Here is a 144,179-nt window from a genome sequence, read left to right on the forward strand (position 1 = left end):
AATAGGAACATTTATAAATATTTGATGACATACAAACCACATGAATATTCAGCCGTTAAAGTCTGTGCTTGGAATATTGCTCAGTGAGGACCTTGTGCTGCCCACCTGGGGGAGAGCTGATGGGGGCAGGGGTCATGGCAGCTGTGTCTGGAAGGTCTGCCACGTGTGGCAGCAGGGGCAGCTCTGTCGTGTTCCTTCAACTTCCTCCGCCCTATCAACCCCCAGAGAAATGCAACTCCCATAATTTTCCAGACAGGGGATGCCAATTTGGCTTCGTGCTAGAGGGGTAAAGAAATCCTCACCAAGCCACCTTGAGGTCCTGTGGGGTAACGGTAAGGCAATGATGCTCTGGGTCAGGGTCCACCTTGCTGACCTCCTTGCGAGGGGCTGCCCGCTTTGCATCTTGGGGCTGCTGGTGCCAGTGTCGAGGGAAGGCAGGCTAAGTTCTGGGATCCTGGACTGTGTCTGGGCCCACTTCTGCTGTAGGAGCCCCGTGCCCACAAGATCATGATGCTCTGGGCACTCTGTCTCTCCGCCCCTCCCTCCCCCAAGGATGAAGCTGGTGCGGGCCAGGCAGCTGGGGTGAGGGCAAGGCTGTCCAGCAGACGCATGCAACAAGGCCAGGAAACTCTGGGGATAGCAGCCCTCGTGTCCCAGGCCACGTGCCCAGCCATCGAGTGCTATGTGGGTCACGGTGCTCAGGGCCTGAGGCTGTACGCTGCTGCCTCTCTGAGGCCACCGAGGAAGGGGAGCCGGGTGGCCGAGGCTGGGGTGCTAGGAGTGGGCGTCCCCTTCCTGGGGATCTGCTTGCTCTAGGGCTGCTGGAAGAGTCTGGTCTCATTCATCTGCAAAGAGTCTGAGAGTAAAGGCGAGGTGGCTGTGTGAGCTGTGCACTGTGTGCGTGTGGCCCGTGGGACCAGGAGGGAGCGTGACGGACAGAAAACATTTGTCCTGAGTAGCTCCGGGTGTAGCGTCCACTTGTGGTTTGGGCTGCCGAGTCCCCAGAACCTCCTGGGGCAGTTTAGCACAGACCATGGGGACAGCCACAGCTATTCCGGATGGAACTGTGGCCTTGGAAGCTTGTCCCATGACCAGTCTTCTTGACACAAGTCATGCCCAGACTTCTCTCCTGCCCTGGGCAAGGCTGGGACAGAACCCACCCCTCACTCAGTTCATGATCTGGAGTGCGTGCAAGTGTCACCAGTTTCTCATTTCTTTGTTGCTAAAGCCACCCCTGACCCTCTTGAGGACACTGGCATCTCTTGGCCTGGTCAGCCCTGCTTCTCCCAGAGCCTGAGGGCTGACAACTTTCTTCTGGGCTACACTCATCAGGAGACACTCTAGGGCTGTGCCTGGGAAGAGAAGCGAAAAGCAAGTACAAACTGATCCCAGTTAAAGGCACTGGGCTGCCCAGGCAGCCAAGTCTAAGGTCTCGGCCAGGAGCACCAAGAATGCCTCGGAGCAGGGGCTGGGCCCGGAACTGGCTAAGAGAACACACTCACCACGCTTTGACTTCAGTCGTATCCAAACTCACGATGGGACTTGCCAGCACGTGAGCACTGGTTCTGGGCTTTTAGCCCCTGTGCCCTCAACTTTCCCCATTCTGAGATGGGGCAGCCTTGGAGTTACTCCTGTGGGGATCCTTGGAAAACCACAGAACTGGGCAGCTGGCCCCTCTGACCCTCTGGCAACCTGGCTTGGGGGCTGAGCCGGGGGTTAAGCTGGTGATTGAGGCAGAGCCTTGTCTGAAATCCAGAGGGTGGTGAAGCCTGGGATTCAAACAGTAACCCCAACTGAATGCATCCCGCCTAGTCAGCTTTTATAGTGCCTCTCCTGAAGGTTCTACAAAGCCATTGATCATCACCTCCTCCGGGAGCTACGTAGGAAAGGCACTGTCTCCACCTCTCTCCTTTTCTTCTGATGGAGAAACAAAGGCCAGAGAGCTTCAGCGACTTGTCCACGGTAGAAAGCGGCCTCAGCTGCGTGTCTCGGGAGTGCACTACTCTAGGGCCTGCCTGACCGCCTCTCCTTTCCATGTAAAGGGAAAAGACAGAGCAGGACCAAATCCTTCTGTTAGAAGCACCAGATCTGGCTATGGAGACTACTGACGCTGCAGAGTCAGCCCGTGAGCTGCCCCCGAGCTGTCCCCAAGGTTGGAATGCTACCAGCTGAGTAGCTGGAAGGAGCCTGCCTGCCCGAATGCCCCACCCCGCCACCCCACGGTCTAGAGGTAGTTCTTGACCCCGAGCCTGGGCCACTCTGCATGCCAGCAAAGAAGTGCCTCTTGCTGCCTTGTGATCTCTCATCACTCTCTTTGACAAGTGTGGCGTGGCCGCGTACATATGTGGTCCTTCCTGTAGTGTCGGGCAGGAGGGGGTATGGTGGTCCCATGGCCTCCCGAGACAAGGAGGCGACAGAGTCCCTGCCAACATCCCAGAACACCAGCCACTTCCACCTCTACCCATCCAAAGTCAAAGAGGGTACCAAGAATGACCCTAACCTTTGCTTCCATCTCTGTGGGGCAGCCCAAGAGAACAGGTTCTCCGAAATGCTCTGCACGTGCTGACACAATGGGAGATGTACCTGAACGTACCAAGGAGGCTGGGGGGTGGGGGTGGCTTCAGCAGCAGATTTTTATTTCTCGCAGTCCTAGAGGCTGTCAAGGTGACCAAGATCAAGGTGACAGCAAGGTAGGTTTTATTCTGAGACCTCTTCTATTGGCTTGTAGGTAGCCACCATCTTGCTGTGAGCTGATGTGACTGCCTTTTTGTGCATACAAGGTGAGAGGGGGAGCAAGCTCTCTGTGTCTCTTCTTCTAAGAGCACTAATTCCACTATAAGGGCACCACCCCCACGACCTCATCTAAAGCTAATCACCTCCCAAAGGCCCCACCTCCAAATACCATCCTATTGGCGGTAGAGCTTTAACATATGAATTGAGGGGGACCCATTCAGTCCATAGCACCCTGGTAGAGATCAGGCTACCTGGGGAGTGTCAAGCTTCTCCTGTGGGTATGTGGCCTCACAGTCCCCTTTATTGTAACTTGCCACTGGGGACTGGGGCTTCCTTTGCCTTCTTCCTGCAATGGTTCATTACTTTAAGACTGACATTCAAGGCACATGATGACTTCAGGCTAGGTTATCCAAGCCCCCCCACCCCCCACCCCTGCTTCCCCGCCTCTGTGCAGACAGCTGGGAAGATGCTCTCCTTGGTGCTTAACGGAGAGCAAATCACTCTTCCTCCAGGAAGTACTCCTGCCAGAAAGAAGAGAAGGAACCTGCACACAAAGCAGATGGGCACTGTGCCCTTGAGCAACCAGGCTCACCTCTCACGAGCTGTACTAGGCATTGGCACAGTCAACACAGAGTGGGTAGCCCCAGGCCAACTGTGTTGGGCCTCAGCTACGCAGAAGACTTGGGCACAAAGCCACTCAGGAAGGCAGGTACCATTTCTAGGTTCCAAAAGTCAGTTATAAGTTCACAGAGAGTTGTAGTAAAACACAATTTTTATTAAGCAGCAAAGCCGTGATTACTTTAGCATAAAACTTTGGACCTGGTTTCAGCTTCTTCCACAGTTGGATTGCTGTTCTCCATGCATTTCCCCAGCTTGACTGTGGAGGAAGTGCCGGCCTTGATTGTCAAGGCCAAGGCCTCGGAATTTTCACAGCCTGATATGGAACAGCTCCAACTAGATTGCAAACCATGCTGGAAAATACTTCTTGTCATAAAAAGGCTCTTCTACCCTGAGCAGACTCCGCAGCCTGTGTGCCCATGGTAGAATCGGTGTCTGCAAGGCTGGCCAGCACACGCTAGGGATCACAGGCTGCCTCTGCAGCATGACTTCAAAGAACAGGTTGTGCTCAAGTAACAATTACAAAAAGAACTTGTCAGAAAAGAAAATAAAGGATCCACCCCACCCCCTACCCCTTACTCCAGGGGACTCTGTGCGCCTTGGAGGTCCCCTTGTCATGCAGGCCTCAGCAGCTTGTCTCCCCCTCTTCCCTCGAGGCTAGAGAGGAAAGTACAGGTGGCGCTGCTACTCGTACAAGTTGGACGGCGCTGCAGACATGAAGTAGCAGATTTGGCCTGGCCCGTGTTCCGGGTCGCCTTGGAAAATCTGTAGACCTGAAGAGCCCTGGACTTCTGTCTCAGGGGTTGGTACCTGCCGGGAAAAAGGGGAACAAAGTGGAGTCCTTTGCTAGAGTGCCTGGGCCCATTTTGCAGCGGTGGGAGAATCCCTTTAGTCCGAGTCAGCAAGCCAGTGAGAAGCAGGTCTTTGGAACACAAGCCTGCAAGGTGCCGGTAGAAGTTGGAGCTGAGGAAATGGGATCACCCCTGTTTCTCTCTCCCATTGGCATCTTGCCTTAAAGACCAGCAGAAGCAGTCCTGGGCTCTCCCAAACTTGTCTCAATGCCTAAGGCTACTGGACCCCATGTCTGGCCCTCCCGGTCCAGTTCCCTACCAGCCATGGCCAGCCGAGGCCTTAGAAGGTCTCTCCCTGCCCCTACCTTTGGCCCTCACCATTCTGCTCAGGCTAGGTGACTTCCACACTGAGCCTGACTGGCAGCTACCAGGCTCACTTGAGCAATGAGACAGGGAGAGGTAACAACCCACTCTGGGCTGTGGACAGGGCAGGCGGGACAGACACACAGACGGTGTTCCGAGGAGTGGGCTGTGCGAATCTTTTCTGCTGGAGAAAGAGGGACCCCTTGGGCTGGGTTTTGAAGGTGATATAAGATTTCAACAAGTGGAATTCAAGAGGGTGGAGGGGAAGGTAGAGGAGACAGAAGGAGCAGGGCTGCGCTAGAGGCAGAAAGCCAAAGGTGTCTGGGGACCCGGGGAGAGGGAGGGTCCAGAGCTTGGAGAAGACGAACCCGAGCAGGGTGTGGGGAGCCCCTGAAGTCTCGTGGACAGGGGGCCTCCAACACAGTCCTACCTTCGGCTGGTCCACTGCATTCTCCCATCTGTGCAACCTTGCGGGGTCCTCCCTTCCCCACTTCCCTGGGACATCTGCTCAGCTTGCTCTGCCTCTCAGGGCCCGTCCAGAGGGTAAGTGCCTTGAGAGCAGGCATGAGGAAGGCTCTCACCAGAGCCTGGCTTGGTAACTGAACCACAGGATCCACTGACCATCTGATGTCTTCATGTGGGCAGTCCCTCTAATGGGCCAACTTTCTGGAGGGCTGGTGGCCCAGCTGGTCAAGGGGTCTATGTGAAGTTAATCATAGCCATTTATAATATCCAATCCCCTTCATTCTGCCTTAGTTTACTGTGTTTTTTCCTTGTTGTTAGTTTTTTTTGAGAGGTTAAGTTCTATTAAGATCTCTAAAGCCAGAATCCTGACAAACACCCTTTGTAAATGCTGTTAGTCAGATGGAGAGTTTGTGGTCCCCAAGGGGCCTGCTGGGAGTGTCCCCGGGAAGTAAAACCTGCTATGTGACTGCCATCTGGACCAGCTTCCGCCACTGCCCTAGCAACACAGCCAAGACAGATGGTCCCCAAGGTGGGGTCTGCCCTGCCAAATACAGGGCACCCCATGGATGGATACCTTGCACATTCATTCAGTGGAAGGACTCCTGGTTTATTATCAGTACCAGGGAACATGCCACACCAGGCCTTGGATTTTGTAGCACAACTAAAGATCCAGAAGTTCAGAAAGGGGTCTGGGCTGGGGCATTGAGCTCAGCATATGGCAGGACTCATTTTGCCCAGGAAACATATTTGTGAGAGGTTTCCAAATCAGATTGCCTTTAATATCGCCGAGGACAGCTCTCTTTTTCATGGAAGGCTAGAGGATCTTTTTGCTCAGCCGTGACTGCTACCCCATGTGGGTACCCACCCTCAGATTTCTTTGAGCTTTGAAGTGTGGATTTCACACACGGAACATATGGGGAAGGGTCCAGCCTCGGTGCAGAACTTCCTGACCTGGGCCGGGGGGCAGAGGAGAAGGGGGTGTATACCTGAACCCAAGTAACTTGGTCCTGCAGGGAGGCCTGCTCACTGGAAGGCCAAGTTTCAACTTGGAGGTAAAGGTGATGCTGTGGGTCTTCTGGCTGTTGACAAAGTTGGTTGGAATCCTCTGGGATCTGCAGCATGACTAAGTTTGAGTCAGAACTTATCTGACACTGAGGGATGATGGTAGAAGAAATCATCTCAGAGCTTGGGTTATGTGCCAGGAGCAATGGACTCAGGCAGGGCCCCTGCTGGGCCTCAAGAAGAAAACTGTAAGAGAAGAAACATGTTACAGCGACACGGGTCTAGAAACGATGGCCCAGGAGACACTGTCTTGCTCATCACTAGGTGCTCAAGGAACATTTGCTTCGAGTGGCTAAATCAGGATTCATTTGCTTTGGCCCGAATAAGTCTCAATTTGCCAAAGTAAAGCAAATGTAAATATTAAGAAAAATCAGTCATTTATATCAAGTGGTTTTATTTCTATTACTTGGACAGTCCTGGTTCTTCCACGATGGTAACTTCTGTGGCCTTGTGTCGCTTCACCTACCCCGAATTCAGGAACTTGCCCTTCGTCACTGAAGGAGCTCATGGCCGAGAGGAGCTTGCAAGGTCTGTTTTCCTTCTCTAAGTCTGGGGCTCCCTCTATCACCCTAAACCTGGAGGTCGTGTGATAAACAGAGATTTTTGAGCATCATCCCAAACTCTGAATCTGTACTGTTAACAACCTCTTCAGGTTGATTCGGATGATCAGGCCAGTGGGAAACATGGCACTAACCCACCCCACATGTCAGGGACACTGATCCTAAAGGAACGCAGAAGAAAATCCAGAGGGCTCTGGGAGACCTGCTCAGAGAACTGGCATTCATTCAAAAATAGTTATTGGGTGCCAAGAATGTGCTATACAACCCTTCATTGTTGAGCAGAACCTTCTTTCTCTGGCATTTGGAGCCAAAAATTTTATCCCTGAGCAGAAAATGTGCTCGTGTGCTCAGACTGCCTCCCAGGACTTGGTCCTTCTGTGTTCTTGGCTCTTTAGGCATCCAATGGCAATCTAGCAACTCTTTCACACTTGCTTCCCCCATAGAGATCGTCAGTGCCCTGGAGACCCCTTCACCTGGTGTACTGTGACCACCGGATCCCAGGGAAGTGGAAGAAGGAAGCTAGGAGCCAGGAGTCATTCACCTGGGGACACTCAAGACTTTACTATAGACACCCTGTGCTGTGAGACTGGGCTTGGGTGCGTGAAGTCAAGTGATTTCAAGAGTGGCATGCTCATTCCCTAGCTTGGAGACGTCCTGATCTAGTCCTTTTATTTTCATGGAGATGCCTCTGTTCCATCAAGGCGTGCTCGGCTATGCACCATGCCTGTGGAGGCGGGGTTCAGTGGCCGCAGAGCAGGATGAGGGGGAGCACACTGCTTGGGATGAGGGGACTTTGGGTGCCCGTGGGCAAGTCGCCCACGGTTTCAGGTATGGTGTCCAGCCACGAGGGGAAAGCAGTGACCTCAGCCCTTATTACCATTCCATGCACTTCTTACCTATGACTCCTGCCTTCCTGGCCCCCAGGGTTTTCACCATGATAGTTGCTGGAGAGCTGTTGCTCAGCTTCTAATTGGACAGGAACTGTGATGTGCTGCGTCGACGTAAACATGTGGGTGTTATCGAGGGGCAAGGAGACGCCAGGTTGGCTTGGCATGAGTATTTGCAGCACATGGTTTTCCACAGTAACATTATGCTGCTGTGACTGCTCCTGCAGCCCCTCCTCCTGCTGTGGGAGGTACTGCACCAGCTCCTGACCGGGCTGCTGTGTCAAAAGAAAAGAGATAACAGAGCCTCTCAGAAATGGAACACAAACACTCCATTCTCCCAAGGTGGAAGACAACAGCAATGCCGCCTCTCGGGTGACTGTCTGCTTGTTTGGGCACGAGCTGCAGTCGTGCTCCCGGCTGTGAGAATCTGCGGTGCAGCACATATGTACACGCACATGTGCGTGTGTGTCCAGGTCTGGCTGGCCAGGATATATTTTTATCTCAGGCAAACGAACTGCAGCCAACTGGGTAGCCACTGGCCCCTCAAGGAGAAACAGCTGAGCCCACATTTTCATGAAAATGAAATCCCCTTTCGGCTACACAGATGAAACAGGCTTTCCATACCTGGGAAGAGGCGTCACAGGGCTGCTCAAGCTCCTCAGGGAATTGGAAGGAGTAGGATGAACATGAACCACAGAACTGCTTGGCCTCCTTGCAGTCTGGGAGGGACCTATTCATCGGCTCGATGCATTGTTTCTTGGGCACTGGCTCCAAAGGCTGGGGCTCAGGACTGTGAATGTGGCGTGAGGTAGACGGCTGAATCTGTAAGGACACAGTACCACAAAGGTCTTATTCAGGGGCCACAGCTTTCCTTAGGGCACAAGACATGCTGGTCATGGAGCAAGACTGCCTACAGGCCAGCCCACAGGAAGCCTTGGCTGTACATGAGCCACATCTGCCACTGCCAGGGCCTGGCTGGGCCCATCCCAGCTCTTGCAGCCAAGAGAAAAGGAGCAAAGCCGTAAGTCCCTGCTGAAGATCATTCCAGATGTCCCATGCTGCCCTGGAGGCAGCAGCTGTTACTATTAGCAGGCCCTATTGACCAACTCGTTGAAGACCGTCAAGGTCCCTTTCTCCTCTCCCTTCCGTCACTTACATAGAACTGGCCTCTGACCTGCAACTTGGAATCCTGCATTGACTGGAGCTGCTCCTTCAACATTTCCAGCGCGTGGTTCTGGTTCCAGATCTCACCCCGCAGCATCTGCGTCCTCTCCTCCAGCTGCTCCCGGAACTTCTTCATCAGCTCCTCCTCCCGTCTGTTGACGTACCATATGACGGACGGCGGTGGGTGTAGTGACTGTGTGAAGGAATCACTTATGGTTCATACACAGGGCCATTGGGTTCTCCAAATTCTACCATATTGTTTTATTTCCAAGTTTTCAAAGACTGAGAATGAGAAAAGTGACACTCCAACCCTGATTTCATTCACTACTAGAAAGTTTAAAGAAATGGTTAGGGAATCCAGAAATTCTATATCAGAAGTGGATTATGGGGATCATTTAGTCTAATTTTCCCCCTAAACATAAAGCTGTGGAATTGGCCCAGAGACATGAAGTAACCTTCCCAAAGTCCTTCGTGAAGGAGTCAGAGTGAAGCAGGTCAGATCACAAATGAGACATGGGGAAACACTTATCGATGCCTCTGCTAGCAATGCAGGAAGAAGAAGGATGTTCAGCTGGCACTTCCTTTATTCCAGGCACTCGCCTAAGCACTGTACAGAATTCACAGATCCAATTTTCACAGTCCCCTATCAAGTAGGTACTGTCCATACACAACCATAGTACTTGGTGGAATACTTTCTGCTTGGCCCTAGAAATATAATTTTAACTTGAGTACCAGCCTCAGATCTGGAAATAAACAAATGTAAAGCTTGATAAAATTAGAGAATGTGTTGGGGGACAAACTAATGCTTCGGATTGGCTGGAAAGGAGGGATGAGGCAAATCACACGTGGAAGGGAAGCCAGGAAAAGAGCATTGTGCAAACCATACACATTTAGGTGGCCGGGGAACTTGAATTTTATTCATCAGCCACCTTGCACTGCTGCCAGGAGGAGTGTTCTAAAACACAAATCTGATTGGGGAAGTAACATGCTCACATCAATGTTGTACAACATGCCTTCTGGCAGCTGTGTGGAAGATGAACTGACAGGAGGAAGTAAGTTTAGAGTCAGAGAGAAGCTAGTTAGGAGGCTGTAGAGGTAATTCAAGGTAGAGATAACAGGGGCCTAAAACAGATCAGAGACAGGAAACAGAAAGGAAGGGTCAGGGGAGTGTCCAAGATGGCAGAGTAGGAAGACACTGAGCTCAACTGTTGATCAGAAGACTTGAAGACCAGCAGAAAAGATCTTCCACAGGTACATATATAAAGAAGTAACCATAAAGAGATGGGTGGCAGGGATGGAGTCACAGGATAGTCAAGACCCATACCCCAAGGGTGGGTGACCCACAGACAGGAGGATAATTACAATTGCAGAGGTTCTCCCCAAGGAGTGAGAGGTCTGAGCCCCACATCAGACTCCCCAGGCTGGGGGTCCTTCCCTGGGAAGATGAGCTCCCAGAAGATCTGGCTTTGAAGGCCAGTGGGGCTTACTTTCAGGAGAACCAGGGGGCATAGGAAATAGGGATTCCACTCTTAAAGGATGCACACAAACTCTCACACACTCTGATACCCAGGGCAGAAGCAGTAATTGGATAGGAGCCTGGGTCAGACCCACCTGCTGATCTTGGAGAATCTCCCAGAGAGGCAGCAGGCAAATGTAGGTCACTCTTGGGACACAGAAACTGGTGGCAGCCATGGGGTTCTGGCACAAGGACACTGGTGCTGGCAAGAGCCATTTTGGAGGCCTCCCTCTAGCTTATTAGCCCCAGGACCCAGCCTAGCCCTGGCCCAACAGTCTATAGGTGCCACTTCTGGGACGCCTCAGGCCAAACCAATAGCCGGATAGGGACTCAGACCCCAACCACCAGCAGGCTGGCTGCCTTGGGACCACCTGAGCTCCCAGCTACCCCAAGACCTGACCCCATCCACCAGAGGGCTCAGAACATGGACCTGCCCACCAGGAGCTGGCACTGGCCTCAAGACCCCCTGGGCCCCAGCCCTGCCCACTGGCAGGCAGACACCAGCTCCAGGACCACCGTAGCCCCATAGATTTCCCTGTCAGGACCTAGTCTAAAGACATCACCAAAAAACTACCAGAACTTATAAATGAATTTGGTAAAGTTGAGGGTACAAAATTAATATACAGAAATCTGTTGCATTTGTATACATTAACAACAAACTATCAGAAAGAGAAATTAATGAAATAATCCCATTTACAACTGCATCAAAAAGAATAAAATACCTAGGAATAAACCTAAGGAGGTTAAAGACCTATATGCTGAAAACTATAGGATACTGGTGAAAAAAACTGAAGATGCCATGAACAGATGGAAAGCTATACTGTACTCATGGATAGGAAGAATTAATGTTGTTAAAATGACCATATCACCCAAGGCAATGTACAGATTCAATGTAATCTCTATCAAAATACCAATGGCATTTTCACAGAGCTAGAATAATTCTAAAATTTGTATGAAAACACAAAAGATGCTGAAGAGCCAAGATAATCTTGAGAAATAAGAACAAAGCTGGAGGTATCATGCTCCCTGACTTCAGACTACACTACAAAGCTACTGTAATCAAAACAGAATAGTACTGGCACAAAAACAGACATATAGATCAATGGAACAGAATACAGAGCTCTGAAATGGACCCACACTCATATGGGCAATTAATCTACAACAAAGTTGGCAAGAATATAAAACAGAGAGAAAACATTCTCTTCAATAAATGGTGTTGGGAAAACTGTACAGCAACATGCCAAAGAATTTCACAACTTGCATAAAAATAAATTCAAAATGGATTAAAGAGTTAAATGTAAGTCCTGAAACCATAAAACTTCTAGAAGAAAACATAGGCAGTATGCTCTTTGACATCAGCCTTTAGTAATATTTTTTTTGGATATGTCTCCCCAGGCAAGGGAAACAAAACGAAAAGTAAACCAATGGAACTACATCCAACTAAAAAGTCTTTGCAATGCAAAGGAAACTATCAACAAAATGAAAAGGCCACCAACCAAACGGGAGAAAAATATTTGCAAAAGATATATCTGGTAAGGGGTTAATATCCAAAATATACAAAGAACTGATACTATTCAACATCAAAAAATCTACAAACAATAAATGCTGGAGAAGGTGTGGAGAAAAGGGAACCCTCCTGCACTGTTGGTGGGAATGTAAATCGATACAGTCCCTATGGAAGTTCCTTAAAAAACTGAAAATAGAACTACCATACGACCCAGCAATCCCACTACTGGGCATAATCCCTGAGAAAGCCATAATTCAAAAAGAGTCATGTACCACAATGTTCACTGCAGCTCTATTTACAGTAGCCAGGACACGGAAGCAACCTAAGTGTCCATCGACAGATGAATGGATAAAGAAGATGTGGCACACATACACAATGGAATATTACTCAGCCATAAAGAGAAACGAAATTGAGTTATTTGTAGTGAGGTGGATGGACCTAGAGTCTGTCATACAGAGTGAAGTAAGTCAGAAAGAGAAAGACAAATACCGTATGCTAACACATATATATGGAATCTTAAAAAAAAAATGGTTCTGAAGAACCTAGGGGCAGGACAGGAATAAAGACGCAGATGTAGAGAATGGACGTGAGGACACGGTGAGGGGGAAGGGTCAGCTGGGACGAAGTGAGAGACTGGCATGGATATATATACCCTACCAGATGTAAAACAGATAGCTAGTGGGAAGCAGCCACATAGCACAGGGAGATCGGCTCGGTGCTTTGTGACCACCTAGAGGGGTGCGATAGGGATGGTGGGAGGGAGACATAAGAGGGAGGAGATATGGGGATATATGTATATGTATAGCTGATTCACTTTGTTATACAGCAGAAACTGACACACCATTATACAGCAATTATACTCCAATAAAGATGTTAAAAAAAAAAAACAGCAAACAAACAACCCCCAAATGGGCAGAGGATATGAATAGATATTTTTCCAAAGAAAAAATACAGATCGCCAACAGGCACATGAAAATATGCTCAGCATCACTAATTTTCAGGGAAATGCAAATCAAAACTACAATGAGATACCACCTCACACCTGTGAGAATGGCTATCATCAAAAAGACAACAAATAGTCAAAGTGCTGGTGAGGGTGTGGAGAAAAGGGAACCCTCCTGCACTTTTTTGTGGGAATGTATATTGGTGCAGCCACTATGGAAAACAGTATGGAGATTCCTCAAAAAATTAAAAATGAAACTACCATAAGATCCAGAAATTCCATTCCTGGGTACTTATCCGAAAGAAAGAAACACAGTAATTAGAAAAGATATAGGTACCTCTATGTTCATTGCAGCATTATTTCCAATAGCCAAGATATGGAAGCAACCTAAGTGCCCATTGATAGATAAATGAATAAAGATGCAGCATATATACAACTGGAATATTACTCAGCCTTAAAAAAGAATGAAATTTTGCCATTTGCAGCAACATGGATGGGCCTACAGTGTATAAAGCTAAGTTAAATAAGTCAGGACAGAGAGACACAAATACATTGATTTCACTAAATGTGGAATCTAAAAAACGAAACAAATGAACAAATAAAGACAAAACTGAAACAGAGTCATAGATACAGAGAACAAACAGTTGGTTGCCAGAGGGGAGGGCAGTGGGGGATTAGAGGAGAAGGTGAGGAGACTAAGAAGTACAAACTTCCACCTGCAAAATAAATGAGTCACGGGTATGAAAAGTACAGTGTGGGGAACACAGTCAATAATTATATATTTCTATGGTGACAGATGGTAACTAGACTTATCATGGTGATCATTTTGAGATGTATAGAAATATCAAATCACTGTGTTGTGTACCAGGAACTAACATAGTGTTGTAGGTCTATTACACTTCAAAAACAAACAAAGAAACAAACTCGTAGAAAAAGAAAACAGATTTGTGGTTATCACAGGTGGGTAAGGGGGTGGGTGGGGAAACTGGATGAAGGCAGTCAAAAGATACAAACTCCAAGTCAAAGATAAATAAGTTCTAAGATGGAATGTACAGCATGATGAATTATAATGAACACTGCTGTCTGTTATATATGAAAACTGTTAGGAGAGTAAATCCTAAGGCCTCTTATTACAAGGAAAAAGTTTTTTTCTATTTCCTTAATTGTGTATCTATGTGAGATGATGGATGTTCACTACATTTATTGTGGTAATTATTTCATGATGTATGTAAGTCAACTCATGCTGCACACAAACTTTTACAGTGCTGAATGCCAACTGCATCTCAATAAAACTGGAAGTAAAAAAAAAAAAGAAAATTTAAAAGTCCAAATGCAGGGACACATTTTAGAGAAATTAAGGAAGCGGATAGGACTTCTCAACTGACTGGCTGAGGGAGACAGCAAAGAGGTGAGATTCTTGGAAAAGAGCTGTCAGAGCTCTAAGTAGGACCTAGAAACAACTGTTGCTTGCCTTGATCTAGACACTTGCTTGCTAGACACTGTGTGTATAACAAGACGAGAGAGTCACAGTGCCAATCCACAATCCCCATATTAATGATGAGAAAAAGGTACACACACATGGCAATCACTAAAGACAAAAAGAAGATATACTGTGGTCCTTCAACCTATTTATGGTTAGTGGAAACATATAGCTGAGTTATTAAAGAGAGAGAGAAAAAAAAACATTCAAGTTGTTTTTTTCTCATTTGGAGTAAAAAATTATATGTTATTTTTAATCCATTGAAAATTGCCCAATTGTCCTTCTTTCACAATATAGTGTATATCTTCCTCTAAGAAAGCAGGCATTCATTAGGCAAAAGAAAATCTCTTAACTCAGGACTGGAAGAGACAAACGTTACAGGTCATCACATCTACCCTCACTTCTCCAGGTAGGAATCTTTTGTCTGCTGTCCCTGGCAGACGAGCTACCGAGCCTTGGCACAAACCTTTCCATTGAAGGGGAGGGGGTTCACCACCTGGGGAGGGAACCTAACCCATCTAGAAGGACTTCCTTGAAGGGAGCAAGAAAGTTGCCCACCCTGAGCTGCTCGCTCTTTGCCATAGTTTGATCCACTGGAGACATATCTTCCACTTAAGGAGCAGGACGGCCCTGCAGCTATTTGGATGAAGCTGTCCTGTCCGTCCCAGTCTCCCTTCTCCAGTGCTTTCCACTAAAGACAATGTGACATTTTCCAGCCCCTCTCCACCCTGCTCTCAATCTTCTGGGTACACTCCAGTCTGTCAATCCATGGCACCCAGAAACAAGCCTATTACACTATCACGTGCAGAGCCAGGCTACACACACGCATTGCTGGTTATTTTGACTATTTTAAAGTAAAGTTATATTTAAAGTTTAAATATAAATTAATTCGAAGAAGAGAAACCTATCAACAGTGAAAGGGGAACCACAACTTTTTAGCATGATAGAGACATAAAGACAAATGTATTTCTACAGAAATTTTCTTTTAAATAGTTCAAAGAAGTTTCATAGCAGTCTAAAAATCCCTTCAAGGCAAGCAGACCATTTCAAGTTGGAGAAACTGAGGCTCAGGGATGTGCCAAGGTCACAGTACTGGGGCCAAACTCAAACAACTATTTTCCAGCCCTCATTTCTTCTCATTAGAAAAGGATGCCTTTGGCATTAGGAATGAAGAGCCTCGTCTAAGGCTTGGTAATTAATGCATACAATTCCACATAACAGACCATAAACTCATTATCTTGGCTGCCAATCCTGATTATAATAATCTTGTCTAATATAAAAGATGATCACCCAAATTTGTGATTATGTACACAAATTTGGGGGTAGAAGAGCAACAGAATAGTTAATCCAACTGTTTTGATTTGGCCTTGAACCATACATTGGTGCTGACAGTTGGAGGTTGGATATATCTAACATTCTGAAAGGGATGCTTCTAACCTAATAACAATTCCATTGCGGAAACCTAGCCCGTGGTGGGGCAGTGTTGGTATGGGTAGGCAGTGTTGGTATGGGTAGGCAGTGTTGGTATGGGTAGGCAGTGTTGGTATGGGTAGGCAGTGTTGGTATGGGTAGGCGGTGTTGGTATGGGTAGGCGGTGTTGGTATGGGTAGGCGGTGTTGGTATGGGTAGGCAGTGTTGGTATGGGTAGGCAGTGTTGGTATGGGTAGGCAGTGTTGGTATGGGTAGGCGGGAAAGGCATCCTCCCGTGGGATAGTCAGCATCCCCTCGCAGGTGATGAGCACAGCTCTTAAAAATACTGCCCTTTCTTAGTATTTAAGCTTCCTATTTGGCTCGAACTTTCTCTCAAGCACAAAGTGTCTTTGCATATTTCACATTAAGAGGAGAACAGGACTTGGTCTTAGAGAACCTCCAATCTCCCTGTTGGCTACAGCCCATTGGATTCTCAGCTGCATCAGAAAATCCAGTACAACAGAAACGGTGATACAGTTTAAAAAAACAAAGAGCATGCTTTTTGCAAAGTGAAATTGAGCACAAGAGTGGAAATTCGGGGCTTTGCAGGTTAGTGGTACGGACGAATACGTGGAGCAAGGCTCCCAGAGATACCTGATTTCCGATGTCAGCAGTGACACTGGGGAACGAGAGGGTCTCCTGGTCCTCCTGGTGTACCTGGTCCACCTTGTGCACCTCTTTCTCCTCATCCACCTGCTCCATCTCACCCACCTGGTCCATCTGCTCCACATGTTCCACCTCAGGTTTGACTTCAAAGCTCGGCAAAGATAATGGTGCTGAGGAAGAAGAGACAGTGGAATTCATGATGAGAAAAGCAAAAGTACTAACACTATCAAACAGATTACACAAATTTCTCTGTTTATTTCCTGTTATAAATTATAAAAACAGGAAAGTCCAGTTTTATTCCATATTAATGATTAGGTGTGCCAGGTACCAGGAGTAATACAGAACACTACTTAAAAATCTGTTCATATTTGAGGGACTTTTCTGGTGGCGCAGTGGTTAAGAATCCGCCTGCCAATGCAGGCGACATGGGTTCGAGCCCTGGTCCGGGAAGATCCCACATGCCACGGAGCAACTAAGCCCGTGCGCCACAACTACTGAGCCAGCGCTCTAGAGCCCGCGAGCCACAACTACTGGGCCTGTGTGCCACAACTAATGAGCCCACGTGCTGCAGCTACTGAAGCCTGTGCACGTAGAGCCTGTGCTCCATCCACACAAGAGAAGCCACTGCAACGAGAAGCCCGTGCACAACAAAGAGCAGCCCCTGCTCGCCACAACTAGAGAAAGCCCACGTGCAGCAACGAAGACCCAGCACAGCCAAAATTAAATAAATAAATAAGTAAATAAATTTTTAAAAAATTGTTTAAAAAAATCTGTTCGTATTTGAAAATTAAGTAAAAGAAGGGAATGTCTCACTTTACCTCCATCCATCCAAGCATAAGCAGGCACCCAACCCATTCGCGTTAAGTGTCTTTTCTTTATAAAAGTTCTTTTGGCTCTGCCTCTGGAATTTGGTACCTTCCAACTGATAAAACCAAATCAAACCTAGTCATAAATCACTTCTGTAAAACTAGGTTCCCCAGAATGTGGGATCTTGGGAGTGCCTGAAGCGCTCTTGGAGGTGTTGTGACATGACTTTCCTTCGGCAGGCACAAAAAGCAAAGTGGAGAACATTATTTGAATAATGCAAAATTATAGAGTCATTTCAGAAAAGAGTTTGGCAGTTCTCTTCACACACGCTTCCCATATGACCCAGTAGTCCCACTCCCAGGAATTTACAGTAGCTTTATTTATAATCACCAAAAACTTGGAAACAACCCAGATGTCCTTCTTCAGATGAATGAGTTAAAAAAAAAAACCACACACACAGAAAACACTGTAGCGCATTCATAAGGTTAAGTACTACTCAGCAAGAAAAAAGGAATGAACCATTGACTCACACATGTATGAATCTGAAATTTATTTTTTTAACAAAGCCAGACCAAAAAAGGCTAGACATTGTATGATTCCATTTACATGACATTCTGATAAAAGGAAAGCAGAGATAGAATGCAGATCAATAGTAGCCAGAGGATGGGGGACAGAGTTTGAGTTCAAAGAGGCAGCACAAAGGAATTTGGGGGGTGACATAACTGTTCTGTTTGGTACTGTGGTGATGGATGTATGACTCTTTGCCTTTGTCAAGAACTGCACACCCCAAAGAGTGGATTTTACTGTGCATAAAGTAAATTGCTCTTATACATTTTTGAAATCACAATAATGGGTTCATGGACTTTGTCCCCGTTTTGTTTTGAAAGGATTTTTTAAACAAAGCTTTGAGGTTGACAGCAATAATGGAAGAACTGTTAACTAGAATATTTCAAAAATAGAAGCATTACTTCTATATGTGGACATTCCACAATACAAGTATGATAAGGTCAGCTAATTGGAGGACATGATTTGCATTATGTATCCACCACTGCTTTAAGTTTCGTATTTTTTATACAATTATATTTATGAAATGTCTTTAATATTGAAACTCCTGTAGTAAGTATCATTGTTTTTGAGAGACTATCACTTCGCCCTTTACTAAGAATTCTTTTTATCGTACAGTTTTTAAAAAACAAGAGGTTTCTTTGGACTGCAACTACTATACCATAGCAGAAGAGGCTGCACAAGTATGGGAAGATAAGATGCTACTCCTCCTAGGACTGAGATCTAGCACCAATCTATAGACTAAAATTAAATGGGAGATTTACAATGTTTTGTTAGTTTCAGGTGTAAAGCAAGTGATTCAGTTATTTTTATATATATGTATATAATTTATATGTATATAACATATATATACATATGTATATGTATATATACAGATTCTTTTCCATTATAGGTTATTGCAAGATACTGAGTATAGTTCTCTATGCTATACAGTAGGTCCTTGTTTATCTATTTTATATATAGTGGTGTCTTATCAGTTAATCCCATACTCCTAATTTCTCTCTCCCCCCAGTCCCCTTTGGTAATCATAAGTTTGTTTTCTATGTCTGTGAGTCTATTTCTGTTTTGTAAATAAGTTAATTTGTATCATTTTTTTAGATTCCACATATTATATTTCAATAAAAACTTTAAAAAATTAAGTGGGAGAGAATAATACCATTCCGAAGCACTTGAACCATTGATAAGATATTCATTTTCACTGCTCTCAAATCATCATCTCAAAAAATTTACAGAAGATGAAGAAAGTTAGAAATCACTCTTGCAATTTCACACCATTATAAATAGAACATTATCTTCATTTGAAAAACTGTAACTACTCTGTAGGCCACTATTTTTCTTCTGAGAGTCCCCATCCAAATGTCCAAATGTACCCACCTGGTGGTTCAGGTATGGTTTCCAAGGTGGATGTGCTGGAGTCATAATATGTAAAAGACTTTCTTTTAATGACACGAGCAGATTCTTGTGATCCATACTGGTCAACCATTACAACATCAACTTGACCCTAGGAATTTCCAAAAGGGACGGAGAAGATGACATCTCAATTTGGTGACAAAGATATATAAAACAACAAGAAACTGGCAGAACACAAACTTTGATGCGTTTCACTTCATTTCTAAGATTGTTTCAATAAATTGAATACCTAACACAAAACCATCATGAAACACGTACTTGAAAAAGATTGCTGGAAGATAACAACAAAAAAAGATTATGGGTGCCACATGCTATCCAACGTCAAAACTCAAGAGAAATACAGTACAGATGTGCTAAAAGCACAAGCATAAGGAAAATGTGTGCCAACCAAAGGCCGTGGCTATATATATATATATATATATATATATATATATATATATATATGCACTGCAGAGGTGTTGGTAGCATGCCGGTTCAGAGAAGTGGGAAGGCTGTAGGAGAACTACCCCCACTGATGGGGCCATTTTTCTAGAGGTCCTGCATGTACAGGCTAGGCTTAGAGAAAGGAGAGGATGATTGGGGGGCTGTTTAACCACTTCATGTTTTTTACACAAATTAAAGTTGAAAGTATTAGCAGCAGAGAGATGGAAGTGGCCCTGGGGAGCTTCTAGTGCAACTTCCCCATTTGATAGTGTCAAAGAGGAGAAGGTCATACAGCAAGTTAGGAGCAGAGTGAGTGATATAATCCAGTGGCTTCAAATTCAGCACCACTTTCCCTAACCCTAGTACCTCACTTTAAGCCATTTTTTGCTTTAAACCATATACATTATATTCCCATTTAGTGATGCACTTCCATTTCCGTAACAACTGGATCCTTTCTGAATAGGCTGGGGCTCACTGCTCATATGAAATTTAAGTACCTGGTTTATCAGTGAAATCTTGTACATCTCTGCCAAAAAATTGTTTGTTTGTGCGTTTGTTTGTTTGGGACTGGATTAAGACATAGACTCATGCTCATTTTTCCTTAAGGAAGCTGTTTGTTGGAGCACTTTCTTCCAGATCAAATCCCAGCATTTGAACTTCAGGAAATTGTGCAACTTCACTGTTCCAAGTACATTGTGTTTTGTACTCTTCAAAATAAGCAATATGTTTCTGGGGATGTGGCAATCTTTTCATTATTTAGAAAGATATTCTGCTGGGGTGGTATTCATTGAGATAGGATATGACCTCTCTTTCTGTGTCTTCTTGCTTCTGCTCTTTATCATAGCCATATGTCAATTTAATCACTAGCTCCTTGCTTCCTGGATGATTTTCAATAGAAATGTATATACTTGGGTGTTAAGATGTCCATTTTTGTGCATTCATAATTTTTAGCCCATCAGTATAAATGCAGTGAGCTTAAATGATCTCAACTGATGGAATCATGTGCAGTAATAGAAAATGGCTTGGGAAAAAACAACGCAAAGAAACTATTTTGAAAGCTAAAAGATTCCAGTTTAAAATACAATTTAGGACGAAGGCCTGAAGATAGTCTTTCAAGAGAGGCAGCTAGAAGCTAAAAAGAAAGATGAAATGAACATGCATACATGGGGGCAGGAAGGCAATCGATAAGCTTTTACAAGTTCAAGAGGAGTTTTGGATTCACTTTTACTCCATAACAGTTTCCATGAACAATACACTAAAGGATTTTAAAGAGAAGCATGGCCTTTGAGGCTAGACACAGAGCAGGCTTCCAATGCAGCCTCCAATACCTGATGCTCTTGTGACCTAGAAGGGAGTGTACGTTGTGGGGGTGGCACTCCAGAAGTATGTCCCCCAATTTTCACATTTCCCCCTTGATTAGCTTAATGTCAAAAGTGTTCTGCCTAATTTTTAAGAGATGCTTGCATTTTACTTTTTGGAAAAAAAAAAGTGCCATAGGGCTTCCAGTCAAGATGACAGATTGAATAGCCATGGGGAAAACCCTAGGTAAAACAGAACAGAATTTTACAAATGCACTCCTTTAAAAAAAAAAGGACAGAAATAAATTAAAAGTCATAGGAATGATCAAAAGCACGATGAATAAGCTCTAGAGAGTAGAGGTCTACTGGACAACATTGTACCTATAGTCAACAATAATGTATACTTAAAATTTGTTAAGAGGGTATATCTCATGTTATGACCCTTATGGCAATAAAATACATTTTCTTTAAAAATAGGGCAAAAAAATTTCTGTCTGGAGAATTCCCTGGTGGTCCAGTGGTTAGGACCCGATGCTTTCACTGCCAAGGGCCTGGGATCAATTCCTGGTCGGGGAGCTAGGATCCCACAGGCCACACAGTGTGGCAAAATAAATAAATAAATAAAATAAAACTAAGCCAAAGCAAGATAAAAATAAATTTTAAAAATTCTCTCTGGATCCCACCACTTCTCCACCTACTGCTCTGTTTATGTGATTCCCTTGAGAGCAAAACTTCTCAAAGGGAAGTCCTCAACATCTCCAATTCCACTATCTTCTCTTAAACCTACTCAATCAGATGCTATCTCCCTGCCCCCATCTATACTCCACCAAAAACTTTTCTCCAAGTCAGCAACGGCTTCCAGGTCCTAAATCTAATGGTCACTTCTGAGTCATCAACCTACCTAACCTATCAGCAGTGTTTGGCACTGTCATCATTCCCTCCCCCTGGAAATACTTTCTTCACTTGGCTTACCTCTTACCTCACTGGTCTCTCCCTCTCAAGTCTCATGGCTGAGTCCTTCTCTTCTCTCTGATCTCTTAACGCTGGGGGTGCTCCAAGCTTAGTCCTTCGTCCTTATCTATATCTTTACTTCCTCCCTTGGTCACTTCATCCAAGTTTTTAGCTTTAAGACCATCCATGTTGATGATTCCCATATCCTTATCTCCAGGCCAGCTCTGCATTTCCAATTAACTATGTAGTAGGCTTCTCAAACATTTTCAAAACTGAGACCCTGTATTACACCTCCCAACAAACACTCCTAAGCCTGCAAATTCTTCCCACTGTTTTCAAAGTTAATGCAATACCATCCTTCCAGTTGCTCAGGTCAAGCACCTTAAAGTCATCCCTAACTTCTCTCTCTCTCTCACACATTTCATCCGATGTCAGCAAATCCAAGGGCTCTATCTTCAAAATATATCTACAAAGAGACCACTTCTCACAATTTCCACTGTTACTACCCTGGTGCAAGCCATCGTCATCATCTCTCACTTGGATTGCTGAGATAACCTCCTAACTAGGCTCCCAGTTTCCACTCTTGCCTCTGCTCCCCACAGCCTATTCTCAACATAGTGACTCTTTTTAATAAACCAAACATATCACATCATTCTGCTCATAACTCTCCAATGGCTCCCGATCTCATTTAGAGTAAAATCCAAAATCCATACAATGGCTTCCAAGGCCCTACTTGACCCAACTGCCATGACATCTCTGACTTCATCCGTACCTACTCTCACTTTTGCTCACTCTGCTCCAGCTATTCCTCTAAATACCAGGCACGCTTCCACCTCAAGGCCTTGCACTGGTTTTCCCTCTTCTTGAATTTTCCCCCAGATATCTTCATGGCTAGCTTTCTCACCTCCTTCAATCTTTGCTCATACTTAACACTGCACTCCCCCATCTGTTGCATTTCCGATCCTTTGCTTCCTACTCTACTTTCTTCAATAGCTCTTCTCACCTTCTAATATAGGATTTGTTTATTTACTATACTTATCTTGTTTATCTAAGTCTATCTCCTCCTGTTGGAATGTAAGCTCCTCTAGAACAGGAATTTTTCAGTTTTGTTAACTGATGTATCTACTCCCCTCACCTAAAACAGTGTATGTTACAAAGTAGGCGTTGAATAAATATTTGGTCAATGAATTAATAAATGAATCTAAAATGGCCTTTAAAACTAGGCATGTTTAAAATGTTCAAAAATATAAAGAAAAGGAAGTCATGAAACAAAGAATAGGACAATATGAGAAAACAAAGAGCTTTGATTTGAAGGCAGATGCTTCACTGTGTAGGAAGAGCATAGATATTGGGACCAGACAGGCCTTGGTTTTAATCTGGGCTCTGCCACTTATTATGTAACTCTGGGCAAGTTTTTCAATAGCAAGAATCCAAGATTCACCATCTGTAAAACTGGAATGATAACGCCTTGTAGAGTTATTGCGGGGGTCAAGCACCTAGTCCAATGCTTGACACGTAAGTCCTCAATAAAACTTAATCCTAAGTACCATGTCACGCCCCCCACTCCCGACACCCCTAGATTGAGTTAGGGCCGACCTTCTTAGACCACTTTCTGGATACAATAAGTACCTGTTGAACGAACACATGATTAAGTGCTTAGCACACAGTAGGTGTAAAATCAATGGCAGATGCTTTCATGATTGCTCCCTAACTCAGGTTTGTCCTGTCCTCCTCATTAACACATAATCAGCTTGGGCAGAGTGCTTCTGAGTCTGATATATACTATGGCTCTCCTGCCCCACCCAGCCCCTGGTACATGCTCAAAGCCAGCTCCTTCTAAAGAACAGTCTGCCAGCTCCAGGCACAATGGATCTGAGTGAAAAAGCAACCTGATAATGTGCGAGCTCCAATTTTGCCACAATGCCTGCGTAGTGCAACACAGTCCAGGAACAACAGGTCTCTAGGGATGGACGACAGAATGTCAGAAGCTGGCAACACGAGTCACCTAAACTCATTTAAAATAAAGTATTTGGGACAGCGTCAATTAGGAAGAATTTGCTTTGGATTGGCATTGATGCTACTACTTAAAGCCACTGTTGTTCAAATGGTGAGGTGGTGGTTTTGTGGAAAGAACTTTGTTCTCAATACATTGCCTTGCTCTCAACTCCTTGCCAGTTAACAGCTGTTCTCAACAGAACATGCCTTTTTTGAATACAGCATTGTCCATAGCAACAGCTGACAGATCAAAATATGACGATCCCCGGCAGGGGCCAGTGTATGCTTTGTGTGGTCTTTCTCATGTTTCTTTTGCTTAGGTTTAGTTGAGATCCTTGAATCTCTGGATTTATAGCTTTTATCAAACATGGACAATTCTCTGACCAATATTATTTCAAATATTTCTGTACTTCCCTCTACACTTCGGAGACTCCATTTTCACATATATTTGGCCACTTGAAGAGTTTCTAACAGCTAATTGATGCTCTTTTCTTTTTTCTTGTTCTTTTAAAACTTTTTTCTCTTTGTGTTTAATTTTGGAGAATTTCTATTGCTTTGTCTTTAAATCCTCCAATCTACTAAATCTGCAATGTTTAATCTGCCATCAGTCCCATCTGGTGTTGTTTTCATTGCTCAAATTTCAACTTGAGATTTTTCCCCATCTTCCACGTCTCTACTTAAAATTCTGAACATACGTAACACGTATGTTAATATTCCTGTCCACTAATTCTAAAACCTGTGTTCGATCTGCGTGAGCTCCTATTGATTGGGCTTTCTCTTCAATAAGAGTTACATATTACTATTGCTTTTTTTGAATGCCTGGTAATCTTTGACTGAATGCCAAATATTGTTAATTCTACCTTCTGGGGGTATTGGATAATTTTGCATCCTATAAACATTCTTCATCTTTGTTCTGGAATGTAGTTAAATTACTTGATTTGATCCCTTTGGTCTTGCCTTAATGATGTGATAGTCAGAACCAGAGCAATAGTTAGCCTAGGGCTAATTTTTCCCTATAACTAAGGCAAGACCTTTCGTTTCCCATCTCTTAAGAGTCCCTGTCCTTTATTGCCTGATGTCCATTATCTTGAAAACTGTTATTTCATATATTTTTGTCTTTTATTTTTGGCTGTTTTGGGCAGGAAAGTCAATCTAGTCCCTGTCACTCCATCTTGATTGGAAACAGAAGTCCCTCAATTCCACAGTATATTGTACAGTTACTGAAATGATTAAATTTGGGGCTGTACATAGGTAGAATTTAGTGATAAGTGAAAGCCAAAGGGAATGGAGTATTAGGCAAGCTACCATTATAACTAAGTAAAAAACAGATGTGATGGTAGACCGATGCTGAATGGAACTTAGCAAAATTAAATAGCAACTGTGCCATTGTGATAAGATTATGATTTTTTTTAAAAAACTTACCTTTCAATGTTAAAATTACTTAGGTTTTATAAATTTTATAAAGTGAGAATTTTTTTAATCCAACTTTCCTCAGAACATTAAGTTGAAGGAATGGATTCTTCACACATAGCACACTACAGATCCTGGGTAAATATTTGTTGACTGACTGATGAAGTCCGGCTGTCCGCTGTGTAGATGTCAGATTGATGGCCAGAGCTATACGAATGCCTTGGCCTTTTTTCCTAGCATAGCTGAAAATTAGTTTGTGTGTAAACAGAGCACTGCTTTGTTTAAATTAACCTTCTTCTACCTAATTTCCTCACTGTTTCCTACTGTCTTGAACAGAATGCTAGGTTAAGCAGAGGTACGTCTTCAGAAGGGAGAAAGTTTTATCTACACAGAAGTAGCTTGTTGAATGAGCAAGAGTTGGAAAATACAATAGAAAAATCAGCACTTCATATTGAAAATATGTGTTCACAGCATCTCCATGTTACAGAAGAACTTAAGTACCTGCACAGTCCACGGAACACGAAAATCCTTTCAAGCGAAATCACACGGAAGCCTGGAAACCAAAGTGAGGGTCTACACATCCAACCTGTTGATACTGCTCTTGAAATCCCTTTACCAGACATTTAAAGAGTGCTATAAAAATAATAGAGTGCTTTAACATACAGTATTCATTTGTGCATCTAATATTTATTATGAGCACCCACTTTGTGTGGCCAGCCCTGTTCAAGGTATTTGGTGATATGCTGATGAACAAGAGTACCCTTGCTCTCACAGAAGTTTCATTCTATTGCGTGAATACAGACAATATATTAACAAATGAGGTTCCTTTGAGCATTATCATATATCTTTATGAGGTAGCCTGGCAGAGATTATTACCACTCCCATTTTACAGATAATGAAACTGAGGCTCTCCATGGTAAAATAACATTCCCCCAGTCACATAATTGGTAAATGGCTGAATCAGGAATTGAACCCTTATCTTCTGATGTCTAGGTCGTCTTTTCTCTCTGTAGTACTGTCACCACCGCAGCGAACCAGCCTAGCAGATATGTTACATGCACCCATGGAGTGACAGGTAAGGTGAAAGACTATCCACTGGGAAGGTTTCCTAGGATGCTTTTTCTGTTCTTCTATATCTGTTTTTCTTGCAGTTTGATCTTATCTCCCAGACTAGAATTTAGATCATTGAGGGCAGAACCAGGTGTCATATTTCTATTAATGTGTATCCCTACAGGATTCTCTAGATGAACGTCTGGTGAATGGATAATTGGATGATACATTTAATGGCTTAAGAAAAAGATGGAGGCAGGACTTCCCTGGTGGTGCAGTGGTTAAGAATACGCCTGCCAATGCAGGGGACACGGGTTTGAGCCCTGGTCCAGGAAGATCCCACATGCCGCGGAGCAACTAGGCCCATGCGCCACAATTACTGAGCCTGCGCTCTAGAGCCCGCGAGCCACAACTACTGAGCCCACGTGCCACAACTACTGAAGCTCGCGTGCCTAGAGCCCATGCTCCACAACAGGAGAAGCCACCGCAATGAGAAGCCCGAGCACAACCACGAAGAGTAGCCTTGGCTCGCCACAACTAGAGAAAGCCCGTGCACAGCAACGAAGACCCAACACAGCCAAAATAAATAAATAAATGAGTTTATAAAAAAGAAAAGGAAAGGATGGAGGACAATCCAGATTAATTAGGAATTGGGTTCTGCCCATAATGGGCAGATGACTCTGCCATCTCATGATTCTACTCACATAGCCTACAGTAGCAGGCAGGTCACTAACCTCTCATTTCGAAATGCACTCACAAGTCAAAAAGACCTTGAACAATGTCTGACGTAGAGCACAGCTTAATTCTTTTTAAAGCTACTACAGGGATCATTCTAAGCCTGGCCATTACTGGCTCCCAATAAGAAATGGCTACAAAAAGGCAACTGTGTAACACCGCTCAAGTGCTATGCCCATATGGGATATTTCTTGAAATTAAAACCTATGTAGGACAAGGGAAGCTGAATTTGCCACCCCAAATTATGCCTCCTTGGCATAAGGATTATTTTAAGCTGGTTATGTTTAAGAAACAGCAGACAGGAGAAGCTCTGCAAACCAACAGAAGTTACTCTACTGCAAGAGATACTTCCATTTGTAAGTGTGTCTTCCTCTTTGCACCGGGAAGAAAAGGATGAGTTGAAATTTCTAGGAGCTCTTATCAATGCAGAAAGCCAGGACTCAAATCTGCATAACAAGCTTCCCCACAACTGACTCCCCGCCCCCAACATCTTCTTTTATCTTTAGCTGAAAATGGCCTTTAAGCTGGTAGCTTGAGCCATTTTGGAGAATTATGCAGTATTCCGGGGTCTCTCCCACGTATACAAGGAGATGTACATGTTATTAAACATCTGTTTGTTTTTCTCCTGTTAATTCTGTCTTTTTTATTACAGGGGCATCTCAGCCAACAACCTAGAAGTGTAGAGGGAAATCTGTTTTCTTCCCCCACCTTGGCAACACACATTAACTAAAGAATCAACATTATGGGAATAAGGGTCCAAGCTTTTACTCTATGTACTCAGTGCACGTACTTCTGAGGCAGGAGCATCAGGTTCAGCATGCAGAAGTTCCATTCCAGAGCTGCTTCTTTGGCCTTGAACACTTCTATAAATAAGTGAAAAGACAGATGGTAAACACGTCTCACTTGCCATTTAAATCTAAATTCTCTATAATACAATAAAAATGAGGTTCTGTTAAAGAGAAAAACCATAGGCCCCAAATGGCATCGCTTGTGCTGAAGTCCATGATACCAAACCCAGATTTAATACCTACCTAACTTTAGTTTCAACCTTTACCACAAATGTAATCTTAATTACAGTCTGGAATTTCCTGGTCAGCACCAATTAAGTAATCTGTCACATGGGTCCTCTCTATCCCCCAAAGGAAGAAGAGGCAACCTGCAGGATTAAGCCCTTGACATTACTCTTCTCCCCCAAAAGATGTCCTGGCCTAAAAATAATCCTTTCTTTTCTTTTGCTAATAACTCCCTGGCCCCACCCCTCTTCCTATAAAAACCTTCCATCCTGTACAACCCCTTGGAGCACTCTTCCCGTTGCTAGATGGGACGCTGCCCAATTCATGAATTGCCTAATAAAGCCAATTCGATTTTCAAATTTACTCAGTTAAATTTTGGTTTTTAACAGTTCAAATAAGAAAAAAAAATCTGTTTTATTTTTCTTAATACATAACATCATCAATCTTTGACGTGTCACTTTTCCTACAGAGAAAATTGTTCTGTACCATATCTATAATAAAGCAAATCATCTGGACCCTCATTAGAATGAAGTGTTTTTTTTTGAAGTTTTGAACTTTATTTCTTTAGTTTTTATACAGCAGGTTCTTATTAGTTATCTATTTTATACATATTAGTGTATATATGTCAAGCCCAATCCCCCAATTCATCCCACCACCAACCCCCCAGCCACCTTCCCCCCTTGATGTCCATACGTTTGTTCTCTACATCTGTGTCTCTATTTCTGCCTTGCAAACCAGTTCATCTGTACCGTTTTTCTACATTCCACATATATGTGTTAATATACAATATTTATTTTCCTCTTTCTGACTTACTTCACTCTGTATGACAGACTCTAGCTCCATCCACCTCACTGCAAATAACTCAATTTCGTTCCTTTTCATGGCTGAGTAATATTCCATTGTATACATGTGCCACATCTTCTTTATCCATTCATCCTATGATGGACACTTAGGTTGCTTCCATGTCCTGGCTATTGTAAATAGAGCTGCAATGAACATTGTGGTACATGACTCCTCTTGAATTATGGTTTTGTCAGGGTATATGCCCAGTAGTGGGATTGCTGGGTCGTATGGTAGTTCTCTTTGACTTTTCCCTCTTTCTCAACTCTCTTCTGATTTGTATGAAAGTTTATTACTTTCTGTCTGCCTTTTCTACCTGGTGTATTTCTCGAAGGCGGTGTGCTTCCTTTGAACCTCTTGTATCCCCAGCACCTACCACAGTGAAGAGCACTTACTAGGTGTTTTCATGAATATCTGCTGAGTGCATAAAGGAATAAACAAACTGACCAGTTAGTTCATTAAAATATTTGCACATTCCTCATCCCAGGCCTGCGCAGCTTGACACAATTATTTTCAAGGACCAGCTGAGGCTTCCATCTGTTCCTTAAGAGCAATTAAATGACTCCATATTGACTTGTAAATACTAAATATCTTTATGCCTGAGATAAATAGCATGTGAATGAATGTCTAATATGGTACCCACTAACTACATGTGGCTAAATTCAAATCAAAATTAAATAAAATTTAAAATTTAGTTTTTCAGTCACAGCAGACATATTTTAAGTGCTCCATAGCTACATGTGGCCAGTGGCTACTGTATTAAACGGAACAGATTAAAGAGCATTTCTGTCATCAAAAAATGTTCTATTGAACAGTGTTATATCGAAGGATGCAGTGGGTGTTACTGGACAAGACGCTAACTTTGACAAGAAAACATTATGAAGCAATTGGGTTTTGCTTTAAATCCACTGGCTTGAATACTGAAAATATAAAGAAAAGCAAAGTTTTCCAAATTCTTCCATGGATTTACATTTCATACTCCTCTATATGTCAATATAGACGGCAAATGTTTGACTTAAAATCAGAATGTACAAATAACCAATAAACACATACATTGTTAATGAAAAGTATTGAGGAGTCTTTCATACCTAACCAGTCTATGCATGTATAAAATAGAGGGTTTGCAGTCACATCCATTGCTGGTCTTTGGTTAGGAATGGATACAAACAGAACTTTCCTTTTACAAATTGCATCAGTTAATTTTCAAAAAGAAAGAAAACGATCAAAGAACACTTTCCTAGCTATATTTACATGAAAAGAACAGTTTCTAATTTTACGAAGAAAAGTACCTCTGTCTCATTATGTAAAATCTCAAAATGTTACTCTTAAATTGGGCCCTTAACGTTTTTTACTCGTTTTGAATCTCTCCCCAAGGTTTGATATTCATTGGTTAAGTAGTCAACGCTGCTGAATTACTTTAATGGAAGGTTGTTCTTGGCTCCGAAAAGCATCTACTTCTACTTGCTATATAAATGAAACTGTAAATATGAAAAAGACGCCCCAATGAATACTGTCCTTTCATACGTCAATGAGGCACAAACTAAGGTGTGTTTTGAACAGTTGTGGCACAGAGTCAGGAAACCGATGACAGTAAAAATATAATCCTAAATGTCTCTGCTTGTTTAATTTACAGCCGAGATGATCTAATCTGAAGCGATGGAAGAAAGGAAAACCAGATTTCCATTTCTTGGTTACAGGCTGTGACCAAAGTTTAAGGAGCTAATTTTTAAGATAATTCTAACCAAAGCTACTCCATAGGCTCACAGAGGAAACCCACTACCACCCCATGTCTGAAATGTGAAATCTTGAGTCATGTTGTAGGTATCCTTTTTTCCTTCAGGCCCAACTGCATCTCAGCCATCTCTGGCAACTGCATTAGTACTAGCATCTCCGGAGCCTACCTGTCCCCAAGAGTCACTATGCACTTAAGTGGTTCCTTAGGGATCATGCCTGAAATGGCCTCCTGTTTTCCCCAGCCCCCACCATTGTGCCTAGTATGTCAGAGTTGCCATGGAAGATGGAGAGAATTTGGGGGTCACACACACTTGGGCTCAAACTTCAGCTCTGACACTTCCTAGCTGTGAGACCTAGAGCAAGCCTCAACTTCCCTGAGCCCCAGTTTCCCAGTGCTTAAAGTGAGACTCATAATACACACCTTGTAGGTGCCTTGTAAAGATAAAATAGTGTTTGGAAAAAAGTGCTTGGTAATCTGTACCGTCCAACATGAGCCTCTCCAACGCCCTCATTAGCCATTCTCCCTTTGATCGCTCCATTCCTCTAAGTTTCTCCTCCACTTAAATATATGATTTAAGACGTATAAGACTGTAATTTGCTTCAAAATGTTTCTTTTACGATTTTAATTCTCTTCTCGAGAAAATGTGTTCCTCAGAGATGAATTCTGCATGTGCTATCATTTATTCCCTTCAGAGCCAAGAAGCAGACTCTCCAGTGCTCATGTAAGCAGACTGGGATCAAGAGTTGATATTGCTATCCACCACCTAGACCAGTACTCTCCTTTGGGCAGGGATGGAGGGATGAAGAGGGGTGTTTTATGGCTACAGGGCTCTGCATACAATTCATTCTTGTCAATAACCCCTGAATGAATGTACAAACTGATCCCCCCTATTGAAAAATAACTACTCTGCTTTTTAAATATTTCTTCTCTTTCAATATAGCTTCTTTCAGTAAAGAAATCATTGGAAAATGTCACCTTAATAGACTTAGATGATCTGAAGACTGAACTAGTTTATTTCAGGAAACTTATCCAAAGGCAGATAGGCAAAGGAGATGATTTTGATCAGTTCAGAAAATCAATAACTTGAAGTGAGTGCTCATCCATCACCTTCAGTTATCGTAAGGTAACTGTTAACTAACCCTACTCCTTACCCACCACCAGTCTCACCTCTGACTGGCAGGGGAGATATCATCATTTACTGAGTTCCTATCATGTGGTAGGTATCTTACACATATTATCTTTTTGGATCCTAAAGTAAGTCAGTGGTATGTGCTTTGTTTTAATTCCCACTTTACAGATGAGGAAAATAAAGCTCCATAAGGTGAGTAATGTATAAGGTCTGTAAAAAATTAATAAACAGAAAGGTCATTTAAGTAGAGTTGGGAGACCAGAAGGGGGCGCACTCACACCCTGTGACAACAACAGAGCACAACAGGAAGAAGAAAGACTCCTTTTATTTCCTGGCAAGGACTCAACCAAAGAAAAGCCATGGACTCTTTGTTTACTGTAGCCCCCCCCAACTCCCTTTTCCCCTCTATAAAAGGGTTCTCCTTCCCTTGCCATGCAGGGGTTTCTAAGTGGCTAGCCATAGTTGCAGACCCCAAATTGCTGATCCCAAACAAATGCATCTTTGCTGGAGAAACATCTGGCTGTCTAGTTGTCTCAGGTCAACACTTTGCTTGCCCTTGCAGGGACCAGAGAATACTCACAACGGCTCCAGGACTGGTGAGCAAGCCGGTGTGGTGCCTACACTGAGCCCATTGTTGTTCACTGTTTTTCTCACCAACCCTGGAGTTTGAAGGTATGTCTTTCTCCTGGATCTGGGTTCACACCCTCTTTGCGTTTGAAGCTCTCCAGGCTTTATTCGGTATCTATATTAAGGTTTCATTTTTTCTGGTAAAGGCCTTGTTCTGTATACGAGTATTCATTTGGCACTTAGGTCTGATCTTGAGATCAGATTGCTTCAACCAAAGCTGGCTGAAAATGCTTTTGGCCCAATTCCATCAGGAAGGGGCTGCTTCAAATAAAACTGTGCCAGTTCAGCCTTCAGCCTATTCCTCTGAAAGGGCTGCCTTCTGGAGACTGGCTTTTAAAAAAAACCTTCAGCGTGGCTCCTCCAAAACCAAGCTATTTCCTTAAGATTGGCTGGGATTCGCTTGCAAGCTGTATGCATTGAGCCATTTGTGCTGTAAGCTGTTTAAGCTGTTTGAAAACTGTTCTTTAGAGGAAAAACCTCTAGGAAATGGGTCCCAGTTATCTAAGTATTTTGTGGGCACCCCCCGCCGACAGGGACTCTGGCCCGTCTTATGTTGAAAAACATTTGGTCCTTCCTCATGCACATTTCTAACTAAATGCACTGACCTGACCAAAGGCAATTTAGAATATCCATGGCCATGACGGGGAACTTTCGAAATCCCCACACTTAATTTCCTTAAAACTGAATTGGACTATAGTAGCTCAAAACTTCTCCAGGGCTGAGTGGAACGCTGATTGCGATTTTGGTATTTCGAGGCTTCCCAATATTATTAGGAGTCTAAAATTGCCTCTCTGCAAAATAAGATTTGAAGATTAACTGAGGCAAACAAAGGATTATGGACAGATAAAATGGTTCCCTAAACCTCAGACTCTTCTTCCTTGGCTTCTTTGTCTTAGGTTCTGCCTTGGCACCATCTTGTCTCTCTCCCTCACTTCCTCATAGCCTCACTTCCAGCACCATCTTCCTCCTTCCCTTCTACGCCACCTATGCCTCCTCTATACCTTCAAATCTCCCATACAAATTCTCCCACCAAACTTGCCCTTTTCTCTGAAACTCTCTCCACTCTCTTCTCCTCTGAACTTGTCAGGACCTGTCCCTTTGAAGTTAAGCCTTCTGAGGATACAAAGGCTTAAACCATTTATTTCTCATATTCCTTGGAATAAAGCGGAACTGCAAGCCATAGTCAAAGACTTTCCCAAAGTAACCAAAGATCCTCACAGATTTTCTGAAGAATTTAATATAGTCATTCAAACTTATCAACGTGGTTTCTCTGCTTACATGAGCTAGTTCATATGTTTGTCTGTGAAGGCCAGGCCCAGCACTAGATGAAAACCACTAATGGGGAAAATCCTGAAAGGTCTCTAGAATTACAACGGGGAGACCAACGCACTGACTTATATGATCAGGCTCAGGCAATCACTAGGCAACTTTGTGAGCAATTCCTAGGGCTTTGCTAAAGCCTGTTTATTGGAACAAAATTCAGGCTTGAACACAAAAATACAACAAACCTGTTCATGAATATTATAACTGACTTCAGATTATTAAAAACAAATTCTGGTCTTCCTTCAGATGTCGATTCCACCTGGGTAGCTTTTAATTCTATGTTTATCAACGGACTGAACTGAGACATTTTCCTTCTAGTAAAAAGGACCAGGATGGAATGCGAAACTATGTCCACTCCAGATTTAATTAATCTGGCAAACCAGCTCTCTCACACTCTAGATAAGTCACCTAAAAGGAAGGCCACCAAAATTCTTAATCTTCAACTCAAGTAAATAAAGGCCCCTAAATGAAACCAAAACCCTCCTAGTTTCTGCTATTATTGCAAAGAGCCAGGACATTGGAAAACAGATTGTTACAAATTTAAGCATTTTAGGCACCTTTAGCCCTCTAACCAGCCTTTTCAATGCTCTCCTAACTCCCAGTGATGGGCTCTGAGGAACTACAGGGGCTCTTCCTAATCCCATTAAGAGGGAGGCCTTTGGGGCTGCCCTGGTGGCGCAGTGGTTGAGAGTCCACCTGCCGATGCAGGGGACACGGGTTCGTGCCCCAGTCTGGGAGGATCCCACGTGCCGCGGAGGGGCTGGGCCCGTGAGCCATGGCCGCTGAGCCTGCGCGTCCCGAGCCTGTGCTCCGCAACGGGAGAGGCCACAACAGTGAGAGGCCCACGTACTGCACAAAAAAAAAAAAAAAAAAAGGAAGGCCTTTCAATCATCTTTGAGAAATATTTCTCCAGATGTGGAGTGAATCTCTTCCAGTCCTAATTGACACTGGAGCCACACTGTCAGTGCTCAACTCCACTGCTGTAAAACAGCCCCTGCTTCAGAGTACTAAAACAATTCAAATAGCGGGCATCTCTAATGAACCTCAAGAGGTTCCTGTCTCTGAATTTATTCCCTTTTGTTTAGGCCCTTTGAGAGATATATACTCTTTTCTCCTTAGTTCCTCTGCTCCTATCCATTTACTAGGCTGAGACTTCTTAGGGAAGTATCATGCTAGAATTTCTGTCTCACAAAAGGGGGAAATAATTCTGGAAATTGATAGCAGTCATCAAAGTAACTCACCAGATGAATTAAGTGACCCTTTGGCATCTTTTATTTTTCATCTCTGATGATAATAAAATAGATTCTGGAAACACTGATCATTTATCCCTCTTGAATCAGCTACCACTTTCTTTATGGGTAAAATCTCCAACTGATGTTGGCAAAATTCACAGCACACCTCCCATCAAAATTAAAACAGACCCCTCAAAACCTCTTCTCAGAATTAACCAATATCCTATAAGTAAAGAACTCCACGAAGGCATAGAGTCCATAATAGAAGCTTACAAGGCTCAAGGCCTCATTATTATCCCTTGTTCTAGCCCCTGTAACACTCCCATTTTACCAGTGAGAAAACCTAAGGGCTGAGGGTGGAGGTTTGTCCAGGACCTCCCAGCAATAAACTACACTGTTATCCCTTGACACCCAGTTGTTCCTAACCCTCATACATTACTAACATACATTCCTACCAGAAGTAAATTCTTTACTATAATTGATTTATGCGGTGCATTCTTTAGTGTTCCAGTTGATGAAGCTAGCCAATACCTTTTTGCCTTCACTGGGAAAGAGAAACAATTCACCTGGACAGTAACACCTCAGGGTTTTACTGAGAGTCCTTATTTCTCACAGATCCTGAAGGCTGACCTGGATGATATGAATTTCCTTAGAGGTTCTACTTCATTGCACTATGTGGATGATTTGCTTCTTTATTCTCCTTCTCAAGCCTCCTCACAGGAAGACACCATCCACTTGTAAAGCTTTTAGCCTTAAAGGTACATAAGGTGCCAGAGAAAAATTACAGTTTGCCCAGTTTGATATTTAGGACATCTCATATCAGAACAAGGGTTACACCTAGATCCAGCTAGACTTCATGGTGTCCTAAGTTTCCTCAAACCCAAAACTAAGCACCAACTGTGAGGTTTTCACAGGGTAGTCGGTTATTGCCGAAATTGAATTCCAGATTTCTCTCTTATGGTCAAACCTCTGGATGTTTTACTAAACGATAACAACCCCGACACAATTTTATGGGGTGAACTGGATGGCACAGCCTTCAAAGCCTCAGAGTCTGATGAACCCACCTGCCCTTGGGCATCCCAATTACCAGATGCCCTTTTTTCCTTGTTTTACATGAAAAGGAAGGGAATGCCCTTGGGGAACTCACCCCCAAAACATGGGATGACCATTAACCCACAGCAAGTGGACCCTGAGTCACAGGGATACACCCCTTGCCTTAGAGCCATCACAGTCACTGCAATACTTCTACCTGTCAGTTTAGCTATTATTAAGATTCCGGGGCTTTTTCTGAACTTGACTCTCTGGAAGCTAAGAGAAATCAGCTTGCTGATATTTCTGCCAGGGCTGCTGCCGTTCAAGGGACCAACAGCAGCCAAACCTCTGTCATGGTTCAAAGGGATATTTTCCCAAATGATAATTTAGAAAACCTGGCTAGAGAAGCCCCAAAATTGGCCTCAGAAAAGGAAAGACAAGATTGGAAATTCAACAGTTGTTGGTTTGATAAAAAGAGAAAGCTCTGGGTTTGGACCAAATAATGACCCAGTCCTACTGGAGACTCTAAAATTCCCACTTCTCACCACTGTACATGGATTAAATAACTGGTCTAATAACAAAATGATAAGTCTTCATGAACCAATATTGGTGGAGAAACATCAATAAGGTCACAAAAAGTGCCTACACCTCACTTATCCCACTTGCTCTAAGTCCAACCCAGGGAAGTCTGTTCGTACTGCTCCTGGACATTTTAAACTGCCTAACGGACCATTCGAGGTCTGGCAAATGGATTTCACACAACTTTCTCCATCTGATGGATATAAACATGTTTTAGGCATGGTCTGTATGTTTTCACACTGAACTAAAGCCTTCCCTTGAAGATAGGCTACTCCTATCTCGGTGGCGTATGTTCTTTTGGAAAAGATTATCCTTACCTGGAAAACTCCTCTTGAACTTCATAGTGATTGGAGAACCCATTTTACTGGCCAGGTGCTTTGACAAGTCTGTGCTGTTTGGCTGGTTTTACAACACTTTCACTGTGCTTACCACCTTCAATCTTTTGGTTTAGTCCAATGCACTAATAGCATTATTAAGACTCAACTGGCAAAATACGTAGAGGCTCTCTAAATACCTTGGCCACAAGCACTGCTGCTGGTCTTTCTAAATCTCAGATCCATCCCTTTTGGAAATATAAACTCTCACCCTTTGAGATAGTCACAGGACACCCAATGCACTTGGCTCTTGCTTCTTCTAACTCACAATGGATAAAAGGAGAGATATTCCAAAATTGCAAAGGCCTAGTTGTTTCCATTAAAAATATCCATGTTTTGTTCAAGCAATCGTTTTACCATGCACCTTTGGGAAATGAAGATCTTAAGCGTTATACTTTGCAATGTGGAGATTTTATCTATTAGAAAAGACAACTCCAGAAGAACTTTCTTCAGCCTTGCTGGAAAGGCCTCTATGAAGTACTGCTAACCAACCCTTGTGCCACCAGACTGAAAGGAGCGGACTCTTGGATTCACGTGACACACCTAAAGAAAACATCAAACCCTGACTGAACGTGCACATCATCTGGTGACCTGAAAGTAAAGATTTACCAGAACTGAAGTATACAACATCTGATGTCACAGCTTTCCCAAGATATCCAGACCAGGCCTGTTGGAAATTTGTTGCCAAACCTTTGATGATGGCATAAGGCTTTGGATGGCCTTCAATATCTATGATCTTGATAACATACGGACTTCAGATAAAAAGCGTCTGAGAGTTCTCCCTCTTACCCATCTTTATTACTCAAATGGTAATAGGTTTAACATTACTAATAAATTAATGTGTCCACTCTGTGCACTTTCCCTCTGACGTGAGACACTACACCCAGGAAAGGTCCTTCCTGACGCTGAGGGACAAAAAGTAGCTGAAACTGAAAAAAATGACTCTTGATCAGCAATGCTTTCAGAGAATGTAAAAAATTAATAAACAGAAGTCTCAGTTAAATAGAACTGGGAGATCAGAAAGGAGACCTGTCATGCCCTGTGACAATAACAGAGCCTAACAGGAAGAGAAAGACTCCTTTTATTTCCTGGCACGGACTCAGCCAATGAGAAGCCATGGACTATGTTTACTACGGCCCTCCCAACTTCCTTTTCCTCTCTAGAAATGTGCTCCCCTTTCCTTGATATGCAGGGACTTGCATGTGGCTAGTCATGGTTGCAGACCCTGAATTGCAATTCAGTGCTGATCCCAAATAAACACATCTTTGCTGGAGAAGCATCTGGCAGTCTATTTGTTTTAGATCAACACAAGGATATAGTCGTTGAATATATTCAATAATGTAGTCATTGCATATAATTGAGAATTTCATATGAAAAAATACAAATTATTTGAATATATAAGGGCCCAGCCTGTGAGCCACAATTGGCAGCAGCTTGGTTTTGTACGAGGTAAGAATGATGTTTACTTTTTAAAAAGGTTGTAAAACAAACAAAGAATATGCTATAGAGACTTTATGTAGTCTATAAAGCCTAAAATATTTACTATCTGGTCCCTTTCAGAAAAATGTTTTCCATCTTTGAAATACAATCTGGAAGAGTATTTCTTAAGACATGCTTTTTGATGAATCAATAAATTTGGGTAAATTTTTTACATTGGTCATTCTATGGATTATTTTTGGATAAATTAATTTTTGGCAATTTGGCCACTGGACAAATTGACCATTTAGCAGAAAGCTTTTTAAGAACGTGTTTTTGACGAATTCACCTGGAGCTGGTCATGACTTCTCCCAAATGAAAGGCACTGAATAAACACATCACAATTTCAAAAAACACAAGTAGGTAAAAGATTTCTTTCCCCCCAATGACTATGGAAGCCAGTGAAAAACTCAAGAGTCCCATCAAAGAAGCCCCGTCAAAAAAAAAAAAAAAAAAAAAAAAAGAAGCCCCGTCTATTCTCACTTGGGAAAGATCTTGAAGGATCTGAAATTGTTAAAGATTATAGTTTCCTGCTAACAAACAGACAACAAATCCACCCTCCCTTTAAAAAAAAAACATTTTAGCATTTGAATATATAAACACTTTCTGAGTGGCTGCTTCCGGAAGTATTTTTGGATTGAATGATTGAGATTTTCAGTCTCAAAAAGTTTTTCTTTCTTTCTTTTTTTGATGGGAGGGGCAAAATATGATATTTTATTCAGATATTCTGAATAGAAGGAGTGCATTATCTGAATCTACCAGACGCTTCTTCAGTAGAGAAATTCATACTGTTGACTATCCGATATTAAAGGCTCTGGCAGCTTTTAGGTTCAAGCTCTGGCAAAAAGAATATGCATTTTCTGACCCATTACTCCAGGGTCAAAAAGGGTAGAGCAGGAGAACGTTTGGTGTGTGTGTGTGTGTGTGTGTGTGTGTGTGTGTGTGTGTTGAGAGATAGGCAGAAAATGAAATAAGATGGCTTGGGAAATACTCGGCTCTTCTCTCAAGACTCCCTACTATGAGCACCACATCCCTCACTGCTCCCTGACCAAAAAGTGCAGAGAGGATTGGTGCCCATTAGAGGATGACATCAGGTCTGCAAGCCAAATGTACTTTACCGATAGCACCTTCTATTCTTCCTGCTCAAGCCATGGACATAGATTCCTGAGGCTTTAAAAATCGTACTGTTTGTGTGTGCTGATATATATCTGATCCGAAGCTAATATATCTGATATATAACTGAACTTATATAGAATAGTCCAGATGGTTTTACATATTAGATTATGAAGATTTAAAACAAAATGCTGAGTTTAAACTATTTAAAATATGGAGTCGCTTTTAAAATTATCTGGTAGGTAATTACTTTTATCACACAGCTAAGAAAACTCAATCCCTGTCTTAGTTATATGTTAATAGACTTGCTTTAAAACACTACTCATACACAACTAAAAAGGAACAAAACTCAAATGCTCCAACCCTCATATATTTCGATGTTTTACAAAGGATGGAGTCCAAATGGGAAAGTTTCCACCCGAGGCTTACTCCATCCATTTCATAGAAAACATCACTCTCTAAAGGGCCAGTTTGAACTTCTTTAATGTGCTTTTTTGGTTACGCCAGTTTTCCACAAACACATCAAAAGAGGAAAAACATCTAATGGCACTCAGTGGTATTTCCTCACCAGAATGGAAAAACAAGAAATGCATAACGTTCATAACACTTTGAAAGTAATACAGATCATCAACACGGTAAGAATCCTAGTCTCATGTCCCCTGTACCTCAAAGGGCAAGTAATCTATGATGGGAAGTGTTCTGATGCCAAAGAATCAAGAGAAAACAGACAAACACCAATCAAACAAAAACCCTATTGCTAGGAAAATAATGGTAGGCCATCAATTATCAAAATCTTTTTTTGCAAGACTGTATCATCTTGAAAAGAATATTGCCGTTATTGGCCTCTTCTGAACAGTGTAGAAATATTAAGCAAATAAGAAGGCACCTTTAGAATCCGATTAGTGTTCTGTGGTCTGCTCCTCTTTCAAATGTAGAGAAGGTGACATATAGTGTTGGTTGGTGAGTCACTGGAGCATGCCTGGAACCCAGCCTGGATGCCAGCTGCTAACACTAAAGACATTCATAGGCAGAATGAATGTCAAGGCTACACAGTTCTCCATCATATATTTGTGGAAAATTCATTCCAGGAGAAATTCATAAATCAGACTAGAGACTATACTAAGCACTGTGTGGTAAGATATAAAGAGAGTTTGCTCTGTTCCCACTAACTAATAAGCCTTTTAGGCCAAGCCTTTCAGTAGAGGACAGAGCGTTCTATACGGATGCATCTCCTACTCCAAGAGACCAAAGTATTTGAAAGACTAGAACTGACAGCTCAGATGTGTTTTTATAGCTCATCTGCTACCATATTTACTTGCAGATGTCATTATTTTCATATTACCAAATATTTGATGATCAAAAATTTTGATCTACTATCAAATATTTCTTCCAGCGTGAAATGTTCTAAAAACTTTTTTAGAAATTGAGGTTCATCGGGGCTTCCCTGGTGGCGCAGTGGTTAAGAATCCACCTGGCAGTGCAGGGGACATGGGTTCGAGCCCTGATCCGGGAAGATCCCACATGCCATGGAGCAATTAAGCCTGTGTGCCACAACTACTGAGCCCACGTGCCACAACTACTGAGGCTCGCACACCTAGAGCCTGTGCTCCGCAACAAGAGAAGCCACCGCAGTGAGAAGCCCACACACCACACCGAAGAGTAGCCCCCGCTCGCCGCAACTACAGAAAGCCCACGTGCAGCAACGAAGACCCAACACAGTCAAAAATAAATTAATTAATTAAAAAAAATTGAAGTTCATCACTGTTCAGTCAAGATGACTCCCTTGACACAGCACTTCAAAGGAAGGAAACACACATAACATTTCTACATCTCAAAACAGAGCAGGACCAACTTCTTTTTAATACAGCCAGTGGCTCCAGAGGGCCGGGCCTGGGGACATATGTTCATGGTAAGGTTTTGCCAAACAGCCTTGTTTTATTTGGCATCCCAATCTTCCTACTTTAAAATCCACTCTCTCAGTCATTTCTCAAAGGTGACCTTCTGTGTGTTTCTTCTGTCACTTTTATAGGACTAGTACTGAGCCGGTTGTGGAAATAAAGCAACAGAAATCAGTCAAGTCCCAACACACGTTAAAGAAAAAAAACTTTTTATGTGTCTTTGCTGCTTATTAAAGCACTGGTGGCCTAAGTGTTGGTTGTGTAGATATGAGATACGACTTTCAATTGGGCCTTCTTTTCCTTTTTCATCCTGCAAATTAGACCCCTTAGCTTCTAGTGGCCAGGTGGACACACAGCCTATCACACGCTTGTCTCCTAGAAATCAGAAAGTGAGTTAACTGGAGAAGATGACCTATTCTCTGAACTGAGGGAGACACAAGCTGAACGTAATTTGGATACTTCCCTCTTGGAGCTTTTGATTCTCTAGAAGAAAAGCTAAGCCAGTCCCTGTGATTGCAAGGCAAAGTGGAGAGTGTCAGTAGGAAAGTAGAAAGTAGAGAGGGGAGAGCTCTTCCAACCTGGGTGGCAGGAAGGACTTCTGAGAGGAGGAATGGACTGGTTCCTGAATGGTGAGGAGGGCGTGAGCATACAAAACACAGAGGGAAAAGACATTTTAGTCCATGCGGAAAACAGGAACGGAGGTACAGTGAAAGGGGTTCGACGGCATTTCCATGGAACGGTGACTTTATTATCATCGTTTCTGGTTTACTTGTCCATCTCCACACCAGGCAGTAAGTTTTGAGGGCAGGCACAGTGCTGGACACTGAGAATGCAGCCTTGTGGAGTTTATAGTTTCATGGGGAATCCAGACAATGAACGAATAGTCCAAAGATAACTATACATTTACAAATTGCAAAAAGCATGACGAAGTAAAAGGGCAGGGTGCCATGGGAAGAGAACTCAAGATGGACCTAGGAGAGCATCATGCCAACCACGTGACAGCAGAGTTGAAGAGTGTTTCAGGTTGAGGACCTAAGCATGTGCACAGGCACTGCATTGGAAAAGAGCTTGGAGAATTCACAGAGGACAAGAGGCCAGTGCATCTGGAGCAGGATAGATAAGAGGGAGTGTGGCACAAAATGAGATCTGAGGACTAGACGACGGGCATGAGAGCAGCATATCTCACAGATCATACAAAAGGACTGTGGATTTTCTTCTAAGAGCGAGGGGAAACCATTGAAAGTTTTTGAGTAGAAGAGGGACAAGATCGTATTTCAACAAATGGTTTTGGAACAATCGGACATCCATATGCTAAAAAATATGAACTTCAACCTACAACTCACACTTTATAAAAATATGAATGCAAAATGGATCATAGACCCAAATATAAAACTATAAAACTTTTAGAAAAAACTAGGAGAAAATCTATGTGACCTTCGCTTTGGCAGTTAATTCTTAGACATGGCACCATGACATGGCAGAATCCATCAAAGGAAAAGAAATGGTAAAATTATCGCCCTTCAAAATTAAAAACTTTGGTTGTGCAAAAGAACAGTTAATAGAATGAAAAAAGAAGCTACAGACTAGAGAAAGTACTCGCACATTAGATATCTGACAAAAGACTTGTATCCAGAATATGCAAAGAATTCTCAAAACTCAATAATAAGAAAACAAACAACATAATTTTGAAAATAGGCAAGACATTTGAACATTCAAATGATGAAAAGATACTCAACATCTTTAGTCATTAGTGGAATGCGAGTTAGTGTTTTTGTTTGTTTGTCTGTTTGGCCACTCCGTGTGGCATACAATATCTTAATTCCCCGACCAGGGATCAAACCCGTGCCCCCTGCAGTGGAAGCGTGGAGTCTTAACCACTGGACTGCCAGGGAAGTCCTGGAATGCAAGTTAAAAGCATAATTCAATACCCTGAAAAAGTGAAATAAAAACGTACATCCACACCAAAAACTCGTCCACGAATGTTTACAGCAGCTTTATTAATAACTGCGCCAAAACCCATCAACAACTCTGATGTCCCTCAACAGGTGAGTGACTAAACTGTGAGACGTCCATACAACAAAATGCCACTCAACAATACACAGTTATTGATGCAACAACTCAGACGAATCTCAAAGGAATTATGCTAAGGGAAAGAAGCCAATCTTGAAAGATTATATACTGTATGACTCTACATGATATTCTCAAAAAGACAAAACTATAGGGCTGCAGAATAAATTACTGGTTGACAGGGGTTAAGGGTGAGGTGAGATAGGACTGACTATAAAGGGACAGCACGGGGAACTTTTGGAGGTGTGATGGACCTGGTCCTTATCTTGACTACGTTCATGGTTACACAAATCGATGCATGTGTTAGAAAACATAGAACTGTACACCAAGAGAAAACAAATCAATTTTACTGTATAATTGAACAAATGTGTTTAATAACTTAAAAATGAAAATATGTGTCCACAAACATACTTGTAAAAGAATGTTCATTGCAGCTTTACTCATGGTAACCACAAACTAGACATAAATGTTCATTGAAAGAAAAATGCCTAACAAATTGTAGTCTATGCATAGAATAGAATATTCCTCAGCAACAAAAGGGAATGAACTACTGATACATGTGACATGATGCATCTCAGGGACATTATGCCGAGTTTAAAAGGGCAGACTCAACAGACTATATATTATATGGTTCCATTTTTATGACGTTCTAGTAAAGGAAAATTTAATCTATGGTTAAAAACATCAGAACAAGAGTTGCCTCTAAGTACGGGGATAACAAGGAAGGGGTACAACACAGCTATCTAGTGTGTTGAAAATACTGTATGTCTTGATAGGAATGTGGGTCCCATGGGTTTATGCATTTGTCAAATACACTTAAGATCTGTGCCTTTCATTATGTGTAAATTTCACCTTAAAAAATGTAAGTAATATGAACTTAATTGAGGAGGTTTGCTTTTCACAATGACATGACATGGCAACCCTACAATTACTCTCTGTGCATTCCTGATTTGAGCAAATAAGTAAATATATGGAGGATAATGAGCCCAGGCCTCTCTGACTAGTGGAGAAGAGTGTTGCAGAAGTGGAAACGGGAAGCCTGGAATGAACCTTGTAGTGTTGGCTCAGGATTGGAGGTATCGGTATGAAGTCATGGCGTGTTATTATTTGATACAGACACATACACAAAGGTATACATACATACAGATGGGTAGATGTGGAAATAAATATAGATATAGATCTTTATGCCTATGTATACAGTATGTGTATTGTGTGTGTATTTGTTTCCCAGTTCGAAAAGCACCTATAAGCAGTAACAAATCAGTAACAATGAGTACAAGCAGCACCGAGAGTTTCTAAACAGCTGCCCTTAAGGAAGCCAGGATTCCCCTTTGACTAAGTCTTAGAGAACAAGCTGATTTCATGGCTGAGGTGGAGATAGTACAAAACGAACCTGGAACATCACATAGTGCCAGAAGGGAAGGAATGCTCCAAGAATGGTGTGAAGTATCAAAATGACACAAGAGCCAGACTGAAGGGGCTGTCACTGGTCGATGCTAGGACAATCAGAGCATTGAAATAAATAATAATAGCAAAAGATTAAAATCCACTGAATAGACAAATGAATAAATAATGAATGAATGAATCAGGCAGAGGGGAGGAGAGAGAGAGAAAGAAGAGAAGGGAGAAAAGGGGGTGAGAGGGGAGGAGAGGAGACGGGAGAGACAGGAAAGGGAGGGCAGAAGTGGGACAGAGGGGGAAGAGAACGAGAAAATAATGATAAAGCAAATGGGACAAAATGTAAACAGTTGTGAGTAAAGGAGGATGCATATGGTAGTTCCTGTCAGATTCAAATAAAAAGTTTAAAAGTTAAAAAAAATATTTAACGGAGCTAAAGCAAAAGAATATCCTGGGATTTAAAAAACGGTAAAGCATTAGGAGTTTGAGTAACATATACACACTACTGTATAGAAAATATATAACCAGCAAGGACCTACTGTATAGCAGAGGGAACTCTACTCAGTAGACTGTAATAACCTATAATGAAAAAGAAGCTGAAAAAGAATATATACATATATATGCATAACTGAATCACTCTGCTGTACACCTGAAACTAACACAACCTTGTAAATCAACTATACTTCAATTTAAAAAAAAGGTAAAGCAAAAAGTATTAAGTTGAAAGAGAGCAGGATCCTATCTCACTTCTTCAGGTACCTAATACACAGCCTGACATCTTCATTACAGGATGACAAATGCATACCATCAGGAAAAAATATATTACATTGTTAATTGTATGAGTAGAACAAGCAGCTGCCAGCATATTTCTCCAAAACTACTTTTCCTAAATAGGCTAAAACTCAGATAATTCAACCCAGATTTTTCTAAACTTTGATATTTATTAGACTTCTTTTCATTAGGGTCTAAACCCTCACTGATTTCAGGGTTGCTTCCATGAGTTTGGAGCACAAAACTTACTTTGAGCTTCTCAAAAAGTATTAAGATTGAGGGACTTACCTGGTGGCACAGTGGTTAATAATCCGCCTGCCAATGCAGGGGACACGGGTTCGCGCCCTGGTCCGGGAAGATCCCACATGCCGCAGAGCGGCTGGGCCCGTGTGCCACAACTACTGAGCCTGCGCTCTAGAGCCCATGAGCCACAACTACTGAAGCCCGCGTGCCTAGAGCCCGTGCTCCGCAACAAGAGAAGCCACCGCAATGAGAAGCCTGCGCACTGCAACGAAGAGTAGTCCCCGCTCGCCGCAACTAGAGAAAGCCCACGCGCAGCAACGAAGACCCAACGCAGCCAAAAATAAATAAATAAATGAATAAATAAGTAAAAATATTAACATTGAAACTGCTCTTATCAATCGTAAATCTAATAAGACTGTCTAATGATTTTATGCTTTTAGATGATCAAAATAATTTGTTATGTAGTTGAAGATGGGATACCAGTTGGCTAGAGGTCAGAGAAACACGATGAAATCTAAAACCCAGAATCCTGAGACTGCACCCCTTCTTCTGTCTTTTGTTTTATGTCTGCCCTTCTTAAGGACCAGACCCTGAACATAACAATAGGACAAGTTAAATAGCTTAGGGGCTATTTCCTTTGACACCAGGCTGCTGGAAAGCCGCAACTCCTTTCCTTATCTGTCAGCCTGCCTCCCAGGTGGGTGTGAGGGCCCAGAATCATCTGACTGCATGCGGCCTCCAAGCTGAGAATTCCATCACCTTTAGACTGGGTCACACCTCCTCCACCCAGAGAGGAGGCATAGACACTTTTCATGGAACAATTTGGGTGTTAATAAATACAGAACCGTCTCATAAGGATGGAGGCTTAAAGATGCTGGCTTGAAACAGAAAAGGAGAACCACCTTAAATTAACAGAAAAGTAGTAAGAGTATTGAAGAAATCACCAAACATAGACTTCAAATCATGTCCGTAAGCCGGGTTTACAGGTAGCCCTTTGCACTTAATAATGTCTTTATAGCTCAGTAAGGATTAAGTAGTTTTTTTGGTTTTTTGTTTGTTTGCTTTTTTGGCCACACGACTTATGGGATCTTAGTTCCCCGACCAGGGATTGAACCCTGGCCCTTGGATTCAATGAAAACATGGAGTCCTAACCACCGGACCACCAGGGAATTCCCAGGATTGAGTACAGTTTTAAATTTTAACTATTCAAACAAAAACTGTAACTATTCTATAATTTGGAAGTACTTCCTAACTGATAATAACTTGACTTTGTATAGTATTTTACAAAGCATATGGTTTTCATTTACTTATCAAAACAGATAGATCTCATTAGACTTAATGAGGCTTCTCTAAGATCACACAGCCTGTAATTGGCCAAGCTAAGAAAAAAACAAAAACAAATATTGTAGCTTTAAAAATCCCAATCCCATGTTTTGGTTAATGGTGGATGACTCTAACAAGGCTGTCTCCGGGCTGCTCCACCAGTGCAGGGGCGAGCTGGTGTGCTCCCAGTTCCTCCCGAAAAGCAGCTCTCACCGTCTTGGCTGGAGTCCTCTCCAAGTTCTGTGGGTTCTAATCCTCCAATCCTCTCTGCCCCCCTCTCCTACTAGTCGTCCACTGCTGAGCCTGCTCCAGCCACACTGGCTTCTCAAACATACCCAATGTGCTCCTGCCTCAGGGACTTTGCATCTGCTCTTCCTTCTGTCTGGAATATTTCCTCCCAAATCCACAAGGCTTGCTCCTCCACTCCTTTCAGGTGTTAACTAAAAAGTCACCTTCTTGTCGAGGCCTTAGCTGGCCACCCTATCTATTATGTTGACCATTGGAAATTGCCAATGTCGCACCATCTCTTAAACAAAAAAAATATCAATTGCATATGGCAAAACCTAATACAATTTAATTTCCCCTACAACCTTCCCTATCTCTCTTCAATGCTTAATATTTTCCTTCGGTCCTCCTCACCATCTAACCTATTTTGGTCTATTGATTGATTTTCTTTCTCCTCCACTAGAATATAAGCTTCCCAGGGAGATAAGGATTTTTGTTCACTGCTGTATCCTCCGAGCCTAGAACAGAAACTCCCACAGAGTAGGTGTTAAATATTTGCTGTATGAATAAGTTTCATTGGGCTGGAGTGATGAGACTGGGCAAGCTAAATATCTAGTGCTAGAGAAACCAAACCAAATGGCGTGTGATACAATGAGGTACAGGGCCCTCCCCCTGGTCGAGATGACGCAGACATAAGGGATGAAGTCAGTACAGAATAGTACCAAGGCTCCGTACAACAAAACCTTACTAATGAGGACCACTGTGCATCTTTGCAAAATTCTCCTCACACTTTTGTACAAGATAACGCTTCTCTGAAACAAGCTGAAAGGGGAATTAGCCAGGAACATTCTTTGCAGTGCAGTTGCTGATAGGTGGAGACTACCCCCGGGGGACCAACTCTGTAGCAGTTTCTAAAGACTGCAAACAAAGGTAAGAGCTACTAGAACTCTCGGAAATACCTGCCATTTGATTTTCCAGTATTGTCTGCTCTACCTTTGGGTGAAAAGATACTATCTTTGTAAAAAGTGTTAGGGCTAATCAGTGTGATCGCCTTTCCTACTAATTCTTCTCTCTCCCTACATTTAAGATGAAATTAAAGAAAAAAAAGTTTTCTCACAGTAACATCCCCAATCAAGTACTTCCCAAAGACTTCTTGAGTTTTCTCCCTGGAATCCCATACCAGCCACAGCTCCTGAAACTGATGTCCTAAGAGAAACGAGCCCAGGATAATCTGGGTCCCAATTCCAGCTCTACTGCTTAACCAACTGCATGACTTCGGGAAAATCATACATCCTCTGCGACTGCACTTTCTCATCTTTACAATGGGTCTAAAATCTATGTTGTTGATTTGTGGAGAGTAAGTCAATAAACATGAAATCGCATCACGAAGAATAAAGTACAGGATGCATTTCTATTAAGATGATGCTATGACGGAACTCTGAGCCTCACTTATACATACAAACTAAGAATAGCTCGCTGCTTCCTCTAACTCTAGCAGTAGGAAGATGGGAAAGGACTCCATGGTATTCAATTCTGTGCCTGCCCCTCACCAACTCTGAAGTGTTCCTTACTTCTTTCTATGTTCAAGCAAGACCTGCTACTCCAGTGCGTCTGTAGCTCTAATGGAAAACCCAGCTGTTGAGTCCCTCTCCTGAAATGAAAGGTTCTTTAGCCTCAAATCTGAAACATGCAAGGACAGGACATCCTACATGGAAACAGACCCTTTCTTTTAAACATTTTAACTTCCCCTCTTTGTGTTTCTTTCATAGGCACAGACAAAGCTTTCAAGCCTCTTAGCAGGATGCTTCTTCCCTTTCAAAGAACATTGAGAATTACCAAGGAAATTTCCACAAGCATCTGGGGAGCTCTAGGTCCCTATGACCTTTGTGCCTGATTACTTTTTTAACCATCCCTCAGACTGTAAAATGGGAGCCAGGTTATCAATGACTGCTCAGGGTGCCTACAAACTAATGTCCAACATGCCACGATCTCTTCTTCTTGTTATCTGAAAATATCCTGAAGACAAAGAGTAAGTCTATGAAAAAAAATAATGCAATACTGGTTTGCACTGAGCTATAATAATACTGCACTACGTTTGCGAGGTCTCATGGCATGGAATGGATTACCATTTTGATAGGATCAATCAATCAGTCCCTGAGCAGATGTTCATTTCTGCCTGCTCAATGTCAAGGTCTGTGCTAGACAGGGATGAGGCTGACTGGCCCTCCTTTATAGACCTCAGACAGCGGCCATGGTGTTGAGGAGAGCAGAGGGATATAAGAGGGAAGAGAAGGGAGCTGGAATTAAACAGAATTTTCTTCATCAAATCCATCAGTTGTTTCCTAAGTGTCATTTTTCCATGTTACTGTCTACATGATAAACAATCCATTGCCTAATATTTGAAGAAACTAGGACCATTTTATGAAAGTACTAAAATATATAAAATTGTAGTGCATTCACCCAATAATGATAATTTCTTACTATATTAGAAAGGAGATGATTTTAAGCCTTAAGAAAACACTTTTCTTGTATTGTGTGAAGACCAAGTGGCACAGATGTAGTAACTGGCTCTTTTCTGCATCAGAATATTTTTCATCCAATTAAGTTCTACTTAAAAATAAAATGTAGGTCTCCTCTGTCTCTGAACTCTCACTCTCTGAAGATTTGCTATAATTATCTGCTAATTTACACAAAATTCACTACACAAACCTACTAAACAAATCTGTTTTAGGTTGCATGCAAGAATATGTTTAAGTCATGTGCTCCTGGGTGAAAAAGATATGGTAGGCTGCTATTATACCTCAGGTATTCTCACAGAATAGTGCCTAGAGTTCACGTTGCTTAAACACGTTACGTTTTATAGATGTCTCTCTCTCACCTTATTCAGTAAAAGGTCTTCTAATAAAGTAGAGGAACTAATAAGGGAAATGGGTAAGCCTAAGAGGCCCAAAGAAGCGCACACACTACAAGAACCATTGGGAATGATAAAGCACATTCAGAGAGTTGAATGGCTATTAGTCTTAAGCTTGGTGGTGCACATGTCCCTAACTCCTATGAACCACAAATACAACGGTGAATATTTACAAGAAATTGAGATTCTGCATAAAACATCTTGCTGGGGCAAGTGAGTATGATGGTGGCACGAGCAGACATGTGACACTTAACACACAATTACAAACTTGGTCTCGTGTTAGCAAGAGCTGTAGAGCACCCAGTAAAGGGAATGCAAACAGACTGCCACCTCAAGCTCTGTTTTGCATCCCATGGCTCTGTGTGTAGCTTCAGACAACGGTTCTTAGCCAAACACCTCTGAGCTCTCCTGCCAGGAAGGGAAGATTCTCCCCTGTTCCTCAGATCCAGACACAGATGAACCTCAGACATTTCCTGTTTAACTCATTTCTTCACCAGCTCTTTCTTCCTTACCTCATCCCCCCACCAAAGAGTAACAGACAGCACAGCCTCCAGCTTCCTCCTCCCACCAGACCTCACACAAACACGCCTTCAATCAGAAGAAGCCTCTCAAAACATCATCTAGTTTATTTTATTTTGCTAAGTATTACTGGCATCTAGTGCTCATCTTTAATGTACTGTTTTGTTATTTATTTACATATCCATGTACACTGTAATATAGAAGGAAAATGTAATCCATTCTCAATATTCTACACTGAGCAGTGTCTACTATTATGGCTTACTACATACAAAATACCTACTAACGAGTTTATCAAATATGCAATGACTAGATAGTACTACAAGTAATTTCTATTCTGTAGAAATTCTTGGTAGATTATTAAATAGTTGTATTAAGGGGTTTTAGTGATACCTAGCAAGTTGGCATTTTCCTGTGGGTTAGGAATGCATTTTTGTTTTTCCCACTCAAAATAATGGAATTACTCACTTTGTTCTGTGAAAATTTGTTAACAAACAAATGTTAAAGAATAGATTAGATTCACAAAAAAGAGGGACACCTGCATAATAGCAGTTACCACAATGCTTATTTGTTCTTCTACCATTTAAAGTGTTTCAAGAAAAGGAAGCAATCAAGTCTGTTTGTAAACGTATTGTCTTAATTTGAAAGTAATTAAATGTCTGCATCAGTTAAGGTTGCTCTATTTATTGCCTTATTTCTTTTATAGAAAGCCAATCACTTGAATTTATATTCAGTTAGAAAATTACGAATTATACTAGCTGGAAAAGGAAATTCAAACCAGTAGATTGCTCATCTGGATTCAGTTGTTTGTTTTTTTAATTTTCATTTTGGTGGAAAAATATTCATAGTGATTTGTCTTGTTTCAGTTTTGTTTGATGAAACTGTGCCGTAGGTCTCCATTACTCATGGCAACATTAGCCTCTCACCTGTGGTCCACAGGTAGATGTTCCTCTTCCGAATCTGGGACCAGCAGGACATCTTCACCGGACTCCTTTACAGTGAAAAGGTCCTGCAGAAAAAGTGGCATTTTAGATAATTGAAATGTACTTATAGAGTAAAAATACCTGACATATCTGTGTAGGATGTAGTAAATTTGAAAATCCAACTCATCTGTATACCAGTGTGAGAAAGGCACTTGATTTTACAGATGTGAAAACTGAGGATTCTAGAGATAGAATGATTTGGTCAAGCACGTACAGCTAGTACATGCAGGATCAAAGTAGGTCCATTTCAAAGTTGAACTCTTGAGTTCACTTCCCTTCCACTGTTACACAGCCACCCTGTGAACAAAATCTTCCTCCAAAAAGCCCTCTTTTCTCACAAGATTTGTTCTCTAAAATGACCACTAGTATAGAACAAATATCCCAGAAACCCAGAGAAAAACTGGCATAGATCACAAATAGAGATCCCTGTGCTAAGAGGGGGCCTAGGGTGAGGGTGGTGTGTCAAATGAGATTTTTCTTTCTCAGAGGAGGAAGATTTGGGGAGTGACCCTCTAGATGGGATGTCTGCCTTCTCATGGCAGATATGAGAGCTCAAATCCCAGAGAGTTGCCTGAGAGGGATACTGAGTGGGGCCATCAGACCCAGCAACTTCCTTCAGTTGCTTTTCTCTCGACCAATTTTCTCACTGTCTTAAATTTGGAAAAATGATGACATAGATCACTATTCTACAATTGAATGTAAAGGGGTCCTTCACAGCTTCTGAAACGTGGTCAGTTAAAGCCCAGATTTTAAACTTGAGAGGAAAAGTAAAGCAGGTCTTTTGCCCTCTCTGGATCGTAATGATAACAATAATAATGATAATAATGACAATGATCATGACTGTAAGGGCTCATATTTACTGAGTGCTTACCTGATAAGAGGATAAGAGGTGCTGTCTTATTTGTACTTCACAACAACCCTCAAGGAGGTGCTATTATCGCCACTTACAGAAAAAGAAACTGAGGCTAAAAGATGTAAGTGACTTAGGTAAGGTCCTGTAGCTAGTAAGGAAAGATGTGAAACCTGGATCCGGAGGCCTCTCTTGTAAGGCAGTTGAATGCGTTGTATGTTACAACATCATCACAATATTAACATGGCTCAAACAGACCTTTTGATTTTGTCCCCATGCCCTCCACCTCATCTGCCCAATCCACACTGTCCCAGTCTTGTTCAAGTCAGTCGGTGGCACTTCCATCCACTGAGCTACTCGGGCCTAAAAGCTGAGTCATCCTTGAGTCATTTCTCTGTCTTCTCCCACCCACTTCCAATGCATCGGCAAGGACTTAGGGCTCTACCTCCAAAATGTCACCCAAATCGGTGAGCTTCTATCTCTGTTACTGCAGTCCTAGTCCAATCCCTATCAATCACCTCTCACACAGCTCCAGCTGCTTCCATTCTTGTTCCCCTGTACTCCATTCCCAGCCAGGAGCCAACCTGATCTTTTAAAAACAAAATCAGATCATGCCATCCTCCTACTTTCCACTCAAAGCTGTACATAATCTGGCCCCTGCCTACCTCTTGTATCTTATTTTCTACTACTCCTTCCCTCTTTCACCTTTTTCTAGTCACATGATGGTCCTTGTTTCCTGGAACTCTCCAATCTAGTTACTACCTCGTGACTTTTACAGCTGCTGAACCCTCTACCTGAATTGCCTTCCTGTCTTCACTGGGTTGGCACCTTATCATCATTCGTGGTCTCTGTTCAAAAGACAGGTCATCAGAGAGAGACCTTCCCTGACTACTCTGCTGAACTCCCTACCCACACCAGTCATTAGCACATGATTCTGTTTTATCATCTCCATGACACTTATCAATATTACTTGTCTATTGCCTGTTTCCCCAGCACCTAGCACAGTGCCTGGCACATAGTAGGTGCTTACTAAGTATGTTACTTAGTGAATAATTCATTAGCCTGAATTGATCAGATGAATTCTAAGGACTGATTTTTCTTTTCAGAGACAGAAACTGTGAGTTCTCTATTAGGAAGATACTAAGTGAGCATTGGACGAGCAGGAGAGCTGCCTCAAAACTCACCTGGTGAGAGAAGCCTTTCTTTATCCACCTGCCAAAATGGTCACTTCTCTTACTATGTCCCAACCCCCAGCCCCTGTATACCTGTTTAATATTATATCAAAACAATTTGTCAATGAGTGTGCATCTCTTCTGGGTATGTCCAGATCTCCACTCAGATGTTCAACTTCTGAAACACAGGAGCTGATCTTTTCTCATTCACGTATCCTAACACAACCCTCTGCACACATCAGGTGCTTTAGCAGTGCCGTGCAGTGGCTGAGAGACCAAAGGGGACATGTCCCTTTAAAGGAAGCCCACATGGCCACAATGGGGGAAGCACACACACAACATACTCACCCTTAGAGTTTGAATCCTGAGAACACAAACGGTCCCCACCAGACAAAACCGATCCTCCAAAGAAAGATTTGCGGCAGACGACTCACCAGACAGGCTGGGGAAGAAGCTACGGAAGAACACCACAGGCTCTAAGGGAGACAGAGACACACATGTGACAATCTGATAGAAAGGTGGGGCGATTACACAAGAGGATGGGCACCTGCCGTATCAGTGAGCTGTTTGCCAACCCACTGACAATTTTCAGAATTCCGAACCACCAATTTTTTCTGTCTTCCTTCCCAGTCACCCTCCCCACCCTGGTCTCCACCAAAACATGAAGTAATTACTGAGAAATAATTATGAGTTCAGGGTGATCGTCAGTCTTCTGTTCTTACCCTGTGAATGGACATTTTAGTCTCCAAAATAGTTCAGCTCCCCTTCTTTACATAGACCATGTGGGTATCAAAAATGTGTGTATGTAGTCAAGTTTTTTTTAAAGGTATTTGACCTTTGGTTTCCAAAGGCACATGACAAAGATATCAGAGAACCATGTGTGAGCTAATTTTCATTATTTATTTACCCATTCATTCATTTGTTGTATCTTTAGACCTCAGTGGCAAAGAACTGAGTTAATTATATTCTTAGTTCATGGCATATTATGAACACAGATAAAATTCCCACTCTTGTTTTCACTTTTTTCTTCTCTCTGTCCCTTCCCCACCCACAGGTACCCATTGTCATCTACCACATTTAATATATAACTTTGTAAGATATGTAGTCTGGTTCTATGTACTATATGCTTTTACAATTTACAAAAGTGGCATTGTGCTATAGATCTCATTCTGTTTGTCAATCAACAATACAGTTTTAAGGTCTAACCATGTTGTACTATGTATATCTACAGTTCATTGCTTTTGACTACTACAAAGTTTTCCATATTGTGTATTTCCCCAGATTTTACTTGTCCATTTCCCTAATGATGCACACCTAGGCTGTGCATCACTCCTCCCTCCTACCATGAACAACACTATGACATACATAGAACATGTCCCCTTAGACACAGATCTCTCTGCAACTTTGCCTCTGCGATATTTCCACCCAGCGATAGGATCGCTGAGTTACGAGATAACTGACTTCAGTTCACTCTGTTTTCCAGGATGGCTTCATGAGTTTACATTCCTCTCGATACCGTATTAGTGTTTTCATTTCTCACATCCTCACCAATATTTGGTATTATTCACACTCCTAATTGTTTACATTTTGATGCGTGTACAGTGCTACTCATTGGTTTTTGAATTTTTCATTCTTTGCTTACTAGTGAGTTGGAGCATCTTTTCACATATTTGCTGGGCTATTTACCTTTGATTCAAGCCCTAGATCTTTTAATGGCCCCAAATCAGTGTTTATGTTAATTTATCAGCTTGTGGTTCCTGAAGCCTTAAAAATTACAAATTCAGATCCCATATCCACATGTAAGACACACAGATTTGGGTTTTGATTTCCTGTAAATGACACACTTTTTTCCATTCAAACTCTGAGAGAGATAACAAGCTTACTCTTCCTCTAGGCCAGTGGACAGAATTTTACTGATCATTTTAAGTCTCTAGGTTTTATGTGTTGGTCCTTGAATGAGTGTTAGAACTCCAGACCCCAGCCAATGGAGCCAATGTATGACTTAAGACTCACTTAGGCCCAGCACAAAATCAGCTCCCTCTTATCACTAGGTCTCATACTTTATCCTTTAATTTCTAGCACCCATGGATTTCCCTTTCTTTTAAGATTGGCTATGCAATAAACTTCTTAGATTATGTTTTAACAATAATTTCCTTGTTTTTGTAGAAGGAAAGAGCCATCCTTATCAGATCAGTCCACCATGTTACCATATGACCCCACCTTGTAAATTTTGCTATTAATTTTTTAAAAGTCTAATTAATGTCTGTGGTCCACCAAAACCTGTGATCATAGGGGTAGGAGAGAGTGTGAGAGTACCAACAGTAGAAAGGCATTTATATTACCAATGAAGGGCTGCATAATTCATGAACTTCATCTAGATAAGATTAAAAACTGTTTTTCTTACCATTAGAAATAAATTTTATGCTCAGGATGAATTTCACACATTCATAAGCAGGGCTGCTATCATGTTCAGCACCTCCTCTTTTTAAATGACAGCAAAAATCAATATGTTTTTCTGCTAAAAGAAAACAGATACAAAACATGCTTACATTTGTACTTATCTATATTCTGTAGGATTCTTTCATATGATTATTGTTTTAGACTAGATTTTACAAAAATATTTTCTTTTCATGAACATTACCACTTGCACAGTTATCTATGTTGTATCTGTAGAGTGGGGTATCAGCTAGAACATAATTTATAGAACACTAATACAATTATACAAAAGCTGAAATAATCAGGGTTCATGATTAAGAACAAGATTTAATAGAGGAGAGATTTTTTAATACTAGAAATATAATTTGTGAAATGTCTATATTATTCCTCTAAGTGATTGTTATCTGTCTCTTAAAATCTAAGAACTTGCTATTTGAAACAAATAGTCTGTACCTGAGCTTGACAAAGGAAGTTTGACAGCAATCTTTTGGTAGACTTCATTTTTCTCTTCATCAGGCAGAAGGCTTAATAAACTTTTACCCATGATGTCATCCTGAAGAGGGAAAGAGGGAATAAATTTTGTTATCTGTACTACTATATTTACTTCCCCTGTCTCCTTACTTAAGCTTATCATCTGGGAGGGAGACGCAAGAGGGAAGAGGTATGGGAACATATGTATGTGTATAACTGATTCACTTTGTTATAAAGCAGAAACTAACACACCATTGTAAAGCAATTATACTCCAATAAAGAGGTAAAAAAAAAAGGCTATGTATTATATGATTCCATTTACAGAAAATGTCCAGAATAGGCAAATCCATACAGACAGAAAGTTGGTGTTAAAAAAAGTAATAAACAAATAAGAAAAGAAAAGAAAATCAAAAGCTGATCACCTGCCCGTCGGCCATCTTACAGTCAGACCCGTTCTATGACCATCGCCACCTACCTTTCCAGCGCACTCGTGCAAGTACCCCACCTCTCCAACAATTATCCCACCCACTGAGACCTCCAGTCCATTCACATCCCATTTTCACTGAACATTATCTCCTTCAAATTGTCACATCCCTCCTTACCCAGTTCAGATGCCATAGTCGATCATTCTAATCACTGCCATGAGCTCTTATTTGCCTGGGAAAGTCCCAACTCTGCTTAATTTCAACTCTTTATCTACCCTGTACCTTCCCCCAAGCAACTGAATGTGTATGGAGAAAACCCCACACCCATACTGTGTATTATTTTAAATGGGCACTCAGCTCCGCCTAGAAATCATTCCACATTTCCCTAGATAATTCACTCTTCTACTCTTCAATATGACTATTTCTTGCCTTCTCCTCCTTCAAACCTGCGAAACCGTCCCCTCCCCTGCCACCCTCCTCATATTCAGCTAGGATCTCATTTCTTATTTCAATTAAAAACAAAGGGAGAAGGAAATGTCAATATCTCCCTGCACCAAATCTTACCGACCTATCTGCTCCTGTGGCCAGAGACCTGCTTTCTCTCCTATTGCACCAAATAAGCTCCTACCTAAGTCTAGTGCACTGTCCTTCATCCTCTCTTGACTATTCAAGGACATCATTTCAGAAATTCTCCCCCTATCCCCCACATCTTCAAGCTTTCCCTTTCTGCTGGGTCTTTCCCTTAGCACACAAATGCTAAATCAGAGATGTTATAATGTCTGTCATCTTAAAAACAGAAACAACACAAAAATCCAAAATCTTCCTTGACACTACATCCTCTCCTCCATCTCTAACTAACTTCTCTGGTCCACTTTAGAACAAAAATCATTGAAAGGAACTATACTTGCTGTCTCTCATTTCTTCACCTCTCACTCTCCCTTAAAACCACACTAATCAGATTTTTATCCTAACCACTCCACTTTTCTGGTTACCAATGATGTCCATATCGCCAAATTCAATAGTCGATTTCAACCCTCATCTTGCCTAACATCTCAGCATTTGATACAACTGACCTCTCCATGCTTGAAATACTTTGTTTACTTGGCTTCCAGGACACCATACACATATGGATATCCTTCTGCTTCAAAGGCTACTGCTTCACAGTTTCTTTGCTAGATCTTTCTCCTCTTCCTGACCACTTGGCACAAGAGTGCTCAGGGTCTGGTCATTGGACCTCTTCTCTTACTATCCTGTCTCTTGTGGTCTCTTCCAGTTCCACCTCATCAAATACCATCTAACTGTTAATGACTACCAACTTCTCACCTCCAGTCCAGACTTCTCCCTGAACTCACCTTGATAACTAAACTTGGATGTCTTATAGGATTTCAATTTTAAGACATCCAAAATAGGGTTTCCCTGCTGGCGCAGTGGTTAAGAGTCCGCCTGACAATGCAAGGGACACAGGTTCAATCCCTGGTCTGGGAAGATCCCACATGCTGCGGAGCAACTAAGCCCGTGCACCACAACTACTGAGCCTGAGCTCTAGAGCCTGCGAGCCACAACTACTGAGCCTGTGTGCCACAACTACTGAAGCCCATGTGCCTAGAGCCTGTGCTCTGCAGCAAGAGAAGCCACCGCTATGAGAAGCCCATGCACCACAACGAAGAGTAGCCCCCGTTCGCCGCCACTAGAGAAAGCTTGCGCACAGCAACAAAGATCCAATGCAGCCAAAAATAAAATAAATAAAATAAATTTTTAAAAGATAAAATAAAAATACATCCAAAACAAGTGCACCAGATATTTTCCCCTCACAAACATGCTCTTCTCTCAGTCTTCCCCAATTCAGTAAATGGCACCACCATTTACCCACATGCTTGTCCTTTACTTGCCTTTTTTCTCTCAAGCCCCAAATCCAGTCCATCAGCAAACTCTGTTGGTTCTACCTTCAAAATACACATAGAATCGGTCCACTTCTCAGCACTTGGTTTAAGCCATCATTTTTATCCTGGATCCTGCAATAGCCTTCAGTGGTCTCCCTGCATCTATCTTTGCCACACCCTTGCTCCCACTCCATTCTCCACAGAGCAGCTAGAGTCATCAATTTAAAACATAAGTCAGATCAAGTTATTCCTCTGCTCAACATTTTCCACTGGCTACCCAAGTGATTCAGAGTGAAAGCCAAAGTATACTTCCGACGCCCTTGACAGCTCTATGTTCTGGCTCTTTGCTGCCTATTGACCTTAGCCTCTCCTACCCTCCCTCTTGCTCACTGCATTCTAAGTACACTGAACTCCTTGCTCATGTTCAAATACAGCAAGCAAACAGTCATCTTGGGGCCCTTAAGCTTGGTCTTCATTCAATGTGAAACACTCTTTCCCAGGTATTTGCAATGACTTTCTCCCTTACTACATTGAAGTCTCTACTCAAAAGTATTTTAAATAGCATCAATCCCCTGACATTCTCCTCCTGCCTTTTTTTTCATAACACTTATCATTACCTGACATCATAGTCACATGTATATGTTTATCTATTTATTATGTTTCCCACAATAAAATGTAAGTTGCATTAGAACAGAGACTTTGGCCGTCTTATTCACTGCTACATCCTCAACACCTAAAACACAGCTTGGCACAAGTGAGCACCCAATAAACATTAGTTGAATGAGTGAAAAATACTGTACCACGTAGTTGAAGTATGGTGACACATGAATAAACTGAATATCAGCCTTTAAGTAATGAGTTTTTAATGTGATAGGAACAAAATAATAAACAAAGTACTCTTTGTAGCCTAATTATGGCTTTGGTTGATGAACAACAAATTCAAATGATTTTTAATTGATTAATATTAATAATCTACAGTCAAAATTCAGAAATATATTTTTATGGCCCATTTGTAGAAGCCAGCCTACGAGCTGGCCAATGCTCAAATTAGCAGATGGATCCTGTCTCAATCAAGAAAAGTCTTGGCTCAATTCAGGGCAGAAATGTAATACTAATTTAGTAAAGAAAACATGAAATTAACAGGCAATAGATTTCTTTTTCTTGGCCACACCACGCAGCATGTGGGATCTTAGTTCCCCGACCAGGGATTGAACCCTTGTCCCCTGTAGTGGAAGCATGGAGTCTTAACCACTGGACCGCCAGAGAAGTGCCAGGCAACAGATTTTGACAATGAAAGTCACATAGTAAGAAACTGACTTCCCCAAAGAAAAAGATATTTTTCATTCAACTTAACTTCTTCAATAAAAATGCTTTTATTGATTTAGTTATAAAATACACTTTAGGTACCAAACCAAGTTACCTCTGGTCAGTAGAGACTACTCATTTATTCCTTCACCTAACACTTGATTAACAACTGCTTCATGCCAGAACATTATGCTAGGTATGTTCACACGAACTAGCTCACCTAAACTCCTGTGAGAGGAAGAATTCTCCTCTATTGAATTCATGATGAAACGAAGGCTTGTCCGATTAATTGAGAGGTCACAAGTTCAGAGATGAGATTCACACCCAGCTCCATCTAATTCCATATCCATTGTTCCTTCCACTACAACATAGCTACCTTGAGTCCAATCTGCACCAAGAGCAGCCAATTTGCTACTGGGCCAGTTTCTTCATTTTGGACATTCTACATGAATTAATTTATTATTTTTTTGCTGAAACTTATGAGAGTTTAAAAAAATGAGCCTGACATGTTCATTCTAATTTCAATGAACGCATAGTTCAGGAGGGCAGACAACACATGCACAGACAATTCTGATGCAAAGTATAAAATAATACCTTAACAAGAGGTACAAAATGCTAAGGCTCACCAGTTCTTTCATTGGCAGAAGGAAGTATAGCATTGTCACCTAAAAGAATTCAAAGTGAGCAGTCTTTTGATGGTGCACATTCCTTGGATGGAAATAGTGGCAATAAGTTTCTTATTAACTAACTACATTCTTTAAGGAAGGTGACAGTGACAATGAATGCCTTATAACTGACCACCAACTACAAATAGTGGACGCAATGATCATCCCAGTGACCCTGCTATATATTAGATAAAGGGCAGAGATCTGAAAGCATTATCAACATCATGTTACTTTCGTAAATCTTTGGCATTTGCTCTTCTTATTACACAAGGCAGAAAGACCAAGGTACTTAGAGCTTAATGAAGCAAGGATAAATACCAGTGAAAAATTAAGGCTTTAAAAGCCAAGTTTGAAAATAACCATTAGTTGTCCTAAAAATATTAGTAAGTTGAGTCTCAGTCATGGCAAACAAAGAATAAAGGAATTTACTCCACTCCTTGACATTTACTGAGAATCCAGGCAAGCAGCATCGTTTTGCTGGCAGAGACATCCACATTAAACATGCATTAGAAAACTGTTCAACTGTATAGGGCACCAGGAAGGATAAGAGCTTCTGTACGAGGTTCAGACTGCACCCTGAATCAAACAAGACTCATTGCTAGTGATTCTCTACCACACTGTAAACTTCGCAGGGAGAACAAAGCAAAACTCATCACAATTATCACCAAATAGCCATATACCTATGTCTAAAATTTGCTAAAGACTCTTAAAAACTCAATCCTGAGAAACTCTTTCCATGATGAAATCTGTACTTTAAAATTTTATTTTGGTTAAAAATTATAAAAGAGAACAATTATATGTTTTTTTGAGGAGGTGATGAAGTAGAGTGACTAGGAAGGCAGGCTGCTAAGACAGAGGGTAGTGAATACAAGTAACTACACATTACTACTACCAGTGACTCCAAGTTTTTCCAAAGGAAAAACCATCAATGACATCAGTGATTGGGAAAATGTGGTGCCAGATTTCAGACATAAGTTTATTACCACGATGATGATAACAGCCATCATTTCAGTCATGGTGTGTTTTATAACATCATAACTTGGACTCCTCCCATCTTTTTGTCACACCCCTATCCAATCCATATGCAAAACTTATTTCACCTACAAAACACTGACTACTTCCACATCCACCTTAATGCAATCCATCACCATCTATTGCCTGGACTATTGTAACAGCTTTCCAAGTGACTCCCCACTTCCATGCCTACCCCTATAGCCTATTCTTAATACAAGACCCAGAGTGATCCTGATAAAACAAGTTCAGATCATTTCCTGCATCTGCTCCAAATAGCGTCCTCCCATCTCAGAGGAAAAGGCAAATGGCCCTAAACAAGGTGGACCTCTGTTACTGCTCTGACCCCATCACCTCCTACCACTTTACTTTTTACTCACAGCACTCCCGTCCCAGTGGCCTCTTTACCATAGCTTTCCACACCAAGTATACTCCTGCCTTAGTGACTTCTCACTTGCGTTTGTTTCTACTTGAAACACACTTATCTGCATGACTCACATACTCACTCCATTCAAGTATCTGTCTAAATGTCACCTGATCAGTGATACTAACCACACCATTTGTAATATCCCACCTCCGGTCACTCTCTAAGTAATACTGTCCCCTACTGACAGATGAGAAACTAAAGCTCATGTCGTTAGTGAGTGAGAGTTAAATTTTAATCTCCAGATTATTTGACTCCAAAGACCAAGTTCTTTCCACCTCACCATCCTATTGGCTTAGAGTTGCCCAACAGACAGAGGTTCCTTGATTTTTAATGAAACTGTAGACTCCTGGAGCCAGGCAGATACTCTAGAAATGGCTTGGTTTCCATATAAATATAAGATGGGTGACTTATAAAATGAAATTCTTAATCAAAGCCTGGGAAAAATTGCATGTTGTTAAAAATTACAAGTTAGGATTTAATGAGGGAAAGTGTGAAACTGTGCCTCAGGTATAGTCCTTTTCAAGCCTGTTTTAAAAGAATATATAAACTCATTCCCACTTAACGTTTATGTACAGATGCATCAATAATAGTTATAGCTTTATTTTTAAGTACACCAGTCTCTGGTTATCAAGTCCATGGTTTAAGATTAACAGTTCAAACCCACGTCCCAGACACCTCTACCTTAGGGTGACTATGTGTGTGTGTGTGTATGTGTGTCTGTGTGTTACTTCAAATGTTGAAGGGTGAAAGAGTCTCTTAAGAGTGAAAACTCTGAACCAAAATACATAAGGAATCAAGGAAAATTATATAACTAACACCATTGCTGTGAAAAATCTTCATGTGAGGATCCTCAGGGAAAAGTCTCCAGTCTCAGTCAATGGCAAATTTGGTTTAAGTAATGTCAAATACCTCAAGAATTTGGGTAGTTTTCTGGTCTTCACTATAACAAAATTTAATGTGTAATGGATTATACTCCTACATTCTTTCTTTTAATGTGCATTTAGTAAGACCATTCTCCTATGATACAACTCCTCTGAGGCCCAGTGCAATGAATATCTCTAATATTGGCATTTTATTCAGCTGTTCTGTTATTCTATAAATATAAGCTGAATTTCGAAATCCAAACTGCTTTCTAAAAGAAAGGTAAGAGAATGAGAAATAAAGAAATGGACCTTAGTATCTTTAAATAAAAAGAAAAGAGCAGAAAAGCTCTCTGAGTTTCCAAGTGGGCCGTAGAACATGCCGGCTGGAACAGCATAACTAGCGGGATAAGCTCCTAATCTTCTTCTAACTTAACTAAATAATAATTTAACAAAACTTCTATTCATTTACGTGTTTCAAACTTGAGTGCTATAGATCTGTGGGTCAAGTTCTTAAGACAACTCTGTGGAGTGAGAAATATGCAATGAAAGCAACAATCCAGATGTGTTTAACACAACCAGCCAAGTGACAGATTCAGGAGTGGTGGTGGTGGATGTACTCTACACAGCCCCTCTTCACACACAGGCACGCATGCAATATGAAGGTATGCAGTACTTTCATGTTTAAGTGATATATCTGGTAGGTGTCCAGCCTGAAGATCCAGAAAAATTTTAGGAAGTCATATATTCTAAGTCAATGGTGCTAGGAAGATATAGAAAGCTTTCCTGAGAGGGATATAGTGACACCAAAGGGCTCAGGAATGAGTGACTGATTTGAACATCAGAGACTCTGACTATAACTCATGTGCAGGTCTCTCCAGCAATATTTACAACATTGCTAAATTAGGCAATCATTTCTAATTTTTTTTCCAAATGAGATCAGGGTTTGTTCTTCAATATAAAGAAACAAAAAGCAAATCAGACCTGGAAATGGATGCCATGAGCCAGCACGACCAAATCATGACATTCATTGTTTAATCAGTATGTGGTGGACTCAAGAAATGTACAAAATCAGACACATCCATCTTGTGAGGGCTGTCTTGCAAAGTAGTCACCTTGGGGATTATCCCCTGAGTCTTCTTTGGAGCTCTCCTTCAGGGGCAGTTTACAAACCATACACCAACGCACACACACCGTTTCATTACCTTATATCAGAGTTTGTTTTCATAGCTTTAAAACTGAAACCAATGGAGAGGACAGTAAAACAGGTGCACGTTTTGACAACATTGAGAATGTCTTCTCTGATGAGTTATACGCTGCTGAAAACAAATAATGAACCCCTAAACGACAAAGCAAATGATCCTTTCCCAAAAGCTGGGAGAACTTACTGGTAAATGGCCAAGGAGAGAAGAGATGTTGTCAGTCACGAAAATTATCACTCCATCTGTGCTCACTATTATCATAAAGCCATCTAATGACTAATGAAGAGAGAATAATAATGTAATTAAATAGTGGAACAATAATAAAATGATAGCTTTATTTCTAAATGCATAAATAATTATAATCACACACTGAAAGTGTATTGTGGTCCTTAAATATCAATAAAGCAGGCACAGGCTTAATTAAAATTCCATTATTCTGCCTCCTACACAGAATCTACTTAACCTTAAGCATGAGACGTTTATCAAATGATGTGTCACTTAGACAAACAAATTTCAATGTATACCCAATTAACACAAAACTCTCCAACACAAGCTACGAAGATTCATTTCCGTGTGTAGGTTGTTTCATATTCAATTCAAAATTAATTTTAAAAACTGTAAGAATATCTTGGAGGGCATTTTCGTTTGTGGTTAGTTTAGTCATCTATTTATAAATATGGGTATTGCCATCACTTCCGTGCTATATAATGGATTAGATATCCAGACAAATGCCTCCTGGTAGAGAATACCTAAAATGATGATTAAAATATATTAAAACTTATATTTCAAAACAGGGCCAAGCTTCTGGTAAAGTAAGAGAAACGATCTGACATCAGAAATGACTAGAACATGAGAATTCAGAGGTAAGGGGATAACGGAGCTTGCATATGCCTTGGGAATATCTACACAACACTGATGGCATAGAGCTGGGGGGACAGAAAGCAAAGCTTGGGCCCGCACAAGGTCAGGGGTGAAATCAGAGACTCCTGCATAAAGCCAGGCCTCCCAAAGGGTAACACTCTCGGCAGACAAAATAGAAAGATCTTATCCAGCAAAGGAAGCCAGGGGATTCACAACCTGCCCATCCTGCCTCAGCTTCCACTCAGACTAGAAAAGGAAAAGAAAAACGAGTGTCACCTGGGAATTACAAACAGAAGCCTACACTCGCACAGGTTCAGAGCTGGAATTCAGAAACTACCTGTGTAGCCCTCAACACTCCAAGCCTATTATTTACTTTCACATGGTCCTGACCCCAGATATCTAGTAAAAAGAAGTTGAAATCATCTCTAGAGAATGATTTTAAAGCCCTCAAAGAATTCATGCAGATAAATTCCCAAATAACATGAGATTGTAATGAATGATTAACAAACAGGAAAAAGTGAAACATCACGAACAAGAGGCAGTATAAATAATAAAATGCAAATCAGATTTTAAATGCGCAGATACTGGAAATATCAGGGACAGACTATAAAATAAGCATGCTTAATGTGCTTAAATAAATTTTAAAAGGGTATTGAAAATATAATGAAGGAGCAAGAGACTCATAACTGACTAGGCAGATGTGAAAAATAATCAAACAAAATGTCTAGAAATAATATCATCAAAATAAAAACTCAATATGTAGGTTAAACAGCAAGTTAGAACATAGCTGGAAAGACAATTTTTGAACTGGAAGACAGAGCTGAAGAAGTGACTCAGACTGCAACACAAGGAGACAAAGGGATGGAAAATAAGAGAAATTAAATGACACAAAGAAGAGAGTGAAAAAGTGAACTAGACATTTCACACATGTTCACTTTATTCTCATAACAACTCTGTGAAACAGAGATATTTTACAGAGAAAGAAATCAAAGCTCAGAGATAGTAATTCTCTCAAGGATGCACAACGAGTAAGTGACCAAGGCACAATTCATATCCCTGTCTGTCTGACTCAAAAGAAAGACCATGGTCATTCGGGCTTTAGTTTGTGGACTTTGAACTCAGTGAAACTTACCAGTTCCATTGGAGATAGAAACCATGAACATGTTTCCTCATGTCACTGAGGAGAAAATAAGGACTTAAAAGCCTTATTCAGTAGAGTCTAGCAACCTGTGTCGAATGACTCTACCAGATAATTACTTAACTTGACACTAAACTATAGAAAGAGTTGTTCATTTTTGTTGTCACTCAAGATCAGTGGGTTCACTTGGCATAAGAAGCATCTGGGCAGCATGTTAGACATGAAGGCTCCTGGCCTTACCAGGATTGAGATTCCGATTCAGACAGTTTAAGGTGGGTCCCAGGAACCTGTATTTTTACCAAGCTCCCTAGGTAATTCTGAATGCATGGTCTCCTAGCCACACTTTGAAAAACCACTATTCTTTATCTTCTATTGCACGTATTCTACATATGAAGTAATCAAAGAACAAACTCCCTCTTACTTGTAGCATCATCTGGTTGAGATCTTCATAGCTATGACGTGATGGAATCCAATTAGATTTCTCTCCAGAGGCTTCTGGATTGACTTTGCCTTTTTAGAAAAAGGAAGAAAGGAAAAAAAACTGTCACATTAAAATGATTAGCTTATGGGTATTAGATTTTTCAAAGTTATAATTTTATGGAAAAGACTCTCATGAGAAAATGCTGAGTGCTAATGAAGGATCTGAAGTAGACTAACTAACTGCTTATAAATTATCATAAACAAAGAAGTGTTCAGAATTGAAAAAGACCTTGAAGATCATCCACCTGAATTTCTACTGATCTACATGATGACCTCTCTAACAACATTATGATTTTCAACCCCCAATTCTTTCCTTTTCTTGACTTCTTTAAGTCTTCTGAATTCTATCAAAACCCAGTATTCATAATATACCAGATAAGGTACAGGCTGTGTCGAATGCTCTAGGTGTATTCAGACGTCTAAAATCTCCTCAATCCCTGGGTAAAATAAGGAATTCCATGATTTAGTTTCATCGAATTAAGCTTTAGCAAGGGCCCTTAACTAGAACATCTTTAAGTCATATCTCGTAACTCTCCAAAGCTGCTGACACTGTTCTATCTCTCACACATTCTTCAATGTTTTCTGGTTTTCCCATTGAGCAGTGTTCCAGCTCCTGTGCTCATTCAGAGACTTTGCTATCAACATCTGCCCCTCTCCACCTCCCTCAATCCCACCCACACCCCTAACTTCAGTAACTCAGGGACCTCACTAACACAGCCCTCCAGGCTCCAATTATTTTAACGTATGTCAATAAACGTTCGTTTCTTCTCCTCACAAAAATGTTAGAGACCCATAATACTTTGCTCCTTATTCAAAATGTTAAATCCTTTGACAAGGACAGCTCTGACAGCAGCACTTGCTTTCTTGGTGGGTAGGAGTCTCAGATCCTTTTCTATGAGTAGATGTGGATAACAAGGGAGCCAAGCATGAGTAGAACAGCTCCAGAACCCTCACTCAAGAGGGAATGAGAAGAGGGTGTATAACTACATGGGGAGTAGAAATAACATGAAAAATAAACCATGCCAATTGCACAACTGCCTCAAAATCAGTTTTCCTGACCACTGCCCCAGCCTGGAAACTCAATTCTAGTCACAACTTCTCAAATTCGGGAAACAACCCATGCCACTCTCCCATGGCTGATTTCTGAGGTCATTTCCCCCATTGACTTTCAGCTCCACCTAGTGACTTTCATCTCCTGTACTCCCTACAAAGAAATAAAAAAGACAGATGAGAGTCCACATATTGCCAGAAAATAAAGCCGATGTATTTTATAAAGCAACCATAAAATGCTTTTCTACCTTACTATTACCCATGAACATGTTCTTGTTTCGTTTCTAGGGTGGGCACCATACCCAATTCTTCACTAAAACCCCAGTGTACAGCATAGTACTTAACTCACAATAGGGACTTGGTAATTCTCATTATGCTGAACCTCATTCAATCATTTATTTAACTAACATTTACTGGGCTCCTACTATGTATCTTTTAGAGGCTGATGATAGAGCACAAACAAGACAAATAAGGTGACTGTGCTTCTGTATCTTACAGACTAGTGGGGGAGACAGATAACCAATACAGAGACCATGGAACTGATCATTTCATATATCTTTAAGCACAGTAATTTCGACAGGGTGCTCAGCGAAGGCCCTGCTGCGAAGGTGAGTAATGACAGGAAGAGAGCCATGTGAAAACCTGGGAGCAAAGAAAGCATCTCAGGCAGAGGAAGCAGTAAGTACAAAGGGAGACAGGAGGTCAAAGGGGCTACTGTAGGGTGACCAAGGGATAGAGCAGTAGGAAATGAAGTCTGAGAGAGGGGTAGGACCAGATTATGTAGGGTACATGGTAAGGAGCTGGCAATATTCTGAGTGGAACAGGACGTGCTTAAGCAGGAGAGTGACGTATGTTTTTAAAAGATCACTATGGTTGTTTGTGAAAAATAGGTCAAACTGGGGAACAAGAGTAGAAGCAAGGGAGTCTCGCTGGAAAGCTTCTCTGAAAGGAACAGACGATGATGGCCTGGATTAGGGTGGTACACCAAGGCTATGGAAGTGGGCAGAGTGAATGGATTTGAGATATATTTTAGAGATAAAGCCAAAAGGATTTGCTGATGGATTGGTTGAGGGGGTGGAGGACACAAGAATGACATCTAGATTTTTATCTTGAGCAGCTAGAAGAATGGTGGTACCTGTTACTGAAATTGGGAGAACCAAGGCTGGAGGTGTGAAAGGCAATGGAGTGGAGAGGAATCAAGAGGTCCTGAATAGCCATGTTAACTTTCCTATTAGATATCCAAGCAAAGAAGTCACAGAGGAAACTCTCTTGCTGATTTAATAATGAGTATGATTCTCAAGTATGGAGCTCAGGGAGGAGGTCACCGCTGTAGATAGATTTAAAAAGTGGGGGGCATTGACATCCAGGTAGCCCTTCGAATTAAGGGGCTGGAAAATGAGTGTAGATATTGCAGAGAAAAGGTCCTAGGACTGAGCCCTGGGGCACATCAATGATTAGAAGTTGAAGAGGGAAATAGGGGATGCAAGAGAGAGAGAGAGAGAGAGAGAGAGAGAGAGAGAGAGAGAGAAGGAATGGCCAATGAGTTAGGAGAGAAACCAGAATCAAGTTATGCAGTTATCCTGGAAGCCAAGAGAAAAATGCTTCAAGAAGGAGGGAGTGGTCACCTGTCCAATGTTTTTGAAATATCAGGAAAGATGAGGACAGTTAAGGGACCAAAGAATTCAGCAATGTGGAGGCCACTGCTATTCCCGACAAAAGTAGTTGTCCTGGACTGGTGGGAGCTCCAGCCTCAGTGAAGTGGGTTGAGGAAAGAATGGGGCATGAGGAAGTGGACACAGGGTCTATACAATCACTTCAAGAAGCTTTGCTGTGAAGAGGGCACAGAAATAAGGCAACAGCTGAAGGTATCATCTGGTCAAGAAAATATTTTTTTAGGTAAGAGCTCTTTACAGCACGGTTACATGCTATGGGTATAACCTGTTCAGATGTTTTGAGTTAAATCTACTTAAATATTACAGGTACCGTTTGACACCCTTGGGGCCCTGTTTGCCTTAGCAAAATTTATCATATGCCTTCAAGTGCCTAAGATACAGAAATTTGCATTGTTATTGCCCAGAATACTTCTACTAATTCTCATTTCCTTTTTCTACTTTTGCATGAACCTCAATAATATTTTCAGCATTGAATATAACAAACTTATGAATGGAGAGAAAATAAATAGCCACGTATCAGAAGGTGCCTCAGGAGATCATCTCGTCATTAATCCCGCCCAGAGATGTTTGAGGTAAAGGGAGAGACCCAGCTGTCCCACCCACAGCTATAAGGATGGGTCGGGGTGCTCTGTTCCAACCTCCATTCTTCTGTGAAAGGGCAGCAGCACTCTGCGATGTTTTAGCTTTGCGTCCTTTCGCAGGATAACCGTGACTTTGCAGCAGAGCACGCAGTTCAGTGAAGAAGGTCCTGACGCGGTCCTTCGCTTTATTTTCAGATGCATCAGGTGCATCCCTAATTGACAAAAAACAATCAAGGTTATTAATAATAAGGGTAGGGCTGGGAATTCAGAAGATGGACAATGGACGGGGAGAAATAAGAGAGAAAGGGAGATGTTAATGTCAACATGTGAGCAAAAATCTGGTCCCTTGATAACTCATAGAGCAACAAAAACTGTGAATATTAAAATAAGGAAATGAAAGCCAATCTCATCTCCCTCAGACTGTGAGGCCCTTGAGGGTATCTGTCTCCATGTCTCCCATACCAAAGCCCCCACAGTGTCTGGCACAGTGGCCTATGAATTATATAAAATAAATCCAAAATAATTTGAATGTAATGGTGGGTCTTTGTTCCACCATATATTCTTACCTACTTTTTCAAGAGTACTTCTGATTAAATACAATTGTTTCTAAATGATCTATAATTATTCAAGAGGCTCTCTAAAAGCCAATGTTCCTTCTCAGAGAGAAGGCTGAGCAATGAAATGCTAATTGAGATTTTGTTTTTTACCTTTAAAAAAACACAGACCATTCTGAAAAATCCTGACCAAAACTTTTTGATCAGTAGACTGGAATTTACTTTAGATTCTCGAACTGGAAAAATACGGTAATTTATCTTCTCAAATGTAAATGAATTTCAACTCTAGGCAAGCCAAGGCCTCCAAACAGGTTTCTCGACCGATCAGGAACTATAAAACCATTTATTCAGTGTCAGCTCTGGGCAGCCACTGTGCAAGGCATGGAGGACACAGTTTGATGAGGGAGGCTGTCAGGACATAGGTAGTGTACACAGTATTATAATAGAGTTGGGGCTGGGGTTATGGAACACCCGCCAGAGAGATCACATTTCCCTTTGTGAGTCAGGTTTCCCCGAGGAAGGAGAATTTTGCTAGATGTGAAATAAGAACGGAGGGCAGGGGAGAGGGCTTTGACGGAAATATCAGTTAGGAATTCATACCTCTTCTTTCTCTTTTTCCCGTCCTCATCCATTATTCAGTGCTGTAACAAAAAATTCTGAAATCAAGGTGGAGCCACATTTTACTAAGAAATCAGTCTATGATGAATCACATAAAGCAATAAGACTAATCAAAATTCTCAATTGCATAGCACTTTTCCCTCAAGGAATGCCTACTTCTTTTAAAGATAGAATTTCACTAAATACCAATAACCTTCTCATACGTTATGTAGATGCTGAAGACTTGCTTTATTGTGTGATCCCCGATGAATGTCTGTCACAATAACATTACAAATGAATATATTTGAAAAAGTTACAAAAACACTCTGTGAAGCTACATAACTTAATCCCAAAGTCAAGTATTTGTAGGTTTAATTGCATACCCTTAGATTCCTTTAACTTCCACTGATTTCAAGAACACAGTGAAACAAAGACAGATGTACGTTGAAAGCTCCAGATCTAGCTACAATATCACGTCACAATAGACAAAAATCTGCATTTATCGTTGATATCACAGAAATCCTCGGCATATAAAAATGACCTTGAAATCACCACAGTCCTCTCCTTTGGGCTGTATAATTAGACTCGCACATCACCTCAAGGTCAAAACCTCAAGATAGAAGCCAATGACATTCAAATACATGTGTGTTAAATAAGAAGGAACCCTTAAAATATGGCAAACATCTTTAAATGCTCTCAAGGAAGTAAAAGAAAGCTCAGGGGTCAAACACTGGGAAGATCCTGAGAACAAGCTGGTTAGTACACCAACCTGTGATGCTGTGGGGATGGGGAAGCATAGCTATGCAACAAGGGAGCTTGGGCATTAAATGCCCTCTTTGGTGAAGGAGAGTCCAAGCAGGGAATTGAAACTAAAATTTACCGCCCCGTCCCTAGGTATAGCCCAGACTCCCAGGGGCTACAATTTCATTTAAAGAATTGTCCCACCAACAAAGGAAGAAAACAAGGAAGTTTGTCTGTCTCAGCATATTCTCGGGGTGGGAAAAAAATGGGGTGTTATTAGACTGGGTAAACCTCAGGGTTCCAGGAGGAGCAAAGACAAACCCATTCTGAGAGAGACTCTCTAAAGCCAGGTTCCACAGAATTTCCACAGATAAGGCACCGGCTGAAGATGAGCTCACCATCCAAAATTAGAAAACACATAAGAAAACAACCTACAAAGGGAGAAATTAGGAGTTTGGGATTAACATATATGCATTACTATATATAAAATAGATAGCCAAAAGGGACCTACTATATAGCACAGGGAACTGTACTCAATATTTTGGAATAACCTATAAGGAAAATGAATCTGAGAAGAATATATATATATATATATATATATATATATACATATATATAAACTGAGTCACTTCGTTGTACACCTGAAACTAACACAACATTGTAAATCAACCATACTTCAATAAGAAATAAAATAAAATAAAGAAACCAATCTACCATATGCTAGAATTAGGACACACACATATACTCCCTTCCCCTCCAGCAGTATGAGATCTCCAAGAACTTCAGATAATTAAAATATCTGAAAGCCATTATAAAATAATTGTTTAAAAATATTTTTTAAAAAATAGATGGTACTGAAAATATCGGAAAAGACCAGGTAATGTAAAAAAGAATAAGAGAAATTCCGTAAAGACATGTTCAATGAATTTAATTTCAAAAGGATGGATTAAGCAATATATTAAGACAAACCAGATGAGAAAATTAGTCAGTGAAATACAGATGTGAGGAAATTTACCATAGTGCCTTAACAGAGAGATAATGAAATGGAAAATATGAAGCAAGAGGTTATGAAACATGAAGGACAGAATAGAAAGGCCTAATATATCTAATAGGAGTTCCATATGAAAAGACTAGCAAGAATGGGAGACAGGCAGTAAAGAGCCAATAGCTGAAATTTTTCCAGAATGTAAAATGCGACCCAATTTGGATAAACTAAAATAAAACCACATTTTGAAACATCATAGCAAAATTTCAGAACACAAAAGACAGACAGCTAGGCCATTCTAGGCAATAAAACAGATCAATACCAAAGAATAGTATCATACAGACCATCTGCTCTGGCCCTAATGCAACTGCATTAGACATCAAGAATAAAAAGTTAATATAAAATGCTCTACACTTGAATACTTAAAACAATAGCAACGACAACAACATTTCCTAAATAGCTTTAGAAATCAGAAAATATTCAGAACTGAGGATCTGCAAGAATACTACATATTAAAATGCACCTAAAGCAGTACCGAGGAATTTATATGCATAAATGCTTATCAGAAAATAAAAATAAAAGTAAATGAGCTAAACAGTTATCAAAACAAATTGTAAAAATAAGGGTAAAGCTAAAGAAAGGAGAAGCAAGGAAATAATAAACATAAGACCAAAAAAATGATGCAATAAAAAATAAAGATATAGTAGACTTTTAAAATCTGTTTCTAAAATAAAATTTTCCAAAAACATTGTTATAACCAGATCAAGAAATAAGGGAGAAGATACATTTTGGAATGAAAAATGCATACCTATGAATCAAAGAGATGGTAAAAGCAGTATTATCAACTCTGTGCCCACACATTTGGAAACAGAGACAGAATGGAGTTTTTCCTAGAAAAAAATGTATTTGACCCAAACCTATTTAATAATACAAGGAAAATTTGAATAAATCCTATAAATGTAAAGAAATTTAGTAATTAAAAATGTATCCACAGAATAACAACCTAACCAAACTCAAACAAAAAAGCCCCAATGTTTTCACAGATGGATGCTTCCAAATATTTAAATAACAGGTATCTCCTATTACATGCAAATTATGCCAGAAAACAGATAAAGAGGGAAACTACCCACCCAACTCATTTTATAATGCTAGTATATTCTTTATACCAAACCAGAAAAGGGAAACTGGGAAGGGAAAATGGGAAAAAGGGAAAACGTTATAAGCCAATTTTATTTGTGATTCATATTCAAAATTCTAAATAAAATTATCAAACCCAAATCAGCATAGTATTTTAAAATTTGGACTAATTCCAGAAATACCAGGATAATTTCACATTAGAAAAAATATAATTCAACATATCAGACAAAAAGAGAAAAAGAATGTGATCACCTCAGTAGATGCAGAAAATGCATTTGATATAATTCAACATACATATATGACTTTAAAAAATTTTATTAACAGATTAGGTATAGACAGGAAATTTCTTAACCCAGTAAAGGGAATCAAATAAAAACATACTTAAAGGTGGAACATTAAAGATTTCTTTACATTCAGGAAGAAAAAAGAGTGGTTGCTAAAATATTTAATATATAGTGCTGAAGGTACAAACGAATGCATTAATATAAAAAAAAGAAAGTGAATTACTCTTGGAAAGGAAAGATAAAACTGTCCTCAGTCATGAATACTATAATTATCTACATAGAAAATCCAAGAGATTCTGCAATTTACTAGAAATAATTAAATAGTTCAGCAAGGTTACTGTATATAAGAAAAATATTTTAAAATTAATTTTGTTTCTATATACTGGCAACCAAAATTAGAAAATATTTTTAAAGATACAATAACAACCAAAATTTATAGGGACTACTGCTTATGGCCACAAAATAACTGATATGGGACTAGTCTTCTTACCATGAACAACTAGGAAACTGGACAAATCATAGGAAATACCTATTTGGATACACTGTACAGTAGGCAGCTCAAGACTGTGATCACTGAGATAAGAACAAAAATGAGAGCAGCCCTACCTAAAGTTACATCCAGACCATGGTTCGGGGAGCAGAATCCTAAGCAGAGCACAGCAGTCTCACTAAAATTAGGAGACAGAAATAAGAGTTCAGGAAGGCCAAGATGGAGGGAATTTGTGGAGCAGAACACCAGAAAGAAAGAACCTGTGGGGGTCGGGGTGGGGTAGAATCCTCCAGAAATCTGAATACACATCCTCTTGAATCTTTGGCTGAATACTAAGCTTGCCTGTGCAAGGTGACACTCTACAAGACCAGTCAAAGAATAACTACCAGGAACAAATACAATAAATTCAAAACTAAATAACAATCACAGCTTACACATGGCTGGAAGTCATTTGAGTTTCATCCAGCAGAGTGTAGGAAAAAGACTGAAAAATTAACAGAGCTTTGGTATGGGGTAATATCAGGCAATCTAAAATATATGTAACTAGATTCCCAGAAGGGGCAAGAAAAATATTTGAATAATGGCCAATCTTTTTCCCATACTGGATGAAAAATATAAACTCATATATTCAAGCTCAATGAATCCAAGAAAATAAACACAATGAAAAACTTGCCAAGGCACATCATAAACAAATTGTTGAAAATCAATTACAAAGAGAAAATCTTAAAAGCAAACAGAAATAAAAGGTACATTTAATACAGAGTAGGGAAGAATGTCCTCTGTCTGACTTCTCATCAGAATAACCCAAGCCAAAAGAAAATTAAACATCTTTAAAGTTCTGGGGGCAGAGATCAACCCAGAATTCTATATCCAGCAAAAATATACCCTTGAAAGAAATTGAAGGTAAAATAAAGACATCTTCAGATGAATAAAACCTGGAAGAAGTCAAGGCCAGCATACTAGCACTACCAGAAATGTTAAGGAAGGGCTTCGGGTAGAAGGAAAAGGATGTCAGATAGAAACTCAGATCTATATAAAGAAATGAAAAGCACTGGAAATAATATATATGGGAATAAAAAAAATTTTTTTATCTTTAATTTCTTTAAAAGATAACTGAAATAAAAGCAAAGAACTCTAAGCTTTATAATACATGTAGACATCAAACCTATGACAATAATAACATAGAAAACAGGAGGGTGGAAAACAAAAATCTGTTGCAAGGTTCTTACATTATACATGAAGTGGCACAATATTAATTCACAGAGACAGTAATAAATTAAAGATGTATACTATAAACTGCCTAGAGCAACAAATAAAACTCACCTGAGATATAGATTATAAATCAAAAGAGATAAAATGAAATACTAATTACTCACTACATCCAAAAGAAAGCAGAAAAAGACAAAGAAAACAAAGATCAAATGAGACAAACAGAAAACATATAGCAAGATGGTAGATTTAAACCTCACCATATTAATAATTATATTAACTGTCAGTGGACTAAAAGCACAAATGTAAAGCCTAGGATTGTTAAAACTGGGTATAAAAGTAAGACCAAACTATCTTGTCTATAGCATACTCACTTTAATTATAAAGACCCAGATAGCTTGCAAGTAAAAGAATAGAAACATATATGCTATGTAACCCTAATGATGTAAAGCTTGAGTGGCTAATTAGTATCAAAGACTCCAGGTAAGGAATGGTCCTAGAGAAAAAGATTGACCTGACTCCTTTATCATTTTCATAATGATAAAGTAGTCAATCAAGAAGACAAAACAATCCCAAATAGGTATACACCTAATTATAAAGTTTCAAAATGAAGTAAGAACTGAAAGAAGAAATAAACAAACTCACAATTAGAGCTGGTTAGTTCACTCTCTTCTATCAGTAATCAGTAGAACAAGTAAACAGAAAATAAGTAAGAATATTGAAGACTTACTATAGTGCCAACAAACTTGGCCCCATTTGTTGACAGAATACTACACCCAGCAACTGTAAAACACACATTTACCATTCAATTTGTAACAGAAATAGTGATTCAAAATGTGCTGAGCCATAAGACCAGTTTTAGTAAATTTAAAGCATTAAAATCATACAGATTATGTTCTCTAATGAAAACAATTAAATTACAAATCAATAGTAGGGCTTCCCTGGTGGAGCAGTGGTTGAAAATCCGCCTGCCAATGCAGGGGACACAGGTTTAATCCCCGGTCTGGGAAGATCCCACATGTCGCGGAGCAACTAAGCCCATGTGCCACAATACTGAGCCTGTGCTCTAGAGCCTGCGAGCCACAACTACTGAGCCCACGTGCTGCAACTACTGAAGCCCATGCACCTAGACCCTGCGCTCCACAACAGAAGCCACCACAGTAAGAAGCCCGTGCACCACAATGAAGAGTAGCCCCCGTTCACCACAACTAAAGAAAGCCCGCGTGCAGCAACGAAGACCCAGTGCAGCAAAAAATAAATAAATTTATAAAAACAAACAAAAAAAGGAAACCAATAATAAATAAATAGATCTCTGGAAAACCCCCAAATATTTGGAAATTAAACAATATACTTCTAAATCATTTCTGAGTCAAAGAAGAAACCTTTGGAAAAGGTTTAAACAAAGAAAATTAGACAATATTTCTAACTGAATGATAATATTAACTTTTAATTCCCCAAACTTCAATAATCTAATTGTAATGTATTAAAATTGCATTATGCATATTTATGGTGTCATATATTTCCATCAAGAAAAGTCAAATCGAGGCTTCTGGGAAGATGGCGGAGGAGTAGGACGTGGAGATCGCCTTCCTCCCCACAGATACACCAGAAATACATTTACACGTGGAGCAACTCCTGCAGAACACCTACTGAACGCTGGCAGAAGACCTCAAACCTCCCTAAAGGCAAGAAACCCCCCACGTACCTGGGTAGGGCAAAAGAAAAAAGAATAAACAGAGACAAGAGGATAGGGACAGGACCTGCACCAGTGGGAGGGAGCCGTGAAGGAGGAAAGGTTTCCACACACTAGGAAACCCCTTCGCTGGCGGAGACTGCGGGTGGTGGAGAGGGAAAGCTTCGGAGCTGAGGAGGAGAGCACAGCAACAGGGGTGCGGGGGGCAAAGTGGAGAGGTTCCCGCACAGAGGATCAGGGCCGACCAGCACCCACCAGCCCGAGAGGCTTGTCTGCTCAACCGCTGGGGCGGGCGGGGCTGGGAGCTGAGGCTCGGGCTTCAGTCAGAGCGCCGGGAGAGGACTGGGGTTGGCGGCGTGAACACAGCCTGCAGGGGGTTAGTGCGCCACAGCAGGCCGGGAGGGAGTCCGGGGAAAAGCCTGGACCTGCCGAAGAGGCAAGAGACTTTTTCTGCCCTCTTTGTTTCCTGGTGCGCGAGGAGAGGGGATTAAGAGTGCTGCTTAAAGGAGCTCCAGAGACGGGCGCGAGCCGCGGGTACCAGCGCGGACCCCAGAGACCACCATGAGACACTAAGGCTGCTGCTGCTGCCACCAAGAAGCCTGTGGGCGAGCACAGGTCACTATCCACACCCCCCTTACGGGGAGCCTGTGCAACCCGCCACTGCCAGGGTCCCGGGATCCAGGGACAACTCCCCCGGGAGAACACACGGTGTGCCTCAGGCTGGTGCAACGTCACGCCGGCCTCTGCCGCCGCAGGCCCACCCCGCACTCCGTGCCCCTCCCTCCCCCTGGCCTGAGTGAGCCAGAGCCCCCGAATCAGCGGCTCCTTTAACCCCGTCCTGTCTGACACAAGAACAGATGCCCGAAGGCAACCTACACGCAGAGGCGGGGTCAAATCCAAAGCTGAGACCCTGGGAGCTGTGAGAACAAGGAAGAGAAAGGGAAATCTCTCCCAGCAGCCTCAGGAGCAGCGGATTAAAGCTCCACAATCAACTTGATGTACCTGCATCTGTGGAATACATGAATAGACAACGAATCATCCCAAATTGAGGAGGTGGACTTTGAGAGCAAGATTTATGATTTTTTCCCCTTTTCCTCTTTTTGTGAGTGTGTATGTGTATGCTTCTGTGTGAGATTTTGTCTGTATAGCTTTGCTTCCACCATTTGTCCGAGGGTTCTATCTGTCCGTTTTTTTTGTTTTGTTTTGTTTTTAATTTTTTTCCTAATAACTACTTTTTATTTTAATAACTTTATTTTCTTTTGCTTTATCTTCATTCTTTCTTTCCTTCCTTCCCTCCTTTAGACAACGAATCATCCCAAATTGAGGAGGTGGACTTTGAGAGCAAGATTTATGATTTTGTCCCCTTTTTCTCTTTTTTGAGTGTGTATGTGTATGCTTCTGTGTGAGATTTTGTCTGTATAGCTTTGCTTCCACCATTTGTCCTAGGGTTCTATCCATCTGTTTTTTTTTTCTCTTAAACATTACTTTTTATTTTAATAACTTTATTATGTTTTATCTTATTTTATTTTACTTTATCTTCTTTCTTTCTTTTTTCCTTCCTTCCCTCCTTCCTTCCTTCCCCCCTCCCTCCTTTCCTTCTTTCTTTCCTCATACTTCTACTAAATCTCTCTACTTTTTCTCCCTTTTATTCTGAGCCGTGTGGATGAAAGGCTCTTGGTGCTGCAGCCAGGAGTCAGTGCTGTGCCTCTGAGGTGGGAGAGCCAACTGCAGGACACTGGTCCACAAGAGACCTCCCAGCTCCACATAATATCAAATGGTGAAAATCCCCCAGAGATCTCCAACTCAACACCAGCACCCAGCTTCACTCAACGACCAGCAAGCTACAGTGCTGGACACCCTATACCAAACAACTAGCAAGACAGGAACACAAGCCCACCCATTAGCAGAGAGGCTGCCTAAAATCATAATAAGTCCACAGACACCCCAAAACACACCACCAGACGTGGACCTGCCCACCAGACAGACAAGATCCAACCTCATCCACCTGAACACGGGCACTAGTCCCATCCACCAGGAAGCCTACACAACCCACTGAACCAACCTTAGCCACTGGGGACAGACACCAAAAACAACGGGAACTACGAACCTGCAGCCTGCAAAAAGGAGACCCCAAGCACAGTAAGATAAGCAAAATGAGAAGACAGAGAAACACACAGCAGATGAAGGAGCAAGATAAAAATCCACCAGACCAAACAAATGAAGAGGAAATAGGCAGTCTACCTGAAAAAGAATTAAGAGTAATGAGAGTAAAGATGATCCAAAATCTTGGAAATAGAATAGAAAAAATGCAAGAAACATTTAAAAAGGACCTAGAAGAACTAAAGATGAAACAAACTGATGAACAACACAATAAATGAAATGAAAATTAATCTAGATGGGATCAATAGCAGAGTAATTGAGGCAGAAGAACGGATAAGTGACCTGGAAGATAAAATACTGGAAATAACTACTGCAGAGCAGAATAAAGAAAAAAGAATGAAAACTGAGGACAGTCTCAGAGACCTCTGTGACAACATTAAACGCACCAACATTCGAATTATAGGGGTTCCAGAAGAAGAAGAGAAAAAGAAAGGGACTGAGAAAATATTTGAAAAGATTATAGTTAAAAACTTCCCTAATATGGGAAAGGAAATAGTTAATCAAGTCCAGGAAGCACAGAGAGTCCCATACAGGATAAATCTAAGGAGATATACGCCAAGGAGAAATACGCCAAGACACATATTAATCAAACTGTCAAAAATTAAATACAAAGAAAACATATTAAAAGCAGCAAGGGAAAAACAACAAATAACACACAAGGGAATCCCCTTAAGGTTAACAGCTGAACTTTCAGCAGAAACTCTGCAAGCCAGAAGGGACTGGCAGGACATATTTAAAGTGAAGAAGGAGAAAAACCTGCAACCAAGATTAATCTACCCAGCAAGGATCTCATTCAGATTTGATGGAGAAATTAAAATCCTTACAGACAAGCAAAAGCTGAAAGAGTTCAGCACCACCAAACCAGCTCTACAACAACTGCTAAAGGAACTTCTCTAGGCAAGAAACACAAGAGAAGGAAAACACCTACAATAACACACCCAAAACAATTAAGAAAATGGGAATAGGAACATACATATCGATAATTACTTTAAATGTGAATGGACTAAATGCTCCCACCAAAAGACACAGATTGGCTGAATGGATACAAAAACAAGACCCATATATTTGCTGTCTACAAGAGACCCACTTCAGACCTAGAGACACATACAGACTGAAAGTAAGGGGATGGAAAAAGATATTTCATGCAAATGGAAACCAAAAGAAAGCTGGAGTAGCAATTCTCCTATCAGACAAAATAGACTTTAAAATAAAGACTATTAGAAGAGAAAAGAAGGACACTACATAATGATCAAGGGATCGATCCAAGAAGAAGATATAACAACTGTAAATATTTATGCACCCAACATAGGAGCACCTCAATACATAAGGCAAATACTAACAGCCATAAAAGGGGAAATCGACCGTAACACATTCATAGTAGGGGACTTTGACACCCCACTTTCACCAATGGGCAGATCATCCAAAATGAAAGTAAATAAGGAAACACAAGCTTCAAATGATACATTAAACAAGAGGGCCTTAATTGATATTTATAGGACATTCCATCCAAAAACAACAGAATACACATTTTTCTAAAGTGCTCATGGAACATTCTCCAGGATAGATCATATCTTGGGTCACAAATCAAGCCTTGGTAAATTTAAGAAAATTGAAATTGTATCAAGTATCTTTTCCGACCACAACGCTATGAGACTACATATCAATTACAGGAAAAGATCTGTAAAAAATACAAACACATGGAGGCTAAACAATACACTACTTAATAACGAAGTGATCACTGAAGAAATCAAAAAATACCTAGAAACAAATGACAATGGAGACACGACGACCCAAAATCTATGGGATGCAGCAAAAGCAGTTCTAAGAGGGAAGTTTATAGCAATACAATCCTACCTTAAGAAACAGGAAACATCTCCAATAAACAACCTAACCTTGCACCTAAAGCAATCAGAGAATGAAGAACAAAAAAGCCCCAAAGGTAGCAGAAGGAAGGAATCATAAAAATCAGATCAGAAATAAAGGAAAAAGAAATGAAGGAAACAATAGCAAAGATCAAGAAAACTAAAAGCTGGTTCTTTGAGAAGATAAACAAAATTGATAAACCATTAGCCAGACTCATCAAGAAAAAAAGGGAGAAGACTCAAATCAATAGAATTAGAAATGAAAAAGGAGAAGGAACAACTGACACTGCAGAAATACACAGGATCATGAGAGATTACTACAAGCAACTCTATGCCAATAAAATGGACAACCTGGAAGAAATGGACAAATTCTTAGAAATGCACAACCTGCCAAGACGGAACCAGGAAGAAATAGAAAATATGAACAGAGCAATCACAAGCACTGAAATTGAAACTGTGATTAAAAATCTTCCAACAAACAAAAGCCCAGGACCAGATGGCTTCACAGGCAAATTCTATCAAACATTTAGAGAAGCGCTAACACCTATCCTTCTCAAACTCTTCCAAAATACAGCAGAGGGAGGAACACTCCCAAACTCATTCTACGAGGCCACCATCACCCTGATACCAAAACCAGACAAGGATGTCACAAAGGAAGAAAACTACAGGCCAATATCACTGATGAACATAGATGCAAAAATCCTCAACAAAATACTAGCAAACAGAATCCAACAGCACATTAAACGGATCATACACCATGATCAAGTGGGGTTTATTCCAGGAATGCAAGGATTCTTCAATATATGCAAATCAATCAACGTGATACACCATATTAACAAACTGAAGGAGAAAAACCATATGATCATCTCAATAGATGCAGAGAAAGCTTTCGACAAAATTCAACATCCATTTATGATAAAATCCCTGCAGAAAGTAGGCACAGAGGGAACTTTCCTCAACATAATAAAGGCCATATATGACAAACCCACAGCCAACATCATCCTCAATGGTGAAAAACTGAAAGCATTTCCACTAAGATCAGGAACAAGACAAGGTTGCCCACTGTCACCACTCTTATTCAACATAGTTTTGGAAGTTTTAGCCACAGCAATCAGAGAAGAAAAAGATATAAAAAGAATACAAATCAGAAAAGAAGAAGTAAAGCTGTCACTGTTTGCAGATGACATGATACTATACATAGAGAATCCTAAAGATGCTACCAGAAAACTACTAGAGCTAATCAATGAATTTGGTAAAGGAGCAGGATACAAAACTAATGCACAGAAATCTCTGGCATTCCTATACACTAATGATGAAAAATCTGAAAGTGCAATCAAAAAAACACTCCCATTTACCACTGCAACAAAAAGAATAAAATATCTAGGAATAAACCTACCTAAGGAGACAAAAGACCTGTATGCAGAAAATTATAAGACAGTGATGAAAGAAATTAAAGATGATAGAAATAGATGGAGAGATATACCATGTTCTTGGATTGGAAGAATCAACATTGTGAAAATGACTCTACTACCCAAAGCAATCTACATATTCAATGCAATCCCTATCAAACTACCACTGGCATTTTTCACAGAAATAGAACAAAAAATTTCGCAATTTGTATGGAAATACAAAAGACCCCGGATAGCCAAAGCAATCTTGAGAACAAAAAACAGCTGGAGGAATCAGTCTCCCTGTCTTCAGACTATACTACAAAGCTACAGTAATCAAGACAGTATGGTACTGGCACAAAACCAGAAAGATATATCAATGGAACAGGATAGAAAGCCCAGAGATATACCCATGCACATATGGTCACCTTATCTTTGATAAAGGAGGCAGGAATGTACAGTGGAGAAAGGACAGCCTCTTCAATAAGTGGTTCGGGGAAAACGGGACAGGTACATGTACAAGCATGAGATTAGATCACTCCCTAACACCATACACAAAAATAAGCTCAAAATGGATTAAAGACCTAAATGTAACGCCAGAAACTATCAAACTCTTAGAGGAAAACATAGGCAGAACACTCTATGACATACATCACAGCAAGATCCTTTCTGACCCACCTCCTAGAGTAATGGAAATAAAAACAAAAATAAACAAATGGGACCTAATGAAACTTCAAAGCTTTTGCACAGCAAAGGAAACCATAAACAAGACCAAAAGACAACCCTCAGAATGGGAGAAAATATTTCCAAATGAAGCAACTGACAAAGGATTAATCTCCAAAATTTATCAGCAGCTCATGCAGCTTAATAACAAAAAAACAACCCAATCCAAAAAAGGGCAGAAGACCTAAACAGACATTTCTCCAAAGAAGATAAACAGACTGCCAACAAACACATGAAAGAATGCTCAACATCATTAATCATTAGAGAAATGCAAATCAAAACTACAATGAGATATCACCTCACACCGGTCAGAATGGCCATCATCAAAAAATCTACAAACAATAAACGCTGGAGAGGGTGTGGAGAAAAGGGAACCCTCTTGCACTGTTGGTGGGAATGTAAATTGATACAGCCACTGTGGAGAACAGTATAGAGGTTCCTTAAAAAACTACAATAGAACTACCACATGACCCAGCAATCCCACTACTGGGCATATACCCTGAGAAAACCATAATTCGAAAAGAGTCATGTACCAAAATATTCATTGCAGCTGTTTACAATAGCCCAGAGATGGAAACAACCTAAATGTCCATCATCCGATGAATGGATAAAGAAGATGTGGCACATATATACAATGGAATATTACTCAGCCATAAAAACAAATGAAATTGAGCTATTTGTAATGAGGTGGACAGACCTAGAGTCTGTCATACAGAGTGAAGTAAGTCAGAAAGAGAGTGACAAATACCGTATGCTAACACATATATATGGAATTTAAGAAAAAAAAATGTCATGAAGAACCTAGGGGTAAGACAGGAATAAAGACACAGACCTACTAGAGAATGGACTTGAGGATATGGGGAGGGGGAAGGGTAAGCTGTGACAAAGCGAGAGAGAGGCATGGACATATATACACTACCAAACGTAAGGTAGTTAGCTAGTGGGAAGCAGCCGCATAGCACAGGGAGATCAGCTGGGTGCTTTGTGACCGCCTGGAGGGGTGGGATAGGGAGGGTTGGAGGGAGGGAGACAAAAGAGGGAAGAGATATGGGAACATATGTATATGTATAACTGATTCACTTTGTTATAAAGCAGAAACTAACACACCATTGTAAAGCAATTATACTCCAATAAAGATGTTAAAAAAGTTAAAATAAAAAAATAAAGTACAACAAAAAAGTCAAATCTATATAATTGCTCAAATCACTTTTTCATGTTCTAAAATTACATTTATGTTTCTTCATATAGAAAAGAAACTATATAGTGCTTATTAATTTAACAAAAATGAGCAAAATTATTTCACAGAAAATAATGTCTTTATTGATGAATATAAAAGAAGTTCTAAATGAATGGAAAGGTAGGTCATATCCCTGGACAGAAGTACCACTATTGTAACTTTATCACATCTCCCCAACTAATCTACAAATTAACGTAACTGATCAAAACTCAGTAGATATTTTGATTTGGGTTTGGTTTTCTATATAACTTCAAAAGTTAATTACAAAATTCCCATGGAAAGCAAAAAGTCAGAAATATCCAGAATAATTTTGAAGAACAACAATGTACAAGGATGTTCTCTACATCAAGGATTCTTGTAAAGCTATATAGTGCTTAGGTAAATGGATAATGGTGCAAAGCATAAGTAGAGAAAAACGGGACAGAAGAGACCCATTAGGAACAGATCGGTGCATAAACTGAAATTTGATTTGTGACAAAAGCAGCATTATAATTTTGAAATTTCTACCATGGAGTGTGTGTGTGTGTGTGTTTTAATATAGTCCTTTCTGTATACTGAGGCAACAAAATTTGTTTGCAAGCTATTTAAATACAAGCATCATGCCTTATATGTCTTTGCTATTTCCAACAGCACCCAGTTCTACACAGAGAACACACTCAAAACACACCATTAAATTCTCTTGCCAGAATCTCCAAATAAATTCTCAGATTATATAAAGTATAAGGGGCAGGATTTGATACTGGCTCCACCATTGATTAGGCAAGTTAAACTAAGTTTCAATCTCCTTGTTTGGAAAACGGGGATAATAATGGTACCCACTTTCATAGGCTTGTTGTAAAGGTTAAATGAGTATGTAAATTACTTTGGCATAGTGGTAAATGCTGAGTACTAAATAAATGTTAATCATTATTTTTGGAAAGCTCACACCACTAAATATCTGACGACTTTCCTTATCCATTGGACAGGGTCAGCACAGACACCTGTTAATTACTGGCCTGTTCCACTCAGTAATTCATTCTAAAACAAAGACTTAAAAACTTACACGGGGTAGGGGGGGCGGGGGGGGGGGAGAACATACAAAGACTGAAAAAAGAATATAGTTAATTAAAAGTTCTCAGGCCAAAAGTAGCCAGCCTTCCTATGCAAAGTAACAATTATTTCATTCAAAATAGCAGAGTGTGAGTGCCTTTTTCCAAAATCAATGGGAAATAACCTAAAATCTCATCAAATTTTATTACTAAAGTATAATATAAAGGTCAAAATTCAAGCAGGTCATGCTTGCAAAGATTTCTTCTTTTGGGAAGGCAAGGCACTTTCAATTTTCTGGTGTGTGTGTGTGTGTGTGTGTGTGTGTGTGTGTGCGCGTGTACATGCACATACACACATATTTTTAGTTCACAAGAAAGCACACTGAATAGACGGGTTATGATTAGCTCTCTGTGGTTGAGAATCACTTATGCAGATACTTTCTAGTGTGACAATTATGATGGAATAGGTTATCAATGTTCTGTTCAGATAAAATTCACAGTCAAAGGAATCTTCACTCAGTTTCTCAGTCTCATACCTGCCAGAACCAAATAAATTAGCATACTCACAGTTCAGACTCTGTGGCAGTATTCACCTCTGGATAATCAAATCTGGGCTTCTGCTGCTAATGCTCTTGAAAACATATCGCAGGGGCCATGTCTGAGGCCTATGTGACACACATAACATGTGCCATCGTCTCCCAGTACAAATAGTTCAGGACTAAATGACACTAAAAGTTTAATCCTGAATTAGAATCAAAGTGAACATATCCTGAGAACTATTGCAGGACTCAGCTAGTCCCCGTGTGTGTTCAATCTTCCATCATCCCTGGACTGCTTTCAAGAGTCTCAGAGTTGCTACACTCTGCAGTTGCCAAAGCAGAGCAAACAGGCTAATGAGCAACAGAGTAGCAAGAGCATGACTTTCTCTGGGTGCAAACCTAGGGCAGCAGAAAGCCTTGGAACAAAGACTGCAACACTGTAATGTAAGGAATTTACTTACATATCTCAGGGCTGATGACCTTTCCAACAAATTCTCCCCCAATTCAGATAGATACAGGAACTCAGCCACCTTTGCCTGTTCTGCTTGAGGATTTATACATTTGAATTTTAATGAAGTTCCATGTGAAATATCTACAATTGTTGCATTCTGCAATTTGAAATAGAGTAACATTTTCCCAGGACTAGGAGTCCAAGTCTCTTTATCCTTCTCCTCCCAAGATTACATTCCTTGTTTCATGGCAATTTTGTGACACTCCCCAGTAGATTTTTCATATTTTTTAATCAATGCAGAGTCCACTGGAAAGCATGTTTGTGAAGAATCAGTATTATGAAAAAATAATTGTTATAGTATTAGCTTGAAAAGATAACAATATTGTATATACTATATCAGCCCAATCATTTAAAGCGTGATATACGAATGAAGAAATAAAATACTGTGTATAAACGGGACTGGGGGCAAAAACATTCAGAGGTGTCTTTGGGCGATGGAACTTTGGAAGGTTAAAACTTTTTTTGCATGTTTAAAGTTTGCTCTAATTAGTATGTGTGGCATTCAAAATTAAGAAACACCTCTCAAAAATAATATGAGAGCGAGTGTTGAACAGTGAAGAGTCTGGGCTTTGGAATCAACTGGACCTGGGTTCAAATTCCAATTCTACCTCTTTATAATTGTGTGACATTTGGTGAGTTCCTTAACCTTTATGAGTCTCGAGTATCTCAACTGTAAAATCTGGATTACAATACTTACATGTCAATGTTTTTATAAGAATTAAGTTGATATATATATAAAGTGGCACATGGTAGCCACTCAATAAGTTGTAGCTTTAATTAGAGGTATTAGCAGCAGGATAAAATCTACAGGACTGGGACTTCCCTGGTGGTCCAGTGGTTAAGACTTCCACTACAGGGGGCACGGGTTCAATCCTGGTCGGGGAAAAAAAAGAAAGAAAGAAATCTAAAGGACTGTGAAGAAGTTCCATTCTTCTCAGAGAGGGAAGCAATGGCAAAAAATTGGCAATACAGGGAGGTTTCTTGTTGCCACTTGTTGGGGCAAGAAGGAGAGAACCTTGAGATCAAGCTGGGTAAATCTAACATGTCATGGACAAGTGGTGTCTCAGGTCTGGGTATAGAGTCAGGGCATCAGGACACCTAATGGATGTCCTCGTCATCAGCAACGTGAGGTGGAAGAGCCTGACTCTGTAGTGGTATCGAGCTGCACAGAAGCCTCATTTCCTCCTGCAGTGTGCAGCTGCCCATCTTTAGGAACGGAGGCAGGGATGAACAGATTGACCCTTGCTTGGAGTTTTTCTGGGCACCAAGGAGGACAAGAGGCACTAAAGATATAGGCCAGAAAAAGTACTTGAAGTCTTGGACCATAATGTAAAGATTAACTAAGTAAAGAAGTTGTGGGCAGGGATGGGGGAGGTTCCCTGAGGAAAAAGGACAGCAGTCAAGTGGCTGGAATGAATTAGAAGAGGGAGATGAGCAAGGGTACTAAACGTATCACAGAAAGGGCAATGGAAGAAGAGGAGGTTAGGGGCGTCACTGGGGAGAATTAGCGGAAAATGTCACCAGCGGTTCTGGTAATACCAAATGCAATCATGAAAAATATTGTTTTTCACAGAGAGAGAGAGAGAGAGAGAGAGAGCGACCACATCTTTACCTTTCCACATCCTCAAAGGGGCTGAAGTTAACTAGGAAGTGCCCTATCACCAAGGAAAAACTGCCCTCTCTGCGGGGCTGCCTGAATTCCAGGCAATCGCTGGGAGGCCTCGTGAGCTAGTCAAGCAGATTTAGTCCTATTTCAGCAGCAGCCAGAACTGTGCTGAGCTTCCTCCACCCAGCCCCCTGCCAGTCTGTCAGTCAGCTCAGCCAGCTTGACAGAGACAAGGAAGCCCCTGTGGCCTCCTCCACACAATAATGGCAAGAAAGTGTTTGGCTCGAGTAAACATCATTTTAAATATTTATATGGAATTTTAAAGAAAACCAGAGAGGGTCTGAAGAAAAGCAGAATATAGGGGTGAATGCATCTTTGACTATTACTGTGGTTAGAACATTTGTTTATTTTCAAGTAAAAAACTCAAAGTATTTAAAATGACATTGTAGAAGACAATCACGCCACGTATTTGGAGTTATAAAATTTGCTGTGCATCATCAGGGATCAACTCTGTCTTTATACAGAGAGACACACACGTTTTTCTATAAACAATTGCTCAAGAAAAGGGGTCTTTAAAATCTCAGTAGGATGCTGGCTTATTTTTTTTTAAGTTGATAGGGAAAAATGCATGATGGCATGCTTCATCAATTTGAAGTCATCTACTCTCACTCATATAAGGTTTATTAAAGATATTTAATCAACAAGGAAGGGTGAAATATTTACAATTCTTATGTAGACAGTAATGATGTTAAATGTGTATGGCATAAATATATCAACTAAGTCAGTGGGATTTTCCAATGTATTTTCAATCAAGACGTTCTTCAAAAATAACAACTCTGGAGGAGCTTCAAGATGGCAGAAGAGTAAGACGTAGAGATCACCTTCGTCTCCACAAATACATCAGAAATACATCTACATGTGGAACAACTCCTACAGAACACCTACTGAACACTGGCAGAAGACCTCAGACCCCCCAAAAGGCAAGAAACTCCCCACGTACCTGGGTAGGGCAAAAGAAAAAACAGAGACAAAAGTATAGGGATGGGACCTGCACCAGTGGGAGGGAGCTGTGAAGGAGGAAAGGTTTCCACACACTAGGAAGCCCCTTGGCGGGCGGAGACTGCGGGTGGCAGAGGGGGGAAGCCTCGGAGCCGTGGAGGAGAGCGCAGCAACAGGGGTGCGGGGGGCACAGCGGAGAGATTCCCACACAGAAGATCGGTGCGCACCGGCACTCACCAGCCCGAGATGCTTGTCTGCTCACCCGCCGGGGCGGGCGGGGCTGCGAGCTGAGGCTCGGGCTTCGGAGGTCGGATCGCAGGGAGAGGACAGGGGTTGGCGGCGTGAACACAGCCTGAAGGGGGCTAGTGCACCACGGCTAGCCGGGAGGGAGTCTGGGACAAAGTCTGGACCTGCCGAAGAGACAACAGACTTTTTCTTGCCTCTTTGTTTCCTGGTGCGCGAGGAGAGGGGATTAAGAGTGCTGCTTAAAGGAGCTCCAGAGACAGGCGCGAGCCGCGACTAACAGCGCAGACCCCAGAGATGGGCAGGAGACGCTAAGGCTGCTGTTGCCGCTCCCAAGAAGCCTGTGTGCGAGCACAGGTCACTATCCACACCCCCCTTCCGGGGAGCCTGTGCAGCCCACCACTGCCGGGGTCCCAGGATCCAGGGACAACTCCCCCAGGGAGAATGCACAGCACGCCTCAGGCTGGTACAACGTCACGCCGGCCCCTGCCGCCGCAGGTCCGCCCCGCACTCCGTGCCCCTCCCTCATCCCCGGGCTGAGTGAGCCAGAGCCCCCGAACCAGCGGCTCCTTTAACCCCGTCCTGTCTGACACAAGAACAGATGCCCGAAGGCAACCTACATGCAGAGGCAGGGCCAAATCCAAAGCTGAACCCCGGGAGCTGTGCGAACAAAGAAGAGAAAGGGAAATCTCTCCCAGCAGCCTCAGGGGCAGTGGATTAAAGCTCCACAATCAACTTGATGTACCCCGCATCTGTGGAATACCTGAATAGACAACAAATCATCCCAAATTGAGGAGGTGGACTTTGAGAGCAAGATTTATGATTTTTTCCCCTTTTCCTCTTTTTGTGAGTGTGTATGTGTATGCTTCTGTGTGAGATTTTGTCTCTATAGCTTTGCTTTTACCATTTGGCCTAGGGTTCTGTCTGTCCGTCTTTTGTTTGTTTGTTTTGGTTTGGTTTGGTTTTTGGTTTTTTTAGTATAGTTTATAGCGCTCGTTATCATTTGTGGATTTGTTTTGTGGTTTGGATGCTGTCTTCTTTATTTCTTTCTTTTTCTAATTACTTTAAAAAATTTTTTAATAATTACTTTTTATTTTAATAACTTTATTTTATTTTATTTTATCTTCTTCGTTCTTTCTTTCTTTCTTTTTTTCTCCCTTTTATTCTAAGCCGTGTAGATGACAGGCTCTAGGTGCTCCAGCTAGGTGTCAGGGCTGTGCCTCTGAGGTGGGAGAGCCAAGTTCAGGACACCGGCCCACAAGAGAACTCCCAGCTCCAGGTAATATCAAAAGGCGAAAATCTTCCAGAGATCTCCATCTCAACACCAACACCCAGCTCCACTCAACGACCATCAAGCTACAGTGCTGGACACCCTATACCAAACAACTAGCAAGACAGGAACACAAGCCCACCCATTAGCAGAGAGGCTGCCTAAAATCATATTAAGGCCACAGACACCCCAAAAAACACCACCACACGTGGATGTGCCCACCAGAAAGACAAGATCCAGCCTAATCCACCAGAACAAAGGTACTAGTCCCCTCCATCAGGAAGCCTACACAATCCGCTGAAACAACCTTAGCCACTGGGGGCAGACACCAAAAACAACGGGAACTATGAACCTGCAGCCTGCAAAAAGGAGACCCCAAGCACAGTAAGATAAGCAAAATGAGAAGACAGAGAAACACACAGCAGATGAAGGAGCAAGATAAAAATCCACCAGACCAAACAAATGAAGAGGAAATAGGCAGTCTACCTGAAAAAGAATTAAGAGTAATGAGAGTAAAGATGATCCAAAATCTTGGAAGTAGAACAGAGAAAATACAAGAAACATTTAACAAGGACCTAGAAGAACTAAAGACAAACAAACAGTAATGAACAACCAAATAAATGAAATTAAAAATTCTCTAGAAGGGAACAATAGCAGAATAACTGAGGCAGAAGAATGGATAAGTGACCTGGAAGATAAAATACTGGAAATAACTACTGCAGAGCAGAATAAAGAAGAAAAATGAAAAGATTGAGGACACTCTCAGAGACCTCTGGGACAACATTAAATGTACCAACATTCAAATATAGGGTTCCCAGAAGAAGAAGAGAAAAAGAAAGGGACTGAGAAAATATATGAAGAGATTATAGTTGAAAACTTCTCTAATATGGGAAAGGAAATAGTTAATCAAGTCCAGGAAGCACAGAGAGTCCCACAGAAATCCAAGGAGATATACGCCAAGGAGAAATACGCCAAGACACATATTAATCAAACTGTCAAAAATTAAATACAAAGAAAACATATTAAAAGCAGCAAGGGAAAAACAACAAATAACACACAAGGGAATCCCCATAAGGTTAACAGCTGATCTTTCAGCAGAAACTCTGCAATCCAGAAGGGAGTGGCAGGACATATTTAAAGTGATGAAGGAGAAAAACCTACAACCAAGATTACTCTACCCAGCAAGGATCTCATTCAGATTTGATGGAGAAATTGAAACATTTACACACAAGCTAAAACTAAGAGAATTCAGCACCACCAAACCAGCTTTACAAAATGCTAAAGGAACGTCTCTAGGCAGGAAACACAAGAGAAGGAAAAGACCTACAATAACAAATCCAAAACAATTAAGAAAATGGTAATAGGAACATACATATTGATAATTACCTTAAATGTAAACGGATTAAATGCTCCAACCAAAAGACATAGACTGGCTGAATGGATACAAAAACAAGACCTGTATATATGCTGTCTAGAAGAGACCCACTTCAGACCTAGGGACACATACAGACAGAAAGTGAGGGGATGGAAAAAGATATTCCATGCAAATGGAAACCAAAAGAAAGCTGGAGTAGCAATTCTCATATCAGACAAAATAGACTTTAAAATAAAGTCTATTACAAGAGACAAAGAATGACACTACATAATGATGAAGGGATCGATCCAAGAAGAAGATATAACAATTGTAAATATTTATGCACCCAACATAGGAGCACCTCAATACATAAGGCAAATACTAACAGCCATAAAAGGGGAAATTGATAGTAACACAATCATAGTAGGGGACTTTAACACCCCAGTTTCACCAATGGACAGATCATCCAAAAGAACAATAAATAAGGTAACACAAGCTTAAAATGATACATTAAACAAAATGGACTTAATTGATATATTTATAGGACATTCCTTCATAAGCCAGCAATGAAGGAAATGATCCCAATAGCACAGGCACACACACATCTACACAGGTCACACGTCCACTCTTTCCCAGACGGAAGCTGAGGCTCATTCTCTGCATATTTTTTGGCCTCTTCTGAGGACAGGGCCAGGTCAACTGTGTCCATTGTTGTATTTCCAGGTACCCTGCACTGTTCCTAGCAGAATATACATGCTGCATATATGTTTGCTGAATGAATAAATGAATGAAAAAGCACCGAGTCCTAACTGCCAAAATGCGGATGAGCAGCCAAACGTTGCTGAACACCTCTCACCCAGCTAATCCTGTTCCTAAAAGACAGATGAGTTAAACAAAAAATAAGAAACAAACAAACAATGGCAAACCCAGATCTGTAGAGAAGCAAAGTCAGATCTAAAAGTGTATCTCGGGACTTCCCTGGTGGTGCAGTGGATGAGAATCCACCTGCCAATGCAGGGGACATGGGTTCGAGCCCTGGTCCCGGAAGATCCCACATGCCGTGGAGCAACTAAGCCCATGCGCCACACTACAGAGCCTGCGCTCTAGAGCCTGCAAACCACAACTACTGAAGCCCACGTGCCACAACTACTGAGCCCGTGTGCCACAACTAGTGAAGCCCATGCGCCTAGAGCCCGTGCTCCGCAACAAGGGAAGCCACTGCGGAGAAGCCCGCACACTGCAACAAAGAGTAGCCCCCGCTTGCTACAACCAGAGAAAGCCCGTGCACAGCAACGAAGGCCCAACGCAGCCAAAAGTAAATAAATAAAAGTGTATCTCTTATTGGTTTTGTACTTTGGGGAATTCTGCCTGGCATGTTCTCTTAGCCTGAGGCAATAAGGAAAACTAAAAGGCAAAATGTTCTTACATCCTTCACCATTCTGGCAGAATAGTTCAAGTTTCTATGTGGGGTAGTAAAAACTGAACCTGATTCCTAATCCTGGTCTTATTCCAATTATGTCTCTGGATCTTCTACAAACCCCTCCCATGGTCTGGCCAGTTCTGAAACATCAGCAATTCATTTAATCCTTGTCCCCACTATTCCTTGGAAGCACAGAGACTTTTGGGTAATCTACATAAATCCACTGATTCAAGGCAAGGGAATAAACACTGCTGAACTAAAAGCTTCCCAGAAGGCGGTACCAGAAATTACTGTGTAATGGACACAGAAGCCTTCAACCAGTGGATGGAAAGAACATCACAGGCAGAAAACAGAGCCTGAGTAAGGGCACCAACGTGAAATGTCATGGTTACATCAAATGGTTCTTACTGCTTCCTAGCATGTGAACTTGGGCAACTTATTTAACCTTTCTGAGCCTCTGTGTCCTCATCTATAAAATGAGAACAATAATAACACCACTTCACAGGGCGCTTGTGAAGATTCACTGATATAATGGATATCAAAGTGCCTACCCTAGTGTCACATATAGAGTAAGGACACAATAAATGCTTGTAAACAAAGTGTGATAAGAGACAGAAAGTAGAATAGTGGTTACCAGGGGCTGGGGGCAGGGGGAAATGAGGATACAGTTTAATGGGGACAGGGTTTCAGTTTGGGATGACGAAAACCTGGAAATGAAGAGCGACGACGGTTGCACAGCAATGTGAATGTATTTAATGCCACTCGATTGTAGGCTTAAAAAACGTTAAAATAGTAAATTTTATGTTACGTATATTTTACTACCACAATAAAAAATGCAAACAAAACAAAACAAAGTAAAGTGAAAGGCCTACCCGGCAAAGCATCACAGTGTGACTGAAATCGAGACTACTTAGGAAGGGAGGTGGGAGCCAGAACGTCAGGCTGAGGAGAAATGTGAACTTGATCTACCAAGTGCCCTGTGGGAACACTTGGAAGTGCTATGACTTGAACTTGTATTTTAAAAAGGTGTAATTGATATTGCCATTTTATAAATATCACCCTGGAGCGGATTAGATGGCGAGAAAGAAGTTGAGGCTGAAAGAAGGATGTCAGACTTCTGCTGTTTCAAATGTGGTCTCCAGCTCGGCAGAATGGGTCCTACCTGAAATCATAGTCTCAGGCTGCTCCAGAACTGCCAAATCAGAATCATCATGGTGCAAAGATCTCCAGGTAGCACCTATGCACAGTAACCTTTGGGAAGCACTGGGCTAGAAGACCTGAAGAGTTCGGCTGGGAGAGGCTGAGGACTCGAAGCAGGGTGGAGCCACAACTGCCGATGTTTATGGGGTTTACTACACACGTAGCTAAGTGTGAGTATTTCACGAACCATCATTCAATCCTCACAACAGTCCTGTGCATAAGGTGTTATTACTCTCACTTCCCACATGGAATACTATTCAGCCATAACACAGAAGGAAATCCTGCCATTTGCGACAACATGGATGGATCTTGAGTGCATTAGGCTAAGCGAAACAAGTCAGATGGAGAAAAACAAATACTGTATGATCTCACTCATATGTGGAATCTAAAAACAAACAAAGAAGCAAACAAACCTCACAGAAACAGAAAACAGACTAGTGGTTTCCACAGGCAGGGCATGGAGGGGGGGGATGGAGGGAAATAGATGACTGAAGTCAAAAGGCACAAACTTGCAGTTATAAAGTAAATAAGTTCTGCGGAGGTGATGTACAGCGTGGTGACTATAGTTAACAATACTGCATTGTATATTTGAAAGGTGCTCAGAGAGTAGATCTTAAAAGTTCTCATCATAAGGAAAAGATTTTAACTATGTGAGGTGATGGATAGTAACTAAATTTATTGCAGTCATCATTTCACAATATATAATACATATATCAAATAATTATGTTGTACACCTTAAACTTATACAATGTTATGTGTCAATTATATCTAAATGAAACTGGGAAAAAAGTTTTAAAATTGCAGTTGAAATAATTGGTCTGAGGTTACACAGCTAGTACCTGACAGAAGTGGGATTTGAATGAGTCTGTGTACATTTGCTTCATCATCTCCATTGTACTGCTTTTCAAACCTCAGGGAAAATGAGCTCTCCTTGTCTTGCTACAGTACCCACTTTCTTTCTCTTATTAAACCCTGAGATGATTACTCTGAAAGCTCTCTAAACTATTTTGGAAGCCCACTGTTGTAGAAGACAACATACGAATAGATGGGACACGTCTGAGCTTTCCGGCCACCCACCACTCAGATGCAGTCTTCTACAGCCTGTCTCCCAGCCTTTGCCTGGGTTGTACATGAAATCCCTAAGTAATCTCAATAAGTAATCTGTAATTTGTCCATGGTCAAACTGACTGTCTCTTCAACAACCCTGTCCTCCCAAATACCAAGGCTACCTAGGAATCTGGCTGATCAACAGCAGGGAGGTAATCTAATGTTTGTTCCTGTCCCTTCCTCATTTATCAACAGACTCAATATTTCCTTCCCTTGGTTGCAACTACAGGAGTTCTCCAGAATTAAATTTCCACATGCATTGTACAGTAATTCTCTAAAAGGAGTAGAAAGTCAAATTCTTCACCTTTACCAAGATAGTAGCAGAGAAAAATCCCAGTTGTAGGACCAAAGTCCTAAGCATCAGCATCGTCAATCTAGTCCTACACACGAAGGTTGCCAAGCTACCTTCCATAACTCTCTTCTTTCTCTGCCCCTATTTGGGCCCGTCTGATCAGCATCCACCTCTGTACTAATCCTGTTCCTCCTCCTAAAGCCCTCCCCTGGGTCCTCTGCTATCCCAGACTGATGGAGAGGCCCTGATCTCTGCAGTAAGCAACTTATTTGATTCTCACAACATTTCTATGAGGTCTGCTCTAATGTTATCATCTCAGTCTCTCAGGAAAACGAGGCACAGGAAGGAAGCCCAAGATCACCCAGCTAGTAAAGGGTACATCAGAGGTTTGAATCCAGAGAGACAGGCCTTGGCGTTAAAAACTACACTCGACCACCTTCCATCCTTATGTCACTGTTTCTAAGAAGTATTCCCAGATCTCCCCTAAGTCTTTCCTTTGAAGACCCCTACACAAACTGTGTCCTGTGTGTAAGCTTCCTCAGGGCAGTTGGACTCTTACCCTGCTTTCTATACCCTAAACTACCTAGAACTGTTCTCCATACACACAAAGCACTGGGTATTTGTTTAATCCGATTAAATGTACATAAGTACAAAATACGATATAGAGAACTTAGTTACCTCTCGTGAGAGTGTTGACACAAACTATTTGACCTTAACAGCTCTCCCTTTTCTTTGCAAAGTTTGCAGTGACTGAGTATGGTCCCATACACCCAGATGACAGAAGAGAAGAAATGGGAATTTAGAATGCCAAAAATCAAAGGGATGTGGTCCCTAGGAGTCCTAGGATTTTAGAGAATAAATACTTTCTGAAAAAATCCAACCTATTCAATGTCCAAAGTGAATTCTGTGTGAGGCTTACCAACCCTAGCATGTCTTAAACTGTTTCAAAGGGTTAGAGGGTGCGTAATGGCCTATGGAAGCATTTACAAGATAAATGGATTCCAAGTTTCTAGCATCTTTAAACTGCTGCTCCAAACTATCTTAAACTGTCCAGGGCTACCTCCATTTCCAAAACGCAACAGGAAGTGCAGCCTCGGTTTGATTTCCGCTAAAAGAACGAGGCATCTCTGAGGACTTCACTTCCTGGAAAAGCAGAATTGATCCCAAGTCTCTGCTGCTCTGATGTGCATGGTATGTTTGCTAGTTACTATAGCTGGACAATGAAAATACTAGCAAATGAGCCCTATAGATATCCAGGTGACAAACAAGATTTTTAACATTTTAAGTAGAATTCAATCAGCCTGTATAACTTAATGTTTTTCATTATTCCCAAAGCATGTCCTAGTATTAAACCTACATACCAATCCTTAGAGAAGCCCTAACCCCTGAGATGGAGAAAAGGAGCTTTAATGATGGAAGATTCATGGGGATAATATTTCTGTTTTGCTTCTGGATGGCCTGTCTGGTACTATCCTTCCCTGACCCATCCTTCAACCTCTATTATCAGGGCTAGACTTCACTTTGCAATTAGAGTGATCTACTGTGGGGTTTGGAGGGGAGTTGTAATTTTTCCAGAAATAAATTTCTATTTTTTCTTTACTGTGGTATAATTGACAAATAAAATTGTATATATTTAAATGTACAATGTGATGGTTTTATATATGTATAGGCTATGAAATGATTACCACAGTCAAGTTAATTAACACATCCATCACCTCACATAATTATCTTTGGGGTGTGGGGGGGCGGTGAGAACACAAAATCTACTCTCTTAGCAAACTTCAAGTACGGCATTATTAACTGTAGTCACACTGCTGTACATCAGATCTCCAGAACTTATTCTGGGAAGTTTGTACTCAAAAATATTTTTTGTGGTCCCTACATTTCTAGCTATGGCACTGTATATCAACCTTGATTTTCTAGTAATCCATGAAATTTGTAATTGACATTTTAAAAATCTAGCTGAGAATGAATATAAAGCATCAGTAGATTTTTGTCATAGCTCTTTTATATCTTCTTTTGATTTCCCCTAGACTTCATCTGAATTCTCTTAGGACTAGGACATATGGAAAGCACCATAACTTGAAAAGCTAAAGGACTGCATTTATTCAAAATGCATTCACAGAGTTCCTACATTATGCCAGGCTTGGCAATACCAAGCATGGGAATACAGAGATGAGGGTGACATAGTCTCTGCTCTTGTAAAGTTCATAGTCGATAAAGGGAAGCATTTAAACCATTAATTATAACCCCTCTATTAAAAAGGATTTCATCAAGTTAAAACAGTCTGTGAATTCCAAAAAACACAAAAACAAAAACAGCAGCAACAAAAAACCATGTAGAAGTGAAAAATACTGCAAACTTTTCAATTTAATTACCGAGAGTATATTGCTATCCTTCCTCTTTGAAATCACAAAGAAACTAGGGTGGGACTTGCTAGCAAGCTGTCTTCAGGCCCCTTGCTATAGGAGATCCTTGGAGATGAAAACATTCTCATTATGTTATTCTTGTATTTAAGCAATAACCTCCCTTGGGATAGGGCTCGGATTCAACCATATTTACTGAATTTAGCTTTATAACTGTAGGAAGATAGAAGACTTTTCAGAAAAGTTAAACACAGGAATAACATTAGGTGACATTTGTTAAGCACTTACTACATCCCAGGCCCTATTATTATCTTACCCATTTTATATATGAGGAAAATGGGGTCCAGAGAGGTTAGCTAACTTTCTCAGGGCCACCCTGAGAGTCAGTGGCAGTGCCTAAGCATTCTCTCACTAGCATATGGCCTCTCCATGACTTAGCACTGGCCCTCTTTCAACACTTTACCCATCTGCAAATGTCACGTGTCGTCTCCCATCTACTCTCCTCGCACCCTCCCCTCCATTCTCCATCTGTGAGCTTCCCACTGACTAGGAATAAGCACGAACATCTCATGTTTCTCCCAATTCTGGTTCCCTAGCCTATCAACAAATTACTTTGAAGTTCTGTAGCAATCACATTTACATCCAATAGCCTTTCTGCAATTGATCATGTCCTTGAAATTCACCAAAAATCATAAATATGCTGACAAACTGTCTAAACACATCAATGCCCTTTGCTGAAAAACAGAGGAGTTTGGTTTCTATCCTGGTGAGAGCCCAGTCCCTTGACAGTGATTTGTGAGACACAAGATTTGAGTATTTGAGAATCTCTGGTCTATAGCAAAGAGTGACAGTCCAGTGTACTTCAAGACTCTAGACATCATTGAGGCTGAAGCACAGCAGCACTTGGGCTTTGTAGGTGGTAAGAATCTTGAAGCACATTCCATCAATTCCCTCCCACCTCTCCTTCCTCCAGTGCTTGGAGATGATGGGTCCCAAGCCCCTGCTACACCTCTCTCCCTGCTACACCTCTCTCCCACCTAAGAGATCTCCCAGAGCCCTTTTGAGTGTTTGTTGCTGCCATTATCCAAGTGGACCATGGCATAAAACTAAGGCTAAGACTCTTAGACTCATTCAAGATCCAAGGACACACTGTTGAGAATAGTTCCTGACGTCTCCTAGAGTCAGATATTTAAATAGAAAAATGTCCTTATCTACCCTTGACGCATCACAACTCTGCCCCATTTCAGCTACTCACTAACACTGTGCAAAATTGAGCTAACAAAGCTGGTTGTGCGTTGCCTCTCTTTCCAGGCATAGTCATGGACACTTTTCTCTTCTACCCTATTATTTTCCTCTCCCCCCTTTCATCACTTAGTCCCCATGTTCCAATATTTGTTCATCTCTAAAAGAATCAACCCAGGAATTTACCAAAAATTAAGAATGAGAAACTCAAAAAGTATAATAGATAGTTCATCTGTAAGAAATAGTGTAGAGAGAACATGTTAAAGGGAAAAGGTCCACAGGAGAAAATTCTACCTCCTAATATGCTGGTTCTCTTTACCAGATAGCTCTTATGTAAAAAGTAGACACAATTTTGGAAGCAAAGATAAGTTTCCCCTCATCAGATAACACATCTTTCCTGTGGAGTTGTGTGTAAGTGAAATCCTATTTATTCATCTGACATTTGATAGAAGTTTTCTAAGTGTGAACTCTATGGCAGACTCTGGGGTATAAAGAGATGAAGCTGAGAGATCAGACTTGTAAATAGATAACTACAAGGTCGAAAGCGGCGAGATTTAAATTCATATAAAATGCTCTGGAAGCTGAGAGGAGGGAATAGAGACGAGGAGCACAGAGGGAACACAGGACTAAATAGAGGCACAGAAGCTGGAATCAGATGTTACAGGTAGCAAGAGTGCACCTGGGCGAAAGTAACTATACATTTCCTTAAATGCAACCCCCTGAACTCTGCCACTGTGAAGCTCAGGGTTCCCTGACTATTAGAAAGCTCAGGCTGCCAGTCTTAGAACCACAGAGAAAGTAGACTAAACTGCGATAGAGGAGAGGAGAGCAAACCATTATCAAAGAAAAACTATTTTGATCCACTGCATTTCAACAGAACTTCGATTTCAATCCGTTGAGGAAAACCAATGTGCATAATGTTGTCTAACAATAAAAATAATGTAAAGCACTAAAGTACAGCCTCCAAAATTCCAGGAGAAGAGAAGCTCTTTTTTTTTCGCTGTGTAGGGAACTGCTGACCCCAAGAAGATGGGCTGTTGGCTGTGAGTGGCCCCTGTCCACACAGGCCTAGAGGTCCGCGATGCCTGAAGACCAGCATGCAGGAGTCTGAACTGCGCAGGTGCATGCTGCATGACTCAGCTTCCAAGCTCCCCGGAATTGGTTCCCCGGGTCTGGAGCCTGTAGGGATAGGCTGGGCCTCGGGCAGGGACTTCCGGGGCCGACTCCAGGCTGCCAGGGTCCATCCTGCTCCTAAAGTGAGTTGCTAATAAAGAAGCTCTTTCTTGCCTGCCCACCTGCCTTGGACCTCCCCTCCTCACTTTGGCCCAAAAATTGTTTTTGGATGAGTGAATAAATGAAGTAATCATGCTTTAATATTGGTTAAAGCATTAGAATTTGAAAATGATTACATAAATAATTAGTTGAATCAAGATTATCCCCATGTTACTTTCATGTCGATATCTGTATGCCTCCTTCCCTAAAATGTCTAGGGCTTTTAGATTTCCTATATAGTAATTCCTCTGCCCCTTACAAAAGCTGAGTAATAACTTATCCTTTGACTTGGATTCTATAGATCTGCATAACACCTTAAAACTCTTCCATTATTACTCGTGGGGGTACAAGTTTACTGCACATTATATTAGAATTTATAGAAACTAAAGGTTATTCTAGTCACTCATCTAATTCAAAGATTTGATAAAAATGACCAAGATACACCACAACTAAATAAAAGGCTTATGTTAAACTTTCAAGTTTTTTATTTACGAGCTTTTACTGGCTCATAAGATAAACATTTGGTATAAAACTGTCCACATTAGATCTACCTTATATGCAATATAAACAGACGCTGACTTTTAAAAATTCTGTATTAAATAGAATGCAAATCATATTCATTGAAAAGAAAACTCACTGAAACTTGAAGCCAAGTATTTCAAAATTTTGCAGTATGGGAAAATTACTTTTTACTGTTTCCTTAAAAAAAAAAAAGTTAATTTGTCCAACCTTAGGCAAACTCACTTTTCTACAGTGGAAAAAGATGGGTTCTCAGAAACATGGAATTGGATTTGTTCTGTGGCTCAGCAAAGGATTCTTTAAAAAAAAATCAAGTAACTCTTGATATTCTGAAACTCTCTTCTTTAACTCTTGTCCGAAGCAACACACTTTCCAGGCTTCATTGGAAGAGGGGGATCCTCTTTGTTTGCCACAGGTGTGATGCTGGTCCCCCTGAACCTCCTCTCCAAAGACATGGACTCAGTTACCAAAGCCTGTCCTCTCAAAACCACTAAGTGGAGAGGGGGAGGGGAGAGATCTCTGGCAAATCGCATCCCTGAGCAGCAGCATCTAAGAACAGAGGGGACCATGTCAACAAATCTCATTCTCGGTTTGGGGGGTTGGGTCGTTTTCTGTCCTCATCTCAGCAGCAGAAAAAGTGCTAAGCCTAGAAAGACAGTTTCTGAACCGATTGGAGCTAGCCCAGCAGTTTTTGCTACCTCCAAACCTGCCAGAGCCTAAATCAATGCAAACATTCATGGTCTGTTTTCCTAAGAGTTGCGATTAACTGCTGGTCTTCTTGCTCAGAAAAGGGCTGGCAAATCTTATTCCTGGGGATTTCCAGAATACTAAGGCCAGATGCCATTGCTCACATATATGAAATAGCCTAGTACAAGTAACCCAAGGCTTTCCTAGAGGTCATTACTCCCACAGAGCACTAGCACCAAACGGTGTTAAAAGGTGTGCAGCAAAAGTAAAAGTGAAGTGTTCCTTGGTTGGGTACGTTTGGAAAATGATGAGTTAAATATAGTGAAGCAGATTTCTTGATTACAAGACATCTCAGGGCTTTTCATAGGTTTAGGATCACTGGGAACATGTCTTTGTTTTGATTTATCTCCCATCCTCAAGCACCTTCGATGGCCAAAGACATTTTAACTTAGGAATGACAGAAAGGAAAATCTGAAAACCTAACAATAAATATTTAATGAGCTCTGGGATAAAAATGCTAGTCTGGGAGCCCCCCAAAGTTTATAAAGGGTCCAGGGAAAGATGAATGTGGTAACTACATAGGTCACTTTTAACTAGTTTACTGGTTTCAGTCCCAGGTGCTCCCAAAAGAGTGCCCAGCATAGCCTGCACTATGGATAAAGGACTCTCACTTAAACTTCTCTTTTAAAGAACTATTACAAGGAGTGCTTGCTTCAGCTGCACATATTCCAAAATTGGAATGATACAGAGAAGATTAGCATGGCGCTTTGCAAGGATGATGGACAAATTTGTGAAGCGTTCCATATTTTTTCCATGTTCATTATGCTTCAATAAATCTGAAATTTAAAAAAGAGAAAACAGGAAAGACTTTCTTCCAACATAAAAAAGAGCAATTGCAATGATTGTGCATTACATATGTTTCTCTTTCAGAATTATCTATGTAAGGTAATGTTCTCCTTTTTGCAAACAGTATGAACCATAAATTAATATGACTTTAACCTCTGATGTCTAAATAACTTCGAAGCCGAAAACAAGGTAAAAGCTGTTCATCAGGTGTATCACCACATTGGAATTCCTATACTAAGGAAATATTCCCAGTATGGAATTTCAAGGGTGCACAAGGACAACTTGTGTATCTATTGAGATGTTTTTATAAAATGAGCAACTTGGCATGAGACACATCTAAGTCCCATGCAATTTTTGAAAATGTATTTATGGAACTCACCAGTTGAATACTTGGGAAAATGCCCCCTTTGGAAGAAATGGGTGACATTGAGTCTAACTGTTACATCCTAAGATTTATAAATTTATTTTTCATATTTGTTCACATTTTCATTACAGAAGTATCAAAGTTCCCAGGGTACCTAAACACCATATTACATTAATTGCAATAATATGTTACGTTTTATTTTATACATCACAGTTCAAAGGAAATATGTACGTTGATTTTCTTTTTTGACATCTTTATTGGAGTATAATTGCTTTAAAATGGTGTGTTACTTTCTGCTTTATAACAAAGTGAATCAGTTATACACATACATATGTTCCCATATCTCTTCCCTCTTGCGTCTGCCTCCCTCCCACCCTCCCTATCCCACCCCTCTAGGTGGTCACAAAGCACCGAGCTGATCTCCCTGTGCTATGCGGCTGCTTCCCACTAGCTATGTATTTTACGTTTGGTAGTGTATATATGTCCATGCCACTCTCTCGCTTCGTCACAGCTTACCCTTCCCCCTCCCCATATACTCAAGTCCATTCTCTAGTAGGTCTGTGTCTTTATTCCTGTCTTACCCCTAGGTTCTTCATGACCTTTTTTTTTTTCCCTTAGATTCCATATATATGTGTTAGCATACGGTATTTGTTTTTCTCTTTCTGACTTACTTCACTCTGTATGACAGACTCTAGGTCCATCCACCTCACTACAAATAAATCAATTTCGTTTCTTTTTATGGCTGAGTAATACTCCATTGTATATATGTGCCACATCTTCTTTATCCATTCATCTGTTGATGGACACTTAGGTTGCCTCCATGTCCTGGCTATTGTAAATAGAGCTGCAATGAACATTTTGGTACATGACTCTTTCTGAATTATGGTTTTCTCAGGGTATATGCCCAGTAGTGGGATTGCTGGGTCATGTGGTAGTTCTTTTTGTAGTTTTTTAAGGAACCTCCATACTGTTCTCCATAGTGGCTGTATCAATTTACATTCCCACCAACAGTGCAAGAGGGTTCCCTTTTCTCCACACCCTCTCCAGCATTTATTGTTTGTAGATTTTTTGATGATGGCCATTCTGACTGGTGTGAGATGATATCTCATTGTAGTTTTGATTTGCATTTCTCTAATGATTAATGATGTTGAGCATCCTTTCATGTGTTTGTTGGCAATCTGTATATCTTCTTTGGAGAAATGTCTATTTAGGTCTTCTGCCCATTTTTGGATTGGGTTGTTTGTTTTTTTGTTATTGAGCTGCATGAGCTGCTTGTAAATTTTGGAGATTAATCCTTTGTCAGCTGCTTCATTTGGAAATATTTTCTCCCATTCTGAGGGTTGTCTTTTGGTCTTGTTTATGGTTTCCTTTGCTGTGCAAAAGCTTTGAAGTTTCATTAGGTCCCATTTGTTTATTTTTGTTTTTATTTCCATTTCTCTAGGAGGTGGGTCATAAAGGATCTTGCTGTTATTTAGCTCATAGAGTGTTCTGCCTATGTTTTCCTCTAAAAGTTTGATAGTGTCTGGCATTACATTTAGGTCTTTAATGCATTTTGAGTTTACTTTTGTGTATGCTGTTAGGGAGTGTTCTAATTTCATAGTTTTACATGTACCTGTCCAGTTTTCCCAGCACCACTTATTGAAGAGGCTGTCTTTTCTCCACTGTATATTCTTGCCTCCTTTATCAAAGATATGGTGACCATATGTGCGTGGGTTTATCTCTGGGCTTTCTATCCTGTTCCATTGATCTATATTTCTGTTTTTGTGCCAGTACCATACTGTCTTGATTACTGTAGCTTTGTAGTATAGTCTGAAGTCAGGTCCAACAGCACATTAAAAGGATCATACAGCATGATCAAGTGGGGTTTATTCCAGGAACGCAAGGATTCTTCAATATATGCAAATGAATCAACGTGATACATTATATTAACAAATTGAAGGAGAAAAACTATATGATCATCTCAATAGATGCAGAGAAAGCTTTTGACAAAATTCAACACCCATTTATGATAAAAACCCTGCAGAACGTAGGCATAGAGGGAACTTTCCTCAACATAATAAAGGCCATATATGACAAACCCACAGCCAACATCGTCCTCAATGGTGAAAAACTGAAACCATTCCCACTAAGGTCAGGAACAAGACAAGGTTGCCCACTATCACCACTATTATTCAACATAGCTTTCGAAGTTTTAGCCACGGCAGTCAGAGAAGAAAAAGAAATAAAAGGAATCCAAATCAGAAAATTAGAAGTAAAGCTGTCACTGTTTGCAGATGACATGATACTATACATAGAGAATCCTAAAGATGCTACCAGAAAACTACTAGAGCCAGTCAATGAATTTGGCAAAGGAGCAGGATACAAAATTAATGCACAGAAATCTCTGGCATTCCTATACACTAGTGATGAAAAATCTGAAAGTGAAATTAAGAAAACACTCCCATTTACCACTGCAACAAAAAGAATAAAATATCTTGGAATAAACCTACCTAAGGAGACAAAAGACCTGTATGCAGAAAATTATAAGGCACTGAAGAAAAAAATTAAAGATGATACAAATAGATGGAGAGACATACCATGTTCTTGGATTGGAAGAATCAACATTGTGAAAATGACTCTATTACCCAAAGCAATCTACAGATTCAATGCAATCCCTATCAAACTACCACTGGCATTTTTCACAGAAGTAGAACAAAAAATTTCACAATTTGTATGGAAACACAAAAGATCCCGAAGAGCCAAAGCAGTCTTGAGAATGAAAAGTGGAGCTGGCAGAATCAGGCTCCCTGACTTCAGGCTGATTTTTCATTTATGGGAATATATCATCATATACACACCTATATAAATATAATATTAGATGCAAAAAATTTGCATTCAAGTTCAGTTCTCTTTTCATTTGTTCTACAATTGAGTTTACATGCATGTATACATACACACACACACACACACACACACACACACACACATCATTGATCTAAAATCTCCAATTTACCAAAACCAAGACATCTTTTCTTTCCTGCATTTGATTTTATAATTCTCTAAGGGAAATGGGTAGAGTGCTACCTTTAGAGTGTCTAAGTAGAATAAGATATGGTTTGCATTTTAAATCTGTAGCTGGTAAAAATCAATGACATCTCTAAACAGATATTTTTATTATTTGTTTACACAAATAATATTTGCTACACAATTTCACATGTATTCAATTCACCAGTGTTAAGAGTTGATTGTGACTAGTTGAATGATGTTACATCTTGACCTGTGCTTTAACTGAGCACATCTTGATTGTATGAATTATTGAATTATTGACTAATTCAGGTGTTATTTTAAAATGCAGTTCATTACTTAGATTTACCCCCAATCACTTACAACTTGACAATCAGTTTCAAAACACAGAGGACTCTTACTTCCATTAGATTACAAACGCACAGTACAATATAAAAAGTAAGTATAAAGCAAAAATCTAAAAGGTGAAAAGCATTTTCTTACCCAAGAACGAGAATTGAAGAAACTGGTGAGTGCCGTCTGTGGACACTGGATAGTCTATTCAGTTCACCTTTGAAGAAAGAGATGTTTCTAGATCAAAAATAGCCTTTCTAGCCACACAAGGGAAGTCAACAATCATGTAACTGTACATTTCAAATAAAGATAAGAGAACCTGTTTTCAACTACCAAGACTTCCCAGGTTAGAACTGACTTTGGCACACAGTGCTATGATTCTCATAGCAATGCTATGGACTGGAGAAACTGGGATTGCTCCTCACCCAAGAATGCTCTTAAACTGCCGCCAGCTTCTCCATGAAGTCAAATTTCTTTAGTCTCTCCCTAATTTCAGCTCCCCATCAATCACAATGGCAGCCTACTTGACCGAAGGCACTAAGCTTTCTCATGCTAACTTGTCCAGTCACCTTGATACAAGCCTAGAGATGATGTTAAGATCTGCCACTATACAAACTCTCTTTTATGTGTAATTAGAAAAAAAGTTTACTTGAATCCTTTATGTGGTTTTTAGATATGAAAGTGATGTTGATGTTCACAAATTTCTTCCACCAAGTGTTATGGATTTTCTTTGCATTAAACAGGGAGTGTCTCCACCTTCTCTGAGAAACACATAATCCTTGTACTATCTGGATGGTACTAATGCTGAAGCCAAATAGCATGGTCTCCAAATAAAAATCTGTTTCTGATGTTTGCCAAACATACTCCACAGCATCTATGAAGCCTGAAGGGATCTGGGGATCTGGATATATGAATGTGTCCAAAAAGATACCATTTTTCTCAAGATTTTCCAGAATCATGCACATGCTCTCCCCAGATTCCTCCTCCCTCAGCCCTCTAGAGCTCAGTGTCTACTTCTCTTTCAGGGCACTTGCTACTTTCTAGGATGTCTGATCACTGTTCAAGCCTTTGTCACTGGAGTGTGAGCACAAGGCCAGAATCTGGTCTCGTGACTGCTTGTCCCCAGCACCTGGCACAGAGTGGCAGCTTAAGAAGCATCCACTGAAGGGAACTGGGGCCGCTTCTCAACATGTGACCTCAGTTCACATTGGCCAAAGGGCATCTGCAAGAAGCCGACTGGGTGCCTGTGGCGGCATTCACACCCAATGCTTACTCCACTGGCGACTGGCATCCAGAGCTATTGGCTTGGCACAGCTCTGACCTAGAGGAAGAGCCTCTGACAAAATTTGTCATTTGAAACCCCTGTGAAGCAAGCAAGAGCAGTAATGTGGATCCTGGAGCCCACCTAGTTAGGTAGGTTTGGGTTTGGCTTCGTTTACTAGGCTGATTCTATCTCACCTCATTGCAGATAAGATCACGTTACTAAAGGGAGGACACAAGGGGTTCCATATGTTTGTTGAATATGCGAATGTGCATATCATATCATGGTTACATGTGTTCTCTTTGCAGCTTTTAAACATCCCTCATAGTCAAACTGTCTCAGCTTGTCACCCAAGGCCCTCTACCATATGACCCAATTCACCTCTTCAGCCACACCATAGCTTACGTCTTCTGAATTCCAGGAAGTATGCACCATCACCCAGTCACACACACTCTTCCATCCACCCACCCAGGCTTCGCTCAGGACAGTCTCCCTGCCTAGAAGGCCCTTCTCCATATCTTTACTAATTGAAGCCATATCTATCCTTCAAGGCACATTCTCCAAAGCACCTTCTCCAAGAAGCACTTTCTGATCCCCTCTCCTGTAGTCCTGATGGCACCTGCCCTATCTGGCCCTGTATGAAAGTCACATGTTGTCAGTTTCTCCCCTCAGTGCAGGGAAAAAGATTAGTTCCTCCCTACAATACATGGCTGTCTGAACCTAGCCTGCAAAACTGTGAAGAACAAATTGCATTCAGCTCTTTGAGGACTGTGACAAGAGTTTTCTCTTTCTCCAGAGACCCTAAGATTCAGGAAAAGAATAATCTAAGGTATAGAAAAAGATGTAGGAAAAAATGTAGGAGAGATGACAATATGCAGATAGCCATCTCTCGTTACATAAAGGTGTATTTTAAGTGAACCACTGAAAGAGATCTTAGTGAATCATTTAATTAAGAATCTGGGGACTTCCCTGGCCGTCCAGTGGTTACGACTCTGCACTTCCACTGCACGGGGCATGGGTTCGATCCCTGGTCGAGGAACTAAAACCCTGCATGCCATGTGGTGCAGCCAAAAAAAAAAAGGAATCTAATAGGTAAGTTTTCTCTGTTTTCAGTCCATTTTCAGATTAAAATCTGAGAATCAACTATTGAAACGAACTGAAGAAAATTATACAGGAACTCTTCATAGCAGAACTTTCTAAACAGGAAGAGTCACATATACAAACTCACAGAAATACTGAATTTGAGTCAAGAACCTGAAAGTATTACATATTACACTGGAGTATTTTAGGCCACTCTTGGTCCATATTTATTAAGCTTCACTCTACTTGACTCCATAGGAAGTTACCAAGGAAGCAAGAATTCTGTTTTCAGGACATTGAGTCCTATGCTTCTGGTTTCTGGACAAATTGAGGTGTCTTCAGCAATTTCAAGTGCTTCCATGGATTTAGTTATTTGTTCATGTCCCAAATAGTTATCGACTATGTGCGAGGCACTGTGCCAGCTTGTTTTTGTTGCTGTTGTTAGCACTTAAAGCTAGAAGACTGGGCTTCCCTGGTGGCACAGTGGTTGAGAGTCCGCCTGCCAATGCAGGGAACATGGGTTCGTGCCCCGGTCCGGGAAGATCCCACGTGGAGCGGCTGGGCCTGTGAGCCATGGCTGCTGAGCCTGCGTGTCGGGAACCTGTGCTCCACAACAGGAGAGGCCACAACAGTGAGAGGCCTGCGTACCGCAAAAAAAAAAAAAAAAAAAAAAAAAAAACTAGAAGACCTACAGAGAAACAATAATTATTTCAAAGACCTACATAACTGTCAAAATAATTCTTTAAAAATTGAGAAGGGGGGACTTCCCTGGTGATGCAGTGGTTAAGAATCCTCCTGCCAATGCAGGGGACGTGGGTTCAAGCCCTGGTCCAGGAGGATCCCACATGCCGCGGAGCAACTAAGCCCATGCGCCACAACTACTGAACCTGCGCTCTGGAGCCCGTGAGCCACAGCTACTGAAGCCCGTGTGCCACAACTACTGAAACCTGTGCACCTAGAGCCCGTGCTCCGCAACAAGAGAAGCCACCGCAATGAGAAGCCCGTGTACCGCAACGAAGAGTAGCCCCCGCTCGCCACAACTAGAGAAAGCCCGCACGCAGCAACAAAGACCCAACGCAGCCAAAAATAAATGAAAATAAAAAATTGAGAAGGTGGAATACTGAAAAGTAAAAGAATCAAATGGGGAAACTGATGTGGTCAGGCAGGCTGGGTTCTCTAACTGAAGATGTTAACATTTTAATTTAATTTGTAAGCTAGTTGGGCACTACAGCAAATTTCTGAGAAGGGACTAATATGATCAAAGCAACTTTAAGAGAGATGATACCACGGGCTGAAGCAGACAGGCTGAAGAAAGCCGTGAGTTTAGCAGGTCTACTGAAGGAACAGAAGAAAGTTGCAAGAGAGGACAGATTTCAGACATGGCATAAAGGAGGCAGACAAAAATGAGAAGAGACAAAGAATGGGTTACAAGGCAGATGTGATACTGCCGTTATGGGCCTGGGGGCAGCGGGGGCTCAAGAGGCTGAAGGTCACAAGGCCAAAGGTGTCCTTTACTAGAGGGAAACTGGGTTATAGAAGAGTCTGGAGAGAAAATTCACCAGCTGTGGGTTCTCTTGCTTGTTTAGGCATCAATGAAACATGCAGGAAAACCCACCCTCTATTTGATAAGAATTATCGATTCGACCAATAGATAAGAGCAATAGTTGGACACATGACTTGGCGATCTCTTCTAGTCTATTCTGTAAGACGCACACAAAGAATATTTGAAATTCGACTCATCACTATAGTGCCCCAAGGGACTGACCTGAGGAGGGGAATATAAGACCTTGGAAATATTCAATGAGAAGGATAGAGGGAGTGAGCGGCAGCCAGGAGAGAGAAGAGAGCCCAAGCAAGCGGGATCAGGAAAGAAACCAGGAGAGAACTGGAAACAACAGACACATTCAATTTATTAGTACTAGCATTTTACAAAACCAGTTCTATCTGCTTTTCTTCCTGGAAACACCTAACCTGGGCGATCTCCCTCCCAGCCCTGCACAAAGCCTATCTGCCCAGAAAGGCTTAGCTGGCCTCTGTCACGGGGGCCTTTGGACAAAGAAGAGGGATTTGCATAAAGGTGGTCTGCTGAGTACAGCCCCTACTTGAGGCCTTGCAGCGCTGAAAGAGCCATTCTCCAACCTGGCAGTGTAATCCTAATGGAGAGCTTTTGTCCCCCAGGCTGTGGTTGGCCGCTTTATTCAACTGACAATCCACAGTGAAAGAATGAATGAACCATCTCCTTTTGGTAACACTCAGGCAGCTGGCAGCCCACAGGCCGAGGGCTTACCCAATAAGAGGCTGGACAATTGTCAGCCTCAGACGCAAAAGGTGCTCCATGAGGGAGTGCCTACTTGTAGTGCTCCTGGCTGCATGCTGGGCACTCACCACTCAAGATCAAGGTCCTGGGGCCCGACCTCCGCAGAGGAAAGGGGCTGAGGGAGCTGGGAGCTCCAGCAAAGCCATTCCCTACAATACTTGCTAAAGAGATCAAAAACCTTTCAGCACCGTGAAGGCCCTTCGACAGTTTTGTAGAACTCTATAATCATTTCTTATTAGAACGCTGGGAAAGAGCCAGGTTTCTGGTTTCTTTTGCGATTTCATTTTTTTTTAAAGAAATTGATTTTTGTTTTCTTCCTTTTGAGAGTGTTAAATTTACAAAACAGAATGGAGACTCAACGCAAACAATTCTACCACTCAGAGGCACATACTGCCGTTTCAGATGATTTCTTTCCAGTCTTTTTAATGTAGCTCTGAAAATTCTGTAAATACAGTTTGTTCTCGGGCAAGTCTAACTGATCCCTATTTTTCAACTAACAAATAAGCCCTTTCAAATTGAAGTGGTTTCTCCTAAGTTATCTTAACCCCCTTACCTTAAGGTAATTCCCCAGTTTTCCTGAATTCTGTTCCATTCTTCTGTGTACCCTAGGCTGCCTTACCCAATAAAGCAGGGAAATTGTCTCCCAGAAGCTGTTGAGCATTTTCTTTAAAAGAGGCCATATTCAATAATGAAAACCCATATAAAACAAAAATAATTTAAGATCTATATATGAATTATGTGCCAATATCACATAAAAGATTAAAATATATATATACCACTTTACTAAAAATGTTCTCAATTTATTAGCTACACAGTTCTCGAATTAGAAAGAGGGGCCAAAGAAACCTTCCATTTCCTGAATGAAAAACTGTGGACCTCCTCACTTAAAATGATCTCCCTCATTGTTGCTGACTCTTGGCTGCGCCCATGCCAAACACCCTCTTCCCAGTTCCACTCTCGCACAATTCCTTTTCTCCGAATTGATGGTTAAGACACAGTCACGTTAAAGGGAAGCTCTGCAAATGCCCTCGCTGACAGCTGCAGTATCCTCCCTGTGCAGTACAGTTCAAATACCTTCTGTGATCACATATGCTGGAACTTTACACAAGAGGTTCCCACTTGTTTCCTGTGGAATGCACAGAAAAATGAAACAGCTCGCACTGAGAGTTTCCAGATTCTTCATGTTGATTGACTTTGTTTGTGAATTTCACCTCAAAGTACAATCCTTTCCTGCAGACAGACCCTTCAACTTCCCAGTCAAACTCTTGCCTGTGACTTTAAAGCTTCCTCATTTCAAAGCGCTGTGTGGTCCATGCTATACAGCAGAGCTCGCCCCTGGGTTTCCTGAGAAGATCAGCAAACAGAGCCGATACTAGAGAAGGCAAAGAATAAACAGCCTTGACTAAGTTCTGTCTGCATGGTACCCAGGAATGCTTCAAAGTGGTCTTGACCCAGCCTGGGAAGCACAGTGAAGCTTTCACAACTTATGCCTAGACTAAGTGATATATTTACTGCTTTCAATGAAGAAGCAACTGACTTACAAGTTCATTCCCCCAAATGGGAGACCTGAAGTTAGAGTATAGCAAGCCAAAAAAAAAAAAAAACTTGCTTTAATCCACACTTTAAAAATTATTACTCAAGTGGCTTAACAAGGTTGCAAAACTAGTGGAAATCAGACAGGAGGAAGATGGTGGAGTAGGAGGATGTGGATTGGAGCTCACCTCCTTTCACAAACACATCAAAGTTACATCTACATGAAAAGCAATCCTCACTGAAAACAAACAGGAGACTGGCAGAAAGACCCTTCTACAACTAAGGCTACAAATATCCACACAAAGTCAGGTAGGAAGGGAAGAGAAGCGAGCAGGTCAGGACCCACTCCCCTACAAGGGGACACAGGAGAAGAGGGGCATACCATGGGCTCAGAGATGCCCCCCGGTGAGTGAGCAGTTCAAAGACCTCTTAGCTAGTATGAAAACCAGTGGCACTTACAAGTGGGCTGTAGGAAACCTAGACTCCACTCATGAAGAGTGTGCACACACGCTTGCTCACTCCTGCACATGGAGGGTATTATGCTTAGGGACATAAGTTAGACAGAGAAAGATAAATACTGTATGATATCACTTACATGTGGAATCTAAAAAAACACAACAAACTAGTGAAGATAACAATACAGAAACAGACTCACAAGTACAGGGAACAAACTAGTAGCTAGCAGTGGGGAGAGGGAAGGGGGGAGGGGCAAAAAAGGGGTAGGGAATTAAGAGGCACAAACTACTATGTATAAAATAAATAAGCGGCTTCCGTGAAGATGGGGGAAGAGTAAGAGGCGGAGATCACCTTCCTCCCCACAGATACACCAGAAATACATCTACACGTGGAACAACAACTACAGAACACCTACTGAATGCTGGCAGAAGACCTCAGACCTCCCAAAAGGCAAGAAACTCCCCACCTACCTGGGTAGGGCAAAAGAAAAAAGAATAAACAGAGACAAAAGGATAGGGACGGGACCTGCACCAGTGGGACGGAGCCGTGAAGGAGGAAAGGTTTCGCACACTAGAAGCCCCTTCGCGGGCGGAGACTGCGGGTGGCGGAGGGGGAAAGCTTCGGAGCCGCGGAGGAGAGCGCAGCAACAGGGGTGCGGAGGGCAAAGCGGGGAGAGATTCCCGCAGGGAGGGTCGGTGCCGACCAGCACTCACCAGGCCGAGCGGCTTGTCTGCTCACCCGCCGGGGTGGGCGGGGCTGGGAGCTGAGGCTCGGGCTTCGGTCGGAGCGCAGGGAGAGGACTGGGGTTGGCGGCGTGAACACAGCCTGAAGGGTGTTAGTGCGCCACAGCTGGCCGGGAGGGAGTCCAGGGAAAAGTCTGGACCTGCCGAAGAGGCAAGAGACTTTTTCTTCCCTCTTTGTTTCCTGGTGGGCGAGGAGAGGGGATTAAGAGCGCCGCTTAAAGGAGCTCCAGAGACGGGCGCAAGCCGCGGCTAAAAGCGCGGACCCCAGAGACGGGCATGAGACGCTAAGGCTGCTGCTGCCGCCACCAAGAAGCCTGTGGGCGAACACAGGTCACTATCCACACCCCCATTCTGGGGAGCCTGTGCAGCCCGCCACTGCCAGGGTCCCGGGATCCAGGGACAACTCCCCCAGGGAGAACGCACCGCGCGCCTCAGGCTGGTGCAACATCATAGCGTCCTCTGCCGCCGCAGGCCCGCCCCGCACTCCGCACCCCTCCCTCCCCCCCGGCCTGAGTGAGCCAGAGCCCCCGAATCAGCGGCTCCTTTAACTCCGTCCTGTCTGAGCGAAAAACAGACGCCCTCCGGCGACCTACACGCAGAGGCGGGGCCAAATTCCAAGCTGAACCCCGGGAGCTGTTCGAACAAAGAAGAGAAAGGGAAATCTCTCCCAGCAACCTCAGGAGCAGCGGATTAAAGCTCCACAATCAACTTGATGCACCCTGAATCTGTGGAATACATGAGTAGACAACGAATCATCCCAAATTACGGAGCTGTGTGGATGAAAGGCTCTTGATGCTGCAGCCAGGAGTCAGTGCTGTGCCTCTGAGGTGGGAGAGCCAACTGCAGGACACTGGTCCACAAGAGACCTCCCAGCTCCACATAATATCACACGGCAAAAATCTCCCAGAGATCTCCATCTCAACACCAGCACCCAGCTTCACTCAACGACCAGCAAGCTACAGTGTTGGACATCCTATGCCAAACAACTAGCCAGTCAGGAACACAACCCCACCCATTAGCAGAGAGGCTGCCCAAAATCATAATAAGTCCACAGACACCCCAAAACACACCACCAGACGTGGACCTGCCCACCAGAAAGACAAGATCCAGCCTCATCCACCAGAACACAGGCACTAGTCCCCTCCACCAGGAAGCCTACACAACCCACTGAACCAACCTTAGCCACTGGGGACAGACACCAAAAACAACGGGAACTACGAACCTGCAGCCTGCAAAAAGGAGACCCCAAACACAGTAAGATAAGCAAAATGAGAAGACAGAAAAACACACAGCAGATGAAGGAGCAAGATAAAAATCCACCAGACCTAACAAATGAAGAGGAAATAGGCAGTCTACCTGAAAAAGAATTCAGAATAATGATAGCAAAGATGATCCAAAGTCTTGGAAATAAAATCGAGAAAATGCAAGAAACATTTAACAAGGACCTAAAAGAACTAAAGATGAAACAAACAATGATGAACAATAAATGAAATGAAAAATACTCTAGATGGGATCAATAGCACAATAACAGGGGCAGAAGAATGGATAAGTGACCTGGAAGATAAAATAGTGGAAATAACTACTGCAGAGCAGAATAAAGAAAAACGAATGAAAAGAACTGAGGACAGTCTCAGAGACCTCTGGGACAACATTAAATGCGCCAACATTCGAATTATAGGGGTCCCAGAAGAAGAAGAGAAAAAGAAAGGGACTGAGAAAATATTTGAAGAGATTATAGTTGAAAACTTCCCTAATATGGGAAAGGAAATAGTTAATCAAGTTCAGGAAGCACAGAGAGTCCCATACAGGATAAATCCAAGGAGAAACACGCCAAGACACATATTAATCAAACTGCCAAAAATTAAATACAAAGAAAACATATTAAAAGCAGCAAGGGAAAAACAACAAATAACACACAAGGGAATCCCCATAAGGTTAACAGCTGATCTTTCAGCAGAAACTCTACAAGCCAGAAGGGACTGGCAGGACATATTTAAAGTGTTGAAGGAGAAAAACCTGCAACCAAGATTACTCGACCCAGCAAGGATCTCATTCAGATTTGATGGAGAAATTAAAATCCTTACAGACAAGCAAAAGCTGAAAGAGTTCAGCACCACCAAACCAGCTCTACAACAACTGCTAAAGGAACTTCTCTAGGCAAGAAACACAAGAGAAGGAAAACACCTACAATAACGAACCCAAAACAATTAAGAAAATGGGAATAGGAACATACATATCGATAATTACTTTAAATGTGAATGGACTAAATGCTCCCACCAAAAGACACAGATTGGTTGAATGGATACAAAAACAAGACCCATATATTTGCTGTCTACAAGAGACCCACTTCAGACCTAGAGACACATACAGACTGAAAGTAAGGGGATGGAAAAAGATATTTCATGCAAATGGAAACCAAAAGAAAGCTGGAGTAGCAATTCTCCTATCAGACAAAATAGACTTTAAAATAAAGACTATTAGAAGAGACAAAGAAGGACACTACATAATGATCAAGGGATCGATCCAAGAAGAAGATATAACAATTGTAAATATTTATGCACCCAACATAGGAGCACCTCAATACAAAAGGCAAATACTAACCGCCATAAAAGGGGAAATCGACAGTAACACATTCATAGTAGGGGACTTTAACACCCCACTATCACCAATGGACAGATCATCCAAAATGAAAATAAATAAGAAAACACAAGCTTTAAATGATACATTAAACAAGGTGGACTTAAATGATAATTACAGCACATTCCATCCAAAAACAACAGAATACACATTTTTCTCAAGTGCTCATGGAACATTCTCCAGGATAGATCATATCTTGGGTCACAAATCAAGCCTTGGTAAATTTAAGAAAATTGAAATTGTATCAAGTATCTTTTCCGACCACAACGCTATGAGACTACATATCAATTACAGGAAAAGATCTGTAAAAAATACAAACACATGGAGGCTAAACAATACACTACTTAATAACGAAGTGATCACTGAGGAAATCAAAAAATACCTAGAAACAAATGACAATGGAGACACGACGACCCAAAATCTATGGGATGCAGCAAAAGCAGTTCTAAGAGGGAAGTTTATAGCAATACAATCCTACCTTAAGAAACAGGAAACATCTCCAATAAACAACCTAACCTTGCATCTAAAGCAATTAGAGAAAGAAGAACAAAAAAACCCCAAAGTTAGCAGAAGAAAAGAAATCATAAAAATCAGATCGGAAATAAAGGAAAAAGAAATGAAGGAAATGATAGCAATGATCAATAAAACTAAAAGCTGGTTCTTTGAGAAGATAAACAAAATTGATAAACCATTAGCCAGACTCATCAAGAAAAAAAGGGAGAAGACTCAAATCAATAGAATTAGAAATGAAAAAGGAGAAGGAACAACTGACACTGCAGAAATACACAGGATCATGAGAGATTACTACAAGCAACTCTATGCCAATAAAATGGACAACCTAGAAGAAATGGACAAATTCTTAGAAATGCACAACCTGCCAAGACGGAACCAGGAAGAAATAGAAAACATGAACAGAGCAATCACAAGCACTGAAATTGAAACTGTGATTAAAAGTCTTCCAACAAACAAAAGCCCAGGACCAGATGGCTTCACAGGCAAATTCTATCAAACATTTAGAGAAGAGCTAACACCTCTCCTTCTCAAACTCTTCCAAAATATAGCAGAGGGAGGAACACTCCCAAACTCGTTCTACGAGGCCACCATTACCCTGATACCAAAACCAGACAAGGATGTCACAAAGGAAGAAAACTACAGGCCAATATCACTGATGAACATAGATGCAAAAATCCTCAACAAAATACTAGCAAACAGAATCCAACAGCACATTAAACGGATCATACACCATGATCAAGTGGGGTTTATTCCAGGAATGCAAGCATTCTTCAATAGATGCAAATCAATCAACGTGATACACCATATTAACAAATTGAAGGAGAAAAACCATATGATCATCTCAATAGATGCAGAGAAAGCTTTTGACAAAATTCAACACCCATTTATGATAAAAGCTCTGCAGAAAGTAGGCACAGAGGGAACTTTCCTCAACATAATAAAGGCCATATATGACAAAGCCACAGCCAACATCGTCCTCAACGGTGAAAAACTGAAAGCATTTGCACTAAGATCAGGAACAAGACAAGGTTGCCCACTATCACCACTCTTATTCAACATAGTTTTGGAAGTTTTAGCCACAGCAATCAGAGAAGAAAAGGAAATAAAAGGAATCCAAATTGGAAAAGAGGAAGCAAAGCTGTCACTGTTTGCAGATGACATGATACTATACATAGAGAATCCTAAAGATGCTACCAGAAAACTACTACAGCTAATCAATGAATTTGGTAAAGTAGCAGGATACAAAATTAATGCACAGAAATCTCTGGCATTCCTATACACTAATGATGAAAGATGTGAAAGTGAAATCAAGAAAACACTCCCATTTACCATTGCAACAAAAAGAATAAAATATCTAGGAATAAGCCTACCTAAGGAGACAAAAGACCTGTATGCAGAAAATTATAAGACACTGATGAAAGAAATTAAAGATGATACAAATTGATGGAGAGATATACCATGTTCTTGGATTGGAAGAATCAACATTGTGAAAATGATTCTACTACCCAAAGCAATCTACAGATTCAATGCAATCCCTATCAAACTACCACTGGCATTTTTCACAGAACTAGAACAAAAATTTCACAATTTGTATGGAAACACAAAAGACCCCGAATAGCCAAAGCAATCTTGAGAACAAAAAACTGAACTGGAGGAATCAGGTTCCCTGACTTCAGACTATACTACAAAGCTACAGTAATCAAGACAGTATGGTACTGGCACAAAAACAGAAAGATAGATCAATGGAACAGGATAGAAAGCCCAGAGATATACCCACACACATATGGTCACCTTATCTTTGATAAAGTAGGCAGGAATATACAGTGGAGAAAGGACAGCCTCTTCAATAAGTGGTGCTGGGAAAATGGGACAGGTACATGTAAAAGTATGAGATTAGAACACTCCCTAACACCATACACAAAAATAAGCTCAAAATGGATTAAATACCTAAATGTAAGGCCAGAAACTATCAAACTCTTAGAGAAAAACATAGGCAGAACACTCTATGACCTAAATAACAGCAAGATCCTTTTTGACCCACCTCCTAGAGAAATGGAAATAAAAACAAAAATAAACAAATGGGACCTAATGAAACTTCAAAGCTTTTGCACAGCAAAGGAAACCATAAACAAGACCAAAAGACAACCCTCAGAATGGGAGAAAATATTTCCAAATGAAGCAACTGACAAAGGATTAATGTCCAAAATTTATTAGCAGCTCATGCAGCTTAATAACAAAAAAACAAACAACCCAATCCAAGAAAGGGCAGAAGACCTAAATAAACATTTCTCCAAAGAAGATATACAGACTGCCAACAAACACATGAAAGAATGCTCAACATCACTAATCATTAGAGAAATGCAAATCAAAACTACAATGAGATATCATCTCACACCAGTCAGAATGGCCATCATCAAAAAATCTAGAAACAATAAATGCTGGAGAGGGTTTGGAGAAAAGGGAACCCTGTTGCACTGTCTGTGGGAATATAAATTGATACAGCCACTGTGGAGAACAGTATGGAGGTTCCTTAAAAAACTACAAATAGAACTACCATAAGACCGAGCAATCCCACTACTGGGCATATACCCTGAGAAAACCATAATTCAAAGAGAGTCATGTACCAAAATGTTCATTGCAGCTTTATTTACAATAGCCCGGACATGGAAACAACCTAAGTGTCCATCATTGGATGAATGGATAAAGAAGACCTGGCACATATATACAATGGAATATTACTCAGCCATAAAAAGAAATGAAATTGAGCTATTTGTAATGAGGTGGATAGACCTAGAGTCTGTCATACAGAGTGAAGTAAGTCATAAAGAGAGAGATAAATACCGTATGCTAACACATATATATGGAATTTAAGAAAAAAAAATGTCATGAAGAACCTAGGGGTAAGACAGGAATAAAGACACAGACCTACTGGAGAATGGACTTGAGGATATGGGGAGGGGGAAGGGTAAGCTGTGACAAAGCGAGAGAGAGGCATGGACATATACACACTACCAAACGTAAGGTAGATAGCTAGTGGGAAGCAGCCACATAGCACAGGGAGATCAGCTGGGTGCTTTGTGACCGCCTGGAGGGGTGGGATAGGGAGGGTGGGAGGGAGGGAGAAGCAAGAGGGAAGAGATATGGGAACATATGTATATATATAACTGATTCATTTTGTTGTAAAGCAGAAACTAACACACCATTGTAAAGCAATTATACTCCAATAAAGATTTAAAAAAAAAGTTTTGCTTTTCACATCTAGCTATTTAAGCCACTTGGTATCTGATCTTAGTTTGGGGCGTGAGGTGGAGACCTCATTCCTACTTCCCCACTGAGAGAGCCCTGTCCCAGAAAATAAGTAAATAAATAAGTAAATAAATAAATAAGCTACAAGGTACAGCACAGGGAATATAGCCAATATTTTATAATAACATTAAATGGAGTATAATCAATAAAAATGTTGAATCACTCTGTTGTCACCCAAAACTTACAGAATATTGTAAATCAAGTATGTTTCAATAAAAAGTAGGAAAAAAAGTGGAAATCAACATTCTTGAAGTCAGAATGCTTAGAATCCAGTCCCAGTTCTGCAGTAGCTGTGTGTCCTTAGGCAAGTCACCTGGCCTCTCTGAGCACCTGTAAAATGGTGCTAAGCCCTAATACCACGAACCCATAAGGTCTCTCTCAGTAGCATCAGATACCATAAAGGAGGGGCAGCTCCATGGAAAGTCTAAGGTTTACATTAATAAGGGGACAAGCAACAAGAAGACACACTGGGAGTTCAAAACCTCTTGGTTTTGTCCTGAAAAACAACAGCCTTCACAAATTTAACAAATACTGTAGGAAGTAAAACATACATTGCCAAGACATAAAAACAGAAAGGAAAAATCTTGGAACGTTGGTGCATGCATATATTATGGTTAAATATATAATGCAGAGAGAAGAATGCTAATCAAATTCATGAATTTATGCTTTAATTTCCAAAGCTAAATATTATGGCTTGATTGAGTACTATCTAGTATGCCTTGATCTCAGGTATTAGCATATGAAAGGCTGACTGCCCTTGGCTCTCTGCCCTCCCAAAGGTACCACTTGTATATTTAAATATGGGGCATATTTATTAGTGGTCATGCACACTGTATAATTAAAGAACAACCTGTTACTTAAATAGTGCACTTAATAGTTAGAAATAGAATCAGACGAAAAACTCATCAACCTCCAAAGCATCCTTCCCGAGTGGGACATTAGCTAGACTCAAGTCAAGACACATACCCAAAAATATATATCAAACCACAAGAACAATATTCTGTTTCTCATAAACAATATTTGTAAGTCAGTTTAATATTTATGTGGTGTTTAGGAAAAGCCTGCCAGAGATCTTAAGCTCTTGATAAAGGACCAAGGGAAAATGTAAAGTTTCTTTGCAGGGCCTAAACAGGGAGGCCAACTTCAAAGGAGGTTTATGTGCTCTATTACAAAACCTGACAATTATTTGCCTCTTGTCTTTCAAGAGACTGATGTTCCGGGATTATCACCTTGAAAACCCAGTGGGAACCTTTGCCACACGTAGCTTGCAGCTATCAACATTCAGACATAGCATAAGTGACCACGGCATGACAGACAGAGCAGTTTTTATGGGTAGAGCAGGTAGACATGTCTCAGTTTTCCCACACCAGAGCCATCAAGAGATGCCAAGAGTCCACAGAAACCTCGACGACTCTGGGTCTTATTTCCAGCTCAGCCTGCTCTTGGCAGATGGAAGGGTCCAGTTCCCTCCTCTCCCTGCAAGTGCCAGGCCCATGCTCAGAGGCACGTATCTCCCTGTGTACTGACTGACTGATGAGAGGGTCGGTACCCAGGCCTTCTCATCACTAAGCCCAGAGGCCTCTCCCACCTGGCCACCCTGGCCCAAGTACTTTCAAAGTCATGGGTCAAATGTTTTCCAACTATTCCCTGAAATTTCATGGAAAACCAAAACAAAACTAGGTACTTCAGACACAACTGGACTGTTTTCTAGAGCAAGCACTTCTGTTGACAGTATTTATTTCTAAATGTGATCACTGTTCATGCCTTCCAGAGTAATTAAAATAAACTGGCTATCTGAGTGCAGAACTGCTTTATTTTATAAAGCAGGAGGAATGTGTGATTACTCAGGAAATGACATTTTCTCCTTTGTACAGCTGCAGCCCTGGGTTAGAAAAGACCTACTAAGAGGTCTTGCCATTGTCTGGGATGGACTTGCAGCCTGAGAATTCCCTCTGCCATGATATTCAGAGTTAAGCAACTAATTTCAAAATAAGGGAGAATAAGTAGGATCAAAGCAGGTGTTTGTTCCATTAAGATCCTATGAAGATATACTGTACATGAAAATCGTTCATAGCACTGTTTAAAAATGCATTTTCCTGATAGAAATAGCAACATCCACAAGGCAAGGACCCAAAAGAGAATCATTTAGTGGTAAAATAACCAGCCACGATGAGAAAAGCCGACTGTCCCTCCTTGGGTCATCACACCACCCCCACTGGCCTCACCCACCAGCCAAGGTCCTCTGCAGGGAACACCTCAAGCTACTGAGCTATACAAGCAAAGGGACATCTTCATTTTAATTCAATTACGCATAAAGTAACCCCAGTTGCCCCATCCAGACCCCTGGATGATTCACTGGCCTGCCTGCCCACACTGCTCCCTTGATATCAAGCAATTACAGCTCTGGGGCTCCCCATCTGCCATTTTAAATTAAAAAAGGAAAAATCATCCTTTTTTGAGGGGTTAGTCATTATATGAAAAGTTGATCCTCTTATTTCATTTTGTTTAAAGAAATAGGTTGAAAAACCATGATGCAAAATTTGTCTAAGGAGTGTAATGATAATTATTCTTGCTTTCAAATTCCTTATTCATGTTTGGGGTCAGAGAAGTTAGCAATCTCCTGCTCAGTAAGCCCCAGAAAAACAGCAGGGAAACTATACAGACCTTGCCCTCTACTTTTTCTCTCTTCTTTTCTTTTTATCTCCCAGCCTTGCCAGATTCCTCAGCTATCTATCTATTCTCTTCTCTTTCGGGTTTTGCTTCCACCTGAGAAAGAGCAGAATTCCTTGAAATCTTAAAAATCCTAGCTTCTCCTACTTGCTTACAACCTCCAAATCACTTGGTACCTTTAATCACACTTCCCTAGTTTGCTAGCCACTAACCTCGCCACTGCCACCTCCACAGCCAACATCAGCACAGGCTGCGCGGGTATCTAGGCATCCCTGTTTTAAAATATTTATGACCTGATCACATTCCATGGCGATTTTTTTGGATATTCCCATTTTCAAACCCCTAGCACATGGCTTCATGGTAGTTTGACTTTCAGAGTTGTAAACGATGTCACTATTTACAAGCAGAATTTGAATTTATAGAACGAAGCCGGTAAGTGTTTGCCAGTAACAAAGTGAAATCAGGAAAATAATTAATTAAATGACTCTACCTATATATTGAGCTCATCTGGTCCCATTATTAAGTAAAAACTCCATTTTTAAAATTCACAGAAGAGTTAAAAGCCACAGTCTCCGCTCTCCCACACAAGGAGGTCCAGAACATGCCATTCTACAGAAAACGAATTCAAAACTTCAAGAGTTCCTTCCCTCTCTGAACCAATTTGACTACATTCCTCAAAGAAAGAACAGTTTTAGAAACATCAATTTAAACATAATAAAGCCATTTTAACATAAGTTGTTCTACCAACCATAAAAGCTTTTCCTCAGACTGAGTTGTTTACTTAGTTTTTGTTGACTTTGTTTACTTTGGGGAGTCCTATTTACTTATTGCTATAGGGGCATTTGTTTATATTTATTTAGGCTTCAGTCACATATACTACAGCTTTTTAAGTACATAGATGTGGCTTCAGCTTGTATGTTTTACTGCATTTTACAAGAAGGGATTTTCTTGTGTAGCCAGGTATTCTGTGCTCTGAGTCCTGATGCACTCACACACATATCCGAATGCCAGTGCATTCGAAAAATGAAAAACAAAAGTATCCACTAATATAAAATGATACTTGCACCCCAATGTTCACTGCAGCATTACTTACAATAGCCAAGACACGGAAGCAGCCTAAGTGTCCATCGACAGAGGAATGGATAAAGAAGATGTGGCACCTATATACAATGGAATATTACTCAGCCACTGAAAAGAATGAAATAATGTCATTTGCAGCAACATGGATGGACCTCAAGGTTACCATACTCAGCAAAGTAAGTTAGACAAAGACAAGTATCATATCACCTACATGTGGAATCTAAAAAATGATACAAATGAACTTATTTAAAGAACAGAAACAGACTCACAGAGCCAGAATAACAAACTAGAGGTTACCAAAGGGGAAAGAGGAGGGTAGAGGGGCAAATTAGAGGTATGGGATTAACAGATGCAAACTACTAGGTATAAAATAGATAAGCAACAATGATGTACTGTATAGGACAGCAAATTATACCCATTATCTTGCAATAACCTATAAAGGAATATAATCTGCAAAAATAATGAATTACTACACTGTAAACATGAAACTAATGCAATATTATAAATTAACTGTACTTCAATTTCTAAAAAAACACTGAAATGACGCAATATTTAAAATTTTAATATTAAAAAACTCACAAAAACAAACAAAACCCTCAAGTGGATCCTTTGAAAAGCTACCCTTGCAAAGCGGCCCTCAGAATCAGAAAGTGCGAAGCCTCCCAGCAGACCAACTGCTTGGTCTACTAAAGCAGGCTGGTCTCTTGCTTGCCATACCCCCTCCACTGTGCTAATGGAGGCCCACCGGGTCCACTTGCCCAGGAGAGCCTCTGGCTTTGTTCCTTGCTCACTTGCCTCAATCTGTTTCTGAAGTTTAGGTTGATGCTGGGAACTTTCTCGAAGTTTCTGAAGAGGAGTCAAAGAGTGCCTCCTGCCATGACACCTGTAATGGCTGCCACATGGAGGCCTCAAAATGCCTGGCTTCACACCGAGGCACCCCGTGGGCCTCCCAACCAGCCCTCCCTGCCGGGGTGCTCAGGAAGACAAAGGCCCAGGGGAAACGTCTCTCCAAGAGGTTCACACAGCACGGGGCAAAATGGCTTCCCGCCACTCAAGGCCCATTCTGTTAGAGTGGCCCTCACCTGCAAGGCTCCAGCGCACCGCACTCACCCTGTCCGAAGTCTCCACTGTGAGCAGGGAGCTGAGGGCCAGGGGTTTACATAAGAGGTGGGCACAGTGAGCCCTGGAAGCTCCTCCGTGGTCCGGTCGTCACTGAAAGTCCGGAAGGTCCTGAAGTGAGACTCCCAGGGTGCAAAGCGGGGGCAAGAGCGCCTCCACTCAGACTTAGGTGCTGGGGCTCCAGAAGCCTTTTCGCAACCTGAGGTTGGGAAAGCTCCTTCCGCGCCAGGCACTCTGCCCTTCCTCGATCCCCGAATTCCCGTCAAGTAGCGCCGGATGAGGGGTGTGGAGCCAGAAGATGGAGCCCTTTCGGGTCCAATCTGGGCTCCGATGTGGTTAGTTCCACATCTCTCCTAATCAAAAGGGCTGCTGTAGCTGGAGAGGAACCAAAATCTCGGCCGTACCGAAGTGTCGAATATTCAGTCCTGTCAGGGGACGCAACTCGCCGTTCACTGCTCGCCTCTCGCTGCTCGCTGCTCTGCAGGGTGGGCTGAGCTGTGCCTGGAACCTCGAGAGATCAAAGGGAGAGCAACTAAAGAATGTTGCACTTCACCTGCCAAAAGCATGGCCATCCAAAGGGCAAGGCAGTTACTTTCACCCTTCCCCATCTGCCCTCGTTTCCTGCCTTTCCCTGGAGAGACACCCACTAGAGCTTTGCACGGTTGCCCTGCATTACATGATCTGATGTCTCAAGTCTGTTTCTAAAGACTCTTTAGGGAAGACAATTCCACAACCTCCCTCAGTCAGTCCCTCCAGAATCAAATAATGCTTCCTGAGGAAAGATTTAACACTACATGTTTTCTCAAGCTGGCCAATTTTGTGACAAGTGAAAAGGACCTTCAATGAGTTGAGAGATGGGTACCCAAATTTAATTCAGATCCAGCATGCAGTGCACGATAAACAAAGGAAGTATGAATTTAACACCACTAATATTAAACTTAATTCATAATAGTGACAACCCTTGCCCCTCAGACAAGGAGGATATGCCACAAAAAGTTCTCCAGAACTTTCTATCTCCGGTGCAATCCTTCTGATTTCAAAACTGGATCACTGAAGGGAATTCCCTGGCAGGCCAGTAGTTAGGACCCTGTGCTTTCACCGCCAAGGCCCGGGTTCGATCCCTGGTTAGGGAACAAAGATCCCACAAGCCAAGCAGGGTGCAGCAAAAAAAAAAAAAAGCAAAAAAGCCCACAAACAAACAAAGAAACAAAAAACTGGGTCACTCAATCATTTCACAATGTATACACATATCAAAACATCACGTGGTACACCTTAAACATGTATTTTTAATTTGCCAATCATATCTCATTAAAACGCAGGGAGGTGGGATGCACCGCTCTGTGGAGTAGTCTTTTCTCCATGCTAAAATTAAAGATAAAAATCCTAAACGTTTATGGAGTTTAGAAAGAAGCTCCTGAACTCAGTTTCAGGAGGGACTGATTTTGAAACAACATGAGTCCTCCCGAAGTGTATTTTAAGTAGATCATTCTGATTTGTAGCTGTATTACACCTTTCAAGCACTACAAACTCTAATTATTAAGTTTAAAAGCTTCAGCATGGCATGACATCTGTAACAACCAGGAAACAATAGAGCAAAAAGATGTTTAGTGAGGCAGGCATTTAGGTAACACTTCCCAAATGCCAAAGCACAATGTTGCAAGGGGGGCAGAAAAGTCAGGTCCCATCTTCACCAACTTTCATGTTCTTTTTATCCTTAAATAAATGGATTATTTCAGTGCCAGACTGCATGCAAGGGGGTAATGAGAGCATATAGGTATGTAATGCTTGTCATTTGTAGAGCACATCATTAGCATTAATTAACTTTAATTATGCAATTAGTGCTGAGTTGTCAGAGACAACATTCAAAACAGAGGGATTATTAAATGCATTAATCCTAATAACCATCAGCCAGGCTTCCTTGGAAACGAGGCATAACTCGCCCCCCAAAACAGAGAGATTAGCAGTAGCAGAGCAGGAAGACCTTGGGCTTGAGTATAAATCCTGGCCGGTCCTGGAGAAGATAATTAACATCTCTGAAGCCATGACAGGCCCAATAATAAATATACCTGCCTCATAGAGTTGGGAGGATTTGATGGGACGATGCACGCAGAGTGCCTGGCACTGGGCCTAGGAGGAAGGAGGCCCTGGTCAGTGGGGCTGTAATTACCATCAGTATTCACAATAGAATACTCACCAAACCAGGGAGGGCTTCCATCCCCCCTGGACACAGCATGCAGGATTTGAGGAACTTCCACTGGTCTTGCTTGGAGGCACCACCTTATCTCTTGTCTTTCTCACAGGGGACCAGCTGATATCGGACATTAGGTAAGCACTCCTCTACAAAGAAAGGACAGTCATGAGTAGCCTCTATAGCAAGCCCCCAAATTCCATGGACGTCTCCAAAGAAATTCCCTGGAAGACAAAAAAAAAGTGATGTAAGGTTTTATATCTGTGTGGTCATCAAACTGCTGGTTCTTTGCTTCATCTCCAAAGGAGATAAGTATCTCATTTTCACATCACTTAAGGGAAAAGAGAACACGCTTGCACAAAACCAACATCAAGTCACTCCTGGCTTGTAAGGACACCCACACACTCGTCCATCTCCAGTTCATTCAGAGGCCATTTTGTGGAGCTGTGGTAATATTTCTACTACATCTGAAATACACTGATCAGTGTGTGATTTGAGATTCCATTAAAAGTCCCCCATTTTTCCTCGTATGATATGAATATATAGTAGTATACCTTAATGAATTATGGTCTATTTTACTTTTCGGAAAATTCAATGATAAACATATGAGAGGAATTTAAGAAGTGCTATTTTAATTCATTTTGAAGTTTTAAAAATCCATTAATGAATTCTGGAAGGATCTTCTCTTAATGTCCTTATGCTTTTCCATTCTATCCATCAAATAGAAAGTGGATGGCCACTATTTGTTATGTACTACATTCTCCATTAAGCCAGGAGTATGTGCCTGAAAAAAGATCTGCTTCTAGATGCCAGGCCCCTCTCATAGGGCATGGTTGTTGCTCCAGGCAACAACCGTGCAAAAATTCCAAAAACAGAGTCATACTTTCTGGTGCTAAAAATGCTCTTTAGGCGAAAAAGGTGTGTGAACTGTCCTCCCCCATCCCTAGCCCTGTTTAAGTTCACGACGGCATCAGCTCTAACCTGCAGTCTTGACTAGAGTCCTCACTACCCACACTCTCGGCCCCTCCAAACTGTTCTCCCCCCAGCAGCCAGAGCGGCCTCTAAAAGTGTTCATGTCACATCATTCCCAGGGATGCTGTTGGCTTCCCTCATTCCTGGCTATTGAGGAAGGCCCAATCCCATTCTCACCTCCTCTAATACCATCCCAATTTTAATGGCTACTTTTCTGTCCTCACTCCACAACAGTTAGAAGATATATATATAATCTTATTATATACATAAATTAGGTGATATTTACACGATATTTACACTATATACATGATATTTATTATATATATTATATATATATCTTATTTTATATACATATAACTTTGCTATAACTTTTACTAAATATTTTGATGTGACAAACTATGGAAAGACATGTTCTGACATTGGAACCCTGAAAAAAAATAATCTCTCCTTCTGGGAGATCATTAACTAAAAAGAAAAAAAAAAGATGTTAAAATATGTTCTCAGAGAGCTCAGACATGCTTTCTTCTTCCTCTACTCCCAACTTAAAGAATCAGTTTAGAACATTGATATTACCTATGTTCTCCAACCTACAGAGTGTTTGTGAAGCTCCCAAAAGGCTCCCACAATGATGTGGGTGGGTGTGAGTAGGGAACTTGCTGGGGCTCCTGCCTTGGTGATGCTGGCGTATCCAGGCTGGCCTCCTAGGTGGCCTGGCCCCAGCCCATCACTTTCTAACTGAGGACACTGAGGTCCATTGAACCCCGTGAGAAGGATAGTGCAGAATCTGAGGGCTAGAGCTCGGCTGTGCCCAGACGGCAAGCCTGGGCTTCTCCCACTTTATCATGCCCACATGTATTTTGCCCCTACAAAATGGTTGCTTTGAAACAGAGGATGAACGGGCTTCTAAAGCTCTTCCTAAATCCCCAACAAATAGAAAGATAGACTTAAACAGAAGCATATCAATAATTACATTAAATGAAAATAGTCTAAAAACCTCAATTAAAAGATAAGGATTGTCAGACGAGAAATAAATCGAGGCTGACCTCTACTCTTTTCTACAGGAAAGACATTTAGATAAAATGATGAAGAGTTTAAAGTTAAAGGATGAAAAACTAGATACCATGCAAATTCTAGTCATAAGAAAAATGGAGTGGCTATATTCATATTAGACAATGTAGACTGCAGAGCAAGTAATACTACCAGAGATAAAGAGTAACATTTCATAATAATAAAAGAGTCAATTTAAGAAGACATAACAGAAAACAATTCCATTTACAACAGCATCAAAAAGAATAAAATACTTAGAAATGAACTTAACCAAGGAGATCCCCCTTCCCACATACCTGTCCTATGTATCCCTTCCATCTGGCTGTTCCTGAATTATATCCTTTTATAATAAACTGATAACAAAAGAAAGACTAGAAGGGCATGTTTCTGGGACATCTGCAACAGGGAACACTCTGGTTCAAGGTGACCAGCGAGTCTCCGGCTCTGTGCCACTGACACCATCTTTTCCTCTTATCGGAATCTAAGAGGACTCTCATATGGGTACGTGGTGTGTGCATGCCCATGCATGGCCAAGTGGTCAGGGATTTGGGGTAGTTCACAGGTGGCCTGGACTTCACATGGCAGGATGAGTCGTTATCCCAATTTCCTAAGATCAACCTTTCTTTTTAAAAAATAAAGATGCCAAAAATAAAAGCAAACAAGTTTTGCTCGTTTGTTTGTTTGTCTTTGTTTGTTTTTTACAAAAAAAAAAGGAAAGAAAAGAAAGGGGTCTCTGGCAAAAGCTGCCTTCCAAACTATACGTAGTTCTTCAGGAAGTTCTTTGGTAAGGAAATAATATAGTGGGCACAAGACACCTCCCATTCCAGTGCATTCAAGTCAGTTTCAGCTGAGGATCTTGGTCATAGCTCTGGACCCCTAGTGTAGACCTTGGTGCTAGACCATGACAATGGTTCTTTAGCTGTCCTGGTTTTCTCTGGCCTCTCTAGCCACCCAAACCAGTGGCTGGGGCTTGCGGAGCGAGGGGGGCTTCCCTTTGTTTGACAAATACTGGACTTGATAGATGTTAGTTTGTCTTTGCCTCCCCAATCTAACCCAAGGCCTCCTTTCCAGCTTCCTGGCTCCTGCAGTGGTACTACCTCTGTGCTAGCCGTGCCACATTGTTCACCTGCCCAAAGCTTCTCAACTCTGATGCTCTTCCACTCCACCACAACCGCCTGCAACTCCAGAGACCAGAGATCCCATGGGGGTTTACAGCATCAAGCCCATGTGTGGTAGAGGAACAGGACAGGGCAGGGTGCGGGGGTGAATTTAATTTGTGATTTCATGTTAGGTAGGTCAGATAAATTTCTCCTCCGAGCAGCCTCAGCATCCCACCTTTCATATTTCCAAACAGCCCATGTAGTCTTCCACAACCCTGAGACTGAATGCCTCCTTAAATTTTGTGCCCTAGGCACCTCCTTTGCTCACCCTAGTTCCAGCCTTTTTGCTCATTTCTCTTTTTATGGGAGACCTCAGGAGGGTTGGGCCATCACTGACCTCTTCCATCTTTTTAAGGTGGCTGGTAAAGACCCTAGAGCTGACTTCCCCACCCCAAGTAAAGAGCCCTGGGACTCTATTCCTCTCTGTTCTGAAGTAGTTACTACTGCCTGAGCCATCCTGGGGCAGCTGAAACCAAAAGCACAGGCTTCTGGCGCAGAACCTAAGACGACTTCATAGGAGAAAACGTCCTCACTTAAAGACTGTGAGCGAGGCAAGCTTTTGCCATCTGGTTTTTTTTTTTTTTTTTTTTTTCAGCATTCGTGTAATTATTTGTGGCTTCCATTGCTATGGAAAGAAAACACCACTTACCGTGACAACTGTAGCCGCTTAAGGTGTGCAGCTCATCTCAGGCCATGAAGCTTAAAAAATACTGAAATGTGTAGGGGTTTCATGTCTCTCCTTTTTAAAACATCAACCAAATGTTCTTCTCTCCAGAAAAGCCACCCGAGTATTCACCACTTTCTCTGTGTTACCTGTCATGAAAAACCAGCAGACCTCAACAAGAAATACCCAAGGGCTGAAATCAAAGGAAATTTTAGTAAACATTCAATTTTTAAAAGATTTTAACATTCAATAAAAAAACAAATAAATGGAGATTAACTGTGTACCTATTCTGCACCAGATGTGTGTAGATTCTTTCACATACATTTCATGTAAGTGCGATTTGACGTCTTTTTACAGAAGAGAGAAACAGACCCTGGGAAGTTAAATAACTAGTCCCAAGAGATAGAACTGGCATTCAAACCCAGAGTGGACTCTGTCTCCACCCAGCCTACCACGAGCAGTCCAATCACCTGATGGTAATCAGTCAAAAACTAAGGGTTCAGAATGAGCTTTAAAAAAAATAGAAAACAAACAGTCCTTGTTTAAAAAATTCTTTTCATCCAATTACTCTGGCCTTCTTGTCGGTATACCCTGGGAACAGCTATAGTCCCCTCTCATCTGGCTCCCTCTGCCCTGGGTTGGATCAGAAAGTATGAGGGTGGGTGGTGGGTGAGGAAGTATTGTCAAGGATGTGGAGAAATTGGAACCTTCATGCCCTGCTGGTGGGAATGTCAATATAGCCACATTGGAAAACAGTCTGGCAGTTCCTCAAAAGGTTAAACATAGAGTTACTATAGGGCCCAGCAGTTCAACTCCTAGGTATATGCCCAGGAGAATTGAAAACCTATGTCCATACAAAAACTTGTACAGGAATGCTCATACAGCATTATTCAGAAGAGCCAAAACGATGGAAACAACCCAAATGTCAGTCAATTGATGAATGGATAAACAAAATATGGAATATCCATAAAATGGAATATTATTGGGCCATAAAAATGAGCGAAGTACTAATTGATGACACAAAATGGATGAAGCTTGAAGGCATTATGCTAAGTGAAATAAGCTGTTCCCAAAATAGCATATACTGTATAACTCCACTTACATGAGGTACCTAGAGTAGTCAAATTTATATAGACAGAAAGTAGAATGAATGGTGGGCTGGTAGCCAGAGGTTAGAGAAAAGAGGAAATGGAAAATTGTCAGTTATGGGTATAGAGCTTAGGTTTTGCAAGATTTAAACAGTCCTAGAGATTGGTTATGCAACAATATGAATGTACTTGACATTAATGAACTGCACATTTAAAAATGGTTAAGATAGAAATTTAATGTTATGTGCATTTAACCACAATAAAAATAGATTCCATTTATAATGAAAGAACTGTCCAGAATAGGCAAACCCATAGAGACAGAAAATAGATTACTGGTGCCAGGATCTGCGGGGAAGGAGAATGGGGAATGACTACTAATGGGTAAGGGGTTTCCTGGGGAGCTGACAAAAATGTTCTAGAATTACATGATGGTGATGTTTGCACAGCCTTTTGAACACTCTGAAAAACCACTAAAGTGTACTCTTCTAAAGGGTATATTTTAGGATCAGTGAATCGTATACCGATTACAAATTTTATATGATAAAATAGAAGTCTAGGAGTGGGAGCTGGTGTGTACGGCAGACATGAAACTGAGAAGAAGGGTAGGAAGTCGATGATTATGCCTGGCTACAAAGATCTCATCGTATTCTGCTCGCACACAATCATGAACCACAGTTGGCTCAAACCAAGGGTGGGCTTCATCTGGAGATCAAATGTTTGAGCAAAATATATATACATCCTTATGATTATTTTAAACATGACACAAGATCACTGTAAAACACAGTTGATACTAGTCGTAATGGCTAACTAGAGGATTCAAAAATAAGTATAACATAAATATATACTAATACTCTATTTGAAACCGCCTGAAGGTAATTATATACCGTAACCCCATGTCTTTCAAATAAGACCCACCTCATTCTCACTATTTATGTCGGATAATAAAAATCTCTGTGGACAGCTAATGGGATGCTAGGGTAAATTAACAATAAGCATCATTTAGTTAAATTATTTGAGAAAGTCTTGTTCCTACTGGATTACTCAAAACAGCATCAAAGGTCTTGATTTATAGCAGTTTAAAACACAAGTTCCTGGCTGCCTCATGGGGCAAGGAATTGACACAAACCTTTTAGAATGAAGAACAGTGAGGAAGTTCTTGGAAACCGAACTGAGCCTTCAACTCTACAAGGAGCCCTTCCTTGGAACTAATGGCACACTGGAGTGGATATTCTTCACAGTGTACCTAATTCTTCCCCAAAGGGGTTGTTACACTGAATTCAGCAGCTGAGCCTCTTCTCAGGTTTGTCTTCCAAACTTGGCTTTCTTTCTTTTCTTTTTCTGAGGAAAGTTATGATTTTCCTAGCACTGAAGAAAATTACCAAGGTGAATGCAAATGGAGCCAAGCTAGAACTACCATGTGACCCAGAAATCCCACTACTGGGCATATATATACGCAGAGAAAACCATAACTCAAGAAGACACATGCACCCCAATGTTCACTGCAGAACTATTTACAACAGCCAGGACATGAAAGCAACCTAAGTGTCCATCAACAGATGAATGGATAAAGAAGATGTGGCACATATATACCATGGAATATTACTCAGCCATATGCATATGTATATGTATAACTGATTCACTTTGCTATAAAGCAGAAACTAACACACCATTGTAAAGCAATTATACTCCAATAAAGATGTTTAAAAAAAAAACAATGTTATGTTGGTTTTAGGTGTACAGCAAGGTGATTCAATTATATATATATACATGTATCTTTTCTTTTTCAAATTATTTTCCCATTTAGATTATTATAGAATATTGAGCACTGGGAACTCTGCTCAATATTCTGTAAACTTTGGTCTTATTTATTACTATTAGACTTTACTATTCCCATTGATAGTGAATTTTTGATAATTTGGGTGGAAACTTTTTGTCCATTGGTGGTATATATTAATAATGTAAAGAAGGTATAGATACTGCATCTTCATTACAGTAATGTTTAGTGCAGCAGGTTTCTGACTTCTTGAGATAATGCCCACTTTTAATTTTTTTTCTAAGAACCACATTTTATCACATTTGTTAAGAACAATTGACTTATACTAATGATGGGTATAATATCAGGCAGGAATTCTTACATTTTGGAAACCAAATGCTGAAAGGGCGGGGGGGGGGGGAAATGTGGTTTTTGACAGATGCCAAGGAGACGTTGTAGATTTTAGGACAATTTGAGAAAGTTATTTTATAATATCTTTTGATCCTACTGACTATCCAAAAAATATCTAGACAGTAAAAAATTATCAGTAGGTTGTATTTTAAGGCCTACTTGCAAGTCAGTTATTTTGGATTTGGCACATCCTCAGAGAAATCTTTTTATATGAAGGTTCTAGTTTCCAAGACAGCCCACAAAAATCTACTAGTTTGTAGCATGAATGATCAACGAGGCGAGTACAGTATTTTGCAGGTGGTACCAGCTGCTATATTCACGGACATCTATTAGTTCTGTAAGAATTTTTAACTCTTGTGTTTTCATTTTGATGAAGATATGAAAAATTAATATAGTCATATTCTGGATCATCTAAATAAACACTGTATTACGTGGTTCTCGAAAAAAAGAAAAAATGGGCAGAAGACCTAAATAGACATTTCTCCAAAGAAGATATACAGACTGCCAACAAACACATGAAAGGATGCTCAACATCATTAATCATTAGAAAAATGCAAATCAAAACTACAATGAGATATCACCTCACACCGGTCAGAATGGCCATCATCAAAAAATCTACAAACAATAAACGCTGGAGAGGGTGTGGAGAAAAGGGAACCCTCTTGCACTGTTGGTGGGAATGTAAATTGATACAGCCACTGTGGAGAACAGTATGGAGGTTCCTTAAAAAACTAAAAATAGAGCTACCATACGACCCAGCAATCCCACTACTGGCCATATACCCTGAGAAAACCATAATTCAAAAAGAGTCATGTACCAAAATGTTCATTGCAGCTCTATTTACAATAGCCAGGACATGGAAGCAACCTAAGTGTCCATCATTGGATGAATGGATAAAGAAGATGTGGCACATATATACCGTGGAATGTTACTCAGCCATAAAAAGAAATGAAATTGAGTTACTTGTGAGGTGGATGGACCTAGAGTCTGTCATACAGAGTGAAGGAAGTCAGAAAGAGAAAGACAAATGCCGTATGCTAACACATATATATGGAATCTAAAAAACAAAAAAATGGTCATGAAGAACCTAGGGGCAAGACGGGAATAAAGACACAGACCTACTAGAGAATGGACTTGAGGATACGGGGAGGGGGAAGGGTAAGCTGGGACAAAGTGAGGGACTGGCATGGACATATATACACTACCAAACGTAAAATAGATAGCTAGTGGGAAGCAGCCGCATAGCACAGGGAGATCAGCTGGGTGCTTTGTGACCACCTAGAGGGGTGGGATAGGGAGGGTGGGAGGGAGGGAGATGCAAGAGGGAAGAGATATGGGGACCTATGTATATCTATAACTGATTCACTTTATTATAAAGCAGAAACTAACACACCAAAAAAAAAAAAAGACAGATGGTAGTCTGGGAGAAAATATTTGCAATATTTAAAACCAACAAAGACTAATATTTTAAAAGCATTACAAGAATATTTTAAAAGCATTACAAAAAAGATAGGAAGCTTAATAGAAAACGGGCAAAGGATAAAGGACCAGGACATTTATAAAAGAAGCGACTCTAAAAGCAAACATATAAGAAGATGTTCCTACTCATTGATTAATGCAAATTAAAACATCTATGTGATATCACCCATTGGCCCAGAAAAATTAGAAAGCTAAAGGTTACCAAGTGTTGACAAAGCTGAGATATTGTTGAAATCCTCATGCTTTGCTGTGGGAATACAGAACAGGGCCAGCCATTTGGAGAGCAGTCAAGCTTTACTCAGTTAAAAAGTATACCCAATGGCCCAGCAATTTTCCTTTCATAGGTATGTTTTTATGTATTTATATGTATATATGTGTGCATACATATATATAAAATCTCAACTTGCACACACATGTTCATAACAGCATTATTCATAATAGCCAGTCTAAATCTAAATGTCCGTCAATTGTTGAATGAATTTTTAAAATGTGACTTATCCATACAATGTAATATTATTTAGCCATCAAAATGAAGTATTGATTCATGCTGAGCCAGACACAAAAGGCCAAATATTGTATGATTCCATTTAAATGAGATATCTAGCATAGGCATATCAACAGAGACAGAAAGTAAATTATTGGTTGCCAGGTGCTAGAGGTGGGGGGAGAAGGAACTTGACTGATAATGGGTATGGAATTTCTTTTTTGGGTGATGAAAATGTTCTAAACTTAGATTGTAGTGATGGTTACACAACTCTGTAATGTACTAAAACCATGGAATTGTACACTTTAAATGGATGAGTTTGTGGTATGTGAATTATATTACAATAAATCTGTTATTTAAAAAAGGAATGCATGGGGAATTCCCTGGTGGTCCAGTGGTTTGGACTCGGCCCTTTCACTGCCAGGGCCCGGGTTTGATCCCTGGTTATGGAACTAAGATCCTGCAAACCGCATGGTGTGGCCAAAAAGAATAAAAAATAATTTAAAAAATAAAAAAGGAATGCATGAATGAATGCATGAATACATGATATAGGTAAGTAAATAAAAGTGTAAGCAGGGCTCTGCATAGACTTGTGATGAGAATGTGCCCAGAAGAGTGTTATTAATCCAGCCCTTTGCTCTGGTTGTTACTTGCTTCTTTTCTTCTGACTGCTAATATTCCTGAATACTGTAAGATCTTTTGAACATATTATCTTCTCCTTTGGCTTGCTCCAGCTCGTTCTGTCCCAGGTCCTTAGCTCCTATTCACATGCTGAGCCTGGGTTGGGCCTTGGTCTGAACCACACTGCAGGTGCTGTAGGCCAATCAGAGCCCCCTGCAGATAAAGGATATGGTAGGCAACTTCTGACCCCCACTTGCTAGTATTCATGACCTGTGTAATCCTCTCCCCGGTAAGTGTGGGCTGGATCTAGTAACTTGTTTCTATCTAATAGAACATGGCAAAAATGATGGGATGACACTTCTGTGATTAGATTGCAAAAGACTGTGATTTGTGAATTTCATCTCACTAGCTCTCTCTATTTCTCTTTGTCATTGTCACTGTCTCCTCCTCTTGCTTGTTTGCTGCCATGTTGTGAGATGCCCTATGGAGAGGTACACATGACAAGGAACCAAGAGATGCCTCCAGTCAACAGGTCATGAGGAACTCAGGCCTCATTCCAACGACCTATAAATAACTGAATTTTGCTACCTACCCATGTGAGTGATCTTGGAAGCAGATCTTTCCTAGGATGAGCCTTCAGATAAGACTACAGCCCCAGTTAACACTGTGATGGTAGCCTTGTTAGAGACTCTATAGCAGAGACTGCATCTAAGCCATGCCTGGATACCTGACCCACAGAAACCATGAGATAATAAACATGTGTTAAGCCACTAGGTTTGGGGGTAATTTGTTATGCCACAGTAGGGCAGTTGTTAATTAATCCAGAAGATAAGTCGTGTTAAACATGCTCCTTTTCTGTCACCAGAAGTTTAGGACCAAGCCTCCCTTGCAGTTGGGTGAGGTCAAGTGTCTGGCCCCATAAAAAGTTCTCTGTTTGGTGATTTGCTTGTACAGTTCAAAACTCTCCCTTGACTTCCCAGGACCCTCAGGGTAAAATCCAAAATAAGTGCTTACTGTAGCCTACAAAATCCTCTGGTCTGGAGGACTTCTGGACTCGTCCTACTCTTCCCCTCACCCTCTTTGCTCAAACCACACTGGTGTTCTTAGTGGTCACTGAACCATACATGTTTTCACTCTGGGGCCTTCACCCTTTGCTTTCTACATTTAGAAAGCTCCTGCCACAAGATATCTGCATAACTCACTACCTCACCTCCTTCTGGTCTCTGATCAAATATCACCTCTTCAAAGAATTCTTTCCCAACAACCACTAAAATAGACCTCAATTCCCAATCTCTAGTCCATTCTCCTACTTTTTATTGTTTTATGACAGGATTTATCACAACCTAAAATTCTGTGCATTTACTTGTATATTTATCTTGTCTCCCCACTCTAGAAAGTCAGTTCCATGAGGGCAGGGACTTTGCTTTGTTCACTGCTGTAACTCCAGTGCTCAGAACAGTGCCTGCTGCCTACAGCCAGATCAGGAAAATGGGTATTAGGAGAGATGACAAGTCACTTCCCAGACACTTCTGTAATTTGAAGCAGAAAGTGGGGGGGTGGTTTCAGCAGGCAGAGATAAACAGGAGGGCATTCAGAGACCCCCAAACCTGTCCTGGGTCCCCAGAAATTCCTGGGGGAAGCCAGGACATACAGCATAAAGGGAAAGAGTTTCTAGCAAATCTCTCCCCTTAACTGCAAAACTAGTTTCATAAAAAGGCATTTCAGATGGCTACTCAACACTCATCTTCCTATATGGCTAGAAAATATTTTCTTCATGAGGGCTACCTTTTCTAAGTTTTCTCTATTTGCATTTTGTCCTTTCATGCCCAATTATCATGCGTGATTTAACTGCATGATGTAATTAATTGCCAAATTGCAAAGTGCAAAATTTTATGTATAAATAATTAGTGACACAGGTAAACTCTTGTTGCTTTAGAACGAACAGCCGGTAGCTAATTGTGCTCACAATTACCTAATTGTAGGTTTAGCAACTTCTGGACTTGTTTTATATTCAAACTAGATTACATCTTTTTTAATTAAAAAATTTTGCTCTAAATTTAAAAAAAGAGAACACATAAGCGAAAGGTTATAATATGATTTTGTAAAACACGCAGAGGAATACTATGTGGAATAAAATCTAATTAGAACACTAATTAATGTACGTTTGAGAGTAGATGAGATGGAATTTAGGGCTGTGTTTATTGTCGCAGTGAACAGATTCCATAAGACTGACAAAATCCAATGGGAGAAGATGTGAAAACATTCACAGAAAGTGAAAAAACAAAACAGGAAAAACAATGTGAAGTAGATGAATGCATGCCTGATGTTTCTATATATGCTGGGGGCCCAAATGAGAAAGAACCAAAACAAAATCAGGTAAGGAAAGGGAGCTAAAAAAAACTGCATAACTCGAGTAAGGATTTGGAAGCCCCAGTTATGCAAAGTTGGGGAAAATAAAATATATCTTGCATCTCTGTGTTGTAGTTAACCATTGGGTGACTCATTCTGCTAGCAAGTCCGGCAATCCTCAGAAAACAATATGGTGGCATGTGTGACACAGTCATCTCCTTCCTGATCATAATTTCCAAAAGAACACAAATGTAGACATAAAGCTACTCATTATAGTTTTACACACTATATGAATGACTCCAGGACTAAATAAAGTAAAATTAGTGTACAAAATAAATAGATGAAGTTATGAAGATTTTAATAAACAAGGAAAATTAAAAGGCTGCCTGAATGAGGTATCATGTTTGAGGTATTTTCAGAGAGCAGTTAAAGTCAATTTGAATGTTTGTGTCATTTCTCATACTGAATCTTCTACTTTGCCATAAAGAGGAACAAGAGTTAATGAACGTCTTGGTTAGAGGCAAGACGTATTTTTGGCAATTTTTTTGTTCCGGTGACTTGACTTTTCATGGTCACTACACTTCCTAATTAGCATTAACTCCTAATTCAACTATGCAGTTTCAAATATTTTGAATGAAATCGAACCAAATATATTTGAAAATGTTTGATTTTTAAGACTAGCATGCAGATTATTCTTTTAAATCCTGCTGTGTTTTAGACAAACCATATATTTGGAGCACAGTTTACCTGCCAAATAAGAGCATGAATTTTAAAAAAAAATCTATATATACATTACCTTCATCTATATCTTTTATTAACCGAAAAGCAAAAACTATACCCTAATTAATCAATCCATGCCTAGTATTATTTACTGAATATTTCTGAAGCTGAGTCCGTTTTTTCTCCACTAATTTGTTCATAACCATACAAATTAAGCTAGTGGCTTTAATTCTCAATTCAGCTAAATTTTATAAATACATATTGACTACTATACACAAAGCAACATATTTTATTAGGAATATTTCATCAGAAATATTTCAGCAGCAACATTTCAGAGCTATTTCCTCGGGGAAATACATAGCCTGTGAACATTTCAATTGCTACTTTACATACAATGGTGTTCAGGTTGGGGGAATTGTTATTTACATATTAATCAAGTGAAATGCCCCATTATTCAACTTCTCCCCACACCCCCGCCCCACTTTCCAGTTTCTAGTCAAAAGAAACTATTTTTAAATCCGAAGGAGCATCATTTTTCCAATGCTTGATATAACTGTTCATTTTGTGTCCACATTCTCAACTTCCTTTAAATTCACTTGCTTCACCTGTTTGATTAAGCCCCCCAACCATTTAGTCTAGCACTGATTTTTGCTCTTCTCTGACTTTTTTTAAATTGAAGTATAGTTGAGTTAAAACGTGTTAATTTCTTCTGTACAGCAAAGTGATTCAGTTATACATATACATACATTCTTTGTTATAAAAATTCTTTTCCATTATGGTTTATCATAGGATATTGAATACAGGTCCCTTCTTCTGACTTTTAATATCGATCGTCTGTCATACATATGTTTTTGTATTGAATTACCGATTTCTAATCATAAAAATTCTCGAAGACTTACTTCTCCACCCAGATGGTAATTGTGCAAGAAATGGGGACCAGGCCTGCTAGTTCAATGCTTTTTACTGTTGGGCAGACCACGAGAACACAAAAAGTAAATGTGTATTGATTAACCCTTTAGTAAATCTGCAAATTACTGAAAGCAATTGATATACATATTAACTCTCTAAAAATCTGGAAAAGCCATAAAAGTCATTCAAAAGCGCAGTCAAGTCTCAGAAATCCTAGCAGAGCCTGGGAGTTGCCCTAAAACATTCAAAAGTTGAGCTTAAAGAATATTTTAAAAGACAGGTAAATTTCTGATTTCTGTGTTCACCAGCAACACACATGAAGGTGAGAAAACAATTACCAGGAGTCTGCACCGAGAAAAAGATAGGAATGCTATGCAAACAAGATGCTACTCCCTTGGAACTGGATGATTTTAAATTTACTTTAAGAGTTACTTCACTTAAGATGTATTCCTTAGTTGTGTTCACCTCTGTCCCTTCCCTACCATCCCCCACTCGGCAAATTCATGCACACACATTACTTAGCAAAGGTCACCCTGAGAGCTACCAAATAGGAAACTTCAGTCTTTCTTGCCTCGATTTATCATAAATTCAGAATTTGTAACGTTTGACTGTGAAGGAAACTCATGTCCAGTCAAGTCAAAAATGTCTTCTGGGGAGCTTAACTTAGTGTCTTTCCCCTCAAGGAAAATGACCAAGTCCTGCCTAATATCAGCCCCAGGGAAAGACTTCAGAACCAGGAAGGATTTACAAATTCTTAAAATTGCCCTCTGTTTATACTTTACTTTTGAAGACTCAACAATTCCTTTAAATTCTGCTCAATACTTTAACCAGAGTGTTTCCATATTGAAAGAATTAAGTGGAATAGCTTCTGGCTGGAAAAATACAAACAAGTTTCAGTTATCTCCATCACCAAGAACGAAAGAACAAGACCCACCCTGCCTGGCAAACAAGCAATTAGCTTCTTCTTGGATTTACGCAGCTAGTTGAAAATTGTTAATGAACTTGCTAATATTCACTGCCTGTTGAGGAATGAGCTGATCACCCAGACCCACAGATACATCAGGAGCGGTGGAAACTCGCACTCAGCTTGTTTTAGCACGCTGCATCCCACTGTTTTAAAAAAAAATCACTTAACGGTCTGTGAGAGAGAGAACACTCAAAACTAACAAGCATCTGAAAAGACATAAGCTGCCCAGTGCATCCAAACAATAGGGCCCTTCAAAACAGCGCCTTAACCAAAATGTTCAAGTCTCCTTTGGGGACAGATTCCCTTACACTTCATGGCTTTACGTTCCATAGGATCCAATCAGCTTAGCCTTACAGGACTCTAAGCTTTATGCTTCTGTTAAATGAATTAACTATTTATTCACACCTAATACTTGAAAACGGATTCATGTGCAACATTGGACCGGGTGACTGGATAATGTTCTGTGTCAGGCAAAAGAGTAGAAAATGATTCCCTTTGACTGTTTTCAAATTGTATACTTCCTTACTGCCGTGGTCAAATAAGCTCTAATTTAGATGGCCCTTCTGGATAATGTTGCCTGTTGGTTTGTTGCTGAACGTTCACGTATCTCTTTTCAATTCTAATTCTTTGTTTATTTGAACTAGTCTTAGCTATGGTCGGTGGTGACATGCGAAGGGCTAATATCAGCAGATGTCTGAGTCTCTAGACAGGACCCCTGTGCAGGATGAAGGGGAAGGAGCTGGAGGTCAGGGTCATAGGTAAACCGGCATCAGCTTCCAAAGGAGTGAAAGCAGAATCAAACCAGAGACAGGCCAAGGTCTGGTCCTGAACTGGGAAAGAAAGATGCCACCCTGGGAGTTAGAAGGTTGGAATAGAACACAGAGAGAAGAGGTGATGCAAGGGGGTTAGGGCAAACAGGCGCTAAAACAACAACTAAGTGTACGGATGGGCTGAGATCAGGGCCAGATCAAGCTTGATGGTTAGTTGGTTGGTACCTTCTATGACAATAAGGTACAAGAAGTGGGACTTGTGTACTATTTCCCTGGGAACCGTCACTACCCAAACACTATCAACTTACTATTTTGGAAATGCACCTGCTTGAACCAAAACCAAGTTGAGAAGAGAATGTGCAGGCTGAATGCGCCTCCATCCATCCACACGGCTGGACAAACAGAACAGACTGCCTATGAGTCAGCAGCACCTTGGCGCATGAAGGGCCCTTAGAGCATCCATTTCCAGACTCATCTACTCTGCAACAGCTCAGAAAGGACCCTTGCCCCTTTGTTTG

At 41.1% G+C, this 144,179-nt stretch overlaps 1 protein-coding gene and 1 non-coding gene across 2 annotated transcripts; one reads left to right on the forward strand and one right to left on the reverse strand.

Moving 5' to 3' along the window:
• Nucleotides 1–3,965: 3,965 nt before the first annotated feature.
• On the reverse strand, nt 3,966–72,465 carry PASD1 (PAS domain containing repressor 1). The gene is made up of 18 exons (XM_089903919.1): nt 71,258–72,465; nt 70,191–70,315; nt 66,741–66,829; nt 64,507–64,596; nt 56,528–56,627; nt 56,043–56,156; nt 53,987–54,114; nt 51,560–51,642; nt 27,599–27,671; nt 18,911–19,037; nt 15,923–16,335; nt 9,637–9,765; nt 8,654–8,836; nt 8,104–8,295; nt 7,489–8,057; nt 6,499–6,607; nt 5,877–6,253; nt 3,966–4,161 (listed from the first exon to the last, which is right to left on the reverse strand). Exons 1-18 carry the CDS (start codon nt 71,287–71,289, stop codon nt 3,966–3,968), a joined length of 3,129 nt encoding a protein of 1,042 aa, XP_089760045.1. The 5' UTR covers nt 71,290–72,465.
• A 31,057-nt stretch (nt 72,466–103,522) lies between these two features.
• Nucleotides 103,523–103,628, forward strand: LOC115803322 (U6 spliceosomal RNA). Its single transcript, XR_004024002.1, has one exon. It is a non-coding gene; the product is annotated as a U6 spliceosomal RNA (small nuclear RNA).
• Nucleotides 103,629–144,179: the final 40,551 nt, after the last annotated feature.

This window comes from Delphinapterus leucas, chromosome X, assembly GCF_059928025.1.
Source record: "Delphinapterus leucas isolate spDelLeu-1000000601 "Yukka" chromosome X, BTC_Dleu_Yukka2, whole genome shotgun sequence".
Taxonomy (NCBI): Eukaryota; Metazoa; Chordata; class Mammalia; order Artiodactyla; family Monodontidae; genus Delphinapterus; species Delphinapterus leucas.

What these genes read in the sequence shown, in the direction of transcription:
- PASD1 (XM_089903919.1), bottom strand. Translation starts at nt 71,289, where the DNA reads ATGGATGAGGACGGGAAAAAGAGAAAGAAGAG. An exon ending in CAAAGCTAAAACATCGCAGA is followed by an intron (nt 66,830 to 70,190) that starts GTGCTGCTGCCC and finishes TTTTCTAAAAAG; the next exon opens with GCAAAGTCAATCCAGAAGCC. An exon ending in GCATGTTGTACAACATTGAT is followed by an intron (nt 8,837 to 9,636) that starts GTGAGCATGTTA and finishes TCCTTCACACAG; the next exon opens with TCACTACACCCACCGCCGTC.